Source organism: Alosa alosa, chromosome 6, assembly GCF_017589495.1.
Source record: "Alosa alosa isolate M-15738 ecotype Scorff River chromosome 6, AALO_Geno_1.1, whole genome shotgun sequence".
In the NCBI taxonomy this organism is placed as follows: Eukaryota; Metazoa; Chordata; class Actinopteri; order Clupeiformes; family Clupeidae; genus Alosa; species Alosa alosa.
The window spans coordinates 24,871,303-25,005,121 of NC_063194.1; the positions used below are offsets into that span (position 1 = coordinate 24,871,303).

The 133,819-nt window shown below is 39.2% G+C and overlaps 6 protein-coding genes and 1 long non-coding RNA gene across 10 annotated transcripts; 5 read left to right on the forward strand and 2 right to left on the reverse strand.

Moving 5' to 3' along the window:
- Positions 1-11,092: 11,092 nt before the first annotated feature.
- LOC125296381 lies at positions 11,093-14,629 on the forward strand. The gene is made up of 3 exons (XR_007193745.1): positions 11,093-11,322; positions 11,415-11,505; positions 11,620-14,629. It is a non-coding gene; the product is annotated as an uncharacterized LOC125296381 (long non-coding RNA).
- Positions 14,630-19,458: 4,829 nt separating this feature from the next.
- On the forward strand, positions 19,459-26,666 carry LOC125296877. Its single transcript, XM_048246994.1, has 10 exons — positions 19,459-19,863; positions 19,986-20,031; positions 20,126-20,270; positions 20,363-20,514; positions 20,678-20,826; positions 20,919-21,072; positions 21,182-21,272; positions 24,765-24,849; positions 25,007-25,092; positions 25,368-26,666. Exons 2-10 carry the CDS (start codon positions 19,986-19,988, stop codon positions 26,113-26,115), a joined length of 1,656 nt encoding a protein of 551 aa, XP_048102951.1. The 5' UTR covers positions 19,459-19,863; the 3' UTR covers positions 26,116-26,666.
- A 5,254-nt stretch (positions 26,667-31,920) lies between these two features.
- LOC125295986 (UNC93-like protein MFSD11) lies at positions 31,921-62,475 on the reverse strand. Its single transcript, XM_048245583.1, has 13 exons — positions 61,752-62,475; positions 58,893-58,948; positions 56,161-56,268; positions 55,900-55,979; positions 55,175-55,271; positions 53,668-53,726; positions 53,371-53,515; positions 37,964-38,013; positions 37,406-37,471; positions 37,195-37,320; positions 33,986-34,160; positions 33,631-33,766; positions 31,921-33,059 (listed from the first exon to the last, which is right to left on the reverse strand). Exons 1-13 carry the CDS (start codon positions 61,839-61,841, stop codon positions 32,913-32,915), a joined length of 1,335 nt encoding a protein of 444 aa, XP_048101540.1. The 5' UTR covers positions 61,842-62,475; the 3' UTR covers positions 31,921-32,912.
- Positions 61,960-66,022, forward strand: ubfd1 (ubiquitin family domain containing 1). 3 transcript variants are annotated; one of them, XM_048245585.1, is made up of 7 exons: positions 61,960-61,980; positions 63,629-63,910; positions 64,058-64,266; positions 64,376-64,441; positions 64,859-64,964; positions 65,071-65,153; positions 65,349-66,022. In XM_048245585.1, the coding sequence occupies exons 2-7, from the start codon at positions 63,646-63,648 to the stop codon at positions 65,457-65,459; spliced, it is 840 nt and encodes a 279-aa protein (XP_048101542.1). In that variant the 5' UTR covers positions 61,960-61,980; positions 63,629-63,645; the 3' UTR covers positions 65,460-66,022. The 3 variants fall into 3 exon arrangements, with proteins under 3 accessions (XP_048101542.1, XP_048101543.1, XP_048101541.1); XM_048245586.1 differs by lacking the exon at positions 61,960-61,980 and adding an exon at positions 62,520-62,602; XM_048245584.1 differs by lacking the exon at positions 61,960-61,980 and adding an exon at positions 62,679-62,773.
- Positions 66,023-68,527: 2,505 nt separating this feature from the next.
- mslna (mesothelin a) lies at positions 68,528-92,248 on the forward strand. The gene is made up of 46 exons (XM_048246763.1): positions 68,528-68,622; positions 69,224-69,321; positions 69,466-69,494; positions 69,726-69,758; positions 69,953-69,977; positions 70,088-70,097; positions 70,197-70,305; positions 70,506-70,708; positions 70,948-71,048; positions 71,229-71,341; positions 71,428-71,592; positions 73,546-73,602; positions 75,441-75,515; positions 75,734-75,993; positions 76,517-76,604; positions 76,850-76,981; positions 79,231-79,427; positions 79,872-79,969; positions 80,070-80,188; positions 80,325-80,480; positions 80,677-80,882; positions 81,070-81,155; positions 81,260-81,387; positions 82,131-82,256; positions 82,735-82,925; positions 83,390-83,481; positions 83,772-83,902; positions 84,009-84,133; positions 84,265-84,385; positions 84,500-84,712; positions 85,006-85,176; positions 85,337-85,477; positions 85,695-85,744; positions 86,343-86,475; positions 86,794-86,876; positions 87,034-87,163; positions 87,257-87,447; positions 88,562-88,652; positions 88,748-88,868; positions 89,383-89,570; positions 89,673-89,828; positions 89,948-90,084; positions 90,539-90,684; positions 90,802-90,896; positions 91,031-91,292; positions 91,917-92,248. The coding sequence occupies exons 2-46, from the start codon at positions 69,270-69,272 to the stop codon at positions 91,988-91,990; spliced, it is 5,610 nt and encodes a 1,869-aa protein (XP_048102720.1). The 5' UTR covers positions 68,528-68,622; positions 69,224-69,269; the 3' UTR covers positions 91,991-92,248.
- Positions 92,249-101,371: 9,123 nt separating this feature from the next.
- Positions 101,372-106,627, forward strand: LOC125296604. The gene is made up of 13 exons (XM_048246593.1): positions 101,372-102,679; positions 102,775-102,840; positions 102,952-103,026; positions 103,185-103,298; positions 103,477-103,819; positions 103,976-104,258; positions 104,367-104,600; positions 104,755-104,840; positions 104,928-105,032; positions 105,123-105,310; positions 105,397-105,561; positions 105,801-106,042; positions 106,350-106,627. The coding sequence occupies exons 3-13, from the start codon at positions 102,962-102,964 to the stop codon at positions 106,370-106,372; spliced, it is 1,848 nt and encodes a 615-aa protein (XP_048102550.1). The 5' UTR covers positions 101,372-102,679; positions 102,775-102,840; positions 102,952-102,961; the 3' UTR covers positions 106,373-106,627.
- Positions 106,628-106,936: 309 nt separating this feature from the next.
- LOC125296755 (P2X purinoceptor 7-like) lies at positions 106,937-108,431 on the reverse strand. 2 transcript variants are annotated; one of them, XM_048246836.1, is made up of 2 exons: positions 108,254-108,431; positions 106,937-107,642 (listed from the first exon to the last, which is right to left on the reverse strand). In XM_048246836.1, the coding sequence occupies exons 1-2, from the start codon at positions 108,272-108,274 to the stop codon at positions 107,142-107,144; spliced, it is 522 nt and encodes a 173-aa protein (XP_048102793.1). In that variant the 5' UTR covers positions 108,275-108,431; the 3' UTR covers positions 106,937-107,141. The 2 variants fall into 2 exon arrangements, 1 of the variants encoding a protein (XP_048102793.1); XR_007193849.1 differs by lacking the exon at positions 106,937-107,642 and adding an exon at positions 107,884-107,941.
- Positions 108,432-133,819: the final 25,388 nt, after the last annotated feature.

The following is a 133,819-nucleotide window of genomic DNA, read 5'->3' on the forward strand; positions in this document are numbered from 1 at the left end:
TACACAGAGGCAACCTAATAATAATACAAAAAAGTAAACCTAATTTTTTTTAAAACGGCACTAATCATTTCAGAGGTTTTCGATGGATTGACCGTAGGTCGGAAAAGTGGAAAGAAGATTAGCTTCAAGGCTATAACTTTTTTGTTTTGTTTTAGCATGACTGTTTTTGAAGATGATCATGTATGGTAGCTTCAACATTAACACGACTTGGTGAGGATGATATTAATAATAATACATAAATAAATGTTTAACTTTGATGACTTTGAAGGCGAAGGAAGTGTGAGAAGAATTTCTGTCTATCATGAGTTACAAGATTCAGTTCGATGGCTAACGTCACAAAGTTAAGTGTGAGTCTGCGCAGTACTGGGGGGACCAACTGAAAAATCGTTTTATTTGACTCAGTGCCCTGAAAACGACGGAGTCTGTTCGTCCATTTCTTTTACTGTCTATGGTCACTCCCAAGGGGGCAGGCGAATTCCCGGAAGTAGAAGAATCGACGTAGGCTGGAGGGACCACCTCTCTGCTAACTCCCATAGAAGTCCATTCATTCTAGGATTTTTTTGAAATACCATAACTTCTTATAACATATATCCTGTGCCGATATTGTAGCTTCTGTGTAATCCACATAAACACTACAAAGGCAAAACAGGCTCCACTACCTCGTCCGTAACGTTGGTTACCCGTAAGAAGAATGGTTAGCTTGTTGGGTTGGAGGAAGCTAGCTTTGGCGTAATCTCTTTTCAGCGTTAGGGAGATAACCGTATTGTTTGGATAAGAAGCTCAGTCCACCTTACTGTCTATGACGGTAACTCATAAGCAAAACCTAGCATACACGACCTTATGTTAAGGTAAAGCCAAAGATCCTTGATTACTAGCTCCGCTTTAACCCTCTCTGGTAAAGCATTACACAGAGGCAACCTAATAATAATAATAACAAAGTAAACCTAATTTTTTTAAAAACGGCACTAATCATTTACAAAGGTTTTCGATGGATTGACCGTAGGTCGGAAAAGTGGAAAGAAGATTAGCTTCAAGGCTATAACTTTTTGTTTTGTTTTTGACTGTTTTTGAAGATCATGTATGGTAGCTTCAACATTAACACGACTTGGTGAGGATGATATTAATAATAATACATAAATAAATGTTTAACTTTGATGACTTTGAAGGCGAAGGAAGTGTGAGAAGAATTTCTGTGTATCTATCAAATGAGTTACAAGATTCAGTTCGATGGCTAACGCCACAAAGTTAAGTGTGAGTCTGGCGCAGTACTGGGGGACCAACTGAAAAATCGCTTCTATTTGACTCAGTGCCCATTGAAAACAACGGAGTCTGTTGGCCCATTTCTTTTACTGTCTATGGTCACTCCCAAGGGGCAGGCGAATTCTCGAAGTAGAAGAAGAATCGACGTAGGCTGGAGGGACCACCTCTCTGCTAACTCCCATAGAAGTCCATTCATTCTAGGATTTTTGAAATACCATAACTTCTTATAACATATATCCTGTGCGATATTGTAGCTTCTGTGTAATCCCATAAACACTACAAAGGCAAAACAGGCTCCACTACCCTGCGTCCGAATGCGTTGGTTACCCGTAAGAAGAATGGTTAGCTTGTTCGGGTTGAGGGAAGCTAGCTTTGACGTAATCTCTCTTACCGTAGGGAGATAACCGTATTGTTTGATAAGAAGCTCAGTCCACCTTACTGTCTATGACGGTAACTCATAAGCAAAACCCTAGCATACCGACCTTATGTTAAGGTAAAGCCAAAGATCCTTGATTACTAGCTCCGCTTTAACCCTCTCTGGTAAGCATTACACAGAGGCAACCTAATAATAATAATAACAATAAAACCTAATTTTTTTAAAACGGCGGCTAATCATTACAAAGGTTTTCGACGGATTGACCGTAGGTCGGAAAAGTGGAAAGAAGATTAGCTTCAAGGCTATAACTTTTTGTTTTGTTGACTGTTCATGAAGATCATGTTGGTAGCTTCAACATTAACATCGACTTGGTGAGGATGATATTAATAATAATACATAAATAAATGTTTAACTTTGATGACTTTGAAGGCGTGAAGGAAGTGTGAGAAGAATTTCTGTGTATCTATCAAATGAGTTACAAGATTCAGTTCGATGGCTAACGTCACGAAGTTAAGTGTGAGTCTGCGCAGTACTGGGGGGACCAACTGAAAAATCGTTCTATTTGACTCAGTGCCCTCCCATTGAAAACAACGAGTCTGTTCGTCCATTTCTTTTACTGTCTATGGTCACTCCCCGATGTGAGTCGCTACCGGATGTGAGTCGCGCATGCGTCACTTTGCTACTTTGCAACTACCTGTGCTGTTACGGTACCGATCCACTTGCACGACACTTCATTTTGTCGTGTGGCATAGATGTCGCGCTGCCTCCCCATGTTCAGTCGTGTGTGGGCGTTTTGTTTAAAATGTCAGTTACCAGCTCATACTCAGTTCGTTTTAACGTATCTAAGTGTTTTTCCACAAATGGACCACAATTTTAGGCATGTACATACAACACATTAATAGCCTAAACAAACTATGCAAGCCATTTCGAAATCCTGTTTTATTTGAACTACTCAATGCAATCTCAAATCCTCACCAGAAACACCAACAGTCAATATATTCATCCAAATCCTAGTTTCATTTGTTTTATGGCCTACTAGGTGGTCGTGGAAGAGATTGTTAAAACATTATTACAGTGCATGAAAATGCACTGTTCTGTTATCCGAAGTCTTCTTCTTCTTCTTCCCACCAAATTTCTGCGTCTAATTCAGCTTCAACCGTTTAACGTAGAAACTTCGTTCAAACTTTGTAACGTAGGTCTTGAAAAGGAGACTTGAGGAATGTATTTTTCACTTTTGTAAACTTTATACTTTTTGAGATATTAATAAAAAACAAGCTTATTTTTCCCCATATACTTTGTATGGGGACTATGACATCATAATGGGCTAATTAACTTGATTTGCACCTGTATCAACTTCCAGCTGCTCAACTAGGTCCCATCAAAAAGCTAGTTAAACTGATTGCACCTGTATCAACTGCTTTCTGCTCAATTAGGCCAACTCTCTCTGTGTATCTCCATTCTACAAGGATATAAGGCACATTCCATCCAACTTTCTATCCATTCATCCTCTTCAAACCATTCACTCATCTACCCATTAAACTATCCCATCAACATCTATTAAACAATCTGCCTATCAACATCCATTCAACTTTCTGTCTATCAACATCCATTACACTATCTACATTTAACTTTTAAACTATATACTCTGTCTCAGGCTTTAAACATACAATCTGGCTCTACAGATCCTGTTCAACTATTTCCTCTGCCCACAACTGTTTCAAAATAAATGTCCTCACTACAATAATTCACTATTAAATAATTTAACTATTTAAACTACTCAACTATTTAACTGTTCAGCCATTTCAACTGTCAGTTGTTATCAACTATGACTTCTGCCAACTGTTATCAAATAAAAGTTTGTTTTGCATTTTATGTTAATATACAGTATGTTTATATTTTCATGCACTGGTAATTTCCTCGAAATTACATTTTCTAGTTTGTCTTGTAAGCGGAACCAAAGTTTCACAGGCACTGTTGTGGTAGTACAAAGGGCCTACAACCTCGTGCTTTCATTGGATAGCCGCCTCGCGTTCAACGGATTCATTTGCATAAAGCTGGGCATCGGCCAGCTTTTTGACGCGCGACATTATTTTAAATGCAGCGCTGCCTTCCCGGAATGCTTTGCGGGCACGTTAAAGTTGCTTGACGTCACCCATAGGACTAGAGTGGAATGCGACACGACAAAATGAAGTGTCGTGCAAGTGGATCGGTACCGATAGGGTGCATCAGAGCCCGTCTACAGAGAGCCTGGCTACTCCGTATTAAGTCCCATTGTACCGAATTTTGGTTGCAGTTCCACCACAGTTCCACTGGGGGCGATCGCCATGAGTGCAGAATGAATGGGAGTCAATGGAGCTAGACGGCTAAATTTGTCTCTTTCACCTATTTGTCGTTGACAAATCTCAGATTTGATTGTAGTTTATATAACTTCAACATGAGTTATAGGTCAAAAGTTGAATGAACGAGTACTTATGTCCTTTTGATTTCTTACAGTTTGGGTCGTTGTTGCCCATAACACGCTAGCATTGTGCTAATGAGTGACGTCATTGACACGTTTGAAAGGCTTTTTAGAACAATTAAGTGACTTTAAAAAATATAATACTCCACCAAGTGTATTTCCTTTGCCTCCCCTTTCGAATACAATATTCAAACTAGAAATGCAATTCCGAGGAATTACACGAGGGGATGCAATCTGCTGGTTAGGGTGTTGGTGGGGCTGTTGACCTTGTGATACTTGCAAAGGTGCTTTTGGAGTAACCAAATTTTAATCTTGTGTGACATGGCATTCTTGAGATATAACACTCAAGGTGTTTTTGACCTTGAAATTTGACTTTCAACCTCCAACATAAACTCACTTCATCTTTGAGTCCATAAAAACACTCGTATCAAATTTGAAGCATGTACGTCAAGCCGTTCTGGAGATATAATGCTGAATGCATGAGATATGGCTGGGACTTTTATTTTGACACACAGGAAACACTTTAACAGGATGTGTAGTTCAGGTAGAGCTAGATTGTATGCTTAGAGGCTGAGACAGTTGAATTCCTCACAGGTGACACCTGTGCCAGTGTTCTGATTAGCCTGGGAACTGCTCTGAGAACTACTTAACGAGCGCAGCTGGCTCTATTATGACATCACAGCCCCCATTCAAGTCTATGGGGGAAAAATACACTTTTAATTACAAATATCTCAAAAAGTATAAACTTTTAAAAAATGAAAAACGGATAGGACGGTAAAGCCTTGGAAGATCTACGGAACGGTGTTTGAACCAAATTTGTACGTTAAGCGGTTTGGGCTGAATAGCGCGCACAAAAAGGTAAAAAGAAAAATAATAAGAAGAAGAAGTTTTCGGATTTCAATAGAGGGGATGCATCCCCTCTAATTACTTGAAAAAAAATTATATCCCGAGAAAAGTGGATTTTGAGGGGTACAGCTCCATAGACCTCCATGCATTCTGCACTCGTGGACGAGCGCCCTCAAGTGGAACCACAGAAGGAACTGCAACCAGTTCAGAAACCGGAAGTTTTCCGAGAGTGGCAGTTCCCCTTATAGAGCTGGTAAGTCCCGCCCTTTCCGCTATCCCCGCTGGACCTCTAGATTGAAAAATCGTTAATGCAAGTGAATGTGAGAAAATAATTATTTTCTGGTCCCGTTTGAATTTTGCCATGAATGTGAACATATGTTGTCTGTGAATTTTTAATATAAATTTTCGTGTAAAGATTGCTACAATTGAGCGGGTAGAAGTTTGATGCGGTTAAACTTTGTGTGAGAGCACTTTGTGGACTACAACTTTCCGCTAGACGACAGCTAACTAGTTTCCTATAACAACCATCAGTTGGTCGAGATGTAGAGGGTTATTAAGATCGACTTTGAACACAGTGAGCCATACAACTTTACAATCACACTGTATCATAGTGTTAATGTGTTGAGTGAAGCTAGACATGTTTCGAATATTTGTGTTCCCATGTGTGTTTATTCCTGCCGTTACAAAAACTAGCATCTCAGTTAATGTTAGCGATTAGAGCTAGCTCACGTCACAGGCGACATGTAGTCTTTCTCGTTATGTCTTTTCCACAACTGATAGCCGAAGAATCATATAATATACTGTCAAACTCGTAACATGAAAAATTATATTAAAAATTCACAGACAACATATGTTCACATTCATGGCACAATTCAAACGGGACCAGAAAATAATTATTATCTCATTCACTTGCATTGACGATTTTTCAATCTAGAGGTCCACTGGGGGTTTAGCGGATGGGCGGGACTTACCAGCTCTATTAGACATTCTCTGACATAATATACATAGACGCTGCATTGGCTGCTGGAAACGAGAAATGCTGCCGCCATCTTGGACCAGTCATACTCCTCATTGCATTGCAGCAGAAGACACAAGATGCATCGGCGGACCATCGCAAACAGGGCTCGGGGGATTTACTTTTCACAAGTAAGATTTAACATGACCGTACTATTGGTTGTATTTTGTGAATAGAATATTACCAGAGTTGAGAAGGAGCAAGGATCTTTGATATTACTGTATGAAAATCGTAGCCAGCTAGCTAGGCTATGTTTACTCGGTGTTCACCCGGCTATGAACTGAGACTTCTGAGATAAGTCATATTCCAGAACACTGACTTAGATTACAACTGACACAAAAAGGCTATTGTAGAAATAAATCATACTAGATTTGGCCGGCGAATTTTACACAAGTGGCACAAGACTGTAGCCTATTGGGCAATCGCTAGCTGCTACTTCTAGCCTAAGCGTGTTGGTAGCCTAGCTTCACTATTTCCTGAATAAAGTAACTTTCCAATAGCTTAACTTCTTTATTTATCAAGTAGCTTAGCCACACAAGCTACACTTTTCTTGTCATGTGTAATTGGCACAATTTAAAGTAGCTTCCTATGTAGAGAACTAGCCTACTGCTGTGTTTGTGTTACTAATACATTTGACTGGGTGGTAGTATTGTGTAGTGTTTTATTCATGGCAGAGTAACTGATAGTTCACTACAATTCCGAAGTAGCTTGCCCAACACTGTATTATTCACATGTCATTTATCCTAACAAGAATAAGATGCCTCTCAAATTCCTATTCATTTATTTATTTTATATCTCCCCAGAACAACTGCCTTGCTCAAGGAGACTGTGAATGAACTGAACAGTCTCCTCACATCCCTGGAACTGAGGAAGGTGCAGCTCTTCATTGCAGTATTGCAGGGCATCTGCTACACTGTGACTGAATATTTGATTTATGAGCTCCACCTTCATCACCTGCATTCACCACTCTGTGTCCCATTTTCCCATCGTCTGGTTGACTCAGTCCTCTTTTATGGAGTTTACCCAGTTTCACTATGTACTGCTATCAGAGGTGGAAAGTAACGAAATACATTTACTCACGTTACTGTATCGAGTATTTTTTGTGTGTATTTTGTATTTTTTAAGTAGTTTATAAAATCGGTATTTTAATTTTACTTGATTACATTTTGAGTGAAGTATTGTGCCGGCTACATCAAAAATCCCATCCGTTACTTGAGTAAAAAAAAAAGTTAAGACTGACGAAAACGGAAAGGGAGAGAAAAAAATCGCGCCCTAAACCAAAGATTGTTAAGGCGGAGCTCCGCCTTAACAATCTTTGCCTAAACCACTAGCCTATTGATAATGATCAGCATGTAGCCTACAACAGGACATGAATCAAGCTGGCGCCATGCAGTCTTTCTGAAAGTGATGGAGCTGGATCACGAGATGCATCAGATTAGCCTAACCTATGAAAGTGTATTTTCCGCTATTCCAATCGGTTGTCTCAGTTCATTTTAGCACTAATGATTGCGGAGATATTTAAGCAAACACCATGGGATTTCGTGTTTTGACGTTTGTGCTCACCTTTCTTTGGAAAGAAGTTTATTAGCAGTTGTTGTTTCCCCTCATTTTGATGTCTCTCTTTTTCCTGTTTTGGCCTTTGTTTTTAGTAACCTGACTTGGCTTTCTTGGAGAAAGACATTGCACCAGCAGCAAAACAATTAGCGGTCCACTACTAGCGATGCTCAACTAAATAAACAAAAGATAGACGACCTTATGAATCGTGCAGGCGGACTAAACCATTTAGCTCTTTAGCAAGGGAGAGTGTAGTGACCTTACACAGTTTTCACTATCTTTTGTATACAAAATCCAGTCAGTCAAACTTTAAATTTCGTCTGACATTCATTTCTACATTTAATTTGGAAGTTAAAATATTCAGGTAAAATAAATATATGGTGGAAATAAGTATTGAACGCTTATTTTTTTTTTTTCAGTAACTAGCCTAAACTTCCAGCGAGTCTATTCGAAATTTTCACCACACATTATATTAACACACATATAAAAAAATCCAAACATAAGAGTTTTGTGTATTAAAGTGGAATGACACAGGAAAAAAGTATTGAACGTGCCTACTGAAATTTCTTCAATACTTTGTGGAAAAGCCTTTGTTTGTAAAGACAGCTTCAAGACATTTCCTATATGACAAAACTTATTAGTCGCAGTATCAGGTGTGATTTTGGCCCATTGTTCTAAACAGATTCCAGGGGGTCCCTCTTGTGAATCCTGATCTTTAGTTACTTCCAGAACTATTTGCTATTACTATTGGCTGCCTTCAAGTCTTTCTGGAGCTTTCTCCGAGTGGTCCTTGGCTCTTGGAATTGACTATCCTTCTGACTCCCTGGTCAGAAATATTGCGAGGAGATCCTGTGCATGGCCGGTTGATGATGCATTGATGTTTCTTCCACTTGCAGATAATGGCTCCCATGCTGCTTACTGGAAGATTCTGATGTTTTGAAATGCATCTGTAACCAATTTCATTGATGTTTTGCAACAATAAGGTTGCAAAGGTCTTGGGAGAGCTTTTTGCTTTTATCCATCATGAAATGTTTCTTGTGTGACACCTTGGTAATGAAAAACCTAGCCCATTAATATGTAGGCTACTAACCAAGCTTATATTAATTTGCACAGATAGAAAGGATAACTACTCTCTATACAGATTCCAGCTCGTTCCTTCCCTTTCCTTGCCTTAGTGCTTTTTCTTAGCGTGTTCAATACTTTTCCCCTGTGTTATTCCACTTCATTACATGACTCTACTTATGGAGTTGTTTGGATTTTTTATGAGTGGATTACCTGAGTTATTACTAATGCCTGGTGAAAATGTTGTGCCCCCTGTATTCCACTTTTCACAGGCCCTCTCCTCCATTGGGGCCCTATACTTCCCACTTTCCCCCCCAGTACGACGCCCTTTAATCTGCTGAACCTTCTGCCCGTTTCCAAATATAAAAAAAACTCTGCAACTCAATATTGGCCTGCCTGCCTCAGCTGCCTGTGAGGGGCTTTTCAGTTGTGCTGGATTACTGTTCACTGCAAAGCGACCCAAGGATGAGTGCAACTAACTTTGAAAATCAACTACTGCTCAAACTTAAAGGAGAACTCCGTGATTTTTCACATAGATCTCCATTTCTCAACGCCCTTTTCAGGCAAGTACCTCCACTCGGCGCCATATTGCAACACTTTTTGGGCACTTATCGCAAGATCTATTTCAGCAGAAATGCGCAGCGTAAAGGCTTCACGACACCAATCTTGCTCCAGCAGCGAGATCACAACAGATGATTGGCACGATGTCTTCACAGCACACCACATGATTGGCTCAATGTATTTTACAACACACCACATGATTGGCTCAATGTGTTCACATGTCGACATTTTGCCGCGGAAGGGTTGTGATATGTGTAGACATATGATGTGTAGACAACTGCCATATTGGCGTTACATATTAACCCCATACATTACTATGGAGGATTTTTTGAGTGCTGTATCTCCTCATTAGAAAGTCTTTGGTAAAACTGGTTGTTCTGGTACCCCCAAAAAAAAAAAAAGTAACTAAGTAACTTTTTACTTAAAGTATATTTTAAATGAACTACTTTTTACTTTTACTTGAGTACATTTTCAGATCGGTATTTTAACTTGTACTTGAGTAATATTTCATCAAGGTATTGGTACTTTTACTTGAGTACAATATTTTCGTACTTTTTCCACCTCTGATTGCTATCTTATTTGCCCACCTGCTGTCTGAAGCACTTTTTTTCTTAGCCAAAGTGTACCCAAGCAATTTTAGCAAAGTGGGAACATACAAAATGACATGCACCAGTTGTCGAAATCATAGAACCAACTGCATGACAGTAACCTCTGTCTCACTGCCCGATTATTTACTGATTGCAATGAACGGGGCTGATCTTAGCAGTTTCTAAAATGTTTCTTAATTCCTCTTTATTTAATCTCTTCATTGGGGCTGAAACCTTTCTGTGAACTGTAAATAACAGATGCTGTTGATGAACCAAAAAGTCACCTTTTTGTCTTGAATTGATGAACTGTTACACTTACTATGCCAAACCAATGTCTGTTTTTTAAGGATCAGAAACAAACCTACAAACTTGCACTTTACAATATTTATGGAACTTGTAAATAAACATGTCTTGTTTATTTGTTTTTGTTTAATTTCAATTCATGTATCATTTATATTTGACTTAATTCCATTGGTACAGTAGCCTACATAAGACATTCCACAAGGTGCATTCTAAGCAAAGATTCTAGAGCGCTCCGCTCTAGAATCTTTAATTCTAAGGCTTTGGCCAGAGAGGGTTAAAGCGGAGCGAGAGGCGCAAACGTTCGACAATTTCCGCATTCGATTATTGCAAGGGGGAGGGGGGGAAATCCCCCTTTATGCAGACCAGAGTAAACCCTCGCTGCACTAATGTCAATGGAGACTTGTGGAATTTTACCAATAAATTGGTCATTATGTCTTTCTGGATTTGTTGAGGGTTTTTTCGAACATTTTGTCATAATCTGTAAGTGTTTGGGATTATTTCAAGCCTAAAAGTGTAATTTTTTAGTGTTCTGATTTGTAATAAAATAACTTAATATCAGACCATGCTGCTGCCAGTTACTGTCCAGTTGTTAGCATGCTAGCTAGCCTCTTAGCTAAGGTAACATTTTAAATGGAGAAGTGTAATTTCTTTGAAATGACAACTAGCTGAATAACATTACTGACATTAGTTAAAGTGGATAGTTTATACTCAAGCGAATTTGGAACAGTAGCTCTATATTAAGTTTAAGTTTAAGTCCTTCAACTACTAGTCACTTGTTAGCGATATCTGTATTGCCATAGCTACTCCCATCCACTTGTATATTTTTAAGTTAGCGTTAGCTAGCTAGCTAGCTCGGTACACATGACTAATTCAATTATTTATATCATGTCCTAAAGAATGATTCATTGGTATCATACATGATTATAGACAATGATACTGTGAACACAATTATGTTTATCTGTTCTTATTGCTAATTAAGAGTGAAAGTTTATTTAGTGACGTAGGTGACACTCCCACTTATGCAGACCGGAACTGTCCCGTTTTGCTCCCATAGTAACGAATTACGTTGCTCTATCTTGCTAGTAATCAAGGATCTTTGCTTTGGCTGCACGCTTGTCACTACGGCAACGACATTATTTAGAATTTATTTACTTTTGAAGGAACTAGGCTACAGTAAAGTCTTGGATACGGTGCTACTTTGTAGCTCAGGAATAGTAATTCTTACGGAGAACAAGGCTACTTGTATAGCTCTCACGGTGCTACTTTGTAGATTAAGGACACGACTCTTACGGAGAACAAGGTTTCTAAATACTTTTCTTTCTTTTTATTCTTGTTTTAATATATCGTGTTAAATTATATTGTTTGTTCTTAATTAATATCATTGTATTATAGGCTTATCATATAGCTCTTACGGTGCTACTTTGTAGCTAAAGGAACTGGTTCTTAAGGATAAATCTTAGCACTCAGCTGGAACGGGAACAAGGTGGCTAGATACTATTCTTTCTTTTTATTCATTTTACTGTAACCTAACATATTGCTGTTATATTTGTCATGTTAAGTTCTTATTGTATGTTATTGTATTATATTGTACATATAGCTCTGAAATAAAGAAACCATCAGTACGCTACAACTGTCCGGCTGGAGTTTTCTACAGTAAGAGCTTGACCCTCATCGATTCTGACGACAGTCTGATGTTCTACAGTGCTGTGACGGCTTGGTGTCCACAAGGAAAGGTCTACACGGTGTGTCTGCCTGCCACAACTCTAATGGACGGTTCTTCGTGGAGCAGAGCACTTTCGGAAGACTCACATCTAATCAGCTAACGTTATTCAGACAGCAATTAGCCTACTGGGAGTCGGTGCAACGGTCAAGAACTGTTTTAGCCTACACATCTTCGCGGCATTGAACTGTGAGTAACCTACAGTACATTCAATAAGGTGATCAAAGGATTCACATTTCGGATTGAGAGAGAACGGCTCTCCCCCCCAATCAAGCGAAACGGAATTGTCGCGAAGGATCTGTCGCTTACACAATTACAGACAGGCACACACTCACACGCGTTGGCTATATACTGATTTGCATTCACAAAAGAAAAGGACTCTTGCAATTGAAAACAATTTTTGCATGTTTTCTTGTTTGCATATTTTCCATTGTATTAATTTTCACATCATCAGTAATCAGAGAGTTTACATACTACTTCAATGCTATAATTGTTTTATGGTGATAATCTAATAATAATATAGATAAACAGTATTTTATTGAGACCTCAATATTAGCCTATTAAGGGTTTTTTTTCTATTCATCTAATTGAAAATTTAAGTCATAATGCCAGTATCAGATGGTGTAGGGGAGTTGGGAGATCAGGTGGCTTGTGTCCTGCATGGAACAGAGGACTCGCAGAATATACCCCATCCAGACGCAGAAACATCTGAAGGACTATGGAGGCAAGTAATGAAAACAAAACAACAAAGTCTGAATGATCACCAGGTACAACTTCGGAGAGATGATTTGCCACCAGAGGATCTTCGACACTCTGAACATACACAAAATCCCACAGAGAACATGACTGGACATCAAGATGAAGAGGCCAAGACAAGGCTACTCGCTATTTATGAAAAGTGGAAGATTCAAGCACGCACAGCAAAACAACAACTGAAGTCATTCATGCCAAAGAATCAGCTGTGGCCACTCATTGATGAACTCAAGAGAGGTAGAGAAAACATAAAGCAAGTATACTCTGACATAAAAAGGCTCATGGCACCATCTATTGAATTAACAAGACGAGTTGACATGTGAATCAGTAACAACAGATATTATCATAATTGCTTATAGAATGCTAGACACTGAAAGCGAGTTTAATGCGAGAGATAACAGATACTGCCTTCATGACTTGCCTAGCCATGATAATGCATTTTCTGTCTATGGATCTGCTCCCTCGTTGGTAAATGACAACACATCTAACCGTCATTCGGTGATATCATCAATGGCGGCCAAACGTACAGAAGCAGCAGCAGAATTGGCAGCAAAAGAAACTGAGTATGAGATGATGCTCAAAGAACACAAACAAAGAGAGTTGATACAAGAGCTGGAGGAAACTCAACGAAAAGAACTGGAGGTCCAACGCGTCGTACTCTGAAACGACTGCAGGCAGAAAGGGAGTTGAAAGTCGCTCAAGCCAAGCTGGAAGTCTACAACAAGGAGACTGTTGCTGATCCCAAAGGAAGTGAGCATGGAACAAAGATCACATCTTTACCTGTCACTGTCCCTCTGTCTCATTCTGCAACGCCCCTTCAGTCTGACACCCCTTCACTTGCCCAGGTTTTACAAGACAATCTAACTTTGAACAGGCTTCCAGTTTCAGAACCATTAATGTTCAGTGGTGATCCTATGCAATGTATGGAAGGCCTGTTAATAGGTAACAACTGTTCCAGAAACGAGGAGCCCTATGCTGTGAAGACAGACTTGGGATGGAGCATTGCAGGACAGCCATCACAAGGTCCTGGCTCATTGAACATAAGTCGTTTCTGTCAAAGAATCAATGCCAATGAAATGCCTCCAACAACTTCTACTAATGCCATTCACCTTCTGGAGCCTGACTTCAAAAATTGCAACAGAGATACAACAAAGATTTCACAAGATGACATCAACTTTCCCAACAAGCTAGATGAAGTTATAAGGAAGAACACACACAGTCATTATGATATGCCTCTACCCTTCAAAGACAGACCAAGCCTGCCAGATAACAAAGTATCCATGTTGGCCAAGAAACGCCTCGATCATATTAGGAGAAAGACCTGCATAGAGAAATGCATTAAAACCTGCATAAAGAAACACATAATGAGAAAGAGAAGGAGACAGACATGCACAAAAAGGAGGAGAGGACAAACATTCTTAAAGAGAAAGAGAAGAAAGACCTGCATAGAGACATGCATTAAGATCTGCATAAGGAAACACATAATGAGAAAGAGAAGGAGACAGACATGCACAAGAAGAAGAAGAAGGAGACATTTTTCTCTAAACATTCTTAAAGAGAAAGAGGAGAAAGAGATGCATAACTAAGAGTTAGCGCCACCATAAGATGTCTGAAGTTGAGTGTCCAATCCAGAAGCTTGTCCTCCTGCTGGATACTGGCTAATCTGACTTCCTCTCCCTAAAACCATCTATCCCCATTAGTGTTTCCCTTTAATATTGTTTGGGTAATATTTTTAGTCATTTTCAAGTTTAAATCATTGATCACTCCCATTGTCCCATTAATCACTCATGATTGGTGGGAGTGTAAATAAACATGTCTTGTTTATTTGTTTTTGTTTAAATATACCTGTTGTTTATTTGTTTTTGTTTAATTTCAATTCATATGTATCATTTATATTTGACTTAAAATTCCATTGGTACAGTAGCCTACATAAGACATTCCACAAGGTGCATTCTAAGCAAAGATTCTAGAGCGCTCCGCCAACCATCAGAAACCATCAGTACGCTACAACTGTCCGGCTGGAGTTTGCTACAGAACTTGTCTAACAAATGCTGTTGATATTGAACCCAGTTACTCCATTTCCTTTACTTATGCCACACCAATGTCTGTTCATCAAACTTTATTTTTGATGGCACTGAACTGAAAATGTTAATGGATTTTTTTCTGTCAATTTAACTCATTAAAACTTGTATCAACCAGTTTCTGTCTATGCTGTCAAACAAATATTAAAATACAGACAACCATGTTTCCTGTATCATACAGCTTTTCTACTGGGAGGTTTACAACTTATTCTGTCAATTTACCCAAGTTTGTCACTAAACCACATAGGCCTACTTGGAATACCCCTCAGATGTCTGAATGGCACTGATCTCACTTAAATGTTTATGGAACCTTTCTGTGAATAATGCTGTTGATGGAACTTCTGTCAACTGTGAACTATATTTAACTCATTAAACTTGTATCAAACTAGTTTTGTCTATTCTGTCAAACATGGATTATGTTCCCAGTTTTGATATCAGACGTCAGGTCACTTTATATCATATATCAGAATATTCTGTCAGAATATTACTGTTAAACCCACTATGAATATTAAAATACGCTAAATCATGTGTCCTGTATCATAGCTACATGTATGACCTTTGCAGCAAAAAAAACCGCGTGAGAATTCGTTCAGTATTCAGTGAATATGATTTAGAGGCCGTTTACACGACACCGCCGGGTGGATTTTCTCTTACCGCTTTCACACCTTTAACGACTCCGGCAAGAAAAGACCTTGCGTGTACACACAGAGGTGTAAACAGAGACTTTCTAATGTGGAGACACAGCACTCAAAAAATACTCCATAGAAATGCATGGGGCTAGTTTGTCACGCCAATATGGCCGTTGTCTACACATATCCCACCCCTTCCTCGGCAAAACGTCGACATGTGAATACATTGAGCCAATCATGTGGTGTGATGTGAATACATTGAGCCAATCATATGGTGTGTTGTGAAGACATCGTGCCAATCATGTGTTGTGATCTCGCCGCTGGAGCAAGATTGGTGTCGTGAAGCCAGTTCGACCCAAAGACTGTGCCCGATGAGTGCCCATAAAACGTTGGTATATGGCCGCCGAGTGGAGGGACTTGCCTAAAAGGACTTTGGTGTAACCGGCTAAATGTGCTGTAGTGCATATGCCAGACCAGTCGATGGCGCTGCTGTGCAGAAGCTTCATGATAATTTCGTGTGAATCGCGTAGAAGAAAACATTGTTGAAACAGTTTGTTAAGCCAGAGAATGTCTAATAAGTGCTCTGGTTAAGCAGTCGCATGAAATAAGGAGACTACAGAAAATTCGGTTTTCAATTCAACTGTTAAACTAATAAAGTTAATTTTCAAGGTATGTGACTGCTATGTGAAATTTCAAATGCTTTGCCTACGCATTGCATTAGGTCTGAGCACCACTGGAGAAAACACTAACATGCAGTAAGCTAATGTTTAACTAAGTTAAGCTAACGTGTGCTTCTAACTTAGCCACTAAAAGCTGATAGGCTACATTGTGCACATAAATCATGACAGGGGAAAGAAAAACATTTTAATATGATAAATAAATGGTTTGGTTTGTTTTGACAAGCAACATGTCAGGTCGAGTGCCGTGGCTGAGTTGAGAGGTGGGGCTATGTCGTCATAAATTTGCCGGCTTCGCACCTACAGGCGTCTACATGGCGAAAGTTAGCCGGCGGTTTCAAAAGTTCCCACTTCGGAAGTTGGTTTCAAAAGCTATCGGTTTCAGTCTCCTAAACTGCCGGCGTCGTGTACATGCAAGGCGTAACCGTTAACAAAACCTCACCGGTTTCACAAAAACCGGCGTCGTGTGCACGGCCCCTTAAAATCCTGTTCGGTATTCAGTGAGGTATGATTAATTAAGTGCGCTGACAGTTCATCGCACCGGCCAAACAGATTACACTGAGTGGAGTGGATGACCGGTCCAAGATGGCGGCTCCACGTCTCGTCAGCGCTAGTAGGGTTGTAATTATTCTATTAAAGATAAGTATAATAATAGGAATAACTGATTGCCTGACTGATTGCCAACCTGGGCACCCATTAATGGCCACAGTTCCACCCAGCCCCCGCAGTTATACTGCGACGAGCTGACAGAGGGGAGGACCTGCGTGCCACCCATCCCCCCAGCATATGCACACATCCCCCACTACCACGACCAACCACACCTCGCCCCCAGACCTTCACCCAACACGCCACTCTTGACCTAAATATGTACAGTATGTGAATGGCTAGGTTGAGGGATATATCTAGAGTGTAGCATTAAAAGAAGTGGGCATGCATGGTGAATATCTGTCAGGATTTCCCCATGCACACCACACTTACCCTGTGTAAGATGTATGCCTCCTCAATGTGTGCATTAAAATAAGTGAGGCATGCAGATAGACACCTAATGAGGCATCTACCTGCACTCCACTCTTACCCTAGCCTGTTTTGTAGTTTTTGTTTATGTTTGATGTATGTCACCTAACATGCAGTGCAATTAAAAGAGAGTAAAGCGTGCTGTGTGCTTCCAGGACAAGGCGTGTGCATGAGCGTATGAGGAGGGTGCACACCGGGGGCCCAGGGCCAATAGATAACCCACAGGACCCAACCAATGCCAAAACCACACAGCGACCCGCCAGGACCGAGTCTCCTATGGTCATTTGGTAACGTTGCCATTTGGTGACTTGAGCAACGTGGCCATAACGTGGCCCTACGGTCATTTGGTAACATTGCCATTTGGTGGTGTAAATAACGTGGCCGCAACGTAGCGCTATGGTCATTTGGTAACGTTGCCATTTGGTGACTTGAGCGACGTGGCCATAACGTGGCCCTATGGTCATTTAGCAATGTTGCCGTTTCCCAACACCAATTGTTAGCTGAGGTTATATCAAATGCAATAATAATCAGAGATATTATTTCTTTCTTTTTTTTTTAAGTCAAACTATCTTCCAGCCAGAAAAATGGACCACTGGTTTGTACTGTTTATTTACTACCTGATGACTCATCCCCACAAAAATAATGCTAAACTGAGATTAATGTTGACCATCCAGAACTACAATTTTCTAATTTCCACAAACTCTGACCCAGTTGAAAAATAGCAATCAAATATATTCAGATACTGAATTGATGAATCATTTATTTTAAATGCATGTAGGGAACACATTAATAAATCACACTGACAATTCTTTCTATTAACATTTGAAGTAAAATTCATGTGTTTCATGAATTCAAGTGATGTGTACAAACAAACCACGTTGCAGGGTAGGCATTGGTCAACCAGGAGAGAGCATAAAGACCTTGGAGAGGCTGAGGTGGAGGGCATTATAAAACTTATCACACTTAGACCTACTCATACACGGCGGTGAAATGGCGTATTTAGCTGTCTAAATTCAAATCATATGCTGGGGGAGAAATCGTCGGACATCCATGATTATTTTGTTATTCAGCACCCCTGGTCAAAAATATGTTCCCGTGAGCCCAGAAGTAGGCTATGATTTGAATGTAGACTGTTGTCAAATTTGGCAAATACAAAACGGGAGAAACAATATGGTTCATGCTCTCTCATGCTGTTTCATTCGTGCCGAAAAGGAGGGAGAATGAAACATTAAGCACGTTCCACTTTTGCATAAATAATTCCTGAACAGTTTTGGTCAGGGCTGATAATGCAACTGTATTTGACAAAGGACCGATATAGGCTATTTGCTAGTGACAAAATATGAGCTTTCAGTGTGATACGATCTCTTTGTAGATTACGTTTAATTAAAACGTGTTTCATCTGTTCTGGCTATCCTGCTATTTGGATCTTACTGTATCTCACTCAATGAACAACATCTCAACACTAAATGAATGATGATCCGTAATTGTCATCATAGTCATATAGGTAGACATAAGATGAAATAATTAATTCGATAATATTTTCCATTTTTGCAGAGGAAAAGTTTTGTGTAAAGGGAATTAAAGGCCTGTCTCATATAGACGCCTGTCTCTAATACTAGCCGGTGCAGTTTGCACACAGTTTGCAATTTTGTAACACACACTTTGCACAACTGTAGGCACAATGTGGCCTACATGTGAAAACTGTTTTAGATAATTGGTTAACTTTGCAATCAGCCTAAGCACTATAAATAAGCCACAGGTAATGTACAATAGAGGGAGCAGGAAGAGTGAGAAAAGTAAGAATTAGAGGAGGCTGAAGAATAGGACGTGGAGGTGAAGAAGTAGGAGGAAGAAGAGGAGGAAGAGGATGCGGAGGTGAAGAAGTGAGAGGGAGAGAATGACAAGGACAAGGAGGTGAAGTTAGAGGAAGAGGACAAGAAGGAGCAAGAGGTGGATGGGGAGGGGGAAGAGGAAGGGTAAGAAGAGGAAGAAATAGCCCTTTTACAGGCAAAAAAATCAGTCTACATGTGGGGATATTGTCATGTCAGGCCTGGATACGGCATTCCAGAATATATTTTCCCCGGTGCCTTGGAATAGGACATTGCATGTGATGTAGACGAAATGTAGACGAGAGAGACGACCCGATGTAGACTGATTTGTTTTGTCTCAGTGAAATGCTATTTTGTGTTTTGACTTGGAAAAACACACTTGTGTTTGTTTTGATGTGTGTAAATAAACACTATACTTGAAGTTTGGATCCCTGTATGTTTACAGAACTATGACAAAAGTATGACCTCAAACTGACATAGTCTACCTTGTGCACAGAGAAAGAAAAAGCCATATGTGTTTTTTATTCATACCATCAGTGTGTTGTTGGCACATTGTGTGATTGTGATGGCTTGTGTTTACTGTTAAATACGAAAACACCATTTTTAAGAAGGTGTAGGCTAATCAGCTAAGCTGTGTTAGCTTTTGCAAGAGAACTACAATGTTTTGCTGACTGGGTGAGAGGTTTTGCCATTTGTGTGTAGAGTTTTGCATAAAAAGCCGTAGTTACAAAAAATGTGCTTAAGCAAGAAAAAACTGTAATCGTTTTGGTAGTCTGAAACCCAATCAATATTCGCTCATTCGTTTGGTCCCCAGGTCAGGTGTCGCTTTCGTGAAATCTAGGCATTTTGTCGCTACACTTCCTTGTGCGGGGGTGTGTGGTGGGTGCAACTTTTTCCACGGAGGATTGCCTGGGACTGAGACTTCCAGTAAGTGTTTTGAAACACGCCCTTTTCACTTCAGTCAGTGAGTGTATTTGAGATGTAGAAGGGAGAACAACGTTGAGCGTTACAGTTTCCTTGACGAGCTCTACGCAGTCCGCACACTTCCCAAGAAAATACAACATGTTCGTGTTCTTTGTAGCTAGGTTAGGCTGCATATCCTAAAACATCTACCAGCGAAGATAACACACAGGCCAAGGTAAGGAATTGTTTTCGCCTACTAATAAAAAAAAAAATTAAGTTGGGTTAAAGCGTTAAACTGGCTTGTGACATCGTGCAGGCCATTCTTATTGGGAAGTAACTTTACGCCATTCCTTATAGATGCTGAAACTTGCTTTCGTAGTGATTGTCCTGGTTTTGATTGAAGGTAGGCTATGTCTTTATTTCTTCGAACTTGTTTAAATAAGTAGCCTCGATAACTAAAATATTACATATTTCGTAATGACTGGACCTACTTACAGGATCGTCTTCTCGGCACATTGATGTGACGTGTGTCAATGACTTCGATAGAACAATGATGTGTGCATTTACACCGGAGCAGTCTACCAATTGCTCGGAGTACTCTCTAAAAATAGAGTTTAATCCAGACGAACCACTACTAAAGAGGTTTGTAATTAAATCCATTTATTAATTCAGTGCATCAGTCCTTATCCTGTTATTCTACAACATGATCATTTTATCACTCCTTATGTTTACAGAGATTATGGCTGCTCTCTTAGTAGTGTCGGTTGCGACAAATGTTGTTGCACTATTGACGTTGAGGTTGGCTTTTTGCACGGTGAAGACAGTAAAGTTACCGTGGAGAGAAATGGAACACATGGGAAACACATTATCAACACCTCAAAACACAGTGAGTGTACTTAACGTTGAGATGGGCCTATGATTGATTGATATGAGTGTGCTGTGTTATAGCCTACTGTATCTGTTAATTAACTTGAAGATGGAAATGTTTGCAAAGAAAGCTGTTCATTTCAAATGCTCATGAAAATATGAATGCATCTGCTTTATTCCAGTAAAGCCCAAAACTCCAACAATCATAAGCGTGAATCTAACAGCAGATGGGAATACAAATGTGACATGGCTGACCCACTATGAAGGAAAGTCTTTTTTAAAAGATTTAAAGACTGAACTTGAATTTAAATCTATGAAGGCTGGCGAATGGGTAAGACATTTGAACAGCAGCAACATGAGCTGTACAGTGATACTTTGGTGTTTTGTTTACCCTTATTTCTTATTCTTATTTTGTATTTTCAGAACAAAGTTACTGAAGAAGCCATTCATAAAACACATTATGAATTTAATAATTTAGAACCAAACACAGAGTATATTGTCAAAGCCAGGGTCAAGGCCATAATCAATGACGAATCTCACTTCAGTGACTGGAGTCAAGAGGTTCCATTTCTCAGTGGTAAGTAAAAGTAACTATAAAGAACATACAGAAACTCCAGCCAGTAATATATTAGAGTAATGTATTACATGTTAACAATACCGTTAATTCTTTTTTATTATTTGTCTAGGCAATGTTGAAAATGTTACTAAGAAAGTTGTGCCAGTCATATGTCTGATCCTGATCGCCATCGTTTGTACATTAGTCTGCTGCTATGTTAAGTAAGTACTAGATTGGATTGGTTGTTTTGACCATTTGAGCATGTAATAATAATGGTTATGGTTATTTTATTTAACAGACGCTTTTGTCCAAAGCGACTTACAGAATAAATATTACAATAGTTAAAGGGGAAGGCGGCGATTTTACGCATTTTGAAGTCCATAACATTTTTTGTCACATTCAGCAATCATCTCATGACCACTAGCTGCCCCTTTCCGTGAGTACACTGTACACTGAGAGTACTCTGTAGGTATCCCAGGCTCTGAAAACTGGAAACAAACAAAGTAGGGGCAGCTTGTCCCACTAACAAAAACAAAACGTTGCGTGGAGTTTCTCTGGGAGCACTGAGGGATGAGATACCTCTCTGGCATGTTCTGTTTGGTCCTTGGTTCAAATATAATGTACATTGTTTTGGACAAAAGCATCTGCTAATAAATGTAAATATAAACACAAACACAACTTCCTGTGAATTTGCTGAGGAAAAAGGACACTGAGGAAAAGGACATTGAGGAAAAGAGTTTTGAATTGTACAAGAATGTACAAAAGGTTGTGTGGAATCTTGTGTCATACAAGGTCTGATCTTCCTAATGTTGTAAAAGAGAAGCTCAGAGAAGTTTAGTCGGTCATCAATTATGACGCCCAAGTTACGTTGTAATTTAGTTGGGCTCAGTGAAGATGAGCCGAGTTGGATGTTAATCTGTTGGGGAATAGCCGTATTAGCTGGAAACACCAAGAGCTCTGTTTTGGGGAGATTAAGCTGGAGGTGTCGATCTTTCATCCAAACTGAAATATTCTTAAGGCGTGCAGAAATACAGTACATTCTGAAACGGTATTAACAATAACAACTACAATAACGACAATAACAACAATTCTAATATTTTGAGATTGTAGATTTTTGATTTCCATGACCTGTAATCCATAATCATCAATATTAGAATAATCAAGGTCAAAAAAGGTTTGAAATATTTCACCTTATGTGTAATGAATCTAAATCAGTGGTTCTTAACTGGTCTGGCTTTGGGACCCACAATTTCCCATGTTCATCAAGTCGCGACCCATATAGTTTTTTAGTGTTCAAGACAACAGATATGGTGAGCTACATGCTAAGACATTCAGACATTTTGCCTGTAGGCCTATCTGTTTGGCATGCTGATGTTTGGCATTACATTCATGCTCTCATGTGCCAGCAATTCACTGCACACCACACACTGGGTGAACTTTTGTTTACCGCTAAAATTATTTTTAACGAAAAAAAAAAAGATCCATGACATTATTTTTTTAGATGCACCTGTAATAACTAGATGGACACTTCCAGAGAGCACAGACCTCTGCCAAGGTGAAATTATGTAGGTGTGAATACTAGATCAGCTAGTTCAAGGCGTTTGGCTCAGTGTGGAGAATGGACTGAACTGTCATTTGATTTACCAGAATGAGTCCCAACATTTCAACAGTAGCTGCTTTCAGACATGAGTCAACATGTTCTGCGGATGTCAAGCAGTTGGGCCCTATATCTGAACAACATAACCAGACATTTGGAACTCCAAACTTAGCCAGCTCTTACACAACTCCCCTCCTAGTATTTCCGACCAACATTATGTACATGAGCTCATGTCTAAGCGCAGCGTAGAACATGCGGCGATTCTGTTCATGTGCGTGTTCAACCATGTTTCTCCTGTTCAACCACGCGGAGATTCTGTTCATTTGTGTCGGTGTCGTTCACACATAATATCCGCATGTTAGCATTATATCTGAATCACCCGAAGGGCCGGACCTCCGTTTGACAAAGATCCGCATATACTGTCTGAAACCAGCTAATGTCTTTCCTTGTTTCAGAGAGCTCAAATATGCAAATTCACACCAACATTCTTCTTCTGAACCTGATGGCAGGTTCATTCATTAATGCTACATGGTTAAAGTCTCTCCAGCTGTGGAGAGACTCATCCCTCTTCACCAAGGGCACACTTGTTACTGTGACAGTCAGGAAGGTTGTGTCAACAAATGCATCCCTGTTAGATCTTGGGGGCAACACAGAGGGGAGATGCGTGAGTGGCTGTTGAGGGAACCCGCTGCACCAGGAGTGCATGTGCTTTTACGAATTTGACACAGATAGACAAGGAAGACACCATAGATCTCAACATAAGGAAACATGCTTTGCCCTCTTCTCTTTTTCCTAAAAGATGACAGTGCGTCATTAGGTGTGTTCACACATGGTGAAACACTCAACTTTAACTTCAAAACATAAAAGGGCAATAGTAAAAATAGTTTAAAAAGTAAAGTACATAATAATTAAAAAGAAAGCATAAAAGACAAGGGAGAAAAATTGAAAGACAAATTCAGAATTTGTAACTCAGTGATAACTGAGTAATAATAATTTAATTTAATAATCAAAATAATAAAAATCATAATAACTTCCCTCACGGGATCAAAAGAGTATACTTATACTTAACAAGGAGTGTACTGTCTACAGTTGGGGCCTTTTTGATGTCATCCGAAAGTTGGTTCCAGAGTTGAAACACATAACAACTAAAAGCTTTTACTAACAAGTTTTGCTCCTGAGACCTGAGAGGTGGAAGGTGTGTACTGATGTCTCTTAAGCCAGCTAATTTATTTCAGGTGGAGCCAGGTGTGACTTAGGCCCGTTTCACACCGGGTGTCAGCTGCGTGGCGTGTCCGTTTTTATTTCGGCTCCCATGTTAACAGGTTAGACCTTGCGCACCTGCCTGCGTGATACGCACATCTCAGGCGCGCTGAAAACGTGTGCATGCTAGGAATAGGACTCACGCCTATTTTCCACGTCACACGCAAGCGTGTTGGACGCGTTTCCATTCAAAACAGTTAAGAAAAAAAATGATATGAGAAAAAGAGACTTTTTAATTGGCAGAGAGGCCGCCGCAGTGCCGCATCAGACACGCTTCTGGTGAGCAAAGACATAGAAAACGCCACGCAGCCACCACGCAACAGACACGGCACGTTCCCAGTGTGAAATGGGCCTTACACACCCTTACGCACCAGGGTTAATTTGCCACTATGTGTATATTTGGATGTTTTTTTTTCAATGGTTCTTATAAGATTTTGTCCGAAGCAACTTAAAATAACATCAATAAACATCACATTTACATTAAAATTATTAACTCACTTTTTGAAAACTGTCACTTGAATGAAGAACTTTAGGTAAATCATTCCACCAAAAGGAAACACAGAAGAAAAGAGTTTGACTGTGACCTTAGTGTAGATGAAAAAGCGACATAGCAGTTGCTCAAGGTTTCTCAATGAAATAAGTCATATTCAGCCATTATTTTGAAAATAGTCTATGTGTAGTATGTGTAGTCTACAGTCAAACAAACCACCCCAAAAACATAACCTCCTTACAACAATAGTTATAACGCAACAATTATTGTTGAATTAAATTATTGTTGTATTAAAGTAATATCTGCTTTTTAGGTAGAATTGTAACAATGTAATGACATACAACTCAAATTGCATTCCCTTTTCAGAATCAAGAAAAACAAGGAAAGTAAGGATTCATTTTCTCCAAGGATTGAATTAAATTCAATTTATCTCATCGGGACAGAACATAAGGTAAATGTGCAAGATGAGAGGAATATTTGTGAAGTACATTCTGCATATTTAGACAGTTCCATTGATTGCAGCCATTGACCCAACCACCACCACCATATTTTTTGTTAATAACGAAATCATAATGAAACCGTCCATAATGTATAATTTACCTTTGTAGGTAGGCCTACTCTGTCCAGAATATACTTCTACATCCAGGATGGAGGTGTTTATTCCAAAACAGCACATCATTGAAGAGGAGAAAAGGTATTTTGTATTTTAACAACCGATGTCTATTTTCTTAAAGTGCATTTTGGGTAAAGACTGACAGGAAGCGAGTGGGAGAGAGAGATGGGGTAGAATTGGGAAATGACCACGGGTCGGATTCCAACTCATGGGCATTTGGACCCAAATGTGGTCTGGATACTGCCTCTTAAGCCATAGTTCTCCCCAGGGGTCTATTCTTTGACCATCTTTTTGATCATTGTATTCAAGCTGAATTGAATTATTTCATTGCAAAATATTGTCTCTTTCATCAACAGCATAACCTCCATCTCAGTTGGTAGTAGTGGAAACAGCAACCTTATTGAAAGCATAAACTCCAACTCAACTTCAGTGGATTATGGGTTCGTTGAAAAGGATCAGAACCAGATCTTGGAACGGCTACTGTCAGCTGTCCAGCAAGATTTGGAGCGAGTGCGCCAGGCCCAGTCAGCTCCAGGGACAAAGCCCTTGGTTTTACAAAGCCTCTCTGACTATGAAAGTGTCGGCATGCAAGAGTCAAAGAAAGCCTGTAGCCCCTGCTTAGCCTCACAGAGCAACTCAGGGTCGTCTTTTGACAACCGGTGCTACTCCGTCCCCACCAGCCCTTCCCCTTGCGAGTCCTCTTTTTTTGTGCCGTCATTGTGCTGTGACCTTGGCTACCAGTCAAGTGAGAGTTTTGGCCAGCCGGTGTTGATGGAGATGGAGGGAGGCGATGTTCTTTTGCCCCCACTCGTCCCAACAGAACTTGCCTACCGACCTTGTGATGGCTGCTTGATCGGTGAGGCAGAATGTCCCCCCCGGTCAGAAAATGTGGAGGCTAACGGGAGCTTTGTGAAACCCATGGGACAGGGTGTGAGCATTTGCATGGATCGGACTCTGCAGGGCATTGAGGAGGAGCAGGGCTGTGCACAGCGGTTAGTTTGTAGCAAGACCCTGTTTCAGCCCTGTCCTCTTCCTCTTGGGGAGTGCGGCCCACTCCTATGCGATGATGAATATCGGTCTGTGCCGAATTTGATTCCAAGCTGAGAGGCACAAGCATGCACGTGGAACAGCACCTTTTATGGGGAGGTATTTAATTTAAGTTTAGAACCATTTTCTGTGTGTGTGTTGTTTGTGTATGAATGTTGGTGTGTGTGCACGTTTGTGTGCTAGTGTGTAAACATCTGTGTGTATATACACGTGTGTGTTTGGAGGAACCTGTTTTCAGCCCTGTCCTCTTCCTCTTGGGGAGTGATCCCTATCTCAAAGGATTGTACCGTGACTTTTGATCTGAATAATTCATTTGTGACATTACCTGCGTTCCTGCTGAGATGAAGAAACCAGTTTGAGTTGCCTGAGTACTGTTGTTCTGTACACACTATTGCTATGTCTGCCAAAGCCATATATATAGTTTGATAATATCTGATATGATGTTTACCCACTGTTGAGAACTATCTGTAAATATGAATCTTTTGTTTGTGTTGACCTTCTTCATACATAAACGCAGACAGCTTCTTCATACATAAACGCAGACTAGTGTCATTGCATTCCTTATTACAGAAGATGCACATTCGCAGCTCAAGAACTTTAGTGTGTTTAATGTGTTTCATACATAAACGCAGACAGCTTCTTCATACATAAACGCAGACAGCTTCTTCATACATAAACGCAGACAGCTTCTTCATACATAAACGCAGACAGCTTCTTCATACATAAACGCAGACAGCTTCTTCATACATAAACGCAGACAGCTTCTTCATACATAAACGCAGACAGCTTCTTCATACATAAACGCAGACAGCTTCTTCATACATAAACGCAGACAGCTTCTTCATACATAAACGCAGACAGCTTCTTCATACATAAACGCAGACAGCTTCTTCATACATAAACGCAGACAGCTTCTTCATACATAAACGCAGACAGCTTCTTCATACATAAACGCAGACAGCTTCTTCATACATAAACGCAGACAGCTTCTTCATACATAAACGCAGACAGCTTCTTCATACATAAACGCAGACAGCTTCTTCATACATAAACGCAGACAGCTTCTTCATACATAAACGCAGACAGCTTCTTCATACATAAACGCAGACAGCTTCCTTCTTCATACATAAACGCAGACAGCTTCTTCATACATAAACGCAGACTAGTGTCATTGCATTCCTTATTACAGAAGATGCACATTCGCAGCTCAAGAACTTTAGTGTGTTTAATGTGTAAGGACACAAAGTCTAGCCACGGTTACTGAATGCAAATGGCAGGCAATTTATTATCGGTTTATCATCGGTTCTTTGGAAGTCCCACAGGAGGGAGTTGGCCTCTCTGGGCTTGTTTCAGTCTTCTTTTTTTAGTGTTGTGTAAGATAAGAGGAGAAAATAAGGAAGTTTAAGTCAGTGGAGCCCTTTAGGCAGTTATAGGAACTAAAGATAAGACAACGTCAACCAGTTTCAAAAACAATGTTGAAATGCAGTTTTGCGTGTGAGAACTGCACATGTTTTACTTGACTGACTGATTTGCATTCCCCTTTGAATGATCACACATCACACATCATGATTCGTGACACATTCTTAACACTGCTCCAAGTCTGCTGTTCATCAAAAAGTCTACTCAACACAAACAGTGCCCTCCATATTTATTGGTACTGTAGCGTGACTATACAAATGTGAAGATGTGATAATAATTAATAACTAGACTGCATTTCCGGCCGGAACTGCAAAAGTGTGCTTGCCCTGGTCCGGTCACCAACGTGAGCAGACAGTGGCATACGCTATGCTGAACCTGGCTTGATCCAATCATTCTAACAGTGCCTTTCAGTGTTGGAGCAGTGGCAATACCTCTAAAGCTCTAGGAGAGGGCTATTCAACTATTGGCTTGCGGGGTGAATGCGGTTCGTTGGATTTTACCTGTGGCCTGCCTTTGAATTTAGCTTCTATGACTAAGATCAAATCAATAAAATAAAACAACAGCAGTGATTGGCTGCAAAAATAAATAACGTCACGCGTCTTGCACCTCTCAAACTGGGCTATCAGGTAACCTAGAAGAATTGAAATTATGAAATATGACTAAGGAATTCAAATGCTGCTTGTTTGTCAGGATACTTTTTCACTGATTTATTTTAAAAATATGAGCTATGAGTGTGAATGTTATATATTCCATCCCCTAATTCTGTTTTACTGGTTTATTTGACAAATAATCTATATGGATTTGTTCTATAAAGACCTTATGTCTGTTTAGGATTGTTTTGAGAGCCTATTGATGTATCTCAAAATAAAGTAATGTCCACAACATTAGTGATGTTTTTTTTTGTGTGTGAATGTATTTTACTTAACTCATTAAATGTAGCTGAATACTCATGAACGTATGAACAGCAGTAGTCAAGGCGACATCTAGTCAGTATATATATCTATGACTGTTCATTACATGGCCCAGAATGCCTTGCATGTCTTTACAACAAAACAACACAGTAAAACCTAAATGCCTGTAAACATATGCATTTGTACAACTGCAAATGTACCAGTACAACTGCAAATGTGGAAGGTGATAGTTACCAAATACGGGTGGGTGGTTTGTCAAATGATGGAAACTTTTGGAATGTTTTCTCTTTTTTTTTAGCTTATGCACCCTCACATTGGAGTCCCGAGTTCAAATACAAAATTTGGTATCAATATGTGACAGTGTTCCTGAGATATGGATCGACTTCCTGTTTGGCTAAGGCCTTGATTTCGCTTTGGCTGTGACGGGCAAACGCTTCGAAAAAATCAAAAATCCTTCTGGTAACTTTTTGTGAGGCTTGGTCCAAGGATGATGTACGTCAAGTGTCGTGGCGTTTGGACCAAATTTGTGACCTGTGAAAATTTAGTTTCGCTTTCTGTTCAATCCAATATGGCGGACGAGCGACACGCCCACCTGACGTCATCTTCGCGACCAACTTACACCGGTACTCACCGGACGTTTTAAAGTTGGAACGGTGTCTCTGTCTCAAAGGGCCTAGGCACTAGAGCTGACAAAAAATTAGGGAGACGGGAAAAATAAAACTTAAGAAGAAAGAAACTTTGCAAGCACACTTAATAATAACACTTAAGAAGAACAATAAGTGTGCTGCTTTGCAAGCACACTTAATGAGAATCATAATTTGCTATTAAAATATTTTAGTCATATTACTGCTTAAATCCAGCTTGCTCTAAAACAAATAAAAATGTGCAAATGCGGCAAGATAATGATAGACAACCAGTGTGAAACAAGTTAGACTTATAATGTTTAAAAACGTAGAAACTTAGAATTGAAGTGTGTTTTCTTAAAGGAATTATCCGGAGTAAAATGCACTTTAGATCAATTTACGGATGATTGAGAGTACATATGTTGAGTTGACATCAAAATCATGTCATTTGGATGTGTTTTGAGAAAGTTTGATTTTACCGTTTTTAGTCAAAACTCGTTAGCCTGGAAGTGACCAGGGCAAGTCATTTCGCCGCTACAAAACGCTATTTTTATACCTCTTCTACCGTTCCAAACAACATTACACTTACGTGGTAGTGAGTAGAGGGTCCCTAAAGCCAAACCGAAGTATCCCGATGTCTTTATGTGGTCGGATAGAGAGTCCAGAATGAATTTCATCAAGCCAGTACCTTTCCGGAAATGTTGCTGCTGCAGCTGGCGTCTTTAGGGGAAAGTCCGTGGGAGTCGATTGTCGAAGTGTGGAGTAACGCTCTGGAAATTCATGAATTTTGTTGCCGTTTTTTTAAAAAAAAAAAACATAGTCCAGTATTTCTTTCGAAATTGAAATGAAGTTGTATGGACTGGACTATGTTTTTTTTTTTTTAAAAAACGGCGACGAAATTGTGAATTTCCAGAGCGTGAATTTCCAGGCATTTGGGAAGGAAAGTCCTATGCTCCAGGGCAGACAAAAAAACAAAAAGGCTTTGTTAGCAAATTTATTTGGCGCGACAAATTGCTTGTGAAGCTAAAGTCTAGGATCCGTTGTGGTCTAAATGCACATCACACACCCAAGCGAGGATACGGAAATCTGTCTGATAAATACAAGTGTATTTATATATAGAATCTAAATTGTTATAGATCCGATGTGGTCAATTGAAGTTTTTATATATTACAAGAACTGTCATTTAAAAAGAGCCTTAATTTCAATTTGACAAAGCTCCCAAAAGAATAGGGTAGCCCTAGTTGATCTTCCATCCGATCTAGACAGACAGACGAATGTCTGTAGTGAGTTTTTACCCTCTCTCAGATTTTGATGACAAACAACTATGGCAAATACAGCTCTGAATTTCTTCCTCTTTTAGTGAAGTTAACCACATTTTGAAGTACAAGTCGAAGGGAACAGGGAATAGCGACTATGAGATAGAGAGAGACTCTGAAGTGGTCTATTTTCCTTAGCCCCTAAACCCCAAATTAGGGATTTTGATTCAGATAGGGAGAGCCTCTCCATCAAGTCAATCCTCTTGTACAGCCTAACCCTGTCGAAAAGGGGCCCCCGCACCACACACACACACTGAAAGATAGTTCCTCTTTTACCCTGTGAAATCCTCACAGTCCAAAGACGAATGCACCCACACCTACAGGAGTAGCGATCTCTACTGTGTTACGGGAGCCCCGTAGACACCAGAGTGGACACAAAACGCAAAAGTACCCCTGGCAAAGTTGGGTAAAATAATTCCAACATTAAAGGGAAAGCACATTTTTATTCTGAGAACAAATCCTTTATATATAAACAAAATATTATGAACTTTCAAGTAGTATTACATGATTTCCTGTTTCATAAAATTAGTCGCACATTAGTCAACACCTTAGTCAATCTTCAGCTTGGGAAAGGCAGTTCAAATAGCGAAAGTACGGACCATGGTAAATCAGGAAATGGGCACGCCTGATAATACCCATTTTGCTGAAGTTCCAATCAACTGGAACTGTCACAAACCTCTATTTTACCCGTACGCACAGTGATGAGGATGGTAAGAGAGGCAAAACATTTCCTAAAGAGCAGTTGGACAGATACAGAAAAAGGTATCTTGGGGTCACCAAGACTGGAAAAAATATCAGAAATGACCTCCATGCTTTATTTAAAAGGCATTGGAAGAAGTGTGGTCTGCACACTGCAATTGCTCCAAAAATATAAACTTTATTACTTTAACTTTAATTACTAAAACCATAGCAACGTTTCGATCACCCTGGATCTTCGTCAGGCATGCCTGCACCTGCAGAAAACTTTTCTTTGGATGTGCGGACCCACTCTTATTTATTTATTTACTACTTATTTAAAAGGCATGCCAGAAAAAAACAACTTTCTTGTCTTTGAACTACAAATGTACATGGCTGGTGTTGCTAAATGATACTTGGTCTTTCCTTGGAATCACGTTTTATGTTCTTGTCCGATCAAAAGATAAGAGATTTTCACCAACATTCAAGGTGGGTTTGGCGTACGTAGAAGAATGACTATACTGAAAAAAAGTCATTTTCTTTCATAGGGCACAACATTTCTAGCGGAGCCCCTGACTTCACTTGCACTGTTACACCTGGTTGTTAGGTATTCATAGATATTGGACATTTGCAATGTCACCCGAGGCAAACACGCACCTCCTGATGGTTATCTTAACGGTCTCTCCCCATGGCAAATGCAGCTGGGAGGAACATGTCTACCGGTATCTTTGTCATTCTACCCATATGGACCAGCAAGATGGTTTTCCATACAACTTTAATGCACATATTAATTATTCGAATAAGAAATTAGCATTGGCTTTATGTGCCTAATTTTTTATATGCCAGTAAACCAAACTATGGAGGTAAATGAAAAATTAATGCTTTTATTTATGCATAATACAAAACATATAAAATGAATGAAAAATGTACATAATTAAAGATTAATTAATTAAAACATTTTAGAAATGGGCAGCTCTGAATCAGAATAAAAGTTAAAAATAGTCAAGTATACTTTTTAAGAAATGTATGGAAAATCTTTTGATGTTTGACATTTCTTGAGAAACTACACTTCTCTTAATAGGCACACTCATTAATAATAATAAAAAAATGAAATAAAATAAATGCAAATAAAATGACACTCGTGATATGACTATGCCCTTGGTGCATAGTTTCTTTGTTTCTATCACCTGACTTAGGGACAGCTATGGCTTCCAGTCCTAATACCTTCTGTAGTGCATCTGTCTGTGTGCAGCATAAAGTCATACTTCTGGCATAAAAAACACAAAACAATTACAGTCAAATTAAATTATACTGTGACACAACAAGATAAATATGCATAGTTAAATTGTGCACAAGCCTACAGCTATTAGTAAGATATGAATAAAACACCTGAGAGAAATGCGAAAGCCCGACAGGAAGATAATAAACAAACAAACAAAACAAAAAAACAGAAAAGAACCAACAAACACCTATTCTGAAAGGTTCATCTTATCATAACAATAAAGAAAGAAAGGAAAAACAAACAAGCAGGCCCCAGCTTTGGCACGCTTGGCTGGAGCACCTGCACTGTACGCCGGCGACACGACCTGGGTTCAATTTCCGGTCCTTTCCGGATCCCACCCCGACTCTCTCTCCCACTCACTTCCTGTCATTCTCCACTATCCTATCACATTAAAGGCATAAAAAGCAAAAAAAACAAACAAGCAAGTCAAACCTCTAAAATGGCCAGACACATAATTAGTGGTTCACAAAAAAGCTATACTGCTATGTAATTCTGCTATGTACAACAAGGCTACTTTATTGAATTAGCGCAAGTTTTCTTTTAGTGTGACACAGACTCCTATGACTTCATGTCCTGTATACTTTGGCAATAAGCTGGATGGGCACTGGGATTGAGTTTTGCTACTAAGTTATTCCTGCAGCTCCCCAGAGTTCTGCATCCTCTCCACCATGAAGAAGCAGAGCGTCCCAGTGAAGCCCAGCAGCACCATGATCAGCAGCTGCCAGCTCAGCAGGAGGTAGCCACTGTAGAAGAAGGCCACGGCAGCACAGATAGACTGGGGGTGGAGGACAAACAGAGTTAGTCAGGAAACCAAGCTCCAGAACTCAGTACTGAGTTTTAATTATAAGGTTACGTTTATATCATTTCTCTCCCATGGGAGAAAAATGGAGAATAAAGGGAACTGCTTCATCAATCAAACATTCAAGACAATCAAGACGTTACCGGACGCAGAATAAAGCAGAACACAAAAGATAGCCTACATCATAAACCGAAACAAAACACACAGGCACAAATATGAATTGAAATGAATTTAATTGAAAATGTCATATTTCATGTGACTTCTGCTGCTCATACTATTTTGACAACATCAGATATGCATCATATCAAGTGAAAAATATGATATGGCCTGGTAATGTGACCCTAGCCTTAGATGCATACATATGTGAGCTGTGTCTCACTCCGTTTCTTTGAAGAACCGAGGTTTCATAGAAACTGGACGTTTTGCAACATAGTGTGAAATTGATCTGCTACAACATGCCTTGACTTGCTTTTGACGCTTCATTTATGCACATTGCAGTTGCAGCTTAAAATGCCTCTAGGCTATACAGTCAGCGACTTATATTTACCTGAATAAACTTAAAGATGGCAAAAGCAGGGGCACTTTGCTCTGCATACACACGTCCAAGGATGCTGTACAGCTGAGTGTTGAAACAGCTGTCTCCCAAGCCCAGTAGAAAGCTACACAGCAGGGCAATAGACACACTGGAGCAAGCAGAAGCACACAAGTGTCAGTTGTACTGAGTAACATGTGAGAGTCCTTTTTAGATGTATAGATAGCCTACATAGGGTTACAGTGTGTTAAGATACATAGATAAAATACATTTCATAAACAGTGCAGAAAAATAACTACCTTCTTTGCGTTTTACACGGGAATTATGTGTAGGGGAAACTGACCCAATAAGAGTAACAGTGACCAAATACCTGGGCGATAAATAAGGTCGGTGCTGTGAGGTGGTTGAGAAAACCACTGGAGCATCGTCGGGGATGTTGAGGAAGATCAGGTAAAACGCCACAAAGTGCACGACCATCCCGAGGAAGACTACAGAGGTGCGTCTGAAACGATTGTTCTTGCACACCAAGCCGAACAGGCCTCCGCCTAAGGGATGAGAGAGCATCTTAGGTCCACTCAAACGCAGAGAGGTGTGGAAAGCACAGGAGAGCAATGGCCTGCAGTCATGCTGCTCATGGCCATCCAGCATGTTAGTGAATCTACAGTTTACTACGTGTTCAGGTAGTTTGGAATGTGCCTGTGTAGTCATATGACTCCACCATGCATTGGCTATTTTCCCCTACCTTACATAATCATGTTAAATAATATGCATGTAGTCTTTTGAATGACAGAAGCATGTCTGTGGAAATCTTGGGTCTCAGAAAACCTTACAGAATTAGATTAGATTCAACATTGAATGACTGTGTATATATTTATATCTGGTCAACTGACAACAAAGATACTTTAAGGAGTGACAGGAAAATTCTCCAGACATTAAAATAATAATCCGGAGAAAAATATAGAAACAGATTAAAAATTCAGATGTCAACCAATGTTTGGCAGGTAATATGAGCTTGTAATATGGGCAGGTGACATGTAACCTACAGTGCACAGAAAAGCATATTATAGTGTGATGTACAAAACATTTTCACAGATGCACAAAATATTTCTACAGCAGGTGTTTGGCAGGTAATATGAGCTTGTAATATGGACCGGTTACATAATCTACAGTGCACTGAAAAAGTATTTGCATATTATACTGTAGTGTCAACACAACAGTACACTACACAACACATTTGCACACGTGCACATCATTTGCACAAACAAAACTTTACACGTGTACACATCATTTCACAAGCTCAATATTTCTTCCATCACATGATTCCACTAGTGGGGAATAGAGACATGACAGGTGGGGCGCGAAGAACAAGAGGATTTCAAGGTGTATACTAGGAATTTACATCTGTGAATTGGTGAACACACAGAGCACACAGTGAACACACAGGGCCAGATGTACTAACGCTTTTGCACCCATTTCAGGCGTATTTGTTTCGCAATGTGCTTGTAAAGTCATTGCGAGGTATGTACAAACAGGCCGCAATGATGTAAAAGCGCAAACTGCCTGTCGCGGGAGCTGAAAGTGGCAGATTGCGATTGTCATGTCATGCATATGCATTCATGGGAGGATCCAGGGGAAAGTGGGAGTTTAGCGTAAAAAGATGGGAGTGGAAGAGTAAAGAGCGCCTAGTTATGTATTCCGCGGTATGTACAAAGACTGCTCCTGAAAGCGCACGTCTATTCTGCGCCTAAATACTTCCGCCTTGTAAAAGCAGGTGTTAATCCACATTGCAGTTCAATGTGTCAATAAGAGAACCTTTCAAAGACAACAGAATCGCTATTTAGAACACCAGTTTTGTGGTGAAAGTATTTGTACTACCAAAAGCAACCTTAACTTTCGCTGGCCTTCGTGATGTCTTACTTTCACTTTCACGCCATTCACTTTAAACTTTCCTACTTGCTAGATTTGACCAATCTTCCATAGCCTACGCGGCACAAGTAGTTTGAGTAGAACTACTGATCTTCATTATCTCCCTGCTTGTTGACATCTTATCATGTATGGTATTATTTCATGATCGCTAAACGCTTGATTCTTTTTAATGTTGTCATCAGTTAACTTCATTCAACCGCGCTTTGTAGGCGCTGTCATTCAGTTGTGGACGCTCAGTAAATTGGCGTTTTATGGGCGGAGAAGGGCAGAGAAAGGCGCAGTTTACACTAAGGATTGAACGATTGATAAATACGACGGAAACTTGGGTCTGACAGCGTTCGCAATCTGCGGTGTGTCCATGGCGCTGATAACGCTACGTTCGCAAATGTACGTACATCTGGCCCACAGTGAGGTGAAGCACACACTAACCTAGAGCTGTGAGCTGCCTTGCTATAGCGGCGCTCAGGGAGCAGTGAGCGGTTAGGTGCTTTGCTCAAGGGCACTTCAGCCGTTCCTACTGGTCGGGGATCAAAACCAACAACCCTTCGGTTACAAGCCCGAAGCCCTAACCAGTAGGCCACGGCTGCCCCCAAGGACAAGGAAGAGCATAGATTCAAAACAAAATAGCCAAACACAAACATTGGAGTCATAAACGGACTGTCATATGAATTAAAACATCATCAGAACCTGCGGACTGAGACGGGAAATGTAACGTGGAACCAAAATGAGAAAATAATATTTTAACGTTATCATTTTGCCGGGGTGATGGGGTCAGGTGGGGCTTGGAAATTCCCCACCTCCAAAGTGGGGAATGACAGAAAAATTTTGAGAACCACTATGTTGAAGTTTGAGAACCACTGTGTTAAGTCGTCCAGGTCCTCAAGCAGCAAAGCAGCTCTAGATCATCACACTAGCACCACCGCATCTGACTGTTGCTAAGATGATCTTATTGTGGAGTACTGTGTTCTCTTTACACCAGATGTAGCAGGTCCAATGACTTTCAAAAAGTTCTAACTTCTAAATAAAAAGTTTTGACTCATCAGTCCACAGAACATCCTTTCAATCCTTTCTTTTGGGATCATCAAGCTCTTTCATTGGAAAAGTGAGGCAAGTGAGGCCTGCAGTTCTTTGTTAGTGGTCAGTCTGCGATCTTTCGTGACCTCCTGGCTGAGTGGAGAAAGAGCTCTGGGTAATTTTGGTAGGCAAGCCACTCATGGGAAGGTTGACCACTGTTCACCACCACCACAAGTTTTCACCATTGGTAAATAATGGCTCCCACAGTGGTTTGTTACCAATGGCTTTGTAACCCTTTCCAGACGTATAGGGTTTAATGACCTAGTAGGTTTTGCATCTGTTCTTGTTTTCCTTTAGTTTGCACCACCATGTGTTACAGTTTAATACTTTTTAGCCTATCTCACATTGCTATACAGGTTCTATTTAAGTGGTGTTTACACTGAACAGGTCTGGATGTAATCATGTCTAGATGTGAAATTGAACTCAAACTTGGCAACTGATTGGCTTAAAATTAAATTACTTTTTCACATATTAACAATTAATAGTAATCATAAAACTAATGATATATTAGTTAATCATTTGTGATTAAACACATTGTGCCTCTTTACAAGGAAGACTTGCCTTGGACCATTAACCTACCCACAATCTCTCCAACTCCGACCACTATGCCAGAGAGTCCAATTAGGCCTTTAGCTTGGTCTTCAAAGAGTGTGGTTGAGCCGAGGCATGTGCCATACACACCACTGTAAAAGGAAAGCTCCAGACCTGCAAAGGGGACACACAGGCTATTCACGCATGTGGTGTGTGACATACTGAAAACATTTAAAATATATCAACGTGAGGTGCTTACCGCTGTAGGCCATGCAACAACTCAGGAGCAGTATGGTTTTACTGCCAAGGAGAGACAGAATTGTCCCTGTGAGGGCAACAGAGTGTTTTAATGAATACAAAAGACATACAAAAACAGGCATAAAAGAGATACAAATAAAAGACAGAACTACAAGGGTGCAAACCTGAGGACATATGTCTTAAATCACATACATATTTCATTCCATATTATGCACTGAAAGTATCATATCATATTATCAACTGTAAACTTGTCTTTGTCTTTGTCTCTGTCATCTGTTGTGGATGCTTTGCTTTTATTGTGATGTTCCTTCTGTTTTGTTCTTGTTTTGTTTTCTGTCAATGTAATGTCTGTCAATGATTGTCTGTTATTAATGTTCTTTGTGTTTTGTTTCTGTTGGTGATTGTCTATTTTTGAAGGGCAAAAATGTAAAAATGTTAAATAGTAGTGCAGTAGAAGAAGAAGTAGTGCAGTAGAAGACCAATAATGATTGGATTGTAAATGAAAGCACTATATTTAAATAAAGTAATAAAAAAAAACTGTAAACTTGTAGTGACTCACTGAATTCTGACTTGGCCTCCTTCACAGCTGAGTTGGCTCTTTGTTTGTATCTATGATGGACAAGACAGGATAGGAGTTATTTAGAAAAATAATTGAAAGAATGTACAAACAAATGTAGAGTTGTCTTTTCAACTCTTTATTAACCAGTAATACTGTTTGTACAGTTTAGGATAGTAGTTATTCCCAAAAACAAATGCAGGACCAACTGGTGATGTAGTAAAAAATTAATTCAGTGCTGACTTGTAGAGAAGCCATAACATTCCATGACCTCATATAACCCAGCATCCCCATGGAATCTCCAACAGAGAATGATTTATTAGTTTAGCTTACAGTACAGTCCAAAAATAATCCGCTGTTTAGTCAGGGAAATTGACTGAGCACTATTTTACAGTACTAAGCATACATATAGTTGTGTAGTCAAAAGGAGATGGACATAGGTCAAATTAAATGAAACAGGTCCACACACATTACAGAATGACAGTGTTACAAAGCAACTGTAAATACTACAGGGCTTGAAGCAGGGAACATTTCTGTGCCTGAAGTTATTGTTGGTATATGTAGTAGTTCTTTATTATGACCGCCGCAAGAGCCGGGCGGTCATATAGGTTTAGTCAGATTTTTTTTTTTTTTTTTCTTTCTTTTTTTTTTTTTTTTTCTTTTTATGTCCAAATTTCCGTCCAATGATTCCCGGGACACTGAAAGACCGGGGTAGACAAAACTTGGTGGGCATGTAACCCCATATGGATAGCATGGAACCATCGTTTTCGTTTTGATCTGTAGCCCCATCGCTGGACTGCACCCCGAAGGAGGGTAGGGCAGACACAGTTTTCTGTGAATATCTCGAGAACCGTAAGGTTTAGGAGGACCATTATTTTTTTGTATGTTGATCTCAAGGGGCCATGTCAACGCATTCCATAACCACTCATTTTATGTATAGCGCCACCTAGTTAAACACAAAAAAAGTAAAAATGAGGTGGTGTAATTGAAGGTATCTGTGACCTAACATAGTCAAAACTGCACGAAATTGGAAGTGTAGGATCATTATGACACCCTCTGTATGCACGCCAAGTTTTGTGGAATTCCGTTCATGGGGGCCACACAATAAATTAATTTATGTTACTATACACCAACTGGCCTGTAGGTGGCCGGAGACAGTTTTCTGTGAATATCTCGAGAACCGTAGGGGCCTAGGAGGTCCACCTTTTTTTTTTGTATGTTGGTCTTAAGGGGCATGTCAACCCATCCCATTACCACTTATTTCATGTATAGCGCCACCCTAGTTAAAAATTAAAAAGCATAAAATTAGGTGTTTTCATCTCAATATCTCTGGCTGACAAGGTCAAAACTGCAACAAAATTAAAAGTGTAGGATCATTATGACACCCTCTGAATGCATGCCAAGTTTTGTGTACTTTCGTTCATGGGGGCCTTACAATAAAATAATTTATGTGTACATTTAGTGACGTACACCAACAATGATTCCGGGACACTGAAAGACCGGGGTACACAAAACTTGGTGGGCATGTAACCCCATATGGATAGCATGGAACCATCTATTTTTCGTTTTCATCTGCAGCCCCCCCGCTGGACTGGACCCCGAAAGGAGGGTAGGGCAGACACAGTTTTCTGTGAATATCTCGAGAACCGTAAAGGTTTAGGAGGACCATTATTTTTTTTGTATGTTGATCTCAAGGGGCCATGTCAACGCATTCCATAACCACTCATTTTATGTATAGGCGCCACCTAGTTAAACACAAAAAGTAAAAATGAGGTGGTGTAATTGAAGGTATCTGTGACCTAACATAGTCAAAACTGCACGAAATTGGAAGTGTAGGATCATTATGACACCCTCTGTATGCACGCCAAGTTTTGTGGAATTCCGTTCATGGGGGGCCACACAATAAATTAATTTATGTTACTATACACCAACTGGCCTGTAGGTGGCGGAGACAGTTTTTCTGTGAATATCTCGAGAACCGTGGGGCCTAGGAGGTCCATTTTTTTTTGTATGTTGGTCTTAAGGGGCATGTCAACCCATCCCATTACCACTTATTTCATGTATAGCGCCACCTAGTTAAAAAATTAAAAGCATAAAATTAGGTGTTTTCATCTCAATATCTCTGGCTGACAAGGTCAAACTGCACAAAATTAAAAGTGTAGGATCATTATGACACCCTCTGAATGCATGCCAAGTTTTGTGTACTTTCGTTCATGGGGGCCTTACAATAAAATAATTTATGTGTACATTTAGTGGCGATACACCAACAAAGGATTCCCGGGACACTGAAAGACCGGGTACACAAAAACTTGGTGAGCATGTACCCCCATATGGATAGCATGGAACCGTCATTTTTCGTTTTCATCTGCAGCCCCCGCTGGACTGGACCCCGAAAGGAGGGTAGGGCAGACACAGTTCTCTGTGAATCTTTTATGGTATGTTGGTCTCAGGGCCCACATAAACCTGGCTCATAATCACTCATTTGTGATTTGCCCCGGTAAAAAAAAATGAAAATCAGTAGGATTAAAAGAAAGCCAAAATAAATATTCATCATCATCATCATGGCTGCATTTTCAGTATTGAGAAGTAGTCGTTTGTCCACTAGATGGCGACGTTGCAGTGAGGCGTAATTTTGTTGGAAGTTAAAAGGGGTTGGAAAAACAATGGACGCTTCATACAAGGACTGTAATTTACCGCCTTTAACATCTAATAAGGATAGGGACGATGTTCACATGAAGTGTAATTCCATTTCTTCTTGAAGCGAAATAAATCTGAGGATGTTTATCGGACATGCTTGGTTTTACTGCAATGCGTTAATCTTGTAATATCAATAAGGACCTAGGTAATGTTACCGTTAGCGTTGGTTGAGTGATGGAGGCATTTGATTTATTGCATTTGTAGAAAACTATAAATGCGGTTATACCAAGCAAATGTATAGCAGCACTGTTTGTATCTTTTCGACTGTCATTTATTGCACGTGCTACAAAATCATTCTGTGCAATGGAAGATTTACCAACGTTATTAACCCGGTCTGATGCAGTTTTGCCTATACATGCGTGAGACTGAGGCGCCTGTTTATTTTGTTTTAAAAGTGCGTGCAGGGTGTGAGAGGGGAATCGATGTGCTTTGATTACAGCTTGGTAGTTGTAGTCTGTGAAATTAAAAAAACGCGTGTGTGTGAAGTATCCAAACAATGACACCTTCATTTCATTATGGCTGTTTTAGCAAAACACCTTAAGCTACTGTGTAGTAGGTCCCATTTAGAAGTGGCTACTTCATTTGGCGCTTTCCTTGACTCATGGAGCTGCGTGAATGTTATTACAACTTTTAAGCCCGCGATATGACAGTTTAAGTCCGGCTTGATACTGTAAGGCGTAAGCCATTGGTTTCCAAAGGAGATTTTATTTTGTGTCGCCAGCATAGCCTATTGACAATTTATGTTGTCAACAGGCCTACCTTATAATCCTACCTGTAGCTTAGGGAAGCTAACAACTTTCTATTAGGATCTAGTTTGTTAGTTACCGTTTTGTCATAACTCCCTGATGCATTTTTGCATTTAGAATAGCCAGAGTGTATATCTCAATCGAAAATTAAACAATATCGGTGCCTATGGACTAGGCTGGGTGAACCCAGCCTGATCTGCCCGCTATTTATTTTTGATTTCTTAAAAGATTGAGCTTGGTCTGATGAAAGCCAGACTAGCCATGGACCTCAGTTAAACAATGCAAGGGAACATGAATCAGCCTATATTTGCACTAACAATAACGGACAAAAGCTCTTCAACTTTGGCCCGTTAAAATGTGTATGAACAGTCTAGCGGCGCATTTCATCAAGGCCCATTTGGACATGTCAGTTATTTGCACCACTGGTTAGATGTAAAACAGCACTTCGTTTCAGATTAGGCTACTGTTACTTAATTTGTGCATTAACAATAACGTTTCAGACTACTGTTACTTAATTTGTGCATTGACAATAAAGTATTACATGAACTAAAGATGACTAAAATCTTATGTAGAAGAAGAAACATTCACAAAAAATCCATCCATCCAAAATGACCTTTGTTTTTGATAGCTGTTGAAAACGGCATGGAACTGACAGAGATGTTTTTGTTTATAAATACATAAAAAATAAATAAATAAATAACATTATGCTGATACCTTTTGCTTTTCCCAAATACAATGTAGCCTACAGGTGTAAGTGACCTTTCATCAATCCAGTTGCAATGGATGAGCTGTGATGAACTGCCCTACTTGTGATTGTTTAGAGATTTTAAAGGTTTTATAACAATTCTACATCTTCTTTGGCTATTCTACAATCTATTCACCTTTTCAGCACCAGTAGGGTACTTTCTGTGCAGCCAAGACACACACACTCAGGCATGCCAAACAAGCATACACAAAAGTTTCAAGAGTGGGGGATGGAGTAAAATATGGAGACAAATTGAAGTGTGATTTATTTTCGCGGAACGGATGTACAGGACTGAGCGGCGGTCATATTTTGTACCGCTATGCGGTACATCTAGTTTTAAAATCTTACAAGGCTTGGTTCTCAGGCACTCTGCTTGAGTTCAGAACTTTAAGCCTTGCTACTGAGAGGGATGGCCTTATGTAGCTGGATATGCCTCCCCCTTGTGGCTTTTTGTCCCAGGATTGACAGATGTATTAATTGTGGGGCGGCCTCTGGCCCTATGGTATTTAAGGAATCCATCCCTGACCTGGTTGTATGTAGATACGCATTGAGTGGTAGTCTATTGATTATGTATATTGAAAGTGTTACAGTCCGGCCCAGAATCCCCACTTAGTCTGTGATCTTTCATGCCTCTGCTGTCCCTGGACTCCATTCCAGGTTTTCCCTCTGTCCTGGCTCCTAGTTGACTGACAGGGGAGCTGCCCAATCATCAGTGCTTGCACTGTCACACCTGTTGCCACTCTCCTCGTCAGCCATAGCATTTAAGCAGTGCCAGGAGAAACACTCTTTGCCAGATTGTCACGTCTTTCACAATGGATTCTCGCTTATGCTCATCTGGGTTTGTAATGTAACGGAGTACAAATATTTCGTTACTGTACTTAAGTAGAAATTTCACGTATCTGTACTTTACTTCACTATTTAAATTTATGTCAACTTCCACTTTTACTCCACTACATTTCCTAGATAAAATGTATACTTTTATCCGTTATATTTCCACTAAGCATCTTCAAGTACTCGCTACTAAAACATAAAATTAGAAAAAAATGTGTGCGACTGCAATAAGGGAGGTTTGGCTTAATCACTGCTCCTAGATTGCATTACGACGCCCGCAAGAAGCTGGCGCCTATTTCAGCTCTTGTTTGTTGCTAAAGGAGGAGGACGACAACTGAAACCAAGAATGGAAGCACGAAAGCACCTACTTAACTCGTGAACAGGGTAGTGGTGAATATAACGCCATACACCCCGGGCCGATTTTGCAAGAAATGTTTCTGTACATCGGGCTACCTGCCCTAGCTGCCTGTGAAAGGCTATTTATCCATAGCATCGCAGGAGTTGTCTTCAGTCCAAGAAGAGTAAGACTGAATCAGGCCCGGGGTGGGTAATCGGGAGAATTCCCGGTGGGCCGCTTCACTTTTGACCCGGTTGAGAAAACAAATATGACATTGTCACGTTAGTCTATCTTTTCTTAAAGTAGGACACGTTCCGCATTCTGTGCATGACACCAATGCAATGCCTCTGCACTCGTCACTCCACCTACTGAGCCCATGCAGGTTGATCGAGCCCGGATTACTCCAGAGGAGCGTCAGCGCCGACGAGACTTGAAGGCTTGTTTCTACTGTGGAAAGGTGGGTCATTTCTGTCAATCATGTCCTTTAACCCTTTCGTGCCCGTGCCGAACATTCCATTTTTGGTGCTGGATGACCTTCTTACACAAAAAACCTTATTTCTTGAGTATAATACATACCATCAATGGGATATACATACCATTGTAATCAGAAGGGTCAGTTCTATCAAATGATGTAAAATACATATGGTAATGTTGATATAGTAATGAACAGTCTTTGAAAATCCTCTCCAAACGTATACCGAAATTCGTTAAAATTGAATTTCATTCGCATAAAAATGAATTTATCATATTTCTATACGAGATAGAGAAAAATATAGAGTGTATGACATGTTCAGCAAGTTGTGGGCTATTTAACAAAAAAGACTGAATTGGAATATCATTAATATTTCAAAAGTTATGATAAATTAAGTGATAAGTGTAAAAAAATGCAGGAAACGGGATTTAGAATGTTGACAGAATTCACATTCTCTTTCTCACCAAAAACATAAAAGTATGCATAAAAACTAATAATGAAGTCAGACACAATGGTTTAGATTTATTTGGTCCATAAGAATAAACCATTTATTTGTATATAAGCAAATGCTACAGTCAACAATATATAAAAGAAAAACATGTACCTTACCAGTAATACAGGAAGTAAGTATACTGTATATTTATTGAAGATCAATTCTGAATAGAGACATAGAATACATTTGATTCAATAGATACAACTTCCTTATATAAATTAGTGTAATATGAAAATGATATACATCTATAAAATGTATTATTTATGAAAAGCTAGGAATACAATCAACTTCAACATCACTCAAAAATCAATGTGTCTAAACATTTGAAAGTGGATTACATAGAACAAGCCTGTTGAGAATAAACACATACACACATACACACAAACTCACACACACACACACACAGAGGAGGATAGGGAAAGGTGGGGTGGGGAACCTGAAGGTTAAACACAGAAGACCTATGACTCATAACGAAACGCATCCCCTTCTGTAGAATGCCAAATCTGACAGCAATTTTGTTTACCAAAAAAGCAGTCACCTACCGCTAAACTCCAGGCCATACAAGCTACTTTAGTGTTATTATGTATTGTTTTTATAACAAAGCCAACCATTTTTCTTTGGTTCCTGCTGTACAGGAATATGTACTTGACGAAAAGACGACAGAGTAGTAGTTGGAGCAGCTGTTGTGATAGATTTTCGCCAAAGTCTTTCTGGCTGTAGCTACCAAACCTAGGTTCAACACCAGATTCTGCATTGCCAAACTTGAAATAATAAGAAACTACTGAAACCGCAATGTCAATGGAGAAAAAGTGTACACAATATGTATTTCTCATTTGGTCAACGCTCCCTGATCCCTTCAGAGACTTGGTTCCCCAGTAGCAATGGATATTAGGGAGGGAAGTGAAGTCCCATGTGTCAATGATCAATCCCAGAAAACTGTGAAACTCTTCTGGGGTCTCTTTGTCCCATGCCCCTGCACTGTGTGTTTGCATACGACGGCCTACTAAGCACAACCTCCCACCCGTTCCGGTTGGTAAAACCACATATGCCTGGGACAACATAAAAATCAACATAACAAGTCTATTTCACAGTGTTTTAGTGGCAGTCTACACCACCCTACGCACGCCACCTAAATCTATACCTTCTTCCTCCATCCTCACATGGTCTTCAACATTGTGAGCGCAAGCTCTTCAGCAGTCAGCTACCTCTTCAGGCCTGCAAGGAGGTCTGTGTAGGTCTTGTCATCCTCCATCTGAAACAACAGTAAAATCATACAAATGTAATACATTTATTAATTTAAAAAATAAAATCACACATACATACACAAGAAGAGGTAGCCTAAACTATTGAAGCATTTTGAGTAACTCAAAAATATTTAGAAGTATGAAAAGTCATTTTATTACACATGGGTTTAGCTACCCTAAATCGGATTGCCTGGCTGGCATTAAGATAAAGACAGATTACATTTCACCTAGTAACTAACTGCTTAAATGCAATAATGACATTTCTGACATAATATGTGATTTCACAACATGTTTTCTATAAAACTACATATTGAGAAGAGTAGAATATCAAGTCATGCCATCTTAGAAAATGTTGAGACAAGCACGTCTGATGTTTGTCATTTAGAAGTTAGCAAGGTAAAACAGTTCACTACAAACTGCCTAGCGAGGTAACAACCCGAGGAGAGGCAATACGTTAATTAGCACTACATTTCTGACAGAACTGCGGATTTCACATCTTGTTTTCTACAACTACATATTGAGAGGAGTAAAAATATCGCCATCTTATTTCATGTAAGAGAACGCGAACTTAGAAACGCTGGCTTTTTCCATTGATTTATTCAGCTTTGGTATGCTATACTGACTATACTGACTTGCTATACTATAATGCTTACCTAACAAGCAAATTGGTACTAGAAAACAAACTTACTTACAGGTTATATACTAACAGGTTTTTAAATGAAATTGTCAAATGAAAATAACTGATATCAAAAGCAAACGAGAATACTGCAAGTAGTTCAGAGTAATGCAGCTAGCTAAAGTTACATGACGATGCACTTAGCTCCCGCTATGCCATAATGTTGACGCTGATGAGAAAGCATATTACTGTCAAATAACATGATTTTATGACATGATTTTTAAGATTAACCATAACTAGAAACGATGTAAAATATATATTACCTCAGTTTATCCAGCTGTGTGGTTTCCAGTCGAGGTAAACTCCAACGAAGTGCAGGTGGCATCTGGCGGTCCATGTTTTTTTCACGACTCATCTTCAAGTATCCAAAACATTTCACGCCATAAACCCCTTAACCAATCATATCAAATTGAAGCTTATGTTGTCAGCATTACGGGGAAGATTTCAGAAATAAAATCAGTCATGGGACAGCTGAGATATTAGATGATTGGTCATCGTTAAAAATTTAACGAAATTAGAACGGTCGGGCTTGTAAGGGTTAAAAGGAAATGCCCACCAGTAAGAGTAGGGGGCCTGGCGGACACAATTCAAGATCACCCCCCTATCAAACGCTCCTATCTTCCTGTTGTACTCATCCATGACAGTCAGCCCCATACTCTTCATGCCCTCATTGATTCTGGAGCTGACAAGAATTTAATATGTACGGCCACTGCCAAGAGACTGGGGATTCCTGTATATGCTCTTGAACAGCCCCTCACAGTCCAGGCCCTCGATGACAGTTGTTTGAGCTCTATCACCCATAGAACTGCCCCTATCTCGTTAAGAATTTCAGGAAACCATACGGAAGTTATCATTTTCCATGTCATTGAGAATTCTCATGTCCCAATTGTTCTTGGATTCCCATGGCTTTCCTTGCACAATCCCCACATCAACTGGTCAGACAATACCATCTTGGAGTCCTTTCTGTCTGTCCTCATGTTTGAAGTCTGCTGTTACCCCTGTCTCTAACTCTCCAGCTGTGGAGGAATTCCCTGATTTATCCAATGTGCCACTGGAGTATTTGGACCTCAAGCTAGTGTTCAGCAAATCACGTGCAGTCTCCCTGCCCCCTCATAGGCCATATGACTGTGCCATTGAGCTGTTTCCTGGCACCTCTATTCTCTATTCTAGACTCTATTCTCTCTCCCCCTCAGAAAGAGGAGCTATGAATAAATAAATTACAGAATCATTGGCTGCTGGAATCATCCGCCCGTCATCGTCTCCTGCTGGTGCTGGTTTCTTTTTTGTGGGTAAGAAGGACGGCTCGTTGCGCCCCTGCATTGACTATCGTGGACTAAATGACATTATAGTCAAGAATCGCTATCCTTTACCCCTCATGTCAACAGCTTTTGATTTGCTACAGGGGGCCCAGATTTTCACTAAACTTGACTTGAGAAATGCCTACCACCTTGTGAGGATTAGGGAGGGAGATGAATGGAAAACAGCCTTCAACACCCCAACAGGCCACTATGAATATCTCGTGGTCCCTTTTGGATTAACCAATGCGCCAGCTGTTTTTCAGGCTCTGGTCAACGATGTCTTGAGAGACTTCTTGAATGTTTTTGTTTTTGTTTACCTTGATGATATTTTGATCTTTTCACGTACTCTTGCTGAACACCGGCTCCACGTCAGGCAAGTTCTCCAGCGGCTTCTGGAGAACAAACTGTTTGTTAAGGCAGAGAAGTGCGAATTCCATAAGGATTCAGTCTCTTTGGGCTACATTATCTCTCCCTCCCAGGTCCAGATGGACCCCTCAAAACTGAAGGCAGTGGTTGACTGGGTCACTCCTTCCTCAAGACGGGAACTCCAGCGTTTGCTGGGCTTCGCGAATTTCTACAGGCGGTTCATCAGGAACTACAGTTCTGTGGCTGCCCCCCTTACTGCTACTAAGTCCCCTTTCCGATGGCATGAAGGAGCAGAGAAGGCTTTTGCTGAGCTCAAGCAGAGGTTCACGTCAGCCCCTATTCTCATCATTCCCGATCCCGCCCATCAATTTGTGGTTGAGGTTGATGCCTCGGAGTCTGGAGTAGGAGGCATTCTGTCCCAGAGATCCTGCAAGGATAATAAGCTTCACCCATGTGCTTTCTTTTCTCGCCGCCTCTCTCCTGTAGAGAGAAACTATGATATTGGAGATCGGGAGCTGCTGGCAGTGAAACTGGCCCTGGAGGAATGGAGGCATTGGCTGGAGGGAGCTGATCGTCCTTTCCTGGTATGGACGGATCACAAGAACCTGGAGTATCTCCGAACAGCCAAGCGCCTCAATGCTCGACAAGCCAGGTGGTCTCTCTTTTTCTCACGGTTAAATTTTTCTCTCCTATCGTCCAGGATCCAGAAATGCCAAGCCAGATGCTCTTTCTCGGCAATTCACCTCAGCTCAGGACCCAGCCTCCGTGGAGACCATCCTCGGTGCCTGGTGGCAGCAGCCCGAATGAATATAGAGACTCTTGTCCAGAAGGCTCGGGAGCAGGAACCAGTACCAAGTCAAGAACCCCCTAACCACTTGTTTGTGCCTCTCTCAGTCCGGTCACAGGTGCTGAAATGGGGGCAGAAGGGGGGCATGGTTCCAGAATTGCCTGCCATCCTGGGACAGCCCGGACCCTGGCACTGGTCGGACAGCGCTTTTGGTGGCCATCCATTAGGAGGGACGTCCGGACCTTTGTGGCAGCCTGTAACATCTGCAGTAGGAACAAGACGGGTAACAGACCTCCTGCTTGGACCTTGCATTAACAGACAAGGGTAACAGACCTTTGCTTGGACCTTGCATTCTTTTGTTGCCAACCTATGCCTGTTCAACCACGTGAGTCTCGCCTAGCCCCTTTGATTCATCTGCCTGTTTTTTTTTTTGGCCTACTCGTGTACCGAACTCTGCCTGTTTTTGCCACCTTGGATTTTTCCTATGGTATTTAAGGAATCCGTCCCTGACCTGGTTGTATGTAGATACGCATTGAGTGGTAGTCTATTGATTATGTATATTGAAAGTGTCATAGTCCGGCCCAGAATCCCCACTTAGTCTGTGATCTATCATGCCTCTGCTGTCCCTGGACTCCATTCCAGGTTTTCCCTCTGTCCTGGCTCCTAGTTGACTGACAGGGGAGCTGCCCAATCATCAGTGCTTGCACTGTCACACCTGTTGCCACTCTCCTCGTCAGCCATAGCATTTAAGCAGTGCCACTCTTACAAACACTCTTTGCCAGATTGTCACGTCTCACGATTGTCACGTTCACAGTGGATTCTCGCTTATGCTCATGCTCTTTTGGATTACTGTTTTTTGACCTAAGCCTGTTTTTTGGACTTGTGAATTGGACTCAACCCTTTTGGAAACCTTTGCTTGGACCTTGCATTCTTTTGTTGCCAACCTATGCCTGTTTGACCATGTGAGTCTCGCCTAGACCCTTTGATTCATCTGCCTGTATTTTTCTTGGCCTATACTCGTGTACCGAACTCTGCCTGTTTTTGCCACCTTGGATTTTTGACTGAACCTTGCCTGTACTGCTGCCTGTGTTTTTGCCTGCCAACCTGTGTACCAAACTCTACCTATCTTGCCACTTTTGCCTGCCAACCTGTGTACCGAACTCTGCCGGTCTTGCCACTTTGGATTTTGACTGAAACCTGCCTGCACCTCTGCCGTTTTTTGGATTTTTTTTTTAGTTTGCACTCTTTTGTCAAGTCACTCTGCCTGGCTGCCGATTCCTGTGTTCTGTCATTAAAACCCACTAAATATACTCTCTGCTTCCCGAGTCTGCTTTTGGTTCCACAGCAACTCACCTGGCCTCACCGGCCCTGACAGAAAGTTTGTATGATGTCTAATTTTAGAATGAGCGACAAATTGTAATTTTAGCTTTTTCTATATCTACAGATTGACAGAAGCATCGACTGTGCTCGTGCTGGTCTCAGGGCTGTTTCCATGACCTATGAGTCTGCTGCTTTGTTTTCACGGTTTGTTTATGTTCATTTGACTTCTGAGGGAGGTCTTGTCAGCCTGAAGACCCATTGTAATTTCCCCATCAGTGCCTCCTCATGGTGAATGACCTGGTTTGTTTTTATATGGATTGAATAGTCTTTAATGTCCCCTAGTGGAAATTTGGTTGACAGCCAGTAATCAGCACAAATACACTCAATCAACATAAAACATCGCCCCTGTGTTAGCTGAACTGCATTGGCTCCATTTCCTATAGAATTGCTTTAAGGTTCTGTTAATTACTTACAAACCTCTGAATGGCATAGCACCTTCATATCTCTAAACTTTTAATATCGTATCAACCACAAAGGAACCTTAGATCTTCCAATGCTAATATTTTAATTTGGCCCAAAGTGCTCCACAAGCAAAACGGAGAAGCTGCTTTTACCCATTATGCACTGAAGCTATGGAACACCCTGCCTCTGTACATCAAACAGGCGAGTTCTGTAAATATCTTTTAAAAAGATATCTTGTATCTTATATCTTGGTAGCCTATTTCTTCACATTATTTTACATTCTACTGCTGCTATTTACAGGGTCTTTCTATTTTACTGTAATGGTTTTACTATACGTGTTGTTGTATCTATCTCCTTACCATCCTGTGAATTCTCATCTTTACTTAATTCTAAATATCTGATGTTTTATTTATTGTTTTGTTTGTTTGCATTATTATTATATTGTTTTTTTTTTTTTACTTTTTCTCTACTGCTAGATTGGCCACTGCTCTCTGTGTGGCTCTGACCTCATACACATACCCAACGCTGTTGAGGTCAGTACTACTGATTTTTATATCAGTCTAGGAGATCATGTATCTGAAAAACATGACTTGCCTTTTGGTGTGGCCCAGGGGAGCTGCCTTGGTCCCCTGCTATTTTCTCTATATATGCTTCCATTGGGAAACGTCATAAGTCAGCATAATGTAAACTTCCACAGCTACGCAGATGATACCCAATTGTATATTTCTGTGGAGCCAACTAACCCAGATGGCCTTTGCTCCCTCACTGCATGCCTAACCTCCATTAATCAGTGGATGAGCAAAAACTTTTTGAAACTAAATGATGACAAAACAGAGGTACTTCTGTTTGGACCAAAACTTAAGCGAGATATTATTCTTAGTAATCTGGGGAACTTGGCACACCAGGTCAAACCAAAAGTAACAAGCCTCGGTGTCATCTTAGATGCAGAGTTAAGTTTTAAGCCCCATATCAGTAAAGTTACTCAGACAGCCTATTTCCACTTGAGAAACATTGCCAAAGTGCGCCCCTTTTAACTCAACAAGATGCAGAAAAACTAATTCACGCCTTTATCACTAGCAGGTTAGACTACTGTAATGCACTTTTCACTGGTCTTCCCAAAAACATCTAAAGAAATTGGCACTCATACAGAACTCTCATGGCTAGACTTTTAACTAAGACTAAGAAGAGAGAACACATCACCCCTGTGTTGGCTGAACTGCACTGGCTCCCTATTTCCTATAGAATTGATTTTAAGGTTATGTTAATTACTTACAAAGCTCTGAATGGCATAGCACCTTCATATATCTCTGAGCTTTTAATATCTTATCAACCACAAAGGAAACTTAGATCATCCAATTCTAATCTTTTAATCGCACTCCAAAGTGCTCCACAAACAAAGTGGAGAAGCTGGCGCGTTTATCCATTATGCCCCAAACTATGGAACACCCTGCCTCTGTACATCAAGCAGGCGAAGTTCAGTAAATATTTAAAAAAAAGATCTGAAAACATACCTGTACAGGAAAGCTTTTAGTTAACTCATCTTATCCTGTAGACTACATTTTCAGATTATTCTACATCTGCTACTATTGAGGGCTTAGCCAGCCAGAAGCAGATGGGCTCCCCTATTAAGTCAGGTTCTGCTCAAGGTTTCTTCCTGGAATATGGGAGTTTTTCCTTGCCACAGTTGCCATAATGGCGTGCTTGTGGGGGGGTAAGAGGGTTAAGGCTGCCAGTCTTATGACATGTCATTTTCTATATTTTTGATATGTTGCTGAGTAGATCATAAACAGCAAAGAAAAGTGATTGATAATGACTGACTGACTATTATTGTGTTACATGCTTCAAATGTAAAGCACTTTGAGCTGCATTCTGTGTATGAAAGGTGCTATACAAATAAAGCTTATTATTATTATTATTATTATTATTATTATTATTATTATTATTATCTTCCGACAGAGAGTAACAATTCTACCAAGACTATTTTTGTTTGTTACGCTCAGGTTGCCAAATCAGATCATAGCAAAAGTTCAAACTGATTCAGCAAATGAGATGAGTAAAACATTCAACACTGAATCCCTTCAACTTCCTCAAAAAGAACAGTCTCTGATCGGCCTTTCTGCAGATGGCGTCATTTTGTGTTATTTGCATTTCTGGCTCTGTTATTAGCCAAACAATTGCTGTGGTGCCCTATCTGTAATGCATGTGGAGTGCTGATTGGGCATTGGCCGTTTTGATTATTGTCAAGGTGTGTGTGTGTGTGTGTGTGTGTGTATACTGGTGCATGCAAGTGTATACAGGTGCATGTGTGTACACTGGTGCATGCTGGGTGTGTGTGTGTTTATGCTGGTGTGTGTGTTTGCATGCTTATTTCACAACTGTTCCCTGTATGCTGCACCGTGGCAGCTGGAAGGAGAGCTATTGTGTGCCCCCTATAAAAAGATAAGTCCTTCTTTGATAGTGAACAAACTACAGTAGCACCAGTGTATTCGTGCTGTATGAACCATGCATAGTGACTATTGACCCTTTTTCCTCTCTCACTGGGCAGGAGCTGTGAGTCCAAGTGGTGGCAGGGTGGTCCCAAGGTGGTGGAGTCCCTTGACTCTTCCTGCTGTAGTACACTGGGTGTTTTTCTTTTGGATTGACGTGTTGACATGTGGTGTGGATCTTCCGGATCCTCTCCTCTGTGATAGCCCCTAGCCCCCCGCCAGAGTTGTGATTTGCTGTGGGTTTGCCCTTTTTGGGGGTTGTGTGCTTTTTGTATATTATTATTTATTGGATGTTTCTTTTTTTTTGGACTCCCACGTCTGGTTTACGTGGTCACAAACCTGTGTTGCCTCATAGAGCTTGACGTAGTTAACCCCCTAACTATTAGGCCTACTTAATGGAGTATATCCTGTGAAACTCCTCAGGTGGTGTAGTCGGTTACTCTCACTTACATCATGTGTTTGGACAGCAAGCTCTGACTCTCCTCCTCAGAGATGACCTCCTCAAGACGCTGGGGAGACCTTAAGGTCAGGAAGCACAGCGTGCCAATGACAGAGACCACCAGCAGCGATATGAACATGGTCCTTCTATTCTCATCTGGAAAAAACACCACATTATTCACAGGGGATGCAGAACACTTATTCTAACATATTTTTTTGTTGTTTAATGTGTTCATGTGTATTTGAAAAAGAAAAGCCCTGAATGCCATATGAAGAAGAAATCATACTAAACCAAATGCTATATCTTACCTGTGATATCATCTTTTCCTCTCCAGTCTAAATAAACATACAAATTTCCAAATATCATACTGAAAAAAGGAGATCAAAGAGAATTGTTTAGGTTACTCAGACATTGAAAGAAGTGTGGTCTGCACACGGCAATTGCTCCAAAAATATCAACTTTATTACTTTAAAAACATAGCAACGTTTCGATCATTGTATGCATGTAAACTTATAATGGGCCTTGATTTAAATGACAGGGCAAAGTGCAAGGTCTAAAGTCTAACTAAAGCTAGTTTGATACCTATAAAATTTACTTGCTCATTTAATACTATGTGCCAAGTCCTAAGCACAAACATTGGTAGGTCAGCTCAGTGCTTTCCCCTGCCACATAATAGTTTTAGTTCAAACACGAGACACTTTGTTCTTTGACTGGCTTTGCACTTTGCCCCTGATTTAAATTAGGGCCTATAATGTAAATAAGAATTCTAAAGGCATTTGATACTTTACCTATTCGATACTATTCTACCTTGTGTCTTTTATTTTGTCTTTGTAATTATTCTTTATTTTAAAATTGTTTTACCTTGTGCGTTTTTTGTTATGATCTTTACCTTTTAAACTATTCTTTGACTATTGCCCTTCTATGCTTTTATTCACTATTACTGTTTGCGTTTGTCTTATGTAAATCACATTGAATGACCTGTGTATGAAATGCGCTATAGACCCTTTCAACAATAAAAACAAAAACAATGCTTGAACGTTCTATTTGGGCCCCAATCTACTTCCTCTGCATTAAGATAACATATGGAATGTTAAAAAGGAAGTCTTGTGGGACCAACTATGATGCTGATAATGGAACTCTCTTGAAAGGGTCTATATAAATAAGCCTGACTTGACTTGACTAAGGGAAGTTATTATGCAAACAGTAGCATCAACATCCATTGCTATTTTTGGTCTAGGTGTCCATGGAGACCAGAGGTTGGCCTCTGTCATTGGTCAATCCCGCTCCACATCTCTCTCACACTCATTTCCTGTCTCTCTTAGCTGTCCTATCCAAATGTAGGTGCTTTCCAAACGGACAGCGGTCACCGTTCTCTGCCCAGCTGGTCATCTAAATAACAATTCAAAACTGAAGTGCCCTCACCACCACCTCAAAAGCTGATAAGATAAAATAAAAATTCTTTATCTTGGAGGCGGGCAGGCGTGTTCTCGATTTGTGCACGTAAGTGGCAAGAATGTCAGGACTGAGCCCTCCTGCCGAAACGCCACTCAAATAACCCGCTTGCCCACTCGCTTCCCATTGAAAAGCCCTTTAGGCTCCGAAATAATATAAACTTTAATAAAGGCATGTGATACTAGAAGAGGGAGGTTTGAAAATGGGACACAGACACATTACTAAAACTCAAACATCAAACTTGTAATACTACTAATACTACCACTACTACTAATAATAACAATAATAATGTTACTGTATGGCAATGTTTTGTTGGTACACTAAAACAAGGCAACTCCAGTTAATGTTTACTGTCATCCATACCTGCACTGCAACAGCGCCCAGAACACTCCTGTGTTCCTATTTATGGTTGAGGCATCTGAGTTGTCAACCAAGAAGTGTCCTTGAGCAGTCCACAGCACTGAAAGTGTTCAGAACAAGTTTACTGATTACAGACAGTTTTGAAGAGAGTGAGAGAGACTATTTATGACAAATGACTAGACTATGACTATTTCTTCAGATGACATCTAACCCACTGTACATTTCTGGGAGATGATGCAGAGGGGGATTACTAATAATATATATAATTACTATTTCATGACAATTTTGTTTTTGATGTTTTTTTTTTTTTTCAAATACAAGTGATCTAACTATATTTCAGCATATTATTGTATAGAAGGGGAATGTATAGTATGGTTTTGTTCCTCAAAATAGCCATTTTAACTACCGGTACTAGCTATTTTGCTACAGCAGTTACATTAATAATAAAATGAAAAGCGGTCATCACTTCAATGACTTCACTTCCATGCTGTAAGTCCCCACCTGGTACTTCCTTTTCATGTTACTCATAAACAAGTTCCTTCTATTCAGGTCTGAATAACCTATTGGCCAAAGAGCTGTTTAACAATAAAACCATAAAAAGCACATGTTGATAAGGCAAGCTATGGTTTTAATACAAACGGGTTCCTTTCCCAAGTACCGACTTAGGGTTGTACTACGCAACAATGTATTGTCGTTTTTGTTTATGAGTTAATTTTAAGTAAACTTACTAGCAGCTCCCATGCCGATCAGCACTGATGTAAAATACAAGGACCATGTGTATGGAGTGATGAACACTGCTATGTAACCGCTGCAGGGACATACAAATGAAGTGTTGTTGTTTTTTGGTTTGTATACAGTAGTGTTTTGCAATCCAGTCCCAAATTCACAGTTGTATTTATTACTAATATTTGCAATCATATTTTTGAATTCATTATATATTAAAGAGATTTGTTTTTTAACTAATATTACATTGATGAAGATATGTTTACCTGTAGAGTATACCACTTAAAAACATGGTCAGCTGAGGTCCGGTAATGGCCACAACTGTAGGTGCCAGCAAATTGGAGAATGAAAACACTCCATAAATTATACCCAAACTGTAAAAAACGAAGAAAAAAAAACTCTTTGTCACATATCAGTTCTTTCCGATGCCTTGCTATGTGAGACATACATGATGTTCTAATCTAAAGGGCAATCAGATAGACAGATGCTGAACACTAACTGTAAACAGCAAGTCCATTAAATGCTGTAACATCCACCATGGACACATATTATTTGGTCAACTTCTTCCCAGTTACTAAGCCCTCATGTGGAAAACCTGCTAATTCAGCTCACCCAGTCAAACTCCTCTCTCTGAGAGTTTCAGAATAAATCAACATTTTCATCCCTACAACATTGATACTGAAATGGGGATGGGGTTTTGTTTATAGATGTCACAGACAGATAATAATAATTATAATATTTATTTATAGAGCACTTTTCTAAACAAAGTTACAAAGTGCTTTACATATATAAAAGAATAAACAGAACACAATTAAATGTCTAAAAACAATACAAATAAGACCATATCAACATTGGCAAAAAAAGGAGAAAAAAATACAATGATTAGACAGTATACAAGGCAAAACAAAAACAAAACAAGACAAAACAAAAATGAAACTTAAATAAACTCTTTAAGGAGAGATTTAAAAGATGTCACAGAATTAGCTAAGCTTATTTGCTCAAGCAGTGCATTCCAGAGCTTTGGGGCTAACACAGAAAAAGATCTGTCCCCTTTAGTAGCAAGCCGGGACTCAGGAATCGTTAATAAACCTTTGCCTGCAGACCTTAATGTGCGTGTAGGACTATAAGGAATTAACATACATCAAAAATGTAACCATTTTAAAATCAATTCTCCAGCATATTGGGAGCCAGTGTAGTGATGCTAGAACAGGAGTGATGTGTTCATACTGTTTGGTCTTATTTAGGAGCCTGGCAGCAGTTTTGGACTATTTGAAGCCTGTGTAAGGACTTTTGAATTAGGCATGTGAAAAGACTGTTACAATAACGCAGGCGTGAGGAGATAAAAGCATGTAAGATGGTTTCTGTGTCTATGACTGATAAAAAAAGGTCTTATTTTGGAAATATTCCTTAGTTGGTAAAAACAAAGATTGCACAAGCTTTGCAATATGATGTTCAAAATTTAGAGTGCCGTCAAACCAGATGAGTGTGTTTACCTACAGAATGAAAGCATAGATGGCTTGGGACCTAGTGCAACAGTTTAACCTTTACTTTTGCATGAGAACATTCTAATGGACTGCTAGGCTACATGTAATTTACAATAGCCTATGTGGAAATTGTAAATAAGGTGGTTTACTTTATGTGCTGACTATAAATTAAATATACTTGATATTGATAATAGCAGACTGCTGTTATATGCTGGATAAAATATAATCCCATGCATCATGTCTCACCAAGGGATAAAAAATAAAAGGCTCAAACAGGGTTTTTTTCCCCAACATATGCCTTATCCCAACCCCCTCATCACCACTATCTACACATACAGTATCTGGTGGCTCTGTGATACCATATCTACTTAGTTCCACTGCTCTCAGAATAAAACAACAAACACACTCTTGGTTAAAGGGACACCAGGCAATGTTTTTGTGTTAATTAATCATCTTCGTAAGTCGGTATATGGTTAAATGACTCATTATGGGGCAAATGAAGGCTCTCTCGCCCGCCCCTACTGCCTGTAGGAAGAATATCCCACTTGCAAGTTCGGTGTATCCTACCCGCCGACCGAAGCAGGATCAGTTTACAGCACAGAGGCAGGCTAACGAAACGCTAGAGATTGTTGCAAACGTGTGTAGTAGTAGCAGCGAAAACCCTTGACGGAAGACGCAAAGAAAAGGAAAAGAGCTTCAGACTGAACGAGGGGGAGTTTTGTAGAGAAAAATCATCAGGCTTGCCTGGTGTCCCTTGAATACATCATTTCTGAAGATAACCCCTTTTCTTGCCCACCTGTTATCCATGAAAACAAGAAGTGAAAAAAAAAAAAATTAACAGAAAAGGGAAGATAATTCTGTGGTGTGGTGCCTGGCCGGTTCTCTTGAAATACCACATTTTACTACTTGAGGCCGCTGTATGTAATACATAGCCAACTCAAATACACCCTTAAACTATGTATTTTCTCTAGCCTAGAAATCTAGACGCGCCCCTAGCGGCAGCAAATTATATTTGCTGCCAGGGCTAGTCTAGCAACTCTCCGTTGGCTTGTGAGCTCCAGAAATCAAAAATCAATCAGGCCAATGAAATCGTGTATAGAGTCGTTAGGTGGGCTTCACAGAATGATTGATGGCAGAGTTGCAACGGTTTGGCTTGAATTCCCTGATACTTGAAAACAAATAAGATGGATGTTGCTGTTGGCGAACAGTGTGACACGAGTTAAGCTTTTATTAAGTTGGCAAACGTTTGAACTAGCCAACTAGCTCCGCTGGTGGGAAACGCATGGGACTCATAGCGCTGCCGCTGTCCTATTGCGTGCAGAAGGAATTTGAAAGACAACTGATTATCCCGCCCCTCGGACTTAGCACTGCGAACGGTGAGTGCCCACCAGTCGTCAGGCTATATTTTCTCATCACAAACCAGCAAATCCAGCTACAAAGATGTCTTGCCATAATAGCCAAAAATACCACATTTTTAAATGAAATGTTGTATGCATGTGATATTGGGTCTTTACCTGTGGTAGCCACTTCCAGCAAATGTGTCATTTTGAATGCTCTTCAGCACAGTTTGCTAATATCGAAGAGAGAGAAAGAAAGAGAACATTAATTTGAAGATGTTTGTGATTTTTTTTTTATCTCAATGCCAAATATTATCATATAGTCTTGGCTAAAATTGTTTGTGCCCTTTCACTAAAAAAGCAAAAAACTCTCATTTTGTTCTCTGAAATAATGTCAAACTGACAATAGTAATCTGCATTCATTGTTTATTCCATGTTCAATGCAAATCAACAAATGCTTTCTGGTGCTCTGAATGACTTAATTTAAAAAAGGGTGCCTTCACTGCCTTGAAGGTCTGCCTTCAACAGACTGCATATTTCAGCTCTTTCCAGAGATGTTCAATGGGATTCAGGACTGGACTGATAGAAGGTGACTTCAGAATAGCCCACTGTTTGTTCCTTAGACATTTTTGGATGTTTTAGTATCCTGTTGGAGGACCCATGACCTGAGACTGAGATTTTTACACGGGATGTATGTTTCACTCCAGGAATTCAGCCAAGACTGTATTGCCAGTGACTGACGAAGTGCATGGTTATATATTATAAGTACATTTACATGACATGAAATCATAATCTTACAAAAACAACTTCATTGTTTGCATATAAAGTTGGTCTAACTTAATACAGCTCTATTTCCCTGTGTCAATGCTGCCACATGGTGGAAGTACAGAGTCCAATGCACATTCTCTCTCCTTGTTCTAATTCTGTCGGATAGGAGTTCACTAAAAGCAGGGCATGGATACAATATGGGTATAGTTACTGTCGCCTAGTGGTTTACTTGTGTGATTTCAGAATAGTATCTTAATGTTTGGTGCCCCATGGGCAGTGAACCACTACATTCTGAGTGATTTTCTCCCCAAGCATTGTTAAGTGTTTTGTCTGTGTCTCTATCAATGATTTCCGCTGTCCCACTTAAGAGCCACAATGGGCCATTATTTGGAAGTCCAAGTAAGTTTGACAAGGGCCCTTTTCTGACCCCCTGGCAAAAATCATCCTTAATCACACACGGTATGCTCATGGGATTGCTCTCTGTGAAGGGATGTTCCTAGATGACATCCAACTGAACACCACGGGATGCCCAAACAGTGGGCTTGCCCCATCAAGTCATGAGATTGGTCCTCTGGTTAGGACAGGGCCAATCCTAATGGTGAGCAAATACTATGCCGACTTGCTTTGTTTGGTAATATTGTGACAGTATTGTGATGGAGTCAATGATGGTAAGTGCTGTAAGGATGAAACATCATTGGTGAAAGCATCGTTCATGCTAATTCCCTGGTAATAGTTCTTAATTAACTGCATATTATGGACATCATCTTTAATCCACTAGGACAAAAATCAACCTAGGAAGGTGTGTAATAATGCATATGGATTTAGGCAAAATCATTCTGCCATTGAGAAATGTGCTGACAATCAATACCTGACTCCACTTTAAGCTATAGCAAAAAATGCAATTAAATCCATGGACCTTTCTTGAAATGGTGGCATTACAACTATTTTTTACAGTTGCCACCTTTATGACTAAACTAAGCTACATGCAGGGGAGGGCCTGATAGTGTCAATTATGACCTGAATACAGAACAAAAGTTATGGAAGTAACCTGCTTTTTTACCAGCAGAGGGCTGCTCTCCAAAGTCAATTAGTTTTCTCTTCAGATATTCATATCAGGCTATATCCCAGCTCACACCACATGGTTTTGACAACAACACTAATATACCAGTTAATAACAAATCAACACCAGTTCAGTCCAACTGTGCAGCACTAGTAACACAAATGTAACCTTTGAGTAGATCACTTGACACCTTTGAATCCTAACGTCAGTTTTCCTCCAATCATATGACATTTCCTTAAATGTATTGCTAATATAGCCTGCTCTATTGTCCATTTAGTCTAGCTAAATATTGGACTATGCTGTGTAGGCTGCATACAGGAGGTAGCTATATTCAAAGGGGTTTCTCACTCATAATGAATAGCCTTATGATTCAATTTAACAGATAAAGATCAAATCTCAAAAGAAATTCATTCAATCCATCCGAAAGTTTAGAAATGTGTAGCCGATCTATGACCGCCCAGGCCTATGCATACGTCTTGGAGCATGCGACTCGACGGCAGGCTATTAATTGTAATGATGTAAAATTAATTGGATGTAGCCTAATGGAAGCGAATCCTATCCCATTTTCCAACCGTAACGTTACTTTTAAACTCCGTGATCAGACCAGACGCATAGGGAAATCAAAGCCCCACAATGCGTCGACTTACAGACACCAATAGAACAGTGTGGCATTTGAATTTTCCAGTCATTCGTCCTGCTGTATCGAGCAAATTCAAAACACGAGATGCGCCTGACCCATAGACAGTAAAAGAAAGGCCTGACCCAGTAACCATTGGCAAGCCTTCACAGACTAGCCTACTCCAAAAATACAACATGAAGTTAAGTAGCCTACCATTGGTCTATAGGCCTATAACACTTAATGACTTCAACTGTACTGGTCATGATCAACTGATCCGATGCTTCACGAACGACACAACGTTAGCTAATTTCCCTGACTCACTCTGTTGTGTTGTGCAAGTTGTAGCCTTCAAAGCGCGAAGGTAATGTTATCTGATCATGAAGCGGTCATAGGCCTACTAAAATAACATGTAACGTTAACGTTACATCAACTAGGTTAGCCTATGAAGCATAATTAAGTAGGAAATCTGTTGAAAGCTTTTAGATCAATAAAGGCCATGCATTTATATATATTAGATCACATGTCAATTCAGACAGCGACAGCTGTAACTTTTATCGAAGTTAGTTATATATAGTTCATAATAACTTACTTCGATGTTCCCAAGTGTTGTAAAGGCGGTAAAAATAAAAAGAAATCCTATTCCAAGAACGACCACATTAAATGTCCTGCGGTCTGCCATTGTAAAACATTCAGGACCAAAATTTGCTATCCGATTAAAATTAGTCCATATGTAGACTAGTCACATTCCGGGAGTCCCATAAAAATAGCTGTTGATGTCGAAGTTAAGGCAAAAGTTTTGAAACAACTAGTCTACGGAGGTGAGTATTCCTGTCCAGATCCGATTCCACATCTGAGTTTCCAGTGGTGCCCGTAATAGTGGTCCTTGGAAAACACACACGTTGACCACAAAATTGAATGTTTCTCGTGACCCACTCAGACTAGATGTTTTTGGTTAAATGTCATCAGCACCATGTGATAAGTACACAGCACTGGCTGCGGTGGTGAAAAAGCTCATTTTCAATAACGTTGTATTAGCTAACTTTAGCTCTACTTCAGACTTCACGTTATATGACCTATGTTAACGTTACATTAACGTAATTTGAAGTTTGCGATGTTTGGTTTGGACCTACAGAGTGGACTTCTGGATAAACCACTCAACGTGGGGAAAACAGAATAACTTAAGCCATCGTAATAACTTGTAAAACTATCTAAAATTGAAAGTCACGTTAAAGTTACTTTAACCTGTTAGCTAACGAGCTAGTGAGTTAGCATTCGTTTGCAAAAGTAAATAAACTTGACTTTTACGCTTGGGTACGTTTGCGCGATGCCACAGTTAACGGAGCCTGGATAGCATCTACGCTATCCAATCCAAACGTGTGGCGAGCTGGTATCAAAACATTTTTGAATTATTTCAGAAACCCTCCAAATCAGCAGACCAAGGTAAAGTTGTGAAAATGACAGGTGATGCTTGACTACTGGTAGCTAGCTTGATACGAGTTGTCTGTACGCGTTTGGGAAAATTTAGAAACGCCTAATTTGTACGGATACCCTTTAGTCCAATTGGTTATAGCACGTTCTTGTTGTACACAATCATCATGGCGGCGCAGGATGGTGGGTATTTGGAAACTGTATCTTGTTATGTGCTATTTTGACTTCGTTTGAGGTGTATCCTAAGCATATATGTATTAAATTACACAAAGTACTATATGTAATTGTTAATGTGGAGGCAAATTCAACTTGTCAATCTGATTTGAGCATGAAACCACATCTTTATTGGTTAACATCTAGAACATACCATACCCCGCGCTAGCTGGCAAGCTTGGTAGTCAGTGTTAGCATGCAAGCTAATTTATTGCTGCTGTCCTAGCTAGCGCTTTCTGTTTTGTTGTTACGCCAGTCATATACAACAGGTCAGCTGGATTTAGCAAACTACACAAAAGGAACAAATAAAGTAATGGTTTGATCCTGCCTGTCTTGTGCCGTGACTTACTTTCGCTGACCGGGCAGGTAACGGTATTGTTGGCTATCAGAATGACAGTTTAGGTGTTAGCTAACTTGTAATCGTCAGCTAATGTTCTCCATATGATGACCACAGTGAAAATACTTGTCAGGTCGTTTTAAAGCCAATACCTTAGTATTGTAGTAGTGTATATGTCTATACCCACCTGAGATCTTAGCCAAGCTGTACAAACATGTCTACATCATACTTGGCAGTGTTTGTGTCTTCTTTGAAGGGAATGTACTTTTTGAAAATCAACTGACTTGAAGGCTTCAAATATGTTACATCTTCAAATGTGTTTGGGGTGAATTATATAGGATTTAGTGAATTACTTAAACAATTTCAGTAGCAACAACATGACTTGGCATTTCCAGTGTCATCAGGTAATTGCAGGCAGCCCTACCTGACAAATGAGAATCTAGGATACTGCAGTAAAGCCTAATTCTTTCCCTTCTATTCCCTGACAGAAAGTGAAGGTGTAGTCATGGAAGCAGAAGTCAGTCTCAAGGACCCAGACATCTGCTGTCAGGATGATGGTAAAGGGGATGAAGCAGGGACTGAACAAGCATCTCAGACAGATGGAGATAACTCTTCTGCTCTGGTCCCCGATGTTAGTAATGGAGATGACTCTGACGAGGGGAAAGAAATGGTAGAACTGAAAATTATTTGGAACAAGAACAAATATGACCTTAAAATCCCTCTGGATGGAACTGGAGCCAAACTCAAAGAGAAGATTCATACTTTGACTGGTAAGTATATTCATATGTATGTACACTGTTTAGTTTTCCCCTGGATTGGGTAGAATGGCCTCTGAATTTAATACAGATTTGTCTTAGGTTGGTGAGCAAAATAAACCAGATGTTTATTTGTCAAACCCTTAATTTGATATATTTTAGGTCTTCCACCTGCTATGCAGAAAGTGATGTACAAGGGACTGTTACCAGAGGATAAGACGCTACGTGAAATCAAAGTAACAAATGGGGCTAAAATAATGGTGGTTGGCTCAACTATAAATGATGTCCTAGCTGTAAATACGCCGAAAGAGGTTATTCAGCAAGAAGTGAAAGCTGAAGAGAACAAGAAAGAGCCTTTATGTCGACAAAAAGTAAGTCATCCTCAGGTTTAGATTCAGCCCAGCCTTTATAATCTTTCCTGTTGGATGGAAAATTATGTTTTTTAGTGACGTGTTTGCAAAATGACTTATTCTGTTTCAGCAACACAGAAAAGTGCTGGATAAAGGCAAACCTGATGATATTATGCCATCTGTGAAGGGAGTGAAGGTATGTGGGCATGATCAATTGCTTTAGGGTCAGTCATGTTTGGTGGTTCCTTTTTGCCATATCTGTTGTCAAGGGCAATTCCTTGTTGCCCTGTTGTTGGGTTCATCCTTATGTAATCCCAATTTCTTCTGTCTTCTATATTCTATACATTAAACATTTACAAATGACCTCAGCATTGACCTCCAGTTTACTTCTGACCCTGACCCTTACGACTACTGTCTATCTTTCAAAGTGTAGATGAACATTACATTATGCAGAACCAATTTTTTCATTCCTGCAGTTTTTTCCACATTTGCGTCTGCTTGAACCATCCTCTTTTCTGTGTCCGTGCAAGGAGAGCCAGTGGAGGGGCCTTTCTGAAAGGCTCCCTTGTTGTCCCACTAATGACCAGCGAGTGATGTCTCATTTGTTAAATAGGAGCGCTTACCAACGGTGCCTTTATCCGGAATGTACAACAAGTCTGGAGGCAAAGTGCGGCTCACGTTCAAACTGGAGCAGGATCAGCTCTGGATCGGAACGAAGGGTGATGCTGTGCTATCATGACAAAAAGTCTTAAATCTCAGTGCCATCATTGTCAACAGTCATTGCAAATGCTGTCTCTGACTTCTCTCTTTTATATTGTTTTACAGAACGAACAGAGAAAATTCCCATGGGTTCTATTAAAAATGTGGTGACTGAACAAATTGAAGGCCACGAGGACTATCACATGATGGTATGTCATGTTTGTTGTTGAAGCACCACTGTAGTTCATCATGTCCATTGTTTAACAGTAAATATATTTATATTTCAAATAAATAAGTGTACCTTACATTATGTGTAAATGAGGACATTACATATTGCATTTTACATATACACACTGAACTTTACACTTCACACTTTACATTTTTGTTTCTTGTTTGTTTACCAGGCGTTTCAGCTGGGTCCAACAGAAGCGTCTCAATACTGGGTCTACTGGGTGCCTGCACAGTTTGTTGATGCAATCAAAGACACAGTCCTAGGAAAGTGGCAGTATTTTTAATGTGCCTCCTCAACTGACACTGAAGAACTGGGATCCAGAACAAAACTGAGAAATCAGAACTGAAGACTATAACATGTCCTGAAGAACTTTAATTTTTGATGCATTCAAGAAAAAGAAAAAAGCAAACTGAAGGATTGCTGGTGGACAAAATCTTCTTCTGGGTTTTAACTGCACTAAGTGACAGCAACCGTTTAAAAAAAAAAAAAAAAGAAACCCAAGGAAATCCAAGAAACAATTGTACAAATTGTACAATTGTACATTTCTCCCAGATATCCTGAAATGAATAAAAGTTATTTAAGGAAAACACAACAATGCACAAGGACATAATCAATCTTGTATTTTCTTTTTGTGCAACAACCCAAGCAAGCTTGCCAAAGTTGACCGCCGTTTACAATACCCTCTGCTAAAGGTTCAGCTTTTCCTGTAATGTAGAATGTGTACATGTAAAGACTCCCTGCTTACTATCATATTTGATATCAAGTCAGTTTGACTTATCTGCATCAGCCATTTAACATTATCTTAACAGTTGTTAGTCACTGAAATATATGAGTAACATACTCTTACAAGTGTCTTGATTATCCCATTTCATTTTCACTGTTTCACTCGGATTTCACCATACAAAGATCTATTTAGTTCATGTTTCATTTGCCTAAATGTCTTATTTTAAGTCTAAGGTGCTCCTAAAATGAGTGAAAAAAGACCACTTTGTGTTTTGTTTTTGCACATATACAGTAATTGCATTACCTAGTTGTGAGCTGTTTTTTAGTTTATCGAGTGCCTCAGCATCAGTTCTCCATGCCATGCTTTTTGTGTATCGGGATAGGGTATACCCCCTCTAGCACAAATGTGGGGAAACCCAATGCAGGGGATGATTAGAGTGCACTCATGCTGGAAAATGCACTTCAATACTAACATGCAATTTTTGGGGGTCAAAAACAAGTTTGGACATGACCTGAGACATGTATTATATTCAGTCATTTAATGATTGCCACTGCATTAATATCCCGTGATAGTTGAGAACTTCTGACGATGTCTGCTCTTAAACCAGATCTCCTGGTTTAAGAGCAGACATATAAATAAATAAATATTTGCTCCTCCATAGCAAATATTTATGCTAGAACTTGTCACATGGTAGCTAGGTCATCTCGGTGGCCTTCACTTTCGTTTCACTAGAATTTGAGCTTAATGTTTTTATAGGTGCAGCCATGAGCACAAAGCTCAGATGATTCAGCTGCCGCTATTGTTTGTTGTGCGGGTTCTTTTTTTTTAGGTGCATTCTTGTTTTCTTTTAAAAGGCGGAGTATTTCTCATCAGACCGTTGCCCACTATAATTACAAACTGTCCTGGAAGATCCAATTTGATAATATGTACATATTCACAATTCCGCACATTCTGGTTTGAGCGGTAGTGATTTGAATTCTCAGACGTGTCACCGCCCTGTGGCTGCCTGTGCGACAGTCAAGTGAGGACAGGGCTCAGTGAGTCATAACTACGTGCCATAACAACACCATCTCAAACAGGGCATGTCTGCACGTGCAGTTTTAAGAAATGATGTACACGACACACCTGTCCCAACGATGTACATTTTTATGTTATGACTCAGATACAGGGTATTGGATTGGAAATTATGTCAAATGCTTTCATTATGACACAAATAATGTGAAAGGTGAACTTGTGAAGGATACCTTGAAACTTACTTGAGTGTGAATGGACCTTCCTTCGACCAAACAAATCCTCAAATCTTTTGAACATTGAGGTGCATTTTTAAGGTATACTGTAGGGTCCAAATGTTTGGAGTCTAAGTAGGCTACATTGATCAATGTAGCTGAGCCATTGAAAGTCCAAGGGAAAGGGAAAAGTGTAAAGTAGCATCTTCCACAGTTTCAACCTCACTGACACCTTTGGGAACACTGAGAAGGTAAACAGCAGACTCCTCAGTAGCATCTCATAACACTCCCTAGACTACAGAGAGATTCCTTGTAAATGCCTAGGAGATGGATATAGGTATAGCAAAGAGTTAACAGTTCCATTGAAAATGTGACACTAAATGATACAGAAATGAATGATGTCTTTCATAAAAGCCGCTGATTACAACTAATAGTTTTCCTATATCTTAGTAGTCTAAAATATATTTGCCTCTAGTTGTTCATTCTAGCAACAACACAGATAACCTTAACCTTCTCTCTAATGTGGAATCATGACTGACATGTCTCCTGATAGCGGTTCATGTGGTTCAAATGCATCCCTCTGGGCCATAGTGCTTAGAAAAGATGTACAAAAGAAAATTAGGCGGAAGCTGAGGCAAACATCTCTTGTCTCTTATGACTGTGAGATATTGTAGTGCAGTGTTTCTCAAACTTTTTCAGACAAAGGACTAGTTAACCAATAAAAAAGAAACGCATGGACCACTTAGCTTAAAAAAAAAAAAGATTAGACCTACTTCAACAGTATAATAGCCTACACAGTAGGCCTACTCACTGAACCACTTTGCTTATTGTGTCACAGGATTCATATGATTTAAACTACATAGACAGTGTTGCAGAACTGTTTGGATTTACATACAAGTTGGTTCAGTATGGCAAACAACTCATCTACAGTATATTACAACCGCAACCGCAGTGGTCCCCGGACCACATTTTGAGAAACACTGCTGTAGTGTAATAAATTAATATCTGTTTATTTTGTGGTATGTTGAATCTAGCACCTCAGGCTATTGCAGTCATTCTTTAGCTCACAGCTAAAGAAAAAACATAATCCTCTTAAAACATGTCAGTCCCTTTATTTCTTTGTATTCACTTGGTAACTTCGTCAGTGTCTTAATATTGGTTATATTAATAGAATGAAGGTGGAATACATCAGTGTTGTTCTTACCTCTTAAAGGTAGGAAGGTTTTATTTGGTCTATGACAGCATATTCACACCCAACATAGTGATGCATGGAAGCGTTGAGGATTTTGATGACATTGGCTCCACTCCACTGGCATCTCATGTCATAGGTTATGAGAACTGGTTGGACAGGTGGCTTGGACTGGCCATCATCATCAGATGAATGGTTTCTGCCATAGATTTTCCCACCCACATACCTTTAAAAAGAACTTCATCCTATTTTGTGTCACTTGATCCTGGATACTCAGAGGTACCAGGAGTAATATCATCAACTACAGGTAAGCCTCTCAAGCAACCTTTCTTGTTTCTTGTTTTAGATAAGTAGTAACTATTAAGTCTATTTAATGTGCTGACACAAACATACCCAATATTCCATAAAAGATAAAACTCCACAAATATTGTCAATATTGACAAATATAAATGTTTTTAAAAGAATATAAACTTTTATGCAACCATTATATATTCATCAGAAGATAAAGATAAGATCTCACAGAACATGTTTTCATGCTGAAAAAGCATTATTTCATAAGGACCATATTATATTACAAAAAACAAAAAATGAGAGCCATGGACTCACATTTGTGGATGTGTCGAGCTTTGTGATAACTAAAGGGTGAAGTTGAAGTATTCAATATATGTGCATATAAAGTAAGTACTATACTGTACAAGCCATCATGTGTATTGAAAACTCTACTGTATATACTTGCCGGTTTACAGAACACACACAGTACTTAATTTGGGCATGTAAAGCATCCAGATCATCTCTCCTAATTAATGTCCTGTCACATTTCACAAAAACCTTCTCCAACCTCTGTATTTATTATTTACTTCAATACTCTGCAATAGATTTAATGCACTGCTCTTTGTATTACTTGGTAGATTGTGTGAAGGTGATTCCTGGGGGAATCACTGGCATTGTGTCACAATGACACACAAACAAAAGTACGCTCTCCTCGCTTTCGCTATCTTGGGATTGGGTAGGTATCATTTTGTTGTTAACAGAAATTCAAATTTTTGTTTTATGCAATAATATCATAAAAGGCTACAGAAAGGCTACTGTTACCTGATATTGTAAATATATCCAATGTTTTTTCCTAATGTTTCATTTGCCTTTCTTTTAGGTTTGTGTCACACCGCATCTGCCCAGGAGGTAAGCTTAAGTAAATTCACTTCATCACTCTATGTTTATGGTAGGCTACCCTGACTGCAAATTACATTTGCTGCCGGGTGTGTCTAGACTTCTAGGCTAAGTTTATGGTGAACACAGTCCAGATTATGAACCATGTCCAGAACACAACAATCACAAACAAGTCTTGTTTGTATAATTCATATACTGTTATGTGGTTGAATAAATTTGACAACTTTCATTTCCGTTTTTTAGTGCAGGAACAGTTCAAATCCAGATCAACCCCAGGTTTGTTTCAGTCTCTGATATTTCTATATTAATTAGAGAATGAGTGCCTCCACATGGATTATGATTAATTTCAAATACAATGGACATAAAATACATCAGCTACTTAACAGAGCTTTAGGACAAAGGAGATGCATAAATGTTCTGAAAGGGGTCTGAAGCAGTGGATGCTAATTGCAAATATTTTTGTATTTTAGAGAGACCCTGAGGAGGTCAGGAATGGTAAGAACAATTTTGTGCAGGCTACTATTTTGGCTACTTTTTGTATTGTGCAATTATTAATATCAGAATTATCTTCCCCCTGCTTTTTTCTTTCTCCGGTTTGGATACAGCAACACAGGGGTAAGAACCATTTACTACTTATTTAATATTTTATAATTTGATATTTGAGAAATGTGTTCTGTGCTTTAGTGTCAGTAAGATACATATCTCATTTGACAGCTTTCTAACTTGTGCTGATCTGGGGTCTATGGACACTGCGTTCTCTCCGGAGAATGCTCAGAAACTCAGGGGACTGCTGGACATTGGATTCGATTTTTACAACTTTTTGGTAAGCTAATGCTTAAACTGTAAATAGCATGTTTACAGTATGTGCCATTTTGGTTACATAGTATGTTACAGATTTACAACTAATAGAATGTATCACCTGTCTATTTCATTTATTTCCTCTTAATAATTATAGTAGTAGTAGTATGCCTGCGCTGCACTGTACTGGACTGATGAATGTTTTCACTGGGATTGATTGTGCAGAGAGCCAGTAGATCCCCTGGGCCTGTTGAGGACCTGATCCGTGCCATCAGAACCAACCATTCCGCTGTGGGTGATCTCCGCGATCCCCGCTTCATGCGTGCGTGGTTCCATGTCAGGCTTAGGCCTCAGCTTGCCTTCCAGTCCAAAGACCTCCTCTCCTGCCTCAGTCAGGCCAACCTCAGCTGTGAATCCTACCAGGCCCTGTGCGTAAACCACGTTTGTTGTTGTCTCTGGTCACATTTTCAGCCACATTTTAAGAATGAACATAATACTTAGCATAAGTTTTGAAGGACCTGCTTTTCTGTGTTATTTTTCATAAAAACAAAACTTCAGTGGATCATCTGAAGTTGACTTTCGGTTCTTGCACTGTGCTATACCCAGTGACGAAAGTGCTTATAGATTCAGTTTTGAAGTTGAACCTAGGCTGTCCTTGTTTTACTAGGGTAATGGAGCTGAGTGAATATAAGGAGAGCATGCATCCTACAAGACAGATGATGGTCTACAAGGAATTCATACTGCCTTTCCTGACAAATTCATCAAAAGGTAAATATGGCCTCTGTTAATGTAGTAAAAGCATTTACTAAATGTAGCCCCTATCAAATGTTGACATGGTCTTGGTGAACTTTAGGACTTGAAAAATTGAATATCTAAAAAAAAAAACCCTTATATTTGCACTTTACTGTACAGTACTGTTACTTACATTTTGGTAATCATCTTAAACAGGTTGTGTTGAAAATAGTAACAGTAGTGGGGACTGGCTGATAAAGAACTTCCAGTCATTTGCTTCCTTTGCCTTCGTGCGTGACTTGATCAAACTGAACATAAACTTCAGCGCTGTAAGTTTCGTATATCAGGGAGCAAGTTTCGATATCATCCGATATCATCTTTGAACACCGCCCTAACCAGTTTTATGCCTCGCCAGCTGAAGGTGTTGGACAAACTCACGCCCGAGCAGAAAGTGGAACTGATACTGTACCCAGACACGTTCAACCTGAATAATCAAACCATTGTCCTGGTCCTTCAGAATCTGATTCAGCCACTGCTGGAGAATCAGCATTTGAACCAGTCAATGCTCAACATGACCACAGTAAGTGCCATGAATAGCACAGTCTCCGGGAGACCCCATGTACTTTTAAGATTGTCAATTGGTCAATTGCATATAAAGTGAACTATTACCATGCATACAAATGCTCTGCTATATTGTTAGTGGTGTCTTCCTCTTCCTCTTCTTCCTCTTCCTCTTCCTCTTCCTCTTCCTCTTCTTCTTCCTCTTCTTCCCACTCTACCTCTGATTAACACCTCGAACCGATTAACGTACAAATTTCATTCAAACTTTGTTACTTATCGCTACCTTAGAATAATAAGGTTCTATCTGACATTTTTGTCAAAATGGAGTTATTTACATATTTGTATCCTTTGAAAGTTCAGATGAAGTGTTTCTTAAAGTTCTGTACATATTTGGACTTTATATCAAAAAGAACTTCAAGTTCAATTTACCATGTAACTCTATGGAATTCTAAAACTTTGAAGCTCAATATCTCAGAACTACTCAAAACGCAGATAGAACCTTATTATTGTGACCGCCGTGCAGAGAGGGTTAAAGCGGAGTATCTAGCTAGTAATCAAGGATCTTTGATATAGGTTTAGTCAGATTTTTTTTTTTTTTTTTTTTTTTTTTCCCGCATGTCCAAATTTCCGTCAAGGATTCCCGGGACACTGTAAGACCGGGGTACACGAAACTTGGTGGGCATGTAACCCCACATGGATAGCATGGAACCTCCTGTTTTCGTTTTGATCTGTAGCCCCCCCGCTGGACTGGACCCCCCGAAAGGAGGGTAGGGCAGACACAGTTTTCTGTGAATATCTCGAGAACCGTAGGGTTTAGGAGGACCATTTTGTTTTGTATGTTGATCTCAAAGGGCCATGTCAACCCATTCCATAACCACTCATTTCATGTATAGCGCCACCTAGTTAAACACAAAAAAGTAAAAATGAGGTGTTGTAAAGCAAAACATTAGGTGTTTTCATCACAATATCTCTGGCTGACATGGTCAAAACTGCACGAAATTGAAAGTGTAGGATCATTATGACACCCTCCGAATGCATGCCACGTTTCGCGGACTTTTGTTCATGGAGGGCCTTACAATAAAATAATTTATGTGTACATTTAGTGACCGTACACCAACAAGGATTCCTGGCACACTGAAAGACCGGGGTACACGAAACTTGGTGGGCATGTACAGTAACCCCACATGGAACCATCGCTTTTCGTTTTGATCTGTAGTCCCCCCGCTGGACTGGACCCCCCGAAAGGAGGGTAGGGCAGACACAGTTTTCTGTGAATATCTTGAGAACCGTAGGGCCTAGGATGACCAATTTTTTGCGTATGTTTGCCTCCAGGGGTCATGTAAACCCATTGCATATGCACACATGTGCATAAACAGATACACACGCACACACATACATTCACAGTAATCCTACATATGATACATACTCACACAGTAGACATATATATATATGCATGCATGCACATGCACACACACAGGCACATAAACAGGCAAACACACAAGCACATGCACATGCACGCACACACACCCACCCACACACACATAAACATAAACATGTACACGCACACATGCACACAATTCAAGAATTTCTCAGAATTATGAACAGGCAAGATGGGGGTGGGGTTGTATAAAATGTATATTACATGTGAAATCTATGAACTAATCATGTTTTGGTACTTGTTGTCTAGCAGATACCAGATGCCTTTCAGCGTGACTTATTTTTGTGGAAAACATGTGCTGGACTGGGCGGCGATCATATTTTGTACCGCTCTGCGGTACATCTAGTTCTAGGGTAGCGTTATGTCTTGTAAAGGACACTTCAGCTATTCACAAAAAAAAAAACATTCTGCCCATAGACTTGCATTGAGCTGTGATATGACAGTAGGACCATTAAGCTTTCTTGCACATGTGTTCTACTGCAAGTTCTAAGGTTTCCTTTCTCTGTCTTTTTCCATTCAATATCTACCATTCAGCCTTCAAACCAGACCTCCATGAACAGCACAAGCTCCAACAGCACTGAAATTCATCCAGTAAGATTCTCTTCTTTATGTATCTAATAAAAGCTTTTTATTCTATTATATATTATATATTCTATTATATAAAAGCTTATGTCACTTATTCTTGATTGGTCAATTGCATATAGAGTAAATTATTCTTATTTCTCCTCCTCCTTCTTTGTACAAATTTTACCTAGAAGCACGTATTGTACAAACTTTGTGCAAACTTTGTTGCATAGCTCTGCTTATGTGAAATTGTGTGTACTTTATAAGTGTTTTACAGAAATAAAAGCAAAGAATAAAGTAGAAAATAAAATAAAGATGGATATGTTTAATGAAAAGTATATAGGATAGAAAAGTCATTAAAAGATAAATAATTTAATTAAATTGCAGCAAAGTGCTACAGCAGAAGAGAGTACAGATTTTAGAGCTCAATTATTCACAAACGTAAAGATACATTATTGTGTAACAACTTGATTTAAATATTTTTTGAGGCATATCTGCTTCTATAGCTAATGTGAGGTCATTGGTCAGCCTTATTTGCAGAGATATTTTCTGGGCCTAAACTATTCATTGATTTAGATCAGAAGAAGTATTTTGAAATCTATTCAGTAGCTAAGCAAGTGTCAAAACTCACTGTGGAACTGGAGTAATGTGCTCTCTTCTCTTGGTCCTGGATAAAAGTTTAGCAGCAAGTTTCAAACTTATGTGTACGCATCAGATACTTTTGTGTGTGCAGCAGAACTTTCTTGTGTTCACCAGAAGCTCAAAGAAAAATGCATTTTTCCCCCTTTTGTATATTTCTGTGCACACCAGATTGTATCTCATGCTTACCAGAAACTTTTACATGCACACCAGAAACTTTCTCATCCAGAAACTTTTGCGTACACACCAGGAACTTTCTGGGGGGAAAAAATCTTATATTGGGCAAGAATGGGACAATTCATTTTCAAACATGCCCCTTTTTTCAAACCAACTTTTTTGGTGCTGGCATTTATTTTCCAAAACAATGACATTTCTCACTTTTAACAATTGATATCTTGTCTTTGTTCTTTTTCAACTAAATATGAATAATTCTGAATTGCAGATTATCGCATTTTCTTTTTATTTTATTAAGATGTATCTGAAATGTCGATGCAGCTGTGAACAGTGCTGGGAGTAACGGTTACAAAAGTAATGTAATTACTGTAATATATTGCTGTAACATGGTAATGTAAGGCATTTAAAAAAGTAATATTTGACTCCGTACAAACTTCAATGAAGTGGTGTTTTGTTTTATACAAAATCAGAGAAAAAATCTGCGTAAATAGTAGGCTAGAATGTTATCTCCTGTTACTGGTTGAAGATGACTGTAGCTACAGCAGACTCAAAGTCGGACTCTACATTTGCAAGATGGACATAGGCCTACTAGTTTTGAGTTTGTCAGAGACAAGGATACGAAAAACATAGGCCTAATAGTTAAATGCACTTTGTGGAAACCGAAAAATCTCTCTAAAACCTCGCAAAGTAGCACAAGTAATTTAATGAAACATCTAGAGCGGTGCCACGCTAATCTTTTGATTCTTGATAAAGCATAAACTATATGCTCTTTTAGTGCATGCCAGCTTTGTGCTGTGAACTTGAATTAAAGAGAATAAAAGGATAGAAATGTGTAAAAAGATTGTGTCGCCATATCTTGACATGTCTTTAAGCTGTATAGGCTACAATATAGTGGGCTATAGTAGGCCTGGGCCTAAGGTTGTAACAAATTACTTTGAAATGACATTAATAAGTACTGTAATACATAATACATTAGGTTTTGAAGAAACTTGCCCAACACTGGTCATGAAGCATCATAAATTATTTGTATTGATTTGTAATGATTCTGGTAGAAACTGCAAGCATTCCTGATCTTTCTGAGACCCCTGGGAAGTTTCATCCACCAATTTGTTTCAACTGTTCGAGAGGTAAGCTGCATGTTTTAAATACATAAATACAATATGACTGTTCTATCATGTTCATTTAATTCAACATACATCAGCAAATATACACATGGGGATTCAAAACTGTGTTTATTTGCCAATGCATACAACATATTATAATATATACTGTTATATGCAAATATGTGCTATAGTGTATGTATGTAGTAGAGTCTTTCTTACCTTCCCGTTTTGATTGTCCTCAGAGAAACGAGTCCTCCATTAAAGGCCACGTACTGGCCCAGGTGGTGGTGAACTGGACCCTGTCACAGCTGGCGGGCCACTTCTCCCAAAACTTCACTCTGAATAACCAGACATTTGTCGGAGCGGAGCCCACATCTCAGATGTTTAATGTCACAAACTTTGAAGACTGGTTCCAGCACGTGGTGGTCCCCCTCTTGAAGCGCTTCTTGCCAGGCAACACCACAATTCCCCAGGACCTGACGGCCATTTTCAACCATGTTTTGTAAGTGAAGCACACAGACAGACACACACACACACACACACACACGCACGCACGCACGCACACACACACACACACGCACACACACACACACACACACACACACACACACACACACACACACAAGAGTTACCATGAGAGCAGCACAGCAAGGCTATTGTTGCTTATTATGACAAATTCCTCTGGTTAATCTTATCAAATCATCAGACAGTGTTTTGCACAAGAGCTCAACAAATGCATGTGTCTTTACTTAAAACCATCACAATTTGTGTACCATGGCACTCATTTTTGTTACATTTTGTATCATCATTAACTCATTTGTATCTTTCCGTTAACACTTTGTCCACTGATGGTTTTGTCATATAAACATACTATATATATATATATATTCTACATTGCAAACAAAATGAACATTGTGCTGCTTCATATCTTATATGTGGTGATAAAGCTATGAATGACTAACGACAAATTTGGGGAGTTTATTTTCTCTATTTTACTAATTTTTATAATTTTAATTTGTTCTCAGTAATTCAAATAACGCCATGGTTCCTCCTGAACCATCCGACCCCCCTGAGATCTGTAACATCAACCACAACAGCAGCAGTACCTGTTTGGTGAGTTTTGTTGCTTTCATGCATACCAGACACTCCCTGCCAATATGCTATGGAAAATAAGGGAGTCTAATTGTAACCTTCTGCACCATTTTAACAAGAATGCTTTTGCTCTTGCATATAGTTAGAAAACAGAAATCTAATACAGTTCAGAGATTTAAAAAAAATCTTTCAGATTGGGTTTCCCTTAATCTTATAATGGGTGCTTATTGAGATGAAATGTTCCTGTTCTGTTCTCCTCTGTACAGGTGCCTGAGACAACTGTGAATCTCGCTGTTGTCTTGAGGTGTGTGACCAACACCACCTCCATGAATGTAACAGGAGAGAGAATAAAGTCATTGGTGGCAGGTCTGGTTGGAACCCTTAGAGATCAAATGAAGGTATTTCATTTTTTTTTTTTTTTTTGCCAATTAGTTACCTTACATTTCTGACTAAGTTTCACTGGTCCTTGACATCATATGGCATGTGCTCCTTAAACCATCTCTAAGCCACAGTGGCTTATTCTCTATTGAATTCACATACACTGTAAACAAACAGAACGCTCAACAGAACCCAGTTAAGTCATCTCCAGAGGAACAGAACATTCAAAATGAGATCTCTCCTCTGTCTATTCTATTTCTCTCTTTTTTTGTTTCCCCTCTAAAGTCTAGTAGAAGTTCAACTTAAGATCTCAGAATGCTTGTTTTTTTCTCATTCCACTCCTATTTCTATTATATTTAATGTAACAGAGGTTTGGAAGAACATGTTTGATCTCAATGAGGGCAGTTTTCCTTCTTGTGCGACAAAGAAAATACATTTTTGAGACTTTTTCGAAAATATCTTTTGACCATTGTAACACCACACAAGGATACAAGGATACAAGGAAGTTTATTGTCACATGCATATAGTTACTGGAAGTAAGAAATGCAGTGAAATTATGTCTGGTGTCAGCCTATTTGTGCATTAATGGGGGGTAAAAAGTGCAGTAGAAGAGGGTTTAGTAGATTAAGTGGCAAGGGCTGCATAAAAAAAGGTGGGGGGAGGATTGGGATTGGGTGGGGGCACCAACAAGTAGCACCTAAGAGCAACAGGGGCAAGGAAAACTCCCTTACCAAGGAAGAAACCTTGGGCAGATCCACGGCTCAAGGGGCTAACCCAACTGCCAGGGGTCTTGGTGTGTGTGTTGGGGGATGACAGGGGAGATGGGATAGTGTGCTGTGTATGTGGGGGAGAGGGCAGTGTGCAATATGTGTGTTGGAGAAGCTTCCTCATGAGACAATGTGCTGTGTATTGGGGGCAGTGTGCTGTAAGTATGTTGGGGATGTGTGTTGGAGAAGCTTCCTGATGAAATAATGTGCTGTGTATGTAGGGGGGCAGGGACTTACTATTGCAAGCAGAGTACTGTATGTAATGTATGTGAGTGATGACAGTGAAGATGTGTGTGTGGTGGGGAGGGAGTGGAGCAGTGACTGTGTGTGTGTGTGTGTAGTGTGTGTGTGGGTAGGTGGGGGCAGTGTGCTGTAAGTATGTAGAGGATGTGTGTTGGAGAAGATCCTGAAGACAATGTGCTGTGTATGTGGGGGGCAGTGTGCAGCAAGTATGTAGAGGAGGCTTACTGTAGCAAGCAGTGTGCTGTATGTATGTGAAGTGATGACAGTGATGATGTAAGTGTGTGTGTTATTATTAGTCATTCAGACATGATGGACTTTTGTTTTTCGGTACTGGAACAATAACAGACTTGAGGCAAGTAGGAACTGTCTCTTGTGCCAATGATGAAATAATACACACATAGACATAACTAGATCTGTCAGTCCATTTCTGAGGCACGTTTAACAGAGGAACCTGTTTGCACCATAAAAAATAAACAGAAATTTAAATCAGCAACACCACACCCATCCTGTCAAAATGTTGTAATACAAGACCTGTGTCAAGACCTTAACAATACTTCAGTGTCACTCTTGTGTCAGTCAGGCGCAGTGATTTATACAAATTAAAAAAAAAAAATAAACACATATTATCTGCACCCATGTATTAACTGCAGGGCACAGCCCAAAAAGAAATGCATTCCTATAGAGCCCGCCCCGTGCATTGACCTCATAGCTGAAGAAATTTGGCAAAAGGAATGTATAAACCTTTGTTAATAGTCAGGAAATGACGGTACTGTAAGGAGTTCTGGCCCTGATCTGGTATCGGTTTTGTCCAAACTCTGATGCAGACTAGTCTTCAGTCCAGTGGACACCATGAGCATGTCACTAGTCTTCAGTCCAGTGGACACCATGAGCGTGAGCATGTCACTAGTCTTCAGTCCAGTGGACACCATGAGCATGTCACTAGTCTTCAGTCTAGTGGACACCATGAGCGTGAGCATGTCACTAGTCTTCAGTCCAGTGGACACCATGAGCATGTCACTAGTCTTCAGTCCAGTGGACACCATGAGCGTGAGCATGTCACTAGTCTTCAGTCCAGTGGACACCATGAGCGTTCCACTAGTTTGGCCTCCGTGGCTTACTTGTAGAGGCTGTTAGGCTGCAGTTTGCCACAGTCTTAAGCACCATAAAAGGTACAAAGACATTCAAATCCAATATGCACCACACCCATCCAGTCTATATGCCTACTATGTAATTAAAAATTATGTCTGTCTGACTTCAAGAATGCTGCACGGCCAAACGTCACCTATCTGTCTGGACGACTTCCATCCATCACCCTCAACGCAGAACAGCTGCGTGATGCGGACGTGGTTGGACTCTGGGCAGGTGCCCGACTCGCTCCTGCCCTGTCCATGCTGTCCAAAGAGTACAGATCCTGCCTCAGCGCCCAAGACTTCAGCTGCGAGGCCTTTCAGGCCATGTAAGTGTTCCTGTAGATCCTTTAATATTGTAATTCTATTGCCTGTCTGTTGTGACTTTGGCTTTGTCATTGTGGTGTACTTATTGTTCCTGGGCTCCCTTGGAAAAGAGATCAAATCAAAATTTCATAGGTGTGCAAATAACATACGGTTAATGGTTGTTCTAGATTACGTAGGACAATCAAAATTTCAGTGGAACTTACCTGATAGGTTAAAAGATGAAAAGGATAGATGAAAAGGATAGATTGATAGATAGAAGTGCAGCCGAGCATGACTCTTAACTCAACCTTACGTGACCTCATGTTGTCCCCATTATCACCCTTAACTGAAAGTATGTGAGTTCTAAAGACAAAGAGCATGATCAGGGGTTAGATGATGATGATTATGATGAACAATGAAGATGATAATTGAAGAAGCCGTTTTCAACTGTCTCTTGTGTTTTACAGAGTGCGTATCCTTGGTCAACATGTTATGGACAGACGTGAACAACATCTGGTCTACACTGAATTCATTGTACCTTTCCTGTCACGTAACAATACCCGAGGTTGGTATTTCTAGAATGCTGCAGTTTTTGGGAGTGCCACCAATGAGGCATTTCATTTCTGTGGGGGAGTGATAACAAGCCTAATACTGTCTTTCAACAGATCCTGGCTGTGTTCGTAGTGTGAATGACAGCAGACAGTGGCTAGAGAGAAACTTTGGGCCATTTTCTGTGTTCGCCAATCTGAGTGAATTCAACCATCTGAACCAAAACTTCTCAGCTGTGAGTTTTCCAATCCCTAATTTTTAGAGCGCCATTGGCTTCAGTATCTTTGGCGCAATCCACCAGGAAGAATAAAATCATCCATTATTTTACTCCTGTGGGACCGCACTTACTGTAACACCTTTCTTTTCATTAGATGGATGCTCTGTGTCTGTTGACTACAACCCAACTGGCGGACTTTGCTCTTACTCCAGGGCAACTCAGAGACCCACAAATTGTGCAAAAGATTTTGAGCCATGTTGGGCCTGACGATTTGGGCAATTTCTTTGATAGAGTGTCCCCAGCTATTCCAGTATGTGATAAGTTATTCTTACCATGAGAACATACACATGCATGCATACTGTGCAAACCTATTTAAAATACCAATACTTTACCACACACCATACTTTGTAAAAATTAATAAATAAATAAATAAACAAACAAACAAATAACTAAATAATTCAGAAAAACTCTGCTAAACCCCCCCCCCACCAATTTCTAACTTCTAGACCCTAAACCTGACGCAGGATGTGAGGTCGGCCATACTTAAGCAGGTGTTTGACAAAGCCAACCTGTCTAACCCTGCTCTTAATGACACAGATGTGTTGGTCTGGCTGGACAGACTCAGTCCCTTCCTACCAAACATGACAGAGGACCAAGTTAAGCCTTTTTTCGCCATCGTAAGACTCAGAGACTGCAGTACAACTCAGAGAGGGTAAGAGCCAGCCAGACCTCCCCTATGGAAAGGAACTTTAGATAGTGTAAATAGTCTTGTTTACAACAGTTATTTCTAAAACTGAAACCAGTGGCATTCACATGATACTACATGTTTTTATTAAAACACTGTGCGAGTTTGATGTGTTTGCTTTTTTTGCTGAGGTACGTTTTGTCTTAATCTGCAGAGTGGATCTGCTCAATTCCATCCGTCCAACACTAATGAAGGACACCCAAGAGGAAATTCAGAAACAGATTGAACAGACCCTCAAAGGTACTTATACCAACACTGTATCTAATTACAACACACAGTTGAACAGATGCAAATGTGACTTGAGTAACATGAAATTCTGTAATATTTTTTTCCTTTTTTTTCAGAGCCATCACCACTACGCTGCTATCAGAACAACAGCTTTCTTGGATTTCTGAATGATACATTCCATGGTTTTGAGCTCCCAAAGCTGACCGGCGTCCTCTCTCTGATTCCCCCAGGAAGACGTCCAATGGTATTGACCCTTTCAAGAGAGTTCCATTATCAGCATCATAGTTGGCCCCACAAGGCTTCCGTTTTAACATTCCATATGTAAGGGATAATGGACGACACGGTGGTCTGTCCACAGAAGTTAATGCACGGTCGAGGTTGTAAAACGGCCCAGACGCAAAGTGGAGGGCCGTTTAAAACCTCGTAAGCGCATTAACTTCTGTGAACAGACCACCGTGGAGTCCATTATCCCGCTTATTCCACTGTTGCCACTTGCGTTGTGTTCATTTCCTGTTACAATTTAAACGTTTTAATCGCTAAAACTGTCTTGTTTGTAGAACTAATTTCTTCCGACACATATCAACTAATTTCTCAACTTGCAGGACAAACTGCCGTTACTAGTTCTAAATGAATGGTTGCTACGGCCAAAGGTCAGTCGTTAGTTCTATCTCTCCCGTTGTCAAGCGGGCGGATCCCAAGATTCTGATGAACTTTAGCTTTGAAACATCACTATTTTACTTAGCCTGCTGTCATCCTGCTGTCATCCATTACAACCTCGACCGTGCATTAACTTCTGTGAACAGACCACCGTGTCGTCCATTATCCCTTACTTAATGCAGAGGAAGTAGATTGGGGCCCAAATAGAACGTTCAAGCATTGTTTTTGTTTTTATTGTTGAAAGGGTCTATAATGAATTTTCATAGCAATTCACTCCTTGTCCCAAGAGAAAGCAAAACGTTAACAATACAGTCATTTTTTCCCCCAAAGGTGATCAGTTCAATCCATCCCTCTGAGCTGGGAGACTTTCTCAGCCGTCCAGACGTGGTGGAGAATGACACAGAGCTTTGCACTGTTTTCAACAACTACAACCGTACCCCTGAGTTCCTGGAGCAGGTAAGTGTTCTTGGTCATTACTGAATGGCCACCCCTGTCAACAAATTTATATCACACTGTGATTGGAAAAATAATATGTATAATTTTGCAATTACATGATTCAAAGTCTATGGTTAGATTACATTTATACTGTATGTAAATAAACTGGGCTTCACAAGTGCTTGAGGAGAAAGCCATGCACATCCCAGGCTGAATGAAAATACTACTTGAAAATACTATCTTCTTCCCAAGTGTTTTTTTTTATTGATGCTCCACAAAAGTGCTTCTCAGAGATGTCTGAAGTATTACTAGTTTGTGGTTGATCTATACATTTATTCTTGTTACATTTGCATCATCATCATCATCAAATGATTACTTAATAATTTCCAGTGAAAATAACTTTCAATAAGAAATGAATCCAATTAAGAACAATCAGCTACCAAGCAATAAAAAACAAATCCAATGAAATAACGACATGAATGTTGGGACTGGTGCGCAGGAGATGCTTCCCGAGGATGTAAGAGGGCCTGTCCTGCCCTGCATCTGGCCTCTGGCCCTGGCCGCGGAGAATCAGAAGGAGGCTGACCAATGGTTTGACGTCAGACTGAAGCCCTACCTGCCTTTCCTCAACAAGACGCTCCTCACCTCAGCAGACACACTCAATGCCTCCTGCCTTCCCTTCCGAAAGCTGTAAGTGTCTATCATCTGATAGCAAAGCAGTTCAACTGTAAACAAACAGACAAACAGGCCTTTCATAAGGACATATCATGATAGATAGTATGATGAACTGCAATCTAGATGTACTGTATGCATTAACAGATGCATAGCTCACACTTTGACTGGTACAGGGGGGTATTCCAAGTACGTGGTTTGGTGACAAACCTGGATAAATGAACTCAGAGTAAGTGGTAAACATCCTACAACAAGAGCCATATGGCATTGTTTTGTTAGGAGAATGAAGCCATACAGCTCTTCTATTAAGAGGTTTACCACTTACTCAGAGTTAACTTACCCAGGTTTGTCACTAAACCACGTACTTGTAATACCCCCCAGATCATGTATGCATCCTGCAGTAACACAAATGGACAAATGGTGCTCTGTGTCTCTTATATTGCATGTTGTGACATCATTTTGAAATAATCTCTTTTTAATAGTGTCGGTTTCCTTGGCACAAATTTCTCCTTCAATGGCTCTGACTTTACCAAAAAGGAGGCCTTTGACACTGTCAAGACATACCTGCAGTCAGGTGAGGACTGATCGAAATCAGAGTATCTGATATAATAGTATAAAGGCAACGTGTACGTCATATGAAACCACAGACATTCTGGAGAGACAAGTGCAAATGTGCAGAACAAGTTTGTGTCAATTATATTTCACATGGCAGTTAGAGATACCAGCACATTTTTTTTACTATAAACGACCTTTGAATGACATGTGATGATGACACGTGACCTTGAGGGACATAAGGGTGGAGACAAAATATGTCATGTCACCACCAAAGAGCACGTTCATTCATCTTCAATTTTGTTTTTCTAGATTCAACACCCAAGTGCTACAGCCCCACTGACCCAAAACTGAACTCCACGGCATGGTTCGTCAACTACATTGGAGCGTTTGTCATTTTTGTGACCTCAGATGATCTAGACACGTTTGGCTCGACGGATACAGTATGTTGTCTTCATTTACAGATACATACATCTCTCTTATGTCTTTGTGTACTTGTATACAGTAATTATTAAACAAATAACTTATTGTTTGCTCGTTTGTTTCTAGCTGCAAACTTTCACAGTGAACCCTCAAAACATACAGTTGTTTTCCGAGAACAATGTCTCACAGACCGCCGTAACTAGTTACACTCAGCTACTCTTCCTGCAAAATCCCACCTTCAACCCTATCACGTAAGTTCTGAATGCAGAAAAAAGGGACTTCAACCTCTCGAATGCTGCTCTATTATTCCCCTTTGTGTCACTTCAGTTTCATGAGTCTGCCACGCTGGCTGTGTGGAATTAATCTATGATCTTCCCTTTAGTCTCCCCCCAGTTTTTCAGTGTCTTGTCCCAGGCTCAGTCTACACTACTCTGAATCAGAGTGCCTCCCTGGCTATTTTGGCAAATCTACACCAAACGTGTGTATCAAGTGTAAATCAAGAGGTGAATATTCAATCATGGTACAATCTACATAAAAGTGAAACACAAGTGATTGTTGACGTGTAGTTGTGCATGTTGTTGGGTTGTCTAACTGTCAGAGGCTGCCTTCCCTTTAAGATATCCTCAGCCCTTGCTGGAAACATCCAGACTGTGAATGCAGAAACCATCGGTGCCTTGGGGCAACAGAGTGTGGGTCTGACTCCCGTACAAATCACTTCTGCATCTCCGAAAGTCATTTTTGACTCCATTTCGACATTTAGCAATATTTCTGGCTGGAGTCAAGGGCAGCTCTCGTCCATTATCACCATCCTCTTTCAGCAAAACTATCAGGTAATGGAAATTGAAAAAACAAAACATGCTCTCCAAGTTACTGTCTACATTCAAAACTGTTCAACGTCACTTGAATATGAACAAGCGATGGCTGTTTAGGACATATATCTTTTTACAGTCTATGGAACAAGCTCAATAGTTTCCACAATCTACACCCACAACTCTTTGATGTCTTGTTAGGTTGCTATAAGAGTTTGGTTGTGGACCTCATACCTCAGTTCAGCTTGTCATTCAAGTTCGTTGTTGTGTGACAGGTTGGTTTCTTTTTTTGGGACTCTTGTGTTTCTCCACAGGTTAACAGTGCTGCGAACCTGCTTAATCTGGGAACACTGGTTGGAGGACTTCCCTCAACAACCTTTACCTCAATTCCTGCTTCAGCAATTATCCAATCGGTTCAAAATCCAACATTCGTCACTAATCTGTTGAGTGCCCCCCCCATTGTGCAGCAAACATGTGTCAGACAGGTATTTACACATTGAAAGAATTATTTAAGCTTAACAGTATGGTGTTGTTATTTAAAAAACTGAAAGTGAATAACTGCAAGTCTACCTGAGCTTTATTTCAAACATTTGATGACATTCATTCATTCTTCCTTTTTTCTTTCTTTCCTTTTCTCATCCATAGATAGTAAAAGCTGATTCAAGCCCATCCGCACTATTAGCGATTCCAAGTGACCTGGTCACCCAAATCCCAAGAAACCTGGTGCTTTTCCAGAGCACTGAAGATGCCATCAATATCAATAAGAAAAAGTGGAAGCAGGAGCAGGTATTATGCATGTCCTTTTCTGATCCTTTCGTGGATGCTTGCATACTTTTTGTAAAGAACAGTCCTCAATGATTTATTTGAGAGAAATGCAGTAATAGTCTATGGATCCTGCTGTGGAACATTGCAAGGTCTTTAAATGTATATATTAATTCATTCATTCATATATTTTATATGGTATAAAGTGCACAGAGTGAACATTTTCTGTTTCTGTCTCTAGGCGGTGCTGTTCTTTGATACAGTTGCAACTGGAATTCCTGAGCCTGATGAGTATGTTTTAATTGCTTCTCAAACATATGCCATACCTGTAATGCATTAGAGAAAGAGGCACAAATCTATGATGTGTGTATGAAGTCCTTTAGTAAAATATATGATACCTGCATGCCAATGTGACGGAGGCCAGCCAGTCACGCTGTGTTGTGGGTAAAACTCACTCCCTTAAGAGAGGAGCTCACGACAAACACTAGCAGCCATGGTTTCTGCTTCCCTCCCATGCCTGAGGTTATTGTTATTGGTCTGATCCCAATCTGGTCCTCTACTTTGCCTGTGATACAAAAAACAAGTGCTACATAAACAACAATTAGAAAGGATTTAATGGAATGAATCAGAATCAGATTTACGGCCAATTTGTTTCCAGTTCATGATGTCACTCTACCTTTACAGACCATATAGACAATGTACCCTACAACATATACAATTATAGTCAATATACATAATACAATATATAATATGCAGTTTATAGACAACATACGTATTATTTAGGGCACATTATATTACACATATAGGTAATATACAACTGTAACCAAGACAAACAATATACATCAAGTGCAAGGAAAAGGAAATAAGCCCAAGTGTTTGTCTCCACCAGTCTCTCGGTGGACGTGCTGCAGGGCTTCACCTGCTCCCGTGTGAGGACGTTCCAGAAGACGAAGGTCCGACGCCTCATCAGGGCCTGCCGGCGCAGGGGGGCTAGAAGAAAGGTGGTCCTGCAGCAGACACAGGTGAGTGTGCTGAGGGGGATCTAGGAGATTCGTCATCATCTACGGTACTCTGTAACTAACTCCAAAACGCATGGCTGTGGCACTGACTGCAGCCTCCTGAGCACATCCTGGTCCAAGTCACCATGGGGACCACAAGCTCAGTTCTGACCCATGGCATCCCATCTCTTTCCAACTTGCGTCCTGTCACTCTCAACTGTCCTATTAGCCTAAAGGCAAAAGCCCAGAAAATGTCACAACATACTCTGCTTTTCGGATACTGTTGGCTGGTTCTGACAGTTGATCTCCAAAATGTTGACCATGCTCTCTTTTTGCATCCAGCTAACATGCATGTACAACTTGATCAAAGCTGAAAAGCCAACAGACTTTGCCAACTATTCCTCAGACATGCTACTGTATTTCAAGTAAGTTGCACCATCTTGTTGCTCTCTGCATAGAGCCAGACATACATTTTAATTTGAATGACAAATATATGTTGTTGTTTGGTTGCCCAATCAAATTTTTGGTTAAGTATTCTGCTTTAAAAACGAATGGTGTAACTGTTTTGTATTATTTCTAAAGCTATGCAGACATTCCACAAGCCAGCTGCAAGTCATATTTCACAGAGGCAGGCAATGCCGACTTCACCGTTTTGAACAGGGCACTAAGTGGGAGAAGAGCCCTCTTGCTGAACAATGCAAGACAATGCTTGGTAAGATGTGCTTGAAACATTACAAACAATCCAGCATCAAGTTCAGAAAATGTCTGGGTTTTCCTCACGGATGTCATTATGAACTGCAAACAGGGCATCACAGGTACGAACATAAACCGTGAAAACGTGGAGGTGCTGGGGAATATGGCCTGTACCCTGGACCAGTCTTACATTGAAAACTCAGACCCAGAGATCCTAGAGAAACTGAAGAACTGCAACGACTTCACAGATGCACAGAGTTCTGCCATGCAGACAGTTCTAATTAATGGCAATACCAAATATGGGTGAGTGTTACAAATGGATGAAAATATAGCCTAATAATAATACTAATAATAATCGGTAACACTTTATAATAAAGTGCCATAGTAAATAGCAAACTAGTCATTACCTAACTCTTTGTTAATATTTGTAAATTGTTACAAAAATATCTATTTGGCACAAGTTAATAGTTTTCTGTCTTATTGCCCCCACAATCCAAACACCCACCACCCCCAACACACACAATCTCTACACAGCCTAAGCCACAACCCACCTCAATAATCCCTCCCCAATGTCAAATATGCACTTAACATGTTTACAAACACAATTTCATTGCATTTCTTACACCAGTAACTATGGTGTAACTATTAACTTGTGCCAAATATATATTTTAGTAACAATTTACAAATATTAACAAAGGGTCAGGTAATGACTAGTTTGCTATTTATTATGGCACCGTATTATAAAGTGTTACCTTATATTCATAATAATTGTTTACAAAGTATGGCTAAATAGACTAATTACTATATGGACCCTTTCAAGAGAGTTCCATTATCAGCATCATAGTTGGCCCCACAAGGCTTCCTTTTTAGCATTCCATATGTTATCTTAATGCAGAGGAAGTAGATTGGGGCCCAAATACAGTAGAACGTTCAAGCATTGTTTTTGTTTTTATTGTTGAAAGGGTCTATAGATGATGGTTATCAAAGATTCTAGAACAGAGCTCTGTTCTAGAATCTTTGATGGTTATAGACTTCCTCGTCCTCTAGAGGGCCGTTATCATCAGATGATCTAAGTTGTGGTTATGGTTTTTACACTTCTTTATAGTTGTTATTGAGTGTGTGAAATTATTATTAATTAGTGTACATAATATGCAATACATAAGATGGTTATTATGGTATACCAACCATTATTGTATTTTAAGACAATTTAACTATGCCTGTCTACTAAAAGGGTAGTAGACCCACACACCTACACCCACTACATATCCCCATCCAACACCATCATGTTTTGAAATGATTGACAACCTGAGACATTACTCTGAAACTCTTGTTCATAGCTTCACAGAGGCAGATAGTGTCACTCAGATATATTGGTTCTGAAGAAGCATAAACCAAATCCTCATTTCCTCCTCTTCAGACCACCAGCCAGGTGGAGAGAGAAGACCCTTGATGATCTGGGAATTCTTCCACTGTACCTTAACAATGATTTCTGGGGACGATTCGAAACGGTAGATTGGCCATTCAATCAAGTTGTTGGTTTGGTTTCTATTCAGTGTGCCTTTATCAGTCTGGATATTTATCCAACTTATTTTCTCCCCAACAGAGAACTAAGGCGAGGTTTTTGAGAAGGTTCCTGAGAAGACTGAGAAGGGGGAAAACTCAGAAAAGGAAACTGAAGAGGCTCTTCAGACAGCTCCTGCGAGGAACGCGCAGCAAAAGAGGAGGTAGGTGTACAGTAAAGGTGGTTATGAGCCACTGATTGGAAGGTACAGTAAAGGTGGGCAGCCGTGGCCCACTGGTTAGCACTCTGGACTTGTAACCGTTGGGTTGCCGGTTCGAGCCCCGACCAGTGGGCCGTGGCTGAAGTGCCCTTGAGCAAGGCACCTAACCCCTCACTGCTCCCTGAGCGCCGCTGTTGTTGCAGGCAGCTCACTGCGCCGGGATTAGTGTGTGCTTCACCTCACTGTGTGTTCACTGTGTGCTGTTTGTGTTTCACTAATTCACCGATTGGGTTAAATGCAGAGACCAAATTTCCCTCACGGGATCAAAAAAAGTATACTTATACTTAAAGGTGGTTATGAGCCACTGATTGGAAGGTACAGTTTTGCTACATATAGTACAACCATAGACAGTGAAAAATAGTTCAAAGGTACAATGTATTTCTGTGTAATGCTTGGATACGATCATATTTCCACTTGTGAGTATTAATGTTTTGGTTCATTTTAATTTTTCCCCAAGCTGATCAATGCACTGTTGGCAACATCACCCGTGCCACCATAACCGATGACTCTTTTCCATTTGGATATGACGAAACTCAGTTCAGACACTGTTTAAGTGCTGAGGTTGTAAAGGGAAACCTTGCTATCCTGACTGAGAAAGTGGACGTGGATGAATTCCAGAGAGTCATCTTGGACAGACTGAATGAGGTAGCTATGTCGCAAAGAGATCAGAGGAGGCATGGTCTAATAACATTACAAACTGATGTTTGTTAAAGATATGCATTGTTCACTTACTATGTTTTTTTGTAGGCATACCCATCAGGCCTGTCAGACCAGCAGGTTCAGCTGCTTGGATCGGTCTCACGTGTAGCCACCATCACCGAGATTAACAAATGGAACATCTCATCAGCTGATAGCTTGGCTGCACTGATGAACTCAGATGATGGTGAATGGGAAGCTGAAAAGGTGAAGGAAAAAGCACTTTTTAAAAAGATGTTTCCTTCTATTGACAAACAAATGTGTTGCTGTTGTCTTCTTTCAATGCAAATTCATTTTTTGTTTTCGTTTGGGTCATTTTCTTTCAGAGTAAAGTTATTGTGACAAAGTTCTTGAAAGTGACCAACAACAGCCTTGGCTCCACTGAGCTGAACTTTGTGGGAGGGCCCAACCTCTGTGCACTGGACACCAGCTCTTTGAGTGCCATCAGCTCGGAAAGCATTGAGTAAGAATAAACATCAATTTCTTGACACAACCACTGGCAGATGTGAAACTGACTCCAGAAAGTATAAGTCCTACTGCATATTTGTTCCAACCATTCACTTATCTAGCAGATTCTAATCATATCAGCACAATTCTTTAACCAGGTAGATCAACTAGTTAGTGAAATCACATGTTTTGAATCCACAGGTAGCACCAATACATGGTAGGACTATTACTTTCTGAATCCAGCGTTTCTCACCTCTGACCACCGCAACTAATAGCATTACTAGTGAGAGCTACTGCTGTTATTATTGCTAAGTCCAGGATAAAAGGGAAAATAGCACAACTAACTTAATGTGATCAAGTCTGATAATCATCAGATGATTTGGTCAGTCAGACCCTCATCAGAGATCCTTATTAACTCCCGTAATTAACTCTACAACCTTTAATAAAATGTTTTTGTCACAAAACCACAGACAAGCAGACGCTCTGGAGATTTCCAACTGTACCACTGAGAAGAAGAGGGCGCTATTTACAATTGCCCAAAAGGCCTTCCCCATTAATTTCCTAAACCGGAACAGTAATGCAGTGACCAACTACCAGCTCATTCAACCTTACCTTGGTAAATAAACATTTGTGACGAATCTCTTTTACCTCACCATGGGTTGGTAATGCTGAGATCCTTTTCTTCAAAGTTTCACTGTTGCTCCCTCTTTCTTTTCTATCTTTTTGTTTGTAGGAGGTGCCACCTTGGACTACGTCAGAAGTTTGTCTTCATGCAATGTCAGCATGGACATCGATACTTTGATCGATTTGGACGAAAGTGTACTCTTGGTATGTAACACACATTTTTGACACAATTTTATTCAACTGTGTTACATCCGTTTCTGAAAAAAAAAAGAACTATTAATAATAAATAACTGAAAATAAATTGATTATTCTTCCCGTCCCCCAATTACTTTCCAAAGAACCTCAGAGTCTCCGAAGTGTCCGGCCTCCTCGGCAACAACCTGGCAGACCTGGAGAGTTTCCAGAACGAAACCGTCATCCAGAACTGGATTTCCAGACAGCTGCAGTCTGACCTCGATACCCTGAATTTGAACCTGACCGGAGGGAGGGCAGACGTGACCACAGCCTCCACTAACACCACAGAAGCAGCGACCACCACAGCTGCCTCAAACACGGCCACTACGGCTACAACTACTACCGTTGCCACCACTGCATCTGCAGGTAAGATGCTCTTGAATGGTGGAAAATCTTAGAGGCACATTCTGGGATTTTTCAGCCTGGGCCCTATGTTTTTGAGGGACAGTCAAAAGCAGCCTGGTATTGAATCTAAAATTACACTAAAGCCAGCAACTCTACTTAATTTAAAAAACAGAAAATAACTGAAGTAAACTGAAGTACAGAAATGATAGAAATAGTAATTTTATACATTTATACATTTAGACTTTAGGCAAACAGACACGGGGCTATCCCATGGGGTCTAGTTTGAGTGGCAATAAAAAGCTGTTTACTTAAGCTTTTACCTTAGGACTAATGTAGGATGTTATGCAGTTGTCAGTTTTAGTATTTTAACACCATAGGACAGATTTGAATCGTTTTTGTGAAAGTATGGAAAATATCTAGAAATTGGGCCCAGGGTGACAAATCGCAGACTCTCCCTTTAATTCCTTTATGGTTAAATGCAAATGCTTGAAAGAAGAAATGAGCTATGCTGTACATTATCAGTTTGTATTATAAATCAAAGCCTGGCAATTTAACAAAGGTATTAAGTCTGAGTATGCTCAAGTACATTTGATGAAACAAATTTGACAAAAATGGATAATTTTTTTCTTTTCTCTTTTTGTTTAGGGAACATAGGGAGCTCATATTCACTTCTGTTCATCTTCCTGAATTTGGTATTCATCAAAATGTATTTTGTATAATAGTGCATAACAATTGCTGTCTGAAATATCTAAATGTTTCTATATGTTCATTTAAAGGGCTTTTTGTGTATGCAGACTGTGCAAAAAGGGTTTTAATAACAAGGGTTTATAAGGGTTTTAATAACATTGACTTCCAATACCTAGTACAGCATGAAACAATCACATCCTGTATTATCTATGCTTATATTATCCCAAAATCTAATTGTATACTAATGACTTGTCTGACCTTGTAACTATTAAAAACAACACATTTCTTCATCCTATTTGTTATACTAGTACTAGCGGTGGTGATATTCATGAACCCATCTCCCTACTCATGTATGCAACTGTATCAATGATGAAATTAAAAGTTTTAGCCCACTTGTGCCCCTCCAAGTATGACATAAACAAATTTCCCGGTGATTTGCTGTAATGAAGTTGTAGTCAGGGGGGCCTATGTGGTTTCTGTGGGTTTGAAATGTTAATTTTTGGAGAGTGGTTGGTCTTTAGAGGTCATTGAACATGGAGAAAAATGATGTCTTTTTGACAATGATTTTTTTTACCTGTTTCAACCCTATTTTTGTGAAATTGTATATTTCACTATAATTAACACCATAAATTTCGCCTAAATCACTGGCTATGTTGAATAAAGTTCACAAAACAGTTATTTTCAACAGTATGATTGTATGTCAGTATTATGAATTGAATATGGTGTATGCCCATTTAGAGGGGGCAAAAACACAATTAACCATTATCTGTTATAACCAAGGCAATATCACTATGTACAGAGAGCTACAGAAACAAGTTAAGAAGGAACTTAGGCTTGCCAAATGTAGCTACAAAGATAAAGTGCAGACAATACTTTGTTCCAACAACTCCCGTTTAGCATGGGATGGGGTAAAAAAAATGAGGAATTCAGTCCAGGAAGGCCCCAATAGCAGAGAACAGGCCCCTTTCAAGGTTGTGACATCGGAGCAGAGCCCTGTACATGCCAATAAGGTCATGGTTCAGAGGCTTTTCAGGGCCACGAAGGACAGGAAAAGCCCAGGCCCTGATGGCATTGGTGGCCACATCCTTAAGAACTGTGCCAACCAGCTGACAGAGATTTTCTCTTTTATTTTCACTTGTTCACTCAACCTCCACAAGGTCCCTCGCCTATGGGAAGACTCCACAATTGTTCCAGTTCCAAAAGTCAGTGCTCCCAAACAGTTAAATGACTATAGACCTGTTGCACTTATTCGCTAGATATGAAGTGTTTTGAAAGGATTGTGAAAAACGCTCTGCTAAACGCTGTAAGAGCGAACCTGGACCCACTCCAATTCGCATACAGGTCATGTAGGGGTTGATGATGCACTATGCACTTTATTGAATATGGTGTATGCCCATTTAGAGGGGGCTAAGACGTTTGTACGTCTTATTTTTATTGACTTTTCTTCTGCTTTCAATTGCATTCAGCCACACATCTTAGCTGAAAGGTTAAAGAGCTTACATAACATTGACCTGGGAATTTAATGCTGGTAGATGGATTTCTTAACTGTCAGATCCCAACGTGTGAAGGTCAATGATGTTTTATCTGATGCTCTTATCTCTTCCACTGGTTCACCACAGGGCTGTGTCCTCTCACCTCTTTTATTTGTTCTAACAAATATGTGCCAAAGTTAACATCCAAACGACATAAGTTTTCTGACGACTCCGTCATTGTATCTCTTTTAAATGAAGATGATCGGGACCACGGCCCTGTGGTATCATTGATTTTAGGAAGAGACAGGATGCCATTTCCCCTGTTTTTATAATGGTCAGGCTGTGGAAACTGTTCAGAATTACAAATATCTTGGGACTGTGATTGACAACAAATTAACATTTGAGCATCAGGTTGACATTGTGTGTAAGAAAGCTCACCAACGTATGTAGGCCTACTTTTACCGCAAACTTAGACACTTTAATGTGGACAGCACTTTTATGAAGATGTTTTATAGTTGTTTTATTGAATCTGTTGTTACTTTTTCTTTTATTTGCTGGTATGGGTCTTTACCTCTGAAGAACAAAAACCGTCTCCAAAGTATAGCCTAGTTAACGCATGTGTAAGATTGCAGGGGCTACCTTAGTTAACATTCCTTCCCTGCACAAGAACAAAGCACTCAAAAAAGCCTGGTCGATCCTGGATGATCCCAGTTATCCCTTGTTTTCAGAGTTCGTACTGCTTCCGTCTGGCGGTAGAGTTGTGTCCAAGAGGTGAACTCTTTTATACCCATTGTCACCAGTTTTTTAAACACTTCCACTTGATTGTTTTACATGCACTTTTATTATTTATTATATTCTTATTATGATTTATGTTTTTATGTATGTCTATGTATTATGTCTGTAAACCCAGATTTAGTTGTAATAATTATGTTAGGTGGTCACTACTAATGTTTGTGTGTTTTGTGAAAACCCATGTCATTACTAAAAGAAATTAGTTGATTATACTATTTAAGTGAAATATACAGTGCATGTTAAGCAGAAACAACTATACATTTTATGTTTTTGCAAGGCAGAGGAGGGGTCTAATAAAAATTCTGCCCATCAACCGTTCCTCCTGCTTCTCAGTCCACACGAGACATGAATGACTCTTGCTGCTGTGACAAATAGGCTACATTAAAGATGCCATGTTTAATGTCCGCCAACAAATCAATTCTTACTCCACATTCCATAAAAGATGGGGCAGTATACCTCCAGAAAGTGAGTTGGTCTACCCTAGAGTAACAACCGAGACACGTGTAGTTGCAGTTTGGCTGGTTATGTTGCCCGTGTGACAGGTCACTCCATTCTACTGCTTCTACACATCACCACTGACAACCACTTGGATCAGGTTTCTTTATTGCTGGAACAAAGTATGACAGTGTGGAATTGTGGGTTCAGCAAATAGATCTCGGGACAACAATCCATCTAGTAATCTCCAGTCTGGGTAAACACTATACAAATACTTGAATGTATTTGTGCTAGTTGCAAATGTATGTGATATATCTATGAAACAAAATAAAACTGTGTGTGAATAACATGTAAAGCAAGTGACAATTAGCACGCTAGTTCACGTGAAAATATGCTTCATTGCCAATCTCTAAAACATGACTTACAAGACACATAAATCATCAACTAAACTCAAAATAGTTAACTGAACTCATTATAAGTACATTGCATGACAAAATACGACACATATGTACTTACATTACAAGAAAACATTGTTTATCCCAGACCTCCCAAATTGCGTGACTTAGGCTACCCAGTATCTCGTAATCTCCAGTCTGGGTAAACGCAACGCGAATCCCACTGTCACACTGAATCAACCTGCACAAGCATGAAAATGCACTGTACTGTTCTTCCTAGGCTTCTTCTTATTATTAAGTGTGCTTGCAAAGCAGCACACTTATTGTTCTTCTTAAGTTTTATTATTATTTTTCCCGTCTCCCTAATTTTTTGTCAGCCCTAGCGCCTAGGCCCTTTGAGACAGAGACACCGTTCCAACTTTAAAACGTCCGGTCAGTACCGGTGTAAGTTGGTCGCGAAGATGACGTCAGGTGGGCGTGCCGTTCGTCCGCCATATTGGATTGAACAGAAAGTTTAAACTAAATTTTCACAGGTCACAAATTTGGTCCGAACGCCCACGAAACTTGACGTACATTATCCTTGGACCAAGCCTCACAAATGTTAGCGGAAGGATTTTTTGATTTTCGAAAGTGTTTGCCCGTCACAGCCAAACGAAATCGGGCTGAAGCTCGAAACAGGAAGTCGATCCATATCTCAGGAACACTGTCACATATCGATACCAAATTTTGTATATGAACTGGGGACTCCAGTGTGAGGGTGCATAGGCAAAAAAAAAAGAAATATTCCAAAAGTTTCCATCATTTGGCAAACCACCCACAGGTATTTGGTAACTCACACGTTCACCTTTTCACTATTCATCTTCTATCACAATGCCTTCCATGTATGCACAATGTCTCCAGGAAACTTTGCCTAATCATGAAATCCTTGCTCTGCTATGGGATAGTATGGACTTACGAACTGAAATAGCGAACAGCAGCTATATATAGCTTACATAATAGAGTTGTTTTCACATTGACGGTATTCAAATTAAATTTTTCATTATTGTTACATATCATGATGGGAGAGTATTATTAAAAATGTTACAAGTATGCAAATGCATATGTTTACGGGCATTTAGGTTTTACTGTGTTGTTTTGTTGTAAAGACATGCAAGGCATTCTGGGCCATGTAATGAACAGTGGTCGGCAGCACTCCATAGGCTACGTATTAATATGAATAGGTGTTTCTGTAAACCTAGGGACAATAAACAGCTATCTCTGTTACAAAAACGAGCTGGTAATCGCTCATTTAAGAGGGAACTATGATAAAAAGATTGTTTTCCTAAAAGCATGGGGTTGACGAAAGAATAAACAAGCAATGTCACGTTAATGTTAAATAGCCTACCTATCTGAACGCTAGGTGGCAACGTTGTATTACATTTCACTAGTGTAGCCTACTTGAAATACGATTGTGAGATTCACAAGTAAGGAAGGTGCAAATATTATGTAATTTATCATGGGAAATTATTGGAAATGTTATTTCTTGTTTATTCTTGCAAACCACACACATCCATTCGAATCACACGCATTACACATTTAATACTGAAAGACTATCATTTCGTTTATTTGATGTCGCCCTAGCAACACAGCCTTCAGAGCAAAGATTCTAGAACAGGGCTTCAGAGAGACACGTTTTGAGTTTGTGGCCAAGAACCTAAAATATCGGTTTCCATGTGCTGGATGGTGTCGTCCTTTATGAAAGTAAGTGTTTTATACAGTTAACGTTACAGACATAATGAGTCATGTTGTAGTGGTCAACATAAATGTGCCCCTTCTGTTATTAGAATGCTAAGCGGAGAAGCATGCTAAGCAGAGATTTAGTATCATTCATTTCTTGTGTGGCTAGCCATAGGGAGGAGATGTATGTTGCTAATTGGGATTTATGTTGTTTAAGCGTAATGCCATGGTCATTTGATATGAGATGCTTGCACTTTCGAAACCGATCGCGTGTAACTTTAGGCTATTTTTTTTTACTAACAGTAATTCACGAAGCACTTTAGCCCTAAAAGTACAGTAGCACCTACGTCTGTGACAGCTTAAGGAACTTGCATTGTAGGCATAACTAAGGGATGCAATAACACCACCAACAACCAAAACTAGCCTACTCATTGTCAACATGTACATGAAATGTAACGTTTCATGTGGATCAAATTAAAATGTTTTCTTTGCAAACGTAAGCATAGGCATATGGTGACAGATTAATTTATTAATGCTGCTGTGTGAATCACGGTAAGCGCGAATGAAGTGGCCACTTCTTAATAGAACCCACTGTATGGAAGTGGGATAAGTAAAATAGAGATGTTTTAAATAAGATAAGGTTAATCAGAATTCTACGATATGCCCGCTTGACAACGGCAGAGATAGAACTGGCCTTTGGCCATAGCAACCATCCATTTAGAATGACTGGCCTTCATAGCAACCAAAGATCTGAGCTGTGTTGCAATGTGAGGCAAAGTATAGAAAGGTGATGAAACATACAGAGACAGGTCAAGAAATATAGTGCAATGTAGACAGTAGTATACAGTTGATTTACAGACGGTGGTTTAGAGTAATATGAAGTATTCCTTTATTCTGAGATAGGCTACATCAATAGGCTCTCAAAACAACCCCAGGCTCACAAAACAATCCCAAACAGACATACGGTCTTTATAGAGCAAATCCATATAGATTATTTGTCAAATAAACCAGTAAAACATAATTTGTGGGATGGAATATATAACATTCACACTCATAGCTCATATTTTTTTAAAATAAATCAGTGAAAAAGTATCCTGACAAACAAGTAGCTTTTTAATGCCTTGGTCATATTTCATAATTTCAATTCCTCTGTAGGTTACCTGATAGCCCAGTTTGAGAGGCGCAAGACACGTGACATTATTTATTTTTGCAGCCAATCACTGCTGTCATTTTATTTTATTGATTTGATCTCAGTCATAGAAGCTAAATTCGAAGGCAGGCCAAAGGTAAAATCCAACAAATCACATTCAACCCGCAAGCCAATAGTTGAATAGCCCTCTCCTAGAGCTTTTGGGATATTGCCACTGCTCCAACACTGAAAGGCACCGTTACAATGCCTGGATCAAGCCAGGTTCAGCATAGCGTATGCCACTGTCTGCTCACGTTGCTGACCGGACCAGGGCAAGCACACTTTCGCAGTTCCCGCCGGAAATGCAGTCTAGTTATTATTACAGTGCATGAAAATGCACTGTACTGTTCTTCCTAGGCTTCTTATTCTTATGCTTATTACAGTGCATGAAAATGCACTGTACTGTTCTTCCTAGGCTTCTTATTACAGTGCATGAAAATGCACTGTACTGTTCTTCCTAGGCAACTTCTTCTTATTATTATTATTCCGCTTACCACTTTTTCCGCACGTAATTTCTCTTGAACAGTTTAACTTAGAAACTTCATTCAAACTTTGTAACGTAGGTCTTCAAACAGATCGGGTTGCTATGTCTTTTCAACTTTGAAACTTTTATACTTTTTAAACTATTAAAGAAAAACTTTTTAAAAATCCCCATAGACTTAACATTGCCGATTGTGACATCATAATACGGCTGTTAAGCAATTAGAATCCTATGGCAGGTGTTCAGGCTTTAAGCATACAATCTGGGTCAATTAAGACTACACATCCTATTCAACTGTTTCCTCTGACCAAAACTGTTTCAAAATAAAAGTCCTCACTACAATAATCCACTGTTAAACAATGTAACCCATTAAACTACTGAACTTTTTACATTCAACTTTTAACCGGTCTACTTTTAAACTATCATTAAACTATCTATCTATTAAACTAGCTGTCTATCAACAACTTTTAAACTATCTACATTCAACTTTTAAACTTTTAAACTATATACATTCACTAGCTGTCTATCAAAAACGTTTAACTTGTCATCAACTGTCAACACTTTTCATCAACTATGACTCCTACCAACTGTAGCTAGTTAGCATGGTTAACAAAGTTAGCATGTTAGCATTGCTAGCAAAACTGCTAAAAATGATTAGCTAGGTTAGCTAAGTCACATGCCATGTGCATTTTCATGCACAGTACAGCATGCATGTTAGAATGCTAGTTAGCATTTTTAGCAAAACTGCTAAAGATTATTAGCTAGGTTAGCTAAGTAACATGGTTAGTATAGTTAACATGCTAGCATGTTAGCATGTTAGTTAGCATAGTTAGCATAACTGCTAAAAATGATTAGCTAAGTTAGCTAAGTAACATGGTTAGCATAGTTAGCATATTAGTATGTTAGCATGCTAGTTAGCATTTTTAACAAAACTGCTAAAAATGATTAGCTAAGTTAGCTAAGTAACATGGTTAGCATAGTTAACATGCTAGCATGTTAGCATGCTAGTTAGCATAGTTAGCATAACTGCTAAAAATGATTAGCTAAGTTAGCTATGGTTAGCATTGTTAGCATGCTAGTTAGCATTTTTACCAAAACTGCTAAAAATGATTAGCTAAGTTAGCTAAGTAACATGGTTAGCATAGTTAGCATGCTAGCATGTTAGCATGCTAGTTAACATTTTTAGCAAAACTGCTAAAAATGATTAGCTAAGTTAGCTAAGTAACATGGTTAGCATAGTTAGCATGTTAGCATATTAGCATGTTAGTTAGCATTTTTAGCAAAACTGCTAAAAATGATTAGCTAGGTTAGCTAAGTAAAATGGTTAGCATAGGTAGCATTAGCATGTTAGTTAGCATGGTTAGCATAACTACTAAAAATGATTAGCTAAGTAACATGGTTAACATAGTTAGCATGCTAGTTAGCATAACTACTAAAAATGATAAGCTTGGTTAACTAAGTCACATGGTTAACATAGTTACCATTGCTAGCCTAGTTAGCATGTTTAGCAAAACTGCTAGAAAATGTTTAGCAAAACTGCTAGAAAATGTTAGTTAAGTTAGCTAAGTAACATGGTTAGCATGTTAGCATTGCTAGCACTACTATAAAACATTAGCTAAGTAGCATGGTTAGCAGAATTACAAATCTTAGCATAACTACTAGCAAACATTAGAGCCAAAACCGCTAGAAAATGTTAGTTTGGTTAGCATAGTTAGCATTAGCATGCTAGTTAGCATAGTTAGCATAACTACTAAAAATGATAAGCTTGGTTAACTAAGTCACATGGTTAACATAGTTAGCATGTTAGCATTGCTAGCATAGTTAGCATGTTTAACAAAACTGCTAGAAAATGTTTAGCAAAACTGCTAGAAAATGTTAGTTAAGTTAGCTAAGTAGCATGGTTAACATGTTAGCATTGCTAGCACTACTATAAAACATTAGCTAAGTAGCATGGTTAGCAGAATTATAAATCTTAGCATAACTGCTAGCAGCCATTTATACATAGCCATTAAACTATTTGAATATCAACATTCATTCAACTTCCAGTCTGTCAACAACTTTTAAACTATTTACCTTCAACTTTTAAACGGTCTACTCTTAAACTATCATTAAACTATCTATTAAACTAGCTGTCTATCAACAACTTTTAAACTATCTACTGTCTATCAACAACTTTTAAACTTATCTACATTCAGGTTTTAAACAGTCTACTTTTAAACTATCAACTTTTATTAAGCTATGCAACCACCATGTCTATCCTAGCATCACCGTAGTAACCATCTCTGTATTATCTGTTTTAACTATACATGATATTTTACATCACAACTTTAGCACTTTCATGCACTGGTAATTCCTTGGAATTGCATTTCTAGTTCTTATTACAGTGCATGAAAATGCACTGTACTGTTCTTCCTAGGCTTCTTATTACAGTGCATGAAAATGCACTGTACTGTTCTTCCTAGGCTTCTTATTCTTCTTCTTCTAACGCATTTAATGCAGCTTCAACCGTTTAATGTAGAAACTTCATTCAAATTATGTTACGTAGGTCTTACTTAGGACAAGAGTGCTATGTATTTTTCAGCTTTGTAACTTTTATACTTTTTAAACTATTAATTAAAAACTGTTCAAAATTTCCCCATAGACTTAACATGGGCTGATGACATCACAATAGAGCCGTTAAGCAATTAGAATCCTATGGCAGGTGTTCAGGCCACCTGTCCCAACTGCCATTCTCAGGCTTTAAGCATACAAACTGGCCCTATTAAAGGTCCAGTATGTAGGAAAAACGTGGATAATAGGCCTTTATCACGGCAGCCCACGGGCAACTGAAGCAGGGCTGTTCAATTTCCTGTTGGCAGGCAAACAACAGGTGTTCCTAAAAACATTAACGAGGCCTCTGGTTGAAGTAACTGTGGCCGAATCTGACACTTAATTAGAAACACCTGTGCTCACACAGGAACAGGGCTGTTCACTTCCTACTTCGGCTGCCGTGATAACGGCCTATAAATCAATCCACAAATGATCACCATATGTCGTCAGAGAGTAAAAAAACGCGATGAATGGAAGTAATGGCTTATTTGACAACATTACCATAACCCCTATAAAGACGTAAAACTGAAAAAAAAAAATTGAGTTACTGGGCGGAATCTCTTGGAATTTTCGTTCATGTTTTGAACGATTTAATTCTAGAATAGTGTATTAATAATGGCTGGCGCGTTCAGCTATTTGGGTTGCCACATTTCTAAGGCCAACTGTCAACAACTGTCAGTTCGGTTGTAGTTATGGACGAGTATGAGAGGCAGTCGATGGCGTTATCGCCACCAAAAAAGAAAACAAGACACATTTCCAAAAGATTGTTTGATAAAACAAGAAACCGTGTGGACATCGGAGGAGCCTTCCTTAGATGGCGACGTCTTCGTCAAACTAAAAACATCAAGTCTGACGCAGAGCTGGCCATATTTCTCCTCGACAGGTAAGTAAACTTCATCTTAATCGCATACTTCAGCTAACATAATGTTACATTGGTTAGAGAGGTAGGCTATTTTTTGTTTTTACTATGTCATGGTTGGAGAAACGTTAAAGCAGCTGCAGGTCAACTGTTAAAATTAGCAGAACTAACGTTAGTCTAGCTGCAGATCAGATATTCCGTTTAGGGATAACGGTGCTAATGTTAACGTTAGTCAATTTATCGATACAGTTGTGGCGAGACAATATTTAGGCATACGCCTGGTGCCAGTGAATTTGGGGTAGGCTATTACTTTTGGGCCTGCCAGCAAGTGCTAATGTTAGAGTCCGAAGAGTTGTGTTGATTGAAACAATGTAGCCTCTCACCTAGGCTAGGCCTACATATCGCTATATTGACACGTTTTATTAGGAGACCGACAACAATGTAGCTGGACAGTCTCGCCTATATTTCACTAGCGTAATGAATGATAGTATAAAGCCTGCGATGGTTCTTTCTTTCGCAGTAATAGATGACTACTCTTTCACTCAAGTCTTGGATAGGCCTACAGGAGGCCATTACGCCCACACACACACACGCGCGCACATACCGGAAAAACGGGCCCAGCAGAACAACATGTGAAGAAGTCCAAACAAACATAGACACATGTGAGAGTTCTCTATACTAAAGTTGTGACATTCTTTTGTAGCTATGAGGGACCAAGTACCTCCACCCCTAGCAAGGCACAGTGGACGAAGTCTGTTGCTCCAGCACTGTCATCAATATGTCCGTCTGATGGGTCAGTATCTTGTTTATTTATTATTGGTATTATTGTTACTGAAATAATACTGTGCTTGTTAAATGTGGGTCTCATGAAAATTTTGGTTACTATAGAGATCTGTCATGTGAATCACTGGAGAGGGAAAGCACCTTGGATGCACCTGAAGCTCTAGAGCAAAGGTATCTGGTCAAATACATTTTCTGTTAGTCATCAAGCTATTTGTGCTGTGGATGTGTTACTGAGATTAATACCTTTGTTTGTTTATTTTGCATTTATTCATTTTCATGTAGTTTGCATAATATGAATGTCCAGAGCGAACCACACATGATGGACGAAAGTGAATTCAATGACCTAAGAAACAGTGTGTAAGTCGGAATAGTTTTCTTCTAGTTATATATTGTTAGTTAGTAGCCTATTATACCTCGTGGCTACGGCCGAACAACACCCGTGGGAATACCCATTACCAACCCCACTCACCCATGCCATATTACTGAAGTATATTTTCTAATCTTAAATGTTACAGTATTGACTGGGGGACAGATGAAGAGGACGATGAGAACCATGATAAGGACGACAACAGCCATGATGAGGACGATAATAGCCAAGATGAGGATTACGTACCTCATATTAGTATAAGGTAGGCTATTAGTAATAGACAGCCGAGGCACCATAAACAGGGCATAAACATTCTGGAGTTGGAGCAACACTAACACTAACACAATATTGTGGGAATTTTATTCAGAGAGTAATATAGATTGAATATTGGGGTGAGTTGTCTCTCTTTTAAGGATGATGCTTCAATCTATGTCCTGTAGGATTGGTGGAGCACTGCCCACATCGTGCATTGACAGTCTGCCCATCATCAGCATGAGCGATGTTGTCCATGACATCGATGCAGAGATTGAGCCTCCATCAGCTCATATACCAATGCCGCCAACCATTCTTCCCGCACAACTGGAGGTCTTGGCTGAGGATGACCTAATTGGAAAACGGGCATCCATCTGCTATGAGGACTGCTTGAAACAGCTGGCAGCTGTCCTTATGCTGCCCATTAAACAGTGCCCATACAGGTGCCCACGCAGTCACACAGACTGCCCATGCCTCCCTCCCTTTGAGGTTTCCATTACAGCAAGGGGAACAGCTAGCATTATGGAATGGGTAAGCAAACAGGTTGTACGCCCTTTTCTCTATTAATGTTAATTTAGCAGAAATGTTTTTTTGCAAGACTTAATAAATAGGAAAATATCTGGTTAGTTGCATAAAGTACTTACAAGTTTTGCTTACCTTCACACTTCTCTCTAACTTATTTTTAAGACCTGTCCTGCTGGCCATACTGTGTGGAAATGGACCTCTCAACCCACCGTGAAATATTCCATGTTGGCTGGAGACTTCATGTTGGCTACCAACATCCTACTCTCAGGGAGTAACTATGCCAAAGTTTCCCTGCTGTTCAAGTTTATGAACATCGAAATGGTGAACCGTAGCACGTACTTTGCCATCCAGGACACCTTTTGTGTGGATACAATCAAAGAATGTTGGCTTGAGAAGAGGGTGGAGATGAAAAGTCATCTACAGGACAAAGATGTGGTGATTGTTGGTAAGGCGCACTTTTGGTGGTTGATATAATAGTATTGATAACGATGATATTGTATAGTGTTCAGTTAATATACAGTATGTTTTCTTATGACCTGTTTTGTTTTATTAGCTGATGGAAGAATGGACAGCCCTGGGCACTGTGCACAGTATTGTACATACACCGCAATGGAAAATGACACCAGGGCAATAATATCGGTCATTACCATTGACAAGAGGGAAACCTCTAGAAACTCGGTCATCATGGAGAAAGAGGCATTCATCAGGACTATGGATGGGCTTCTCAGTGAGCTGAAGCTTGTTGAGGTCTGCACAGATGCCCATGTTCAGATATCTGCCCTCATGAGTAAGTAAGGATTAGAATTGTGTACCAGAATTTAAATTTGTTTGATGAACTGAAACATTTAGGTGTGACAAACATGTGGAAAAATTAAGAAATCAGGAAGGAGGAAAACACTTTCTCACACCACTGTAAATTATTATTTACTTCTCTTGCCCAGACAAAGGAAAATACAAAGACCTTGGTGTGCAGCACAGCCTAGACATGTGGCATGGAGCCAAGAACTTGGCCAAAAGGATCAATGCTGTAAGTGGGATACTCAGGGCAAAGTATTGCCTTTTTTAAAATAGTGACTTTGTATTACTATGTTATATCTCTGTACATTCTTAACAGGCAGCACAAATCAGAGGCCAGTCCTGCCTGAATTATTGGCTAAAGGACATTGTAAACCACTTTTGGTGGTGCTGCAAAGTTGCTGGGTCATACCAGCGCTTCCTTGTAAGTGTTTTTTAAATATATTGGATTTAATGTTTACACATACACATAAACACACATATTGTTACAATAACACTGTTGATTTTACCAAAGGAGCTGTGGTTTGGACTCGCTCACCATGTGGTGAATGAACACACGTGGGTGCTAGGAGGCTGCCACCATGAGGAACATGACACCTCAAAACAATGGCTCACGAGAGGTTCTGCACCGCATGAGGCTCTGAAGACCATCATGAGGAACAAAAGATGGCTCAAGGAGGTTCACAAATATCTGAACTTCAGGTAATTGTTATATATAGTTTCTAAAGGAGTATGTAAATTAATGAAACAGAAAACATTTTAAATGGATTTTTTTTTTTTTTAAAAAGATCTACAGCGGAGCTGGAATCATTCCAGAACCACATCCTAATGTATGCCAGCAAGAGGACAGCATACACACCACCTGTCTTTGAGGCCAGGACCATTTTGGCAGCCATGGACTACAATTTTCACCTGGACAGACCTGAGCTTCCCAAACCTGACGGAAGCAAACAGTAAGATAAATTTTTTTGGCTATTTTAACACATTAACCTTAACTAATTTCTAGACTTTTTTATATGACTATGCTACATAACCATGTTCACGGAAATAGAAATGCAATAACAATAGTGTAATGATTTAGAAAGTTGGGGGAAAGTGAGGGGGGTTACCGGACACAGGATAAATGGGTTAAAATTGTTAAAAATGTAAAAAATGTTAATGGTTGTGTTGCACGTTCTGTCTCTAATTTCAGATACAGGAGACTTTATAAAAAGCAGGCGCGAAGATACAGTGTCTACACTGTAAAGGCTGCCAAGACCTACGGCCACATTCCTAACCTGCAGGCAAGGATCCTGCACAAGAGGCTGACTGGTAAGGGAATGCCCAGGCGGAGATCACTTCGCCCACATGACCCCAGAAGGCTAGGACTGCTTCCTCCTGTGCCAGCACCAACCTTAGATGAACTTGTGAGAACACAAGTCGGGAGATGTCTCGGTAAGTCAAACATACCTTTTTTTTTTTTTTTTTTTGTCTTGATGTTAAGGAATACACAAAAGACCTTTCTCAGTGTTTATATAGTAGTTCCGAAAGGAGTGTAGTGTAATAGGTGAGGGGTACAGCATGGCAAACTAATGAAGCATGCAACAAATTTATGACAATTGCCAACATCAGTGGCATGTTTCTTGAACGTAATGAGCTAAATATACATATGAAAGGTACCAACTACTTAACTCATAGAAGAACAAAACCTTTTGTTTCAATTTCTGATAATATTATTGTGTTTGTTTTGTTTTGTCCTCAGTGCCAGAGCTACCGGAAATTTGAGTCCTTCGTGGGAATTGGGTCGAGCCTCACAATACTGTACATACTGTACATAATCATAACTATAGATTAGATTAGATCACAATACTTCACATAATCAAAACCATAGATTATCTTAGATCACAATACTGTACATAATCATAACTATAGATTAGATTTGATCACAATACTGTACATAATCAAAACTATAGATTATCTTAGATCACAATACTGTACATAATCATAACTATAGATTAGATTTGATCACAATACTGTACATAATTAAAACTATAGATTAGATTAGATTCAACTTTATTGTCATTGTGCAAAGTACAAGTACAAAGACAATGAAATGCAGTTTGTGTCTAACCAGAAGTGCAAAAAAGCAGAAAAGTGCAATGTGATATACAAAGTATAGACAGGTGGTGCATAGACAGGAAAGAAGCTTCCTCTGAACCTGCTTGGTTCGGGTGCTGAGAGACCTGTAATGCCTCCCGGAGGGGAGTGGGGTGAACAGTCTGTGGTTGGGGTGAGAACAGACTTTGATGCTATAGTTATACACTATAAGTTGTCAATAAAAATGCCATTGACTTACTTTGTCATTTAATCCTTTTCTGTGTCTTAAATGAAGGTGTATATGTTAAAAGTAATTTCACATTCAGTTCGGTATTTGTTAATTTTCATATTATCTCTTAAAAGAAGCCAACATACCATATTCTTGTAAATGTTTAATTTTAATTTAGTTGAAATATATATATATATATATATATATAAAGGGTATAGACAGAGAGGGTTACAGGTGAGGGAGAAAACCAGTGTATTGGCCATGTGGATCGGGGTATTTGTCTCTAATACGCCAGATGCAGCAACTAGGAATAGATCTTCTGTTTCCCCGACCTAAGGCCCCATGCTGCCAAAAAATGAATTGCCGGTAGGCAGCATACCTATACTCCCGGTTATCCTCCCCCGGCTCCCTTGCTTCGTCAAATACTAAGACATCGTCCCTGTACTGCCTGTGTAAACGCAAATAGCCGTCTTCCAGGCAGTACAGGGAGAAATGGGGTGTCTGACTAATGCAGAGAGCTGGCCTTTGTCCACAACACTTCCTCTCCGCGTCTGTGGCCATCTCTCTGCAATTTCCACACCTGCACCACCCCACAGGTAAGCTCTCAGACGGGGGCCGAACGGAATCATTGATTGATGACAGAGCATCAAAAACCAACCCTGGCTGGCGTGCAAAAAGCTGTCCAGCTAGTTTCCGCAGCTGAAGCTCACTCATTTTTTCAATGAGTTCCTGAAAATGAAAAAAAAAAAAAAAAAAAAAACAGCTTTAAGATTAATTTATTTTTGACAAACACACATGTTGTTGCAGCCATCTATTCAGTTGAAATGTTAAGACCTACTTCCGTAGATAGCTCTAATAGACTGTACTAGCCTACAAACCTCTGTCTGAACCCTTCTCTGTGTCTGGAGCGAAATGATTCTGTCCTCCTCATCCCTGCCACCTCTCCTGCCTCTGCCACCTCTTCCTCTGCCCCCCCTTCCTCGTCCACCTCTTTGAGGCGGTGTTGGTAGCTCAAAGCTGATTTCGGACTGAAACAAGGATGAATATTATGCTTATGCTAATCCCTAGTTCAACACTAACAGTATAGCTCACTTAGTAGCCTAATATGTTATTGTTAGTGTCTGCAAACAGGTTTAGCATAGAGGCCTTCTAACTAATATAACAAAGCAAACTGGCATTCACAACAGTAGCAACACATTTGTTGACGGACCCACATGATTTTGTGTTGATGATGAAAGGCTACAATCAAATTCGCCTGACAGGCTAAAAATACGTGCGGGTCAGGCCTAGTGCTACAGTGAAACAATGTCGAAAACTGGATAATTCATTATTGTACCTACCGTGTCGTCGTCGCTGGCCATGGTAGCAGCAAGTACAGTAGAAAGAAATGTCCGTTAGAAACCTCCATCTCGTGGCATCGAATTTGGTGTGTCTTCATTAGCCTACATCTGGCAACCCAGAAGAGACTCGCGTCTACATAGTCTTGAGAACCTTCACCAGTGTTTTGATTTTAGCCTACAGAACGTTCGGTAACAATCCTACAAACCGCACCTTTAAGACTACACATCCTGTTCAACTGCTTCCTCTGCCAAAAACTGTTTCAAAATAAAAGTCCTCACTACAATATTTCACTGTTAAACAATTTAACCCTTTAAAGGGGTGGTTCAGGATTTTGGACATAGGACCTCATTTCCAAGTAAGCAAGTGTGATATTTATCAGTGGAGACCGTTTTCAACACGTTTCATCCAGTCGTTCTAATTGCAGAGTTCGCAGGTGCTAGGCTAGCGCAACGGTATGTGCTAGCCTGCCACTAAAAACAGTCTTACCTACTCCAAAGGACACTCGAGGCAAATTCCAGACAATCGATGTAAATGTCTGTGTTGATAGAATAGTGTAAGAAATACAACTACCCTTGCATCGCGTTGGAATAGTTATACTTTGTTCCCTGAAGTTGTTAGTAGTCATTTTGCATCTCAGCGGCGGACTGATATTACCAAGGCTACTACTAGGTATCCCCATTGGAGTGCGCTTTACTGTTTACTTTTTGGCGCAGTACTACTAACTGGAGCAAGTATAATTCCGCCGCTGCTAAGACACTAGTCCCTCAAAATGTAATGCGATCGTTGAAATGCAAGGATAGAATAATGTTAGAAATAAAACTATCAATACAGACATTTACATCGATAGTCTGGGCTATAATTTATTTGCCTTGGGTGTACTTTTGGAGTGGGTAAGACTGTTTTTAGTGGCAGGCTAGCACATACCGCTGACTTGCGCTTAGCCTAGCACCTACTTAACTCTGCAATTAGAAGGATTGGATGAAACGTGTTGAAAACGGTCTCCACTGATAAATATCACACTTGCTTACTTGGAAATGAGGTCCTATGTCCAAAATCCTGAACTACCCCTTTAAACTACTGAACTTTTTAACTGTTCAGCCATTGTAACTATTACTTGTCATCAACTATGACTCTTACCCACTGTAGCTAGTTAGCATGGTTAGCATAGTAGCATGATAGCATTGCTAACATTGTTAGCATTTTTAGCAAAACTGCTAAAAATGATTAGCTAAGTAACATGGTTAGCATAGTTAGCATGCTAGTTAGTATAGTTAGCATAACTGCTAAAAATGATTAGCTAAGTTAGCTAAGTAACATGGTTAGCATAGTTAGCATGCTAACATGCTAGTTAGCATTTTTAGCAAAACTGCAAAAAATGATTAGCTAAGTTAGCTAAGTAATATGGTTAGCATAGTTAGCATGCTAGCATGCTAGTTAGCATAACTGTTAAAAATGATTAGCTAAGTTAGCTAAGTAACATGGTTAGCATAGTTAACATGCTAACATGCTAGTTAGCATAGTTAGTATAACTGCTAAAAATGATTAGCTAAGTTAGCTAAGTAACATGGTTAGCCTAGTAATAAAAACCAAATAACCCAAAATTATGTTCAGTTTGACAGATAGTTAGGTTGTTTACATAGGTGACAGATAGGTGGTTGTTTCTTCTTCTTCTTCTTCTAACGCAGTTAATGCAGCTTAAACCGTTTAACGTAGAAACTTCATTCAAACTATGTTGCATAGGTCTTACTTAGGACATGTGGGCTTTGTATTTTTCATCTTTGTAACTTTTATACTTTTTAAACTATTAATTAAAAACTAATAAAAATATCCCCATTGACTTAACATTATGATCACGTACAACAAGTCTTACTGATCCTAGCACTCACCAGCCTTTAAACTGACAAGTAACTGTTAAAATACAGCACTCACCGACGCACTTATTCTTACTGTACTCTAATGTGTTTTTTTTAAACTGTCCTAAAATTGTGAGAATTGTTCTAAAACTTACTGTTTACCATGTTGTTAGTCGCTTTGGTTAAAAAAGCGTCAGCCAAATGTAATGTAATGTAATGTAATGTAATGTAATGATTATGACATCACAATACGGCCGTTAAGCAATTAGAATCCTATTGCAGGTGTTCAGGCCACCTGGATCAACTGCCAGTCTCAGGCTTTAAGCATACAAACTGGCCCTATTAAGACTACACATCCTGTTCAACTGCTTCCTCTGCCAAAAACTGTTTCAAAATAAAAGTCCTCACTACAATATTTCACTGTTAAACAATTTAACCCTTTAAACTACTGAACTTTTTAACTGTTCAGCCATTGTAACTGTTACTTATCATCAACTATGACTCCTACCCTCTGTAGCTAGTTAGAATGGTTAGCATAGTTAGCATGTTAGCATTGCTAACATTGTTAGCATTTTTAACAAAACTGCTAAAAAGTATTAGCTAAGTTAGCTGAGTAACATGGTTAACATAGTTAGCATGTTAAGCATGTTAGATTTTTAAAGCAAAAACTAAAAAAATGATTAGCTAAGTTAGCTAGGTAACATGGTTAGCATAGTTAACATGCTAACATGCTAGTTAGCATAGTTAGTATAACTGCTAAAAATGATTAGCTAAGTTAGCTAAGTAACATGGTTAGCATAGTTAGCATGCTAGCATGCTAGTTAGCATAGTTAGCAAAACTGCTAAAAATGATTAGCTGAGTTAGCTAAGTCACATGGTTAGCATAGTTAGTATGCTAACATGCTAATTAGCATAACTGCTAAAAATGATTAGCTAAGTCACATGGTTAGCATAGTTAACATGCTAGTTAGCATAACTGCTAAAAATGATTAGCTAAGTTGGCTTAGTCACATGGTTAACATAGTTAGCATGTTAACATGCTAGTTAGCATAACTACTACTGGCTAGGTTAGCTAAGTCACATGGTTAGCATAGTTAACATTGTTAGCATGCTATTTTTGCATTTTCATGACATCATCGCCCTTATTTCCTCTCATTATTTTGATGTGTGTAGCTAATTTTTTGGATATTTTCACCTCAATTCTTACACGACACCTTTAAATGGCGGGTGAACTTTCTGATGAACTTGGTGAAAAATGAAAATTCTAATGAAATAACCCAAAATTATGTTCAGTTTGACAGATAGTTAGGTTGTTTACATAGGTGACAGATAGGTGGTTGTTTACATGATTACCTTACAACCTGAGAAAACTAAGGTAAAGTTAGCTTCGTTGTTAGCATGCTTGTAGCCCAGATAGCAAGGTGACATTGATATGATGTTGATTTTCCATCCAAATCATCATTTTGGTTGAGATTGAAATCTCAATGATAAATAGACATTGAATCAACATTACAATCCTGACAAAACCCCGACAGTGCATGAGCATAGATAGAGAGACACCGAAACAACATTGGTTTATAGTTTATATTGCCATAATCGATAGAGCATCGATACATAGTTCAGTAAAAGATATTGAAAAGTCATGGATGTATGGTTTACTGGGAAATTTTGACGTGGTGATTGAAAAGTAGTGGATTTTTAGTTGACCGCCAGCGACGGCGATTTTGAACTGTCCGGGCGGAGATCATTTTGAGCAACGGTTCAGTCAGATCAACCGTGTTCAGCTCTCTGTCAAGTTCGCTGCTCCACCTTAATGGTAAGCAAGCATTTATTTATCTAACGATAATGTTTCAATGTGAAATTGTACTACATTAAATTTGGGCATGTTTACAGTCTATGTACATCGTAGCCTACTGTCTAACTTACAAACTCATTCATGCTTGAGTCAACTTAGGCTAGCTACGTTATCGTTGCTGGTCAAATTAATGTTTTACGTTAACGTTAGCAGTTCATCATAATGTTATGTTAACGTTAACGTTACTAGGCAGTCTGATTTATAATTAGGCCTTCCTTAACGTTAGTTGTCAGTAAGTTAGAGTTTATTATATTCATATGATTTACATAAAATGTTTGTTGAGTTTAAACTTTTACTGTCAAAATGATGATGTGCTGCTGGCTAACGTGAACCATTACTTACCAGCTAGCTAGCCTAAGTTGACTCAAGCACAGGCTCGGACTGGTAATCTGTACAACCGGGCAAATGCCCGGTGGGCGGTCCATATGTGGGCGGTGACCTCCGGATTTTTTTTTTTTTTTTTTTAAGTTATTTAGCCTATTTGCGGCCCGTCATGTAGACCTAGGGCTTAGCCTATAAATGCAGTTGCATCCATTTGGATTGGGGGTGACAGGTCAATCATTTTGGCCTCTTCATGACAGGTTCAGTGTGTGTTACGATCGACCCCCTGCCCCACCCCTCAAAGTGGATTTGTCCAAGCAGCAGCTTGGTTTGTGGGGAAATATAGCCCACGAGTCCATGCATGGTAGCCTAGGCTATATAAGTGCCGCCCGCTGGCTGGTGTTCACATCATCGCAGTTTAACCGTGAACAGCAATCAGAGGTGTCTAATTTTATTCCATAAATATATTGTTTTCATAGGCGTAAGTTGCACGCCTTCTTAAGAGCTTCCATTTACTGCACCATGTAGGCTACTGTAGTGCGGTTTGTCTGTCAACATAAAAAAAATCTCCGGTACCTACAATTTTTCGCACAACTTGGTGGAAAAGTGTAGCACAGGTTAAAAGAAAACCTATTCATGTTTGGACTCAAAAGGAACTTCAAAGTATTTCCCATATAGTAGCCTTTTAGCTCACAACGACAATGAAAGTGGAACTTGGAAAGTGGAAGTCTCTCCACCGAAAGTGTTACATTAGATGCACAATCAATCTCGATGCGTAAAAAGTATCAACTGGTAGGTTAGTAACGAAGGTAGCCTAATTTTGCAAAATGTGATGACGGGACACAAACTTGGGCAAAAACGTTTAGTATACACTTGTGGTGATAGCCTACAGTTCATGTGAATCGCTGACTACAACCAATGTAGAAGATTTGCACCAAATAGGCCTAAAGGCTGTGGTTGTGTTTCTACAACATGTTGGCACAAATCGTAATTTCTGTCAACTATGACGATCTCCATGCATGTTCAGTAGCCTATATTTTTCATTTAGTCAAACAGTGACATGTGGTTTAATCAGTGTTGGGCAAGTTACTTAAAAATCGTAATATATTATGTATTACTTATTACTGTCATTTCAAAGTAATTCATTACATTATAATATTACTGTCTCTGAATTGTAAGGCATTACACTATTGTATTACTTTTAAGTTACTTTTACCAAAAATATCTAGAAATATGGATTTGGAATTCTAAATGCAGTTTATTATGCTTAATGTAGCTCATTGCACTTCTAATGGAGGGTGATGTGGTATAACATAATGACTGAGCTAGGCTTAAGGCTACAGTAGAATGCAATAGGTGCAGTGATGGCTCATGATGCAATACAAGGAACAATCATAGCCAGAATTTTGTTTAAAGAAGACAAAAGGTCAAAGTCTGGTCAATTGTGATAGAAATGCTGTAACTTTAGGCTTAGGCCTACTCATTAAAATCAACAGAGAGCCCACTACCTGTATGTTGTAACCCAAAACTTAAAGACATGTCAAGATAGGCTACACAGTGCAGCTACTGGCCATTTTGGTGCCCTAACTGATGAAATACAGTATTAACCTAAGTATGTCATCATATGGCCAACTATAAAGATGTAATCTGCCTGTTCCCAGGGATGGGTAGTATTTCTGAAACATGTAATATGTGTTTCAAATGCAAAATAGTATTTTGTCATTTGTATTTTATTGGGTTGAAGGAAATGGCTCTGTATTTTGTATCAAAATACTTTATTGGTGTGTATTTTTGTATTTTAAAAATACTGCAAAATACTAAATGTGAAAAACACAAAAAAAGTAGATACTACAGACAGGTGTAATGAATAATTGGTAATTAGGCAACAATAACACCTTACCATATATTGATGTCAATGTGGTTGAGATATCTGACATTTTTCTGTTAAAGATTGGCATGGAGACAATGGGACAGGGTTGCCTTTGTCAGTGTCCTTATGTGAACTTGCACAGGTCAACTTGCTCATCTTTACTTGCGTACCACTTCACACCAGTGCTTCAGACCAGAGCTGATGCTTCAGCAATAGCCGTCACTGAAAAGCTGTAAGTGTTGTTGAACACAGCTGTTCTCACATTAGCTTATTGCGATAAACATAAACCATTGTTGCCTAATTACCAATTATTCATTACACCTGTCTGTAGTATCTACTTTTTTGTGTTTTTCACATATAGTATTTTGCAGTATTTTTAAAATTACAAAATTACTATTTTTGCATTTGAAACACATATTACATGTTTCAGAAATACTACCCATCCCTGGGAACAGGCAGATTACATCTTTATAGTTGGCCATATAATGACATACTTAGGTTAATACTGTATTTCACCAGTTAGGGCACAAAAATGGCCAGAGCTGCACTGTGTAGCCTATCTTGACATGTCTTTAAGTTTTGGGTTACAATATACAGGTAGTGGGCTCTCTGTTGATTTTTTAATGAGTAGGCCTGAGCCTAAAAGTTACAACATTTCTATCACAATTGACCAGACTTTGACCTTTTGTCTTCTTTTAACAAAATTCTGGCTATGATTGTTCCATGTATTGCATCATGAGCCATCACTGCACCTATTGCATTCTACTGTAGCCTTAAACCTAGCTCAGTCATTATGTTGTACCACATCACCCTCCATTAGAAGTGCAATGAGCTGCATTGAGCATAATAAACTGCATTTAGAATTCCAAATCCATATTTCCAGATATTTTGGTAAAAGTAACTTAAAAGTAATACAATAGTAGTGTAATGCCCACAATTCAGAGACAGTAAAATTATAATGTAATGAATTACTTTGAATAAGTAATACATAATATATTACGATTTTGAAGTAACTTGCCCAACACTGATTAAACCACATGTCACTGCTTGACTAAATGAAAAATATAGGCTACTGAACATGCATGGAGATCGTCATAGACGTACGTCATAGACGTAAGTTGCACGCGCTACGAAGAGCTTCCATTTACTGCACCATGTAGGCTACTGTAGTGCGGTTTGTCTGTCAACATAAAAAAATCTCCGGGTACCTACAATTTTCGCACAACTTGGTGGAAAAGTGTAGCACAGGTTAAAGAAAACCTATTCATGTTTGGACTCAAAAGGAACTTCAAAGTATTTCCCCATATAGTAGCCTTTTAGCTCACAAACGACAATGAAAGTGGAACTTTGAAAGTGGAAGTCTCTCCACCGAAAGTGTTACATTAGATGCACAATCAATCTCGATGCACGAAAAGTATCAACTGGTAGGTTAGTAACCGAAGGTAGCCTAATTTTGCAAAATGTGATGGCGGCACACAAACTTGGGCAAAACGTTTTAGTATACACCCTTGTGGTGATAGCCTACAGTTCATGTGAATCGCTGACTACAACCAATGTAGAAGATTTGCACCAAATAGGCCTAAAAGGCTGTGGTTGTGTTTCTACAACATGTTGGCACAAATCGTAATTTCTGTCAACTATGACGATCTCCATGCATGTTCAGTAGCCTATATTTTTTCATTTAGTCAAACAGTGACATGTGGTTTAATCAGTGTTGGGCAAGAGTTACTTAAAAATCGTAATATATTATGTATTACTTATTACTGTCATTTCAAAGTAATTCATTACATTATAATATTACTGTCTCTCTGAATTGTAAGGCATTACACTATTGTATTACTTTTAAGTTACTTTTACCAAAAATATCTAGAAATATGGATTTGGAATTCTAAATGCAGTTTATTATGCTTAATGTAGCTCATTGCACTTCTAATGGAGGGTGATGTGGTACAACATAATGACTGAGCTAGTATTTTAAGGCTACAGTAGAATGCAATAGGCAGTGATGCGATTCACGATGCAATACAAGGAACAATCATAGCCAGAATTTTGTTTAAAGAAGACAAAAGGGTCAAAGTCTGGTCAATTGTGATAGAAATGCTGTAACTTTAGGTACAGGCCTACTCATTAAAAATCAACAGAGAGCCCACTACCTGTATGTTGTAACCCAAAAACTTAAAGACATGTCAAGATAGGCTACACAGTGCAGCTACTGGTTATTTTGGAGTTCTAACTGATGAAATACAGTATTAACCCAAGTATGTCATCATATGGCCAACTATAAAGATGTAATCTGCCTGTTCCCAAGGGATGGGTAGTATTTCTGAAACATGTAATATGTGTTTCAAATGCAAAAAAATAGTATTTTGTCATTTGTATTTTATTGGGTTGAAGGAATGGCTCTGTATTTTGTATCAAAATACTTTTATTGGTGTGTATTTTTGTATTTTAAAAAATACTGCAAAATACTAAATGAAAACAAAAAAAAGTAGATACTACAGACAGGTGTGTAATGAATAATTGGTAATTAGGCAACAATAACACCTTACCATATATTGATGTCAATGTGGTTGAGATATCTGATTTTTTCTGTTAAAGATTGGCATGGAGACAATGGGACAGGGTTGTTTTGTCAGTGTCCTTATGTGAACTTGCACAGGTCAACTTGCTCATCTTTTACTTCATGTACCACTTCACACCAGTGCTCAGACCAGAGCTGATGCTTCAGCAATAGCCACCGAAAAGCTGTAAGTGTTGTTGAACACAGCTGTTCTCACATTAGCTTGCCAGCGCATAAACATAAACCATTGTTGCCTAATTACCCAATTATTCATTACACCTGTCTGTAGTATCTACTTTTTTGTGTTTTCACATATAGTATTTTGCAGTATTTTTTAAAATTACAAAATTACTATTTTGCATTTGAAACACATATTACATGTTTCAGAAATACTACCCATCCCTGGGAACAAGTAGATTACATCTTTATAGTTGGCCATATAATGACATACTTAGGTTAATACTGTATTTCACCAGTTAGGGCACAAAAATGGGCCAGGAGCTGCACTGTGTAGTTTATCTTGACATGTCTTTAAGTTTTGGGTTACAATATACAGGTAGTGCCCTCTGTTGATTTTTTAATGAGTAGGCCTGAGCCTAAAAGTTACAGCATTTTTATCACAATTGACCAGATCTTGACCTTTTGTCTTTTTAACAAAAATTTGGCTATGATTGTTCCATGTATTGCATCATGAGCCATCACTGCACCTATTGCATTCTACTGTAGCCTTAAAACCTAGCTCAGTCATTATGTTGTACCACATCACCCTCCATTAGAAGTGCAAATGAGCTGCATTGAGCATAATAAACTGCATTTAGAATCCAAATCCATATTTCCAGATATTTGGCAAAGTAACTTAAAAGTAATACAATAGTAGTGTACCGCCTTACAATTCACAGAGACAGTAAAATTATAATGTAATGAATTACTTTGAATAAGTAATACATAATATATTACGATTTGGAAGTAACTTGCCCAACACTGATTAAACCACATGTCACTGCTTGACTAAATGAAAAATATAGGCTACTGAACATGCATGGAGATCATTATAGACGCATCATTATAGACGTAAGTTGCACGCCAATAAGAGCTTCCATTTACTGCACCATGTAGGCTACTGTAGCGGTTTGTCTGTCAACATAAAACGGCCCGGTACCTACAATTTTCAGACAACTTGGTGGAAAAGTGTAGCACAGGTTAAAGAAAACCTATTCATGTTTGGACCTTCAAAAAGGGAAACTTCAAAGTATTTCCCATATAGTAGCCTTTAGCCTAAAACCACAAATGCAATGAAAAGGAACTTTTGGAAAGGGAAGTCTCTCTCTCCAATCGAAAGTGTTACATTAGATGCACAATCAACTTCCGATGCACGTAAAAAAGTATCAACTGGTAGGTTAGTAAACTAAGGTAGCCTATTTTGCAAAAAAAATGTGACAGACGGCACACAAACTTGGGCAAAAAACTTTAGGTGGCAATATCTCCTGTGGGTGATAGCCTACAGTTCATGTGAATCGCTGACTACAACCAATGTAGAAGATTTTACACCAAATAGGCCCCTCAAAGGCTGTGGTTGTGTTTCTACAACATATTGGCACAAATTTACTTGGTCAACTAGACGATTCCATGCATGTTCAGAAATTGCTTTTCATTTAGTCAAACAGTGACATGTGGTTTAACTCAGTGTTAAAGTGTTACTTAAAAATCGTAATATATTTATGTATTACTTATTACTGTCATTTCCAAAGTAATCTATTTATGACATATGAAATATTTTGTTCTGAATTGTAAGGCATTACACTATTGTATTACTTTTTTAAGTTACTTTACCAAAATATCTAGAAAAATAAGGGATTTAAATTCTAAATGCAGTTTATTATGCTTAATGTAGCTCATTGCACTTCTAATGGAGGTGATGTGGTACCGCAACATAACTGAGCTGGGCTTAAGGCTACAGTGGGAATGCAATAGTGCAGTATTAGCTCATGATGCAATGAGGAACAATCATAATAAGAATTTTTGTTTAAAGAAGACAAAAGGTCAAAGTCTGGTCAATTGTGATAGAAATGCTGTAACTTTGGTACAGGCCTACTCAGTAAAATCAACAGAGGCCCACTACCTGTATGTTGTAACCCAAAACTTAAGACATGTCAAGATGCAGGCTACACAGTGCAGCTACTGGCCATTTTGGTACTAACTGATGGCTCTGATATTAACCTAAGTGTGTCATCATATGGCCAACTATAAAGATGTAATCTGCCTGTTCCCAGGATGGGTAGTATTTCTGAAACATAATATGTGTTTCAAATGCAAAATAGTATTTTGTCATTTGTATTTTATTGAGTTGAAAATGACTCTGTATTTTCTGTCAAAATACTTTATTGAATAACATATTTTATTATTTTAAAATGCTGCAAAATACTAAATATGAAAAACTTTACAAAAAAGTAGATACTACAGACGGGTGTAATGAATAATTGGTAATTAGGCAACAATAACACCTTACCATATATTGATGTCAATGTGGTTGAGATATCTGACATTTTTCTGTTAAAGATTGGCATGGAGACAATAGGACAGGGTTGCCTTTGTCAGTGTCCTTATGTGAACTTGCACAGGTCAACACTCATCTTTGCCCGTACCACTTCACAGTGCTGAACCAGAGCTGATGCTTTGCTTAATAACCCGTCACTGAAAAGCTATGATGTTATTGAACACAGCTGTTCTCCACATTAGCTTATTGGAATAAACATAAACCATTGTTGCCCTAATTGCAATTATTCATCTGCATTATCTACTTTGTGTTTTCATATAGTATTTTGCAGTATTTTAAATTACAAAAGTACTATTTTGCATTTGAAACACATATTACATGTTTCAAATACTACCCATCCTAGAATTGAGCAGATTACATCTTTATAGTTGGCCATATAATGACATACCCAAGTTAATACTGTATTTCTGGTTAGAGCACAAAAATGGCCGGAGCGCTGCACTGTGTAGCCTATCTTGACATGTCTTTAGTTTTGGGTTACAATATACAGGTAGTGGAAACCTCTGTTGATTTTAATGAGTAGGCCTGAGCCTAAAGTTACAACATTCTATCTGATTGACCAGACTTTGACCTTTTGTCTTCTTTTAACAAAATTCTGGCTGTGGTTGTTCCATATGTCGTCATGAAACCGCTCACTACCTAATACCTGCTAACTCGGTCGTTATATTATGCCACATCACCCTCCGTGAAGTGCAATAACTGCATTGACATAAACTGCGTTGAAGCCAAATCCCATATTTCAGATATTTTGGTAAAAGTAACAAAAAGTACAATAGTGTGTGCCTTACAGTCCAGAGACAATACTCAATGTAATGAATGCTGATAATAATAAATATATTCGTTAATAACTGCTAACCTATTAGCTCACATGTCACCTTGTTTAAATAATATAAACTGTTGCTCACATAATGGAGTCATAAACATCACGTCATAGGCGTAAAGTTACCCTTGTATCTGAAGAGCTTCCGTTTGCTGCACCATGTAGGCTACTGTAGATGCGGTTTTGTCTGTCAACAACAAAAAATCTCCGGTACCTACAATTTTGCACAACTTTTGGAAAAAGTGTAGTACAGGTTAAAGAAAACCTATTCATGTTTGGACTCAAAGGAACTTCAAAGTATTTTACATAGTAGCCTTTAGCTCACAACGACAATGAAGTGGGAACTTGGAAAGTGAATCTCTCCACCGAGTGTTACATTAGATGCACAACTGATCTCGATGCGTAAAAAAGTATCAACTGGTAGGTTAGTAACGAAGGTAGCCTAATTTTGCAAAATGTGATGACGGGACACAAAACTTGGGCAAAAACGTTTAGCATACACTTGTGGTGATAGCCACAGTTCATGTGAATCGCTGACTACAACCAATGTAGAAGATTTGCACCAAATAGGCCACAAAAAGGCTGTGGTTTGTGTTTCTACAACATGTTGGCACAAATCGTAATTTCTGTCAACTATAGCCGATCTCCATGCATGTTCAGTAGCCTATATTTTTCATTTAGTCAAACAGTGACATGTGGTTTAATCAGTGTTGGGCAAGTTACTTAAAAAATCGTAATATATTATGTATTACTTATTACTGTCATTTCAAAGTAATTCATTACATTATAATATTACTGTCTCTGAATTGTAAGGCATTACACTATTGTATTACTTTAAGTTACTTTTACCAAAATATCTAGAAATATGGATTTGGAATTCTAAATGCAGTTTATTATGCTTAATGTAGCTCATTGCACTTCTAATGGAGGGTGATGTGGTATAACATAATGACTGAGCTAGGCTTAAGGCTACAGTAGAATGCAATAGGTGCAGTGATGGCTCATGATGCAATACAAGGAACAATCATAGCCAGAATTTTGTTTAAAGAAGACAAAAGGTCAAAGTCTGGTCAATTGTGATAGAAATGCTGTAACTTTTAGGTACAGGCCTACTCATTAAAATCAACAGAGAGCCCACTACCTGTATGTTGTAACCCAAAACTTAAAGACATGTCAAGATAGGCTACACAGTGCAGCTACTGGCCATTTTGGTGCCCTAACTGATGAAATACAGTATTAACCTAAGTATGTCATCATATGGCCAACTATAAAGATGTAATCTGCCTGTTCCCAGGGATGGGTAGTATTTCTGAAACATGTAATATGTGTTTCAAATGCAAAATAGTATTTTGTCATTTGTATTTTATTGGGTTGAAGGAAATGGCTCTGTATTTTTGTATCAAAATACTTTATTGGTGTATATTTTGTATTTTTAAAAAATACTGCAAAATACTAAATGTAAAAAACAAAAAAAAGTAGATACTACAGACAGGTGTAATGAATAATTGGTAATTAGGCAACAATAACACCTTACCATATATTGATGTCAATGTGGTTGAGATATCTGACATTTTCTGTTAAAGATTGGCATGGAGACAATGGGACAGGGTTGCCTTTGTCAGTGTCCTTATGTGAACTTGCACGGGTCAATCCTTGCTCATCTTTCTTTGTACCACTTCACACCAGTGCTTCCAGACCAGAGCTGATGCTTCAGTTAAATAGCCGTCACTGAAAAGCTGTAAGTGTTGTTGAAACACAGCTGTTCTCACATTAGCTTCATGGCGATAAACATAAACCATTGTTGCCTAATTACCAATTATTCATTGCACCTCTGTCTGTAGTATCTACTTTTTTTGTGTTTTTCACATATAGTATTTTGCAATTATTTTAAAATTACAAAATTACTATTTTTGCATTTGAAAACACATATTACATGTTTCAGAAATACTACCCATCCGGGAACAGGCAGATTACATCTTTATAGTTGGCCATATAATGACATACTTAGGTTAATACTGTATTTCACCAGTTAGGGCACAAAAATGGCCAGGAGGGCTGTGTAGCCTATCTTGACATGTCTTTAAGTTTTGGGTTACAATATACACGGGTAGTGGGCTCTCTATTTGTTTTAATGAGTAGTTCGGAGCCTGGAAGTTAAAGTTCACAATTGACCAGACTTTGACCTTTTTGTTCTTTTTTTAACAAAATTCTGTATGATTGTTCCATGTATTGCATCATGAGGTTATCCTGCTTTGCCTATTGCATTCTGCTGTGTTTTAAACCGGTCGTCATTATGTTGTACCACATCACCCTCCATTAGAAGTGCAATGAGCTGCATTGAGCATAATAAACTGCATTTAAATTCCAAATATATATTTCCAGATATTTTGGTAAAAGTAGCTTAAAAGTAATACAATGGTAGTGTAATGCCTTACAATTCAGAGACAATAAAATTATAATGCAATGAATTACTTTGAATAAGCAATACATAATATGTGCGATTTTTGAAATAACTTGCCCAACACTGATTAAACCACATGTCACTGCTTGACCAAATGAAAATATAGCTACTGAACATGCATGAGATCGTCATAGACGCACGTCATAGGCGTAAGTTTGCACAGCCTTCGAAGAGCTTCATTTACTTGCCAAGGGGCTAAAGTGGGTTTGTCTGTCAGCATAAAAAATCTCCAGGGTACCTACAATTTTCAGAGACAACTTGGTGGAAAAGTGTAGCACAGGTTAAAGAAAACCTATTCATGTTTTGGACTCAAAAGGAACTTCAGTATTTCCCATATAGTAGCCTTTTAGCTCACAACGACAATGAAAGTGGAACTTGAAAAGTGGAAGTCTCTCCACCGGGGTTACATTAGATGCACAATCAATCTCGGCGCACATTAAAAGTATCAACTGGTAGGTTAGTACTTGAAGGTAGCCCTAATTTTGCAAAATGTGATGTGGCACACAAACTTGGGCAAAAAAGCGTTTAGTATACACTTGTGGTGATAGCCTACAGTTCATGAATCGCTGACTACAACCTAATGTAGAAGATTTGCACCAAAATAGGCCTAAAAGGCTGTGGTTTGTGTTTCTACAACATGTTGGCACAAATCAGTAATTTCTGTCAACTATGGCCGATCTCCATGCATGTTCAGTAGCCTATATTTTTCATTTAGTCAAACAGTGACATGTGGTTTAACCAGTGTTGGGCAAGTTACTTAAAAATCGTAATATATTATGTATTACTTATTACTGTCATTTCAAAGTAATTCATTACATTATAATATTACTGTCTCTGAATTGTAAGGCATTACACTATTGTATTACTTTTAAGTTACTTTTACCAAAATATCTAGAAATATGATTTGGAATTCTAAATGCAGTTTATTATGCTTAATGTAGCTCATTGCACTTCTAATGGAGGGTGATGTGGTACAACATAATGACTGAGCTAGGCTTAAAGGCTACAGTAGAATGCAATAGGTGCAGTGATGGCTCATGATGCAATACAAAGGAACAATCATAGCCAGAATTTTGTTTAAAGAAGACAAAAGGTCAAAGTCTGGTCAATTGTGATAGAAATGCTGTAAACTTTAGGTACAGGCCTACTCATTAAAAATCAACAGAGAGCCCACTACCTGTATGTTGTAACCCAAAACTTAAAGACATGTCAAGATAGGCTACACAGTGCAGGCTACTGGCCATTTTGGTGCCCTAACTGATGAAATACAGTATTAACCTAAGTATGTCATCATATGGCCAACTATAAAGATGTAATCTGCCTGTTCCCAGGGATGGGTAGTATTTCTGAAACATGTAATATGTGTTTCAAATGCAAAATAGTATTTTGTCATTTGTATTTTATTGGGTTGAAGGAAATGGCTCTGTATTTTGTATCAAAATACTTTATTGGTGTGTATTTTGTATTTTAAAAATACTGCAAAATACTAAATGTGAAAAAACACAAAAAAAGTAGATACTACAGACAGGTGTAATGAATAATTGGTAATTAGGCAACAATGGTTTATGTTTATCTCGAATCAGCTAATGTGAGAACAGCTGTGTTCAACAACACTTTACAGATTTTCAGTGACGGCTATTGCTGAAGCATCAGCCCTGGTCTGGAAGCACTGGTGTGTGAAGTGGTGCATAAGTAAAGATGAGCAAGTTGACCTGTGCAAGTTCACATAAGGACACTGACAAAGGCAACCATGTCCCATTGTCTCCATGCCAATCTTTAACAGAAAAATGTCAGATATCTCAACCACAATGACATCAATAGATGGTGAGGTGTTGAGTGTGTTTGAAAATCCCTTCCTTGTAGCATCCTTTTCTGCATTCCACAGTGGGGAGAAGTTCACCTTGTTTAATTAAATAACAATTCTATTTCCTTATTAGCTGCATACTTGAGGTTGGAGATATTAAGGCGTCAAGTCTCTCACATACTGGAACTTCAAGATACATAGCATTATGATTTTCTTATTCAGTTCTGCACTGGACTTGAATTACGAATTTTGGCACAGATACACACATTGACTCCCACACATTCTGATGTATTTTTGCCCATCCCTGCCGCCTGTTCCCAGCATTAGCACAACACTTTGCGATGATTAGCTTGTCACCTGTGGCCCGATATATGGTAGGCCTAAGTGACTGACCTATCTGGGTACACTCAACACCTTACCATATATTGATGTCATTGCGGTTGAGATATCTGACATTTTTCTGTTAAAGATTGGCATGGAGACAATGGGACAGGGTTGCCTTTGTCAGTGTCCTTATGTGAACTTGCACAGGTCAACTTGCTCATCTTTACTTGCGTACCACTTCACACCAGTGCTTCAGACCAGAGCTGATGCTTCAGCAATAGCCGCCACTGAAAAGCTGTAAGTGTTGTTGAACACAGCTGTTCTCCACATTAGCTTATTAAGATAAACATAAACCATTGTTGCCTAATTACCAATTATTCATTACACCTGTCTGTAGTATCTACTTTTTTGTGTTTTCACATATAGTATTTTGCAGTTTTTTAAAATTACAAAATTACTATTTTGCATTTGAAACACATATTACATGTTTCAGAAATACTACCCATCCCTGGGAACAGGCAGATTACATCTTTATAGTTGGCCATATAATGACATACTTAGGTTAATACTGTATTTCACCAGTTAGGGCACAAAAATGGCCAGGAGCTGCACTGTGTAGCCTATCTTGACATGTCTTTAAGTTTTGGGTTACAATATACAGGTAGTGGGCTCTCTGTTGATTTTAATGAGTAGGCCTGAGCCTAAAGTTACAGCATTTCTATCACAATTGACCAGACTTTGACCTTTTGTCTTCTTTTAACAAAATTCTGGCTATGATTGTTCCATGTATTGCATCATGAGCCATCACTGCACCTATTGCATTCTACTGTAGCCTTAAACCTAGCTCAGTCATTATGTTGTACCACATCACCCTCCATTAGAAGTGCAATGAGCTGCATTGAGCATAATAAACTGCATTTAGAATTCCAAATCCATATTTCCAGATATTTTGGTAAAAGTAACTTAAAAGTAATACAATAGTAGTGTAATGCCTTACAATTCAGAGACAGTAAAATTATAATGTAATGAATTACTTTGAATAAGTAATACATAATATATTACGATTTTGAAGTAACTTGCCCAACACTGATTAAACCACATGTCACTGCTTGACTAAATGAAAAAATATAGGCTACTGAACATGCATGGAGATCGTCATAGGCGTCGTCATAGGCGAAGTTGCACTGGCCTTCTGAAGAGCTTCCATTTACTGCACCATGTAGGCTACTGTAGTGGGTTTGTCTGTCAACATAAAAAAATCTCCGGTACCTACAATTTTCGCACAACTTGGTGGAAAAGTGTAGCACAGGTTAAAGAAAACCTATTCATGTTTGGACTCAAAAGGAACTTCAAAGTATTTCCCATATAGTAGCCTTTTTTTAGCTCACAACGACAATGAAAGTGGAACTTGGAAAGTGGAAGTCTCTCCACCGAAAGTGTTACATTAGATGCACAATCAATCTCGATGCACGTAAAAGCATCAACTGGTAGGTTAGTAAACGAAGGTAGCCTAATTTTGCAAAATGTGATGACGGCACACAAACTTGGGCAAAAACGTTTAGTATACACTTGTGGTGATAGCCTACAGTTCATGTGAATCGCTGACTACAACCAATGTAGAAGATTTGCACCAAATAGGCCTAAAGGCTGTGGTTGTGTTTCTACAACATGTTGGCACAAATCGTAATTTCTGTCAACTATGACGATCTCCATGCATGTTCAGTAGCCTATATTTTTCATTTAGTCAAACAGTGACATGTGGTTTAATCAGTGTTGGGCAAGTTACTTAAAATCGTAAATATATTATGTATTACTTATTACTGTCATTTCAAAGTAATTCATTACATTATAATATTACTGTCTCTGAATTGTAAGGCATTACACTATTGTATTACTTTTAAGTTACTTTTACCAAAATATCTAGAAATATGGATTTGGAATTCTAAATGCAGTTTATTATGCTTAATGTAGCTCATTGCACTTCTAATGGAGGGTGATGTGGTACAACATAATGACTGAGCTAGGCTTAAGGCTACAGTAGAATGCAATAGGTGCAGTGATGGCTCATGATGCAATACAAGGAACAATCATAGCCAGAATTTTGTTTAAAGAAGACAAAAGGTCAAAGTCTGGTCAATTGTGATAGAAATGCTGTAACTTTAGGTACAGGCCTACTCATTAAAATCAACAGAGAGCCCACTACCTGTATGTTGTAACCCAAAACTTAAAGACATGTCAAGATAGGCTACACAGTGCAGCTACTGGCCATTTTGGTGCCCTAACTGATGAAATACAGTATTAACCTAAGTATGTCATCATATGGCCAACTATAAAGATGTAATCTGCCTGTTCCCAGGGATGGGTAGTATTTCTGAAACATGTAATATGTGTTTCAAATGCAAAATAGTATTTTGTCATTTGTATTTTATTGGGTTGAAGGAAATGGCTCTGTATTTTGTATCAAAATACTTTATTGGTGTGTATTTTTGTATTTTAAAAATACTGCAAAATACTAAATGTGAAAAACACAAAAAAAGTAGATACTACAGACAGGTGTAATGAATAATTGGTAATTAGGCAACAATGGTTTATGTTTATCGCAATCAGCTAATGTGAGAACAGCTGTGTTCAACAACACTTACAGATTTTCAGTGACGGCTATTGCTGAAGCATCAGCCCTGGTCTGAAGCACTGGTGTGAAGTGGTACGCAAGTAAAGATGAGCAAGTTGACCTGTGCAAGTTCACATAAGGACACTGACAAAGGCAACCATGTCCCATTGTCTCCATGCCAATCTTTAACAGAAAAATGTCAGATATCTCAACCACAATGACATCAATAGATGGTGAGGTGTTGAGTGTGTTTGAATTCCCTTCCTTGTAGCATCCTTTTCTGCATTCCACAGTGGGGAGAAGTTCACCTTGTTTAATTAAATAACAATTCTATTTCCTTATTAGCTGCATACTTGAGGTTGGAGATATTAAGGCACGTCAAGTCTCTCACATACTGGAACTTCAAGATACATAGCCGTATGATTTTCTTATTCAGTTCTGCACTGGACTTGAATTACGAATTTTGGCACAGATACACACATTGACTCCCACACATTCTGATGTATTTTTGCCCATCCCTGCCTGTTCCCAGCATTAGCACAACACTTTGCGATGATTAGCTTGTCACCTGTGACGATATATGGTAGGCCTAAGTGACTGACCTATCTGGGTACACTCAACACCTTACCATATATTGATGTCATTGCGGTTGAGATATCTGACATTTTTCTGTTAAAGATTGGCATGGAGACAATGGGACAGGGTTGCCTTTGTCAGTGTCCTTATGTGAACTTGCACAGGTCAACTTGCTCATCTTTACTTATGCACCACTTCACACCAGTGCTTCAGACCAGAGCTGATGCTTCAGCAATAGCCGTCACTGAAAAGCTGTAAGTGTTGTTGAACACAGCTGTTCTCACATTAGCTTATTGCGATAAACATAAACCATTGTTGCCTAATTACCAATTATTCATTACACCTGTCTGTAGTATCTACTTTTTTTGTGTTTTTCACATATAGTATTTTGCAGTATTTCTAAAATTACAAAATTACTATTTTGCATTTGAAACACATATTACATGTTTCAGAAATACTACCCATCCCTGGGAACAGGCAGATTACATCTTTATAGTTGGCCATATAATGACATACAGGTTAATACTGTATTTCACCAGTTAGGGCACAAAAATGGCCAGTAGCTGCACTGTGTAGCCTATCTTGACATGTCTTTAAGTTTTGGGTTACAATATACAGGTAGTGGGCTCTCTGTTGATTTTAATGAGTAGGCCTAAGCCTAAAGTTACAGCATTTCTATCACAATTGACCAGACTTTGACCTTTTGTCTTCTTTTAACAAAATTCTGGCTATGATTGTTCCTTGTATTGCATCATGAGCCATCACTGCACCTATTGCATTCTACTGTAGCCTTAAACCTAGCTCAGTCATTATGTTGTACCACATCACCCTCCATTAGAAGTGCAATGAGCTGCATTGAGCATAATAAACTGCATTTAGAATTCCAAATCCATATTTCCAGATATTTTGGTAAAAGTAACTTAAAAGTAATACAATAGTAGTGTAATGCCTTACAATTCAGAGACAGTAATATTATAATGTAATGAATTACTTTGAATAAGTAATACATAATATATTACGATTTTGAAGTAACTTGCCCAACACTGATTAAACCACATGTCACTGCTTGACTAAATTAAAAATATAGGCTACTGAACATGCATGGAGATCGTCATAGTTGACAGAAATTACGATACTGATTATATAATAACCTATAGGTCCAAATCTAAATGTTTGGGTTCAGTTTATGAAGTGTTGCTACAGCATGATACTGTGTGTTTGTTATTTATGGGGGGAATCAGGGGGATTTTGGTATCGGTGGGCTTGTGTGTGTGTGTGTGTGTGTGTGTGTGGGGGTCGTCGGTCCAGTAGTGGGCCAGTCCAGGAGTAAATTGCCAGGGCCGATTTTTGTTCCCAGTCCGACCCTGCTCAAGCATGAATGAGTTTGTAAGTTAGGCTACGATGTACATAGACGGAATATGATTATTCTAAAGTTTCACTTGTAAGTAGCCTTCAGTTTAACATATTTATCTAACACTGTATATCTTTCTTCTATTTCTGTTAGGTGCCGCTTCACTCAACTGGATGGTCAGGCTGACTGCAACCGTAGGCCTACTGAATAGATGGCAGGGAAGCACAGCACACGGGAATTTATAAATGAAGAAGAGTGAATAAATGCACTTGCTTTTCAAACTGATAACAAGTTGTCAATGGTTATTTATGCAAGCTTGTGTAGCCTAAACCAGACATACCTAGGCCTATCCAAATGTATCCTGGCTGTAGATAAAGCAGGGTATGAATTTCTCAATATTTTGCCAGATTTATACTGAGGTTTAATATGAATTGAAATACCATTGAAATCGCATTGATCTTTAGTTTGATTGTAATTTCAACATTGTTTCAATATTTATTTTAATTGAAATACAATTGAAATTCCGCTGGTCTATAGTTAATAAATCAACATTGTTTCAATATTAACTGAGGGTGCAAACTGATGTTAAATCAACATCGAAATCCGACATTGATTCAATGATTTATGGTTGACAATGTAATGTTGATTCTACATAGTTTCAATGCCCGTCTGCTATCTGCGAGTCTTTCGGGCACTTAGCTCATAGTTATCTTAGTATTCCAATGGGTGTGTGGCAGATTATAACAATATCACATATGTTTTCGTGTAAATATACTTGTCTTGATGCTACTTAGTTTAATTCAGCCTTTATCATTGAAAATGGGTGTTTCTGTCTGTAGACAGTTTTAGCTAACAATAGCAGCACATGTTGATTATAGCTTTTGGCTAATGTTAGCCGATGTCCATTCACTCATACCCATTTGTTGCATTCATAGCAGTGACAGAGCCCGTCTATGGAGAGCCTGGCCACTCCGTATTAAGTCCCATTGTACCGAATTTTGGTTGCAGTTCCACCAGAGTTCCACTGGGGGCATGAGTGCAGAATGAATGGGAGTCAATGGAGCTAGACGCCTAAATTTGTCTCTTTCACCTGATTGTCGTTGACAAATCTCAGATTTGATTGTAGTTTGATTGTAGTTTTGACCTATAACATGGGTTATAGGTCAAAAGTTGAATGAACGAGTATGTCCTTTTGATTTCTTACAGGTTGGGTCGTTGTTGCCCATAACACGCTAGCATTGTGCTAATGAATGACGTCATTGACACGTTTGAAAGGCTTTTCAGAACAATTAAGTGACTTTAAAAAATATAATACTCAACCAAGTGTATTTTCTTTGCCTCCCCTTTCGAATACAATATTCAAATTACTTAAAAAAAAATTATATCCCGAGAAAAGTGGATTTTGAGAGGTACAGCTCCATAGACCTCCATGCATTCTGCACTCGTGGACGAGCGCCCTCATGTGGAACCACAGAAGGAACTGCAACCAGCTCAGAAACCGGAAGTTTTCCGAGAGTGGCAGTTCTCCCCTTATTAGACATTCTCTGGCAGTGATTATAGCAAACTTTTTTTTCAACTGAGTAAATGAACATGAACTAAAAGTTTGTTTTCTTATGTTCTTTTTTTATAGGTTCTCATCTTTAATATACAGTGGATGTGGAATATTTTAGTTGTTATTCCATTATTAAAATGTTGTTTGTTCATGTTTTATCAATAATAAAAGGCATTCCTATACATTATGATGATTTTTTCTTCAACTTTTAATAAAACAATTAAATTAATACAGTAGGCCTAGCCTAATCTTAAAATAAAACAAAAATATCTACAGAACTTAGATTAGTTCATATTTTAATGAGATTTTTAACATGCATTTTAACTTATAGTTATTTTATACAACTGCAACTTCTGAAACAATAACTTAAGTGAACTAAAGATTTTGAGTAAAGAATGTAAGCTAATTTGTTACAGCATCAACATAAGGTTATTAGTTGACACAACTAAACCTGTTTAGTTTTATGTTTTGTAAAAACTAGAATGGTTTAAGGCAATCGGTTTCCACGTAATTTTCTAGTAATGGCAACTAGTTCGGGTTTAGAGTATTTACTCTCTGCTGGCTGCATAAAAAATTGCCCCTCGGGGATGATAAAGACACCTTGAACCCTAAAATCGGGCAGATTCTATAAACTGCATATGAACAGTCACTCAAGCAAGAGAGTACCATAAGATAGGAGTATAGTTTAACACTAAACTCAATGGATAAATGTAAGAAAGGCATGTACTTTTATCACAATAGTTGGGGGGCATTAGGTTAATCACTGAAAAGAATATTGCTTTAATTTGTTTCATTTTTCCATGGTTACACGCATAGAGTTCTGCAGCTAAAACCACATTGACAGGTTGGATAGGGTGTAGGCTAAGGCCCTACATGTGTGTTGTGGATCTTTCAGAAAGCCACCTAGCTTCATTGCAAGTGGAAGTAGGAGAGACGCCATTAAAGATCAGCTGGCTAAAAGTAACAATGTCATATTGGCTAAAACTAAACTTCTTTGGGCATGAAGTAATGCACCTATAGCAAAAAAGGTGCTTGAAGAGTGTTGGGAGTATGGCCGTAGGCTACTAAGATCAGTGGCTTTGGATGGAGTCTTGACAAAGAGGCCAAAAAAATGGGGCTAGGGGACTATTGCATGCTGCAAAACAACAAGTATGACTGCAATCCCAACCTGATTATTCTGCTTTCTATACTAAGTATGGAAACAAAAGAAACTGTAAAATCTAGAGGCATATGAAAATGCCCAACAGTATACAGAAATCACAATGACACAATATACACAGATACATCCAAAGATCCAATAAGACAGTTGTCTTCATCCCTAAATACAATGTTAACATCCAAAAAACAACTTCAGTTCACCTCTTAGTCTTCTGTTTTATTTACGTTTTACTAAATTGTGCGCACGGTTTACTAAATTGTGCACTCATTTTACAAAAATGAATAATGAGTAAATAGTAAAATGAGTACACAATTTAGTATATTGTGCTCACAATTTAGTAAAATACGTGCACGATTTACTAAATTGAGAGCACAATTTAGTAAAATGAGTGCACTATATAGTAAAAAGTGCGCACAATTTAGTAAATCGTATATGTGTGCACGAATGAGTTCACGATTTCTATACACCAAAAAATATCTTGCAGTGACCCCTCCAGGCTTCCGTACCTTTTAGATGAAATAAATCAATACATTTTAGATTAAGTCAACAAAAAGTTTATGAGTACAGTTCACTTGCTTGGGTTCCAGCACATGTAGATGTTGAGGAAAATTAAATGGTGGATAAGTTAGCAAAAGAAGCCCTTAAGAGCACATAGATCTACATGTGAAGCATTAGCAAATCATAAATTAGTATAATTAGATACTAACAAAATGTGTCAGGGTAGCCTACATCAGGGATCGGGAGGAGAAAGTGGAAAGAACAGTGAGACGGCAGGAAGAAATGTTCACAAGGCTGAGAATACAAGGATACAAGGATACAAGGAAGTTTATTGTCACATGCATATAGTTACTGGATGTAAGAAATGCAGTGAAATTATGTCTGGGGGCGTAAAAAGTGCAGTAGAAGAGGGGTTTAGTAGATTAAGTGGCAAGGGCTGCATAAAAAAGGTGGGGGGAGGATTGGGGGGGGGGCACCCACAAGGAGCACCCAAGAGCAACAGGGGCAAGGAAAAACTCCCTTACTAAGGAAGAAACCTTGGGCAGATCCACGGCTCAAGGGGCTAACCCAACTGCCAGGGGTCTTGGTGTGTGTGTTGGGGGGATGACAAGGGAGATGGGATAGTGTGCTGTGTATGTGGGGAGAGGGCAGTGTGCAATATGTGTGTTGGAGAAGCTTTCTGATGAAATAATGTGCTGTGTATGTAGGGGGCAGTGTAAAAGATGTAGGCCTACTTTTGACACGCAGGCCTAGCCTAGATATACTCTGGAAAAAGAGAAGAACTAGTAGCTTAACACAGAATAGAAGACCTAGCACACAGCTTGCAAACAGATTTAGTTTTGTTGCTTTATTATGACCGCCGCGCAGCGAAGCGGCGGTCATATAGGTTTAGTCAGAATTTTTTTTTTTTTTTTTTTTTTTTTTTTTTTTTTTTTTTTTTTCTTTTTAGATGCCCAAATTTCCGGCCAATGATTCCGGGACACTGAAAGACCGAGGTACACGAAACTTGGTGGACATGTAACCCCACATGGATAGCATGGAACCATCGTTTTTTCGTTTTGATCTGTAGCCCCCGCTGAATTGGACCCCGAAAGGAGGGTAGGGCAGACACAGTTTTCTGTGAATATCTCGAAAACCGTAGGGTTTAGGAGGACCATTTTTTTTTGTATGTTGATCTCAAGGGGCCATGTCAACCCATTCCATAACCACTCATTTCATGTATAGCGCCACCTAGTTAAAAACACAAAAAGTAAAAAATGAGGTGGTGTAATTGAAGGTATCTGTGACCTAACATAGTCAAAACTGCACGAAATTGGAAGTGTAGGATCATTATGACACCCTCTGTATGCACGCCAAGTTTTGTGGAATTCCGTTCATGGGGCCACACAATAAATTA

Excerpts from the sequence above, each read along its gene's own strand:
- LOC125296604 (XM_048246593.1), top strand. The coding sequence starts at position 102,962 with ATGAATGTCCAGAGCGAACCACACATGATGGACGAAAGTGAATTCAAT. Across the intron at positions 104,841-104,927 it reads TGGCCAAAAGGATCAATGCT|GCAGCACAAATCAGAGGCCA; the intron begins GTAAGTGGGATA and ends CATTCTTAACAG. Across the intron at positions 106,043-106,349 it reads ACAAGTCGGGAGATGTCTCG|TGCCAGAGCTACCGGAAATT; the intron begins GTAAGTCAAACA and ends TTTTGTCCTCAG.
- LOC125296877 (XM_048246994.1), top strand. The coding sequence starts at position 19,986 with ATGCTGAAACTTGCTTTCGTAGTGATTGTCCTGGTTTTGATTGAAG. Across the intron at positions 21,073-21,181 it reads AGAGGTTCCATTTCTCAGTG|GCAATGTTGAAAATGTTACT; the intron begins GTAAGTAAAAGT and ends TTATTTGTCTAG. Across the intron at positions 24,850-25,006 it reads TCATCGGGACAGAACATAAG|GTAGGCCTACTCTGTCCAGA; the intron begins GTAAATGTGCAA and ends TTACCTTTGTAG.
- ubfd1 (XM_048245584.1), top strand. Across the intron at positions 64,267-64,375 it reads AGCCTTTATGTCGACAAAAA|CAACACAGAAAAGTGCTGGA; the intron begins GTAAGTCATCCT and ends ATTCTGTTTCAG. Across the intron at positions 65,154-65,348 it reads ACGAGGACTATCACATGATG|GCGTTTCAGCTGGGTCCAAC; the intron begins GTATGTCATGTT and ends TTTGTTTACCAG.
- LOC125295986 (XM_048245583.1), bottom strand. The coding sequence starts at position 61,841 with ATGGCAGACCGCAGGACATTTAATGTGGTCGTTCTTGGAATAGGATTT. Across the intron at positions 37,472-37,963 it reads GGAGGCCAAGTCAGAATTCA|GGACAATTCTGTCTCTCCTT; the intron begins GTGAGTCACTAC and ends TTGCCCTCACAG. Across the intron at positions 34,161-37,194 it reads CGGAGTTGGAGAGATTGTGG|GCGGAGGCCTGTTCGGCTTG; the intron begins GTAGGTTAATGG and ends CTCATCCCTTAG.
- LOC125296755 (XM_048246836.1), bottom strand. The coding sequence starts at position 108,274 with ATGGCCAGCGACGACGACACG. Across the intron at positions 107,643-108,253 it reads TGGCCAGCGACGACGACACG|GAACTCATTGAAAAAATGAG; the intron begins GTAGGTACAATA and ends TTTCATTTTCAG.
- mslna (XM_048246763.1), top strand. The coding sequence starts at position 69,270 with ATGACACACAAACAAAAGTACGCTCTCCTCGCTTTCGCTATCTTGGGA. Across the intron at positions 80,481-80,676 it reads GAGTGTCCCCAGCTATTCCA|ACCCTAAACCTGACGCAGGA; the intron begins GTATGTGATAAG and ends TCTAACTTCTAG. Across the intron at positions 90,897-91,030 it reads TGGACGAAAGTGTACTCTTG|AACCTCAGAGTCTCCGAAGT; the intron begins GTATGTAACACA and ends TACTTTCCAAAG.